Consider the following 144,179-nt stretch of genomic DNA (forward strand, 5'->3'; position numbering starts at 1 on the left):
TGCCCGAGCAGCTAGGGGAGAGCTCACGCCCCAAACCGCTGATGTCACCGACTCCTTCCTAGCCAATTTTTAATGCATATTAATAAATACATTATTTTAACATATCTTAGGTAATGAAATTCTCCTAATTTTTTTGTACAAGATGGGAGGAATTGTAATATTGTTTGGAGGGGCCTACACTGTGCTTGGTGTATTGAATTTTGCTGGAATTATGCGTTGGGTAACTTTGATGTAGTATGATAATAAGTATAGGACTTTGATAGCCAGTGACAAGCTGCACCGTGCAGATAAACTGCTGTCTGTATACAAGGACAATATATACAGCTTTAACAACTGGAGGAGAAAATCCAAGGACTGAACATGATTCATAACAGGGATGTATCTTTGGGCATACCCAGTGCAGTCTACACTGAGCCTCATTATAAGGGTGGTGTAACTGAATCAAAGTGCACCGGGGCGGGCCGCGGACGGACGCATATGCATTTGTATGCAAATACATGCGATCAGCAGTGAGCGGTCAGCAGTCAGCACAATACTAGACACCGGGCGCCGATTGAGTGCTTTTGCATACAAACGCATATGCAATTGGCCGCAGTCCAGTGCGTTTTGATTCCGTTACAGAACAGAATCAAAACGCTAATGTGTGACACCACCCTTAATGGCGCATGGCAGATCAAGGAAGGGGGGATACTATTCTAGAATTTGCATTTGGGTAGAAAAGCTTAAACTCTACTCCCTACCAGACATGACCCAAGGTTATGTTTTAAGGATTTTTTTTTTTTTTAGGGAAAATGGCCTCAGACTGCCTAGGGCCCACAAGTAGAGTACATTCAGGGGTCCACTAGATTGGAGACTTGTCTCTCTGTTGTGTGGGGCATACCAGTAATCTTGTCACAATTAGACAGCTGTATTTAAGCTGTAAAAACTCTTATGCACTGAAAACTGCAGATAACCAGGGACTGCTGGAAGAAGTAGCATCAACAGTTGAAGAAGCATTGGAATTAATTACGGATGGGGTTCTGGAAGACATTTAACAGAATATACGTCCAATGTGATGTAAGGAGCATGACACCACCTGCTGGTGTCTTATAACTGTCTACTCCATGTTTTTGGCAGGTTTTACTGCTACAGGTGAAGCCCCTTATGAGGTTGCGGTTTATTGGCAGCGATGTATAAAGAGATATATTGTCAGTATCTCAGCCCAGTTCCAAAGGTTCACATATATCTGCTGTTTATGCATGAGCAAGCTGACACAGTGGCCACATCTCCATCTCCACTCTGCATATGTTTGTTCCAAATTTCATTGTTACAGTCTATGAGATAACACAGCTTTGTACTCGGCAATTTCCAACACTCCCATGGGTTTGAATGGTGTGGCAAGACACTTGCTGGATCTGCCGCTCCATCAATTGTGATATTTAGGTTTCCTGGCAAATAATGAACTTACTGTTTGAGACCACCATAAGCACATAAAAAAAAGTTGTCACAGAAGGCAGTTTTTGTTTTTTTTTTGTTTTTGACAAACTCCACCACAATGGAGGAACATCTGATCGCTGTATAGCGAAAACGGACCCTCTGCACAGTCTTTCATAGTCTAGAAGTGGAAATACTTAAGAAGTTCACCAATAACATCAGCATATACATATTCACTCTGGCATAGGTTTTCATACAATTTAATATTCACAGCCACATTACATGGTCAATAAATGACATTGGGAAACCAGACAAAATGGTGATACATCAGTCACAACTATTTTTTAATAAACCCAGTTTAGACACAATATTATTCATCCATGGTGGCCCCCTCCCCCTTACTATAAAACCCCTCTGTAATGAAATCAATTGGCTTTATATTAAATATTGCTTTGTTATACAGCTTTACTCTATATATAAACATATATGCATAAAGGAAGGTATGTATGTACACACATACAAATGTATACCTGTATGCACAGTCTTCTCTCTTAAATATATATAAATTTTTACACACACGCCGACACCGCTGAAAACATAGTGGTAGTGATGTACAGTGCACAATGCTGGCTGCATGTCCTATGTACATATGTTGGAGATGTATAGCTGGTACCTCCGGGTTTAGATTTACCAGGCGCTATGCATATCTGACATAGATGTCCATTTAAATCTCAGTTTCAAGTCATAGCTTTAGAAATATAGAAACAAATGAGACATTTCCCCAAATTAAAAGAAATTCCATTTCATGATTATCAGGCCTTATTTCTGTTTATGGCAAAGCTGGGGAGGCACCAGTATGGCAGCTACAACCAACAAGCCACCCAGATGTACAGTGATAAAGGGACATGTAACCCTTATAGGCAGATTTATCCCAGTAGAGATCAGGAACCAAACCCTGTGTAAACAGTAACAATGTTATGGTGGTCACCAGCTGCCCCCCAATATGTCTAGATAGTGAAAACCTGACAAGGTAACAATGATTTATAGGGGTTGCTTTATTTATAGGGATTTGCTCTAAAAATCATGATTTCAGACAACTTCAGTCACAGTTTGCAAGATTCCCAGCATCCCTCCGGACATGTGCTGGTGACAAAATGGCTAGAGAAAAGCTATGTCCCTTCGTTATATATATATATATATAAAAAAAGAATTATATATATATCTTGTGAACCCCTCTCCTGTGCGCATACATATAATAGTAATGGTTACCTCTGTCTTGTTTTATTGCAATTGACTATATGGATGGGGGGTTTCACGAGTCCAAAGTATTGGTTTAGTTTTTTTGGGCTTATGTCCATTGTCAACGTTTGGGCATTCAATATCTTCTTGGAGGTTTCATTTTATATGCAAGACACCATGCCAATGGGTTACTCCCTATGCTTGAATCCCATGGGCATCCATTGGTTGTTGGACATGGGTTACATTCCTGGTATGGGCCACAGTGGCATGGATTTTTCTCATGTAATGGACCACATGGAATTTTTTCTAGACATTGTGCGAGATTTATCACAAGTGTCTGAGAGCAGAAATGTTCTAGTTGCCCATGGCAACCAATCAGGGCGCAGCTTTCATTTTCCCACAGCGGTTTATAAAATGTAATCTGAGCTCTGATTGGTTTCCATGAGCAACTAGAACAGTTTAACCTCAGACACTTCTGATAAATCTCCCCTATTGTCTTACAGCAGATGCAGGAGCTTTAGCCAGAATTCATATAGTCCAAGTGACAAATATGACTGGAAATAGACAGTGAAGGGGGTAATAGAAGAACAGAGCAATGCAAGTGAATTCAGCTACACTGTGAAGTAGCAACATATCTGAGCCTTGAAGTACCAACAGGATAAGATGGAATCTAACATTTACAAAGTGCCTGCTAAGTTTTTTGAACCCAGGGTACTTCTGGGAGAAAATGCCCATGCTGACGCAATTTCAGATGTAAATCATAATATATAGCTACATTTAAACACTCTACATAAGTGTCCAGTTACTTTTTTTTGCACTAGTTCATTCTGCACTATACCACAGAGCCATATTCATTATTCTGTAATATCACTCCAATGCACTCACTACTAGATGCAACCACTGGGACAGATTTATCAAGTCTCTAAAAGATAGAGCACAGTAGGACAGCCAGTATTAAACTGTCCAGTTCTGGATGATTAATGTGGCAAAGTTTGAGACTGTAACTCCTATTAGTTGGCTTGGTTTGCACCAGAAAAAAATCGGATCATATTTTGGTTCATTTGCATCAATTTTTTGATGCAAGCTTTTTTGCAATAAAAAAACACGTGACTACATTTTTAAAAAACTGTTGAAAAAGTCTGGATCACAATATTTGTGATATTCAATTGATGTAAATTAAGACACATATATTTAGCCCATTGAGTACATACATTACATTACTTACCCTTTGCAGAACTAATCCAACATATATCAAAATTCCAAAGCTGCATTGCATCCAGTTTTAAAATTAGCAGTGGCCCAGCAACATGGATGCATTGGGTTAACACTAAGAACTATACAGAGAAAAGGAATGTCATCTTTGTACACAGTTATTTCCCCAGCAGATTGGTAAGTGAAGCTCCTGATAATAATACAGAGTCACTCAGGATCAGTGAAAAATAAGTAATAGAGTTTATATAAGCAGTGATCCCACTAGCGGGATAGTGAGTGCAGATCTAAAATATAATGCAGGGTGTAACTGGGGATCAGTAGAGAATAAGTAATGTCAAGTATGCGGATAGCGATTTCACCAGCAGGATAGTGAGTGCAGCTATGAAATATCACAAAGGGTGTAACTGGGAGTCAGTACATGATAAGTAATCTCATGTATGCACATAGTAATTTCCCCATCAGGATAGTGAGTGCAGCTCTGAAATATCATACTTGGTGCAACTGGGAGACAGTACAGAATAAGTAATGTCATGCATGCACACAGTGATTCCACTAGCGGGATAGTGAGTACAGATCTAAAATATAATACAGGGTGGAACTGGGGATCAGTAGAGAATAAGTATTGTTATGTATGCACATACTGATTTCACCAGGAGGATAGTGAGTGTAGCTCTGAAATATCACACAGGGTATAACTGGGAGTCAGTACAAAATGAGTAATGTCATGTATGCACACAGCAACAGAATTGTTAATATTGCTCTGGTGTAAAATAAAGGATGTTACTTAAAAGAAGCCAAGTTATATATGTGCACAGTGACTCTCATCCACAGGGAGGAGGAGATAACTGTGATCTAAAGTGAACCCAATAGCTGTTTAGATCACTAAATCGTGCAAAAGAAACCATCCAATAAAAAGCTTTTAGTAGTGTCGGAAGCAGAAAAAATGTTCCAACAAAATCCTACTCCATAAATCCTTCCATTTATAGGCACAGCAATAACCAAGTGGACCAGACCTTCAGATATTCTGCATTTGACAGGGACTGTGCAGGACTTGTTTATATATCAAAATATATATTTTTTTGAGCCATGGGTGACATTATAAGCTATTCATATCCAGCGCAGTCTAAAACGTATGTACTGACAGCTACAACTGTAGGAGAGTACTGCACTCTATAAGCATTTATCCTAAAAGTCAGTGGTTACTTCATTCCAACAAACCCCAGTGATCAATGTAGAGACAATTAACTCCAATGCTTGTAGATTTGGTCATCAACGAGTACAGATTATTACAACAGTCATTATGTAGATACAGAGGCATTACACACCATTAGCTGAGATTGTGATTGACACATGCTCACTGGTGAGTAGACAAAACCATGTTTGGGAAGCAAGCGATTCCCCACGCTGCTGGATACAAAGGTATCAGCGTCTGTATACGCCTATGTAACTCGCATATACAAACTAACACAAAAAAATAGCATTACTTTTATTTTTGGCAACCAAAGTTGTTAAATAATTAATCCCCTGATTGCTGAACAATAAAGTTTACTAAAAAGAAAGTAAAGAGGTGCGTATATATAAATATAGATATATTTATATACAATCAGCACCACAGAGACACAGTAAGCGGGCCATGGCTCCGGTGAAAAAGTTGATATGATGCCTAGATCTGACGTAAAACAAGTCCAGAAGGGGGGGGGGGTATCAATAAATGTCAGGACAGTCTGTGAAGTTTCTATCAAAATATCCTCCAGTATAGAGCCAGTCAGAAGTCTTAGTGTGCGGGTTAGTCCCCTGTGTAAACCACCTGGAAGAGAGAAGACATAGATCATCATGAAGCAGAGAGAACACAAAGATTCCATCAAACATGTTTAGTTTTTTAGGCTTTTTGGAAAAATATGTGCAACACATTCTCGATTGTCACCAAGCCTCCACTTCTCCCAGATTTAATACACCTAAGATGTCCAATATGACCCATTGCTCAAATCCTCAATCCTAAACCTGAATGTCTCAGATCAACTGCACAAACTCTATAATGACTCCATAACTGGTGTTAATGTGACAGACTGCTATAGATTTTTATAGTGTAATCAAATCACAGACATATATGTGTGTGTGCGAGTATGTATGTGTGCGCAAGAGTATGTATGTATGTATGTATGTATGTATGTATGTATGTATGTATGTATGTATGTATGTGTATTTTTAATGGACCATTTGATTCTCAGTATACCTTGGGTCAGACTGAGGGATTAGTGAATTTGATATGATGATGCAGAGAGCAGAAATAGGTGAAGAAAAGATAAATGCACAAAAAAAGAAAAAGATGGATGAAGAAATTTAAGGGTAAGGTGGAGAAAAGGATTTAGGGGGAAAAAAAAAGTGAACAAAGATCTAAAGAAAAAGAATAAGAGGTGTAGTAGAACAATTGGAGAAAAAGATATGAGCGAAAAAGAGAACCAAAGAAGAAGAGAGGAAGGAGGAGGAGCTTACAATAACCTAGACGACCAATTAACCCCCCAGACACAGTACCTTGTCCTCCACTCCTCGCTGGTCTTTGCTCGCTCCCTCCGGGCTTCCCTTTGTTTCTCTTCTAACCTTTCTTTTTCTTTACTGGCCTGATCTGAAAGACACACAGATTGTGAGAATTTACCTGTAGTGATATATTCAAAGGCAGGACCACAAAAAAACTAATCACATTGAACGGTGATTAAAGCTTACCTAGATCTCCATTCTCCATATACCTGATGTCAGGTCTTAAACGGCAGTCAGTGGGGGCCAATGAAGACTCCAAGTCTTTGTCTAGCTCATTGAGGGCCACGGCAAAGTTGGTGAAATTGTACATCTTAAATATAAAGCAATGATAAAAGAGGTCAGACCTGTCTACCAAATGTTGTGTCATAAATTTAGGCCATGCTACAAAGGGACTTACCCGTTTATGTAGTTGGTAACTAGTATACTTCATTTGTAACTCTAAATGTTATAAGGGTCTTCCAGTGTACGGCAATTAGTGTACAATACATAACACTTGGGATCCCCACTGCTCAACTGATGTAGAGGTTTCCAATGCAGGAAATGACACATAGGTTTCTGTGTAGCGGTTAATGCAGCTTGGCCACTGCAAGCTGTTCTCTGCGCCGATTGTAGTGCTGGAAACAGTGGGGTCCCGAGTATCAGACACCCTCTAATCTGATAATGATGGCCTATTCTGTGGTCATTAGGGAACTTTATGAGTTTTCTGTTGACTTAGCTATGAACTGCAGTTTTAGGGAACATTTCATTTTTACATTTCTGGAAATGAGCTTGTCAATGCACCAGGGGTAAGGCAGAGTCTGCCGGTACACACACTTTTTTTTTAAAATTATTTCTTTCTTCCTTTTATCTGGGATGTCAATCATTGTGTAAAGGGAGTATAGCTGGGCAGCGCAAACAGAGGAAAGCAGATGCACCAGCAGGTGCAGCCGTGCCCACGGCCCACTGAGAAGCTCTCTTGCATCAAGATAAAAAGAGAATTTTCTCTAAAATAACAAAATCCCTGTGAATCAAGAAAGATATGCCTGGAAAGCTTACAAAGTATCTTCTCCCCGTCCACAGGGAGGCATACTGCCGGGCCATTCTTACAGCAAGTGATATAACACGCTTTTCCGGCGATGGCGCGGTACGGTGACATGTGTGTGCTCACTGTACCCTGCACAATGCACTATGTCGTACATACAGCTAGCATACAGCCACCATATACAGCTTAGACTCACTTTATACAGTAAGATGGGACAAAAACAATTTACTATGAACTTTGTGCTAACCTGGGTAGAATTTGGAGGTCGACTACCGATTCTCCAGAGCAGTTTACTACCAGTTATGACTTGGACTGTCTCTTGGATCTCGGGCATATCATCCGCTTCATCAGTCTCTGGGTTCACAGATTCTTCATTCTGTAAACAGGCAGTGACAAGGTTAAGCGAGCAAAGGACAGCATTTCTGTACCGCTTTTACCTCTACCATTAATCACATCTCAGCCTTGTATCCTACACCTTACTTCCCCCATGAGAGAAAGGGGTTTACCCATCTAGACTATTTAAAGCATATCTAAACTATATATTATAAATACATGACAGAGGAGGGTCTTACATCTGGGACCCGCACCTATCCTCTGAGAAGAGAGTGTGCCAAGCATGCTTAACCACTCTGCAATCACCTCTATGGGAGCATTGAAAATAGCCATCCTGCACCCATAGAGTTGAATTGACAGTGGGCGCATATGCGCAATGGACCCCTGTTAAGACCCTTAGCTATCATGTATGTAAAATATAAAATGCTGCTTATAGGACCCACCTGCTTATTTTTCCTCTGTTCACCTCCTTTCTTCTCAGATTTTTTATACGCTTCATACGTGGCAGGATCTACACTCCACAAACACTCGGTCCACTTTCCGTATATCATACACAGCTTCTTCTTACTATTTTGGGAAAAGCATTAATAAATAAGATTGTAAATGTATATTCCTACACAGATGGGAATATGGATAAGTAATGCATCTTAAGGGAGTAGAGGTAAAAATGTAGCTCTAAAAAGGTAGTCGGCTATATATTACTATGGAAGTTCAAATTTCATTTGGATCTCTGCTATAAAAATGTCCCTGCTTCTACTCTGGGGTAAAAGCATGAGATCCTCAACTTTTATAAAATCCATATGCTCTAGCTCTAATACAGAGTATAGAAAGAGGCTGCTCAAATAGAAACCATGTTAATTCATAAAAACCCACAAATTTCAGCACAGAGAAGCACAAAGAAGCAAAAACAATCTCAGTCACTTCTCCTATGTCCTATGATACAGTAGAAGATTGTGGAGTAGTTCTTTAGACCAATTACCATTTTATCTAGTTTACACTTAGCTTTGCGGTACACCAACATTTATCTCCAATGCCACATCCCCTTTTCCTTAGGTCAAGCCTAAAAATGATCTAAGCAGCTTTAGAAATGTGGAAGGCCTGTGCAGCTTGATTAATCTCCCCCATTATTTTTTTTTGTTTACAATAAGAAAGTTGGGTAGGATTCCTATGGGAGATAAAATGGAGGGCTATTATACAGTTCCCAAAAATATTTTCTGATCCCCAAAAATCCTGCATCAAAATACTTTTATAGTATGCTTTCATCATAAATGCCTGGTGTTACATGTGCAGAGCGCTGATTGATGGCGCTTCTGCATCGCGAGTCCATTATGGTTCTTAGACAGGTTTGAGTTGGCTCTTAAACTAGAAGACATCTGAATGGCAGCCATTATTTCTGTTATAGCTGCAATATAATGGGGGAGTCTAGAGATCCACATATCTACGCTAGCAAAACTACCACACTCTGCTCTGAAGTAAGTAGCCAAGAACAGAAGTATGGCTAACACAGGCCTGAAGTGACATTAGTGTCTGGAAATAAGGCTAAACATTTCCTATGATCGAACTCTGGCAAACTTGGGGTGCCAAGTTGGAACATCACTAAGTACATTTTAACAAAGTTTTTATACGTATCCAATGTGTGATGATGATGATATCAAAATAGAAACCGATAAGTTTTCTGTAAACTTCAACCTAATGTTTGCCTGAGCCATGTAATACTAATTATCTTTTCTCTTCAGCGCTGGCCACTTGGTGGTTTTTCTCCATCAGGTTACAGCCCTGTTTGGTGACTTCAGCTTATATTCAATGCCTAATAGAGCCTAATGTAGCTGGAAATTTACCACTGCTGCCTCATGTTGTCTCTCCCCCATGCTTTATACTACAGTTCGAACAATGTGCTTGTGTACTCATCAACCAAAACATAATCAGTCATTGGTGCACAGATTGCATTGTAAGCAGATGAGATGACTCCTGTATTGGAGCCCATCTATTTTGGGGAGAACATTACGTTAGCTAAGACAGAAGCAAGATCATTACTGGATTCTGGGGAAGGAACCCATATGGTATGGAACCCATACCTTAGGATCTCTATTACCCACCATTTCTGATGGGTATATGACGATACAAAGAGAAGGCTGTGTATTATACGGGTCCAGGAAAGGTGGCCAGGCCACATCTCTGTAACCTTCACAGACTTCTGGGCATGTTCACTTCTCTTATGTGTGTCTGCAAGAGGTGTTGGGGGTACCCTGGTTCTGGGCCCCCATTATATTTTTTGCACATAAAACTCCACCAACTTTAACCCAGCCCTGTCCACAGACTTACTTTTTATCCTGGATATATCCTTCTACTCTGTGCAGCTCCTTCCCAAATAATCCACATGGCTTGAAGTTCAGGACACATTTATCACCAGTGCTGTAAAAACAAAATACAGAAACTAAATAATGTAGCACTTATAAAGTAGAACTTTTCTTCCCAGTCACAGTGCCACTCCAGTCTATGGCGTCTTCACATTGAATCCCCAAAACAAGTGAACAAAAACATTAACCCTATGATTTATTGCCTGGTGCGTTTTACCTGTGGTTTACGATCTCTACTGTGCCGTACTGCTCGATCCATAGTTTTCCGATTATTACGTTGTGTACACAGCAGGTGGGATTCGTCCATGTGTAGACATCTTTGTGCCTAGAGAAAGCACAACTTGTAAGAATAGTTGGAAATGACACCATTTCTTTTGTTATAACTATAGATTTTTGAGTGCGTTCTCAAGATCAGTGGGTGTTTTGCCTACAGTGCTCCCAATATTAGAAGTTAAAAGAGCTGTATGGTGTAAGCCCCAGCAGCTAATCAGAATTCATTTCCATTCATTATTGGTTTCAATGGATAATGGCATTACTTTTTCCTTCCAATGACTTTTATACATCTGGTTTAAACAATGGTTCCAATGGTTTAAACAATAGATCTTTGCCGATGACGTAGCGTTGTACATGGCTAACCCTGCTGTAACCCTTCCCAGGGCCATCTCAATTATAAATAGGTTTGGTGACATCTCGGGCCTCCTCATTAATTGGGATAAGTGTTTTCTTATGCCACTATATAGGGAGGGCTATGGTTGGGGCCCTGAGTTCTGCGGCCTTCAAATAGTGGAAGGATTTCAATACCTGGATGTACATATATCGTGTGGGACATCTCCCGATCTTTCTCCCTTAATATTGCCCCTTTGGTGACGTATCTCAAAGATAAGGTATACGCTTAAAGGCTCCTGCCTGTGTCTGGACACCTCAATTTACTTAAAATGATTGCACTACCTAAACTGTTGTACACTCGAGAGCATGCAGATATCCCAGTGCCCAGAGGGTTTTTCGCTCCGCTGGATTCTTTATTAACGGCTTTCATCTGGGGCAGTGGGGTGTGTGAGGCTTTGTTTGTCCACTTTGCGAGGGCCGCTCTGCTGGATCCATTCTTGTATTACCTGGCGGGTCAGCTTCGCCATCTCCGTAGTTGGGCGTCACCAGGACATATGCCCAACGTTGGATGCCACCTTGCCCGGTTCTACCACCTATGCTCCCTGTGGCCTGTATTGGAGCCTGTTGATTATAAGCCTCACCATATCATCCCTCTGCATAGGCTGGTAAGGCAGGTCTGGTCTCATGCTAAGAAACGGTCAGCTGCTCTAAGAATCCTCATCCAGGTCCCCCTTTGGTCCCACCCAGGGTTGCTTCATTTTACAGATTTGCAAAGGCCTAGTAAACATTTCTCAACTTCTTGGGGACGATTGAGAGGCTCTCTCTCTGTGGAGGCAATTAGATTTCCTTTTGATGTCCCTGATAGGGAAATCTATTGTTGCCTAAAGCTAAGGCATGCTATTTTGGCTCAGTTCCCTCTGACAGACTGCTTTCTCCTCATTCCCACTTGGAAGTGTGGGGTTCCTGTGGGGTGCTCTTCCCCAGATATCCTTTTTAATGTTCACAGTCAGAGAGTCTCTTGTCCCTTTTCAATGGGTTCTATACTTGCTGTAGGTGGTATTACAACTTTACATGCTACAACTGTACTGTGGGCAGGAGGAATTCCTTAATCTCCAGATGTAGGGTGGCAGGTTACCTTGTTGTCTAACCATTGTTACTACTTTTTCTTTAACTTTATTACTCCCTTGACACCACTCGACCAGGTTTGTTACCGTTTTATGTATATGTTGGTGAGGCGTTTTTTAGATTGCTGTTTTGGGCAGAATTTATCACACATGACGAATAATTGCATACAGATGTGTGTTATTATCTCTGATGTACCTCAGCTAATGCTCCTTGTTTTGTGATGCTGTACAGTTTCATTTCTGTGCCAATAAAGTAATTTTAAAAAAAACAAACAATAGATCTTTATATAGTTAACAAAAAATAGAAAGGAATAAACAAAGCAGCAGCCATATTGATCAACTGTTCACAGTGAATGCAGGGGGTTGCTGTGCCGAAGGTTGGAAAAAGGAATCGGGTTGTTGCTGTAAATAATACTATTGATTTTCAATACAATTAACCAAAAGCGATTGATCAAATAGGAAGCATTTATAAAAATAAAAACTACAATTATGAACACTGTGTTGCCTACATTAAAAAAATTACCTTTAAAACTACACAAACAATACACAACCTAAAGTACATAAAACTGTAAAATAACCCATCAAATTTATTATAGACAATATCGCCGCCCTGCAGACACCTTGACTGCACCACAAGACAGGAAGCCAAGATATAGAGAGCAGTATGAAGAGGTCCTCATGCCCAAGACCACTCAACTTTCTAAATACTCACTTAAGTAGTTCTAAGGTGATTGTCCCTCGGGGTTCGGCTTCTACACTCTTCCCCCAGAATTTCAATTTAGGATAGATGGAACCATGAAAGATGAAGTCATTGTTCAGTCCCTCAGCATAAAAGGCACTAACAGGTGGGTGATGGCTGACTTGTTCAGAGATGAATCGGAACCCCAGATCTTCCCTAAAACAGATATTGCAATTTTCACTTTTATTATACGTGAAGTTAGGGTGTAATGCTGGGCTCCCACAATCACTCACACTCACCTCCTGAGTTCGTAAGTTTCTCCAAGAAGAGGGTTGAATGGTTTTCCTGTTCTCTCCCATTGGGATGCCACTGCAGAGACTGCAAAAGCAGCCACCGACTGTTGGGGTGAAACAAGAATACTGAGCTTAAAAATGATACGTACATTCTGCCAAGTATTTTTCTAGAAACAACTTTTGCCAAAGGTGTGGAGTGGCAAGGTGGTGGATTCACTGACTACCATTCGTGTCATCGTCTGACTTGTCTATACAGTACAGTACAGTACCCATTATGGGATTCCGCTTTATCAATTGTTAAAAGCAGTCTCAAAGGATGACGTAGGACACCCTCCTTCTAAGACATCCACATGCTATAACATGGTGGATTAACACTTCCATGGTCCCTGGGCTGCAAGAAAATTGCAGGCCCCCACTCGTTAAATTTTTTTTTCGGTTTTACATTGCCTACATGTAGAACCAGATCCAAGCTTCTTTGGAAAGGGCTCTTGAATAGACATTTGTCAGGAGTCGTCGTATATGGATAACGCAGGGCTGGAGATGCCACTTTATAATCACTACAGGGTAGTATTTAATTTGGTGGGCGGTTTTGATGCCCATGGATCCACCAAGGAGCCATGGGCCACTGCCCAAACCAATACCAATCCTCAAGACTGTAAAAGAATGCCCTTCCTTATACAGTGAGGTCCCCATTATTTACCCTGGTGAATCGTGTATAATATTACTGCGCATACGTTTTTAGATGTTGCCAGCATCCACAATCGGCTTCATTTAGTATATATTGACTTTTGCTCTTTCACCAAATAACCGATGAGGAAGCTGCTGATATGCATTTGGTCTCTTCTAGTCATCCCCTTTGGGCTACTACTTAAAAGGTGTCCATCGCTGCCATGCCCTTGTTTCTTTACAGGGGCACGGCACGACACCTCCGCTGCAACAACACTGCCTACTGCCCCATCTGTCCCTATGCCGCAGCGTATATTACATATGTGGTTTATTTTCTATTGATAAGTTTGTGTCTGCTTCTTTCTATGCCATTTTTTGTATTTGTTATTTACACTTCCATGTGTTTTCTGTACTTGTATTTTGTGATTTACATGCTGTGGGGGCAGGCATCTATATTTGCATCAGTTACTAGTTTTGTATATATTACTAAATCTAAACTAACTTTGGCGAGTCTATAAAAACCCTATTATTGCTTTTGTAGTGTTATATTGCACACCACTGTTGTTACATAGACCCTACATAAGTATTTCACTTTTCATGTTCTCACATTTCGCTCTTCTGCAGTTTAGGCAGCAGAAAGGCCATTCATAACCCTGCAGGCTCGGCTCATTTGTTACCATCTGTCAGAAAAACACGACTGTGGTGTCCTGTAAACTTGCGCCTCACTGTACATGGAGATCTTTCAAGAGTTTATTGTGTCACTATGTAACTTGTAGCTCCCTGGATATTGTAAAGGCTGTCAAAGCATATACAGTTGTATTTCCACAGCAACTGGAGAGACATAAGTTTTTCACAGTGAGCGTTGCTACTAAGCCTGGGAGCAGGATCAGGTACGGCAAGCTTTCCTGTAAGGCTAGAACTCATCAAGCAAATCATGATCAAGAGAAGAAAGATACAAAGAGAACACAAAAGAGTACGCTCATGTAAAATGACACAACCACGATACCCAATATTGTATAAATAACCATATTTTATTTCAAAGTGCAACATGTTTCAACCTGGAGCTAAATGCTTTAGATTACAAACCCAAAATTGGTGCCCGCCATGATCTGATAGGACGAGTGCATGGTATCATCATTCAGAAGCTACCCTCCTACTGTGCAGGCCCTGTGGTACCACCTCCAGTCTGCATGACCTCACATAGATATTGAATGGGTTTTCTAGTCATTTGGCATTTACTGTAGGATAAAGAGTTTTTTGCAGCTGCTTAATACATGGTGCGTTTTAATCCATCTCTCCGTTTAAAAATTCTGCTTGCTGTTAAAGGTATTGTTTGGGTAGGACTTTTTTAAATTTAATTGGCCCCTGCTGGTATAGAAATAAGTACAAACTTATCATTTTCCTCCTTAATACCTCCAGTCCAGCATGTTGGCTCCCAATAACACTGGTTCATCAGTGATGGTATTTTTACAGTGCGCTCCCGCCTGCTGTGATGGGCACAAGCTGTAGATGTACCATCACCGCTGAGCCACTATATACCAACAGAGGAGGAAGTAACGGGGGCCATCCTGCTGGACCGGAGGTAAGAACAGAGATCAATATAAATTCTCTCTTGTATTTAAAGGGGTTTTCCCATTTCGTCAAATATTATTGTTTGTATAATACAAAATTATACATTTTTCTAATATACTTTCTGTATCAATTTCTCATGGTTTTCGAGATCTCTGCTTGCTGTCATTTAATAGAAAGCTTCTATGTGTACTTCTACAAAAGTCTGGTCACACAGGTGCTGATTACAGATGAAGAGAGTAATCAGAACCGTGTGATATAACAAGCTATGCACCTGTGCGACCATGGTCAGATTTCTGTCCACTGGAAGTAAACATAGAAGCTTTCTATAGAATGACAACAAGCAGAGATCTAGAAAACGGCGAGGAATTGATACAGAAAGCATATTAGATATTAGCATATTAGAAAATTTTATAACTTTACTTAATTAAAATAATAAAATGTATATTCTGAAATGGGAACACCCCTTTTTAGAGTTCTACTTGTTCTTATACACTGTAGCAAATTATCACAATGGTGTAATGCGTTAATCTTACATAGGACTGTATGGGCCGGCTAAAGCCTCAGCTGTGGGAAGTATGAGGTCTGTGCCAGCTATCCCTAAAAGTAAAAACAATAATCCTGTTTGTTGGTGACTGTTAATATATAATAGAGCATCATGGACAGTCATGTAATAACCACACAGCCATTTCCGGTCAAGCTCCACAATCCAGTGTCAGATCCTCGACCACTGAATATACAAGAAATAGTCCACAAAGACTGACTCGTTTCCAATACTGAGTACACTCATTACATGTGACCAGAGCCCACATAAATAAAAGTAAGCTTTCAAGTGCTACCATCTAAGTAGGGTCTCTGCCGAGTAAAACAAAGCCAGCCCTACATGTAGACTTGTTCAAGGGGTTTTATCTGGCAAACCAAAGCCTGGAGCACATAAGGTCCTCAATACATCCTAGCACTAATATCACAATATTAATAATTATATTGGGCCAAAATATGTGCCATTTTTAGATGATGTCAGATCAGTCAACATTTATAGGACAGATTTCTGCCAACTTATTCAGGTGGATGGGGCTTATCACAATACCTAGCACAGCCAAACTTACATCTTGGCCCCCACATCTGTGGAAGCTTGGAGTTGTAGTCATTCATAATCACAGGGGCACTCAGGAACTCCCATTCTTGTAATACAGATGGTCCCAGACTACCAGCAATCAGATACATTCCTATTGAAATGTGTGAGCAGTAGGACCACCCTTTTAACTCTGCTGATACACAGTAGCAAATATCTTCTAAGCTGCTTTATGGACGTAACGTCTCATGTGTATTTGTACCAGTCTCCAATCCCCCACATTTCTAGGAAGGAGAACACACGTGGATCTCTGTACTGTTATCACGGCTTTCAGTGACAGATCGATACCTGTTGTTTACTGATGTTGTCTGACAGCTAAGTTTTTAAAGATCGGCGCTGCCTGTAACGCTGCTACCCTGCGGGGAGACTGAAATGTCTGCACGTAGCTCGACTGCCCAACCTTTTCCAGCTTAGTTACAGCAAAGGCAATGCCTGCTGTAGATTTATGCAGGAAGCGTTTAAGGGCGCGTGCCAGATACTGACCTGCATTCTGAGCAGGGGATCAGTGTAGGCGCAGGCTTTGTTGATCAGGTATGTGTGCTCCATATATTCTGTGATTCGCTGCAGAAAGCTCAGGGGCTCGTTGAAGACGATCGGCATTGTGATTTTCGACAATTCCTGGAGGCATAGAGAGAATGAGATAAGAAAAGGCAACCAGGGAGAGCAACTCCAGGGATATTTAAATCTATCATAAGGAGAATCTCAAGAAAAAAAACATTTACATAAGAAATTACATTGCAAGATTTATAGGTTAACCATTTATCAAATTCAACTAAACCATTTTGACCCAAAATACTATTTTCTTTTTACTTATTGATAGAAACCATTGTATTCTTGTTCAGGGGCTGCAGTACTAATAGCTCAGGTCCATGCAACCGTACCCCTTTAATGGAAATCTACCATCAAAATCAAGAATGATAAACCAGGAACACTCATTGGCCCAGGCACCGTGAATGTGGTAATCTCATTAAATTTGTCATATATGGCCTCCTTCCTTCTAAAATCAACCTTTTAAATTATACTAATGAGTCAGAAGAGCTCTTGAAGGTGTTACAAGAGATCCTCCATGCTGTAGCATTATAGTCTTTTACACTGCCCGCCCTCCCTTCTCAGCAGCTTTCCCCTCCCTCTGCCTGATGTAATCTCACGGCAGAAGGGAAAGTTTCAGTACACAGTGCAGAAGCATGTGAAGCTACAGCACAGAGGGGCTCTGGTAAAAAGCCCCCAAAGGATACGACCACCACTGCACCCTAGTGGTGGCCACACATGCGTTATTGAGCCCTACATGACCCTCTGGATTCAACTTTCATTACTATAGGATGGCTGTAAAGCATTTCATAAGCAAAAATGACTTGTTGCTTTGTGCAATCACTCCAGCAGCGGTGGTCATATCCAAGGACAGATATCTTGTTTTCAATTGACCACAATACATTTATGAGAAATTATCATCAAACAGGTACATTCTTTTAATAACATCCAACTACAGAAATCTATGTATGGCACATAAATTAACCCCTTCCCAACTTTTGTCGTAATAGTACTGCATGGGGGGGGGGGGGTGCTTTTCCTGCAATTTGCAGCTTCTGGTGCTGGCTCCAACACCCGCCTCTAACACCCACAATCGGAGATTCCTCTGATCACAGGTGTTAATGCTTTACATGGGGCATTTCAAGTGATTTGGACCCCCACGGCGCTTACCAGGGGGTCCACTGATCGGATGGCAGCCCTGGGGTCTGCCAGTGTCCCGGGGCTACGCAATCCTCTTCTGGGAGCCGGGTCCTGCCAGCGCATGCTCAACGAGTCCCCACTAATGCTATACTGGTATATTTTGATGTTACCAGTCTATATACCAACATTGACCATGAGAGGGGTATTGCCTGTATTAAACGGGTCCTAAGCACTACCAACTCTTCGGCCACCTGCCAGAGTTTATTATTGTATTGTATTGTATTTATTATTGTTTATTATAGTATGTTCAAAATTATCATTACTTGCAACTATTTTCTTTTTGGTTACGATTATTATCTCCAATTAAAACGTCACAATTCTACAAATATGTGTTGGGAAGGTGGCGTTTTATCGATGAGGTCTTCTTAATTTGGACCGGGGACCTATTAGAGCATGAGTCCTTTTTTGACTTCTTAAATACCATGGTTCAAGTGATTAAGGGAAATAACATTACCACTTCTCTAAAGCCTGGGTCTTATACCTGCTTACAATGCGAAAATTGCAAATATATCATCAAGGGCGATATCTTTACATACCCTATTACTGATAAAACATATAAACTGAGACATCATATGACATGTAGTATATGTTTTTATATGTCTATGCCCGAAACTGTACATAGGTGAAATCACAACGGAGTGCAGACTTAGGTTTAACAATCACAGATCATCGATCAATTCCAAAAAAAAAATAGAATTACACCTGTCCCCCGTCAGTTTAGGGAAGCAGGTCATGATATTTCTCAGCTCAAGGATGTTATCATTGATCATATCCCTCCGTTAAGACAGGGCGGTGACAGATAACATCTACTCAAAAAACTATAAACTGAGTGGAATTACCGTCTACAGACACAACATCCCACAACATCATCAGGATGAACATTGATTTTGACTTGGGCCTCCTGGTCTGAATTATGTCATGAGTTATGTCAAAGATATCATTGATTTCAGTATAAGGATGTAATTTACTTAGGTTACTACGTAACTATTTTCAACTTATTTTGTTATTTTTCTTTTTTATAGATCCACTGGTGGTTGAAAATGGACATGACATCCGACACCTTGGGATACCCTCATCTATGGACTATGCGTTTCTCTTTGATTTTTTGTATACAGGACCTTGCATATGAAAATGCCCAAGTTATGTCTTATTGCTGTCTTTCACGTTATAGTAAATTTTGGCTTATTTCTGAAATATATGTAAACCCTAGGTTTATATAACTACTGATTTAGTCCTTTATACCTTAGGTGACACCAAAAGGGGTTGATTACCTTGAGTGTTTCATACACCGATTGCGGCCAACCTAATATAGTGGGCTGTCACCCGTATGGTTTTGGACAACACGGCTGGCCTTAAAACCGGGGTACACACTGTGCACTATAGTAAGCCTTATGTCCATGATGTAGAACGTAAAAGCTTGAATTTCATACTTATGGGCAACTTTCCTTTAATAAAGATGGCGGCTCTGCACACGTACAAGGCTTCATAGTACACTAACCGGGTGATGTCATCTTGCAGTCTGGTCCTTCGGCCTAAACTTGGTCCGTTAGATAAAAAAACTTTACGTACACAAATGTATATATTGTTCACTACTGTGAACTATGTAATGGATCTTCTCACTGATGTATATATTCATATATTTAAAAACTTTTTTTTGTATCATATGTATTTAATGTACACCTGTAACAAACTATGTTACTAATTGCCTATGCCACTTCCTGGGAGCGTATGTAACATTCACTTGTATGCTTGAAAATAGCTCCATTGAGGGGCTGAAACAATGCCACAATGAGTGAATAAATAGATTTTCCAGGAGTGCTACCTTGCTTTCTGTTTTTTTGGTTTATCCATGCTTACCTTAGAGTCGGGTTAGGGGAGGCTTGCACCCACACCGGAGTTTATTCCAACATAGTGCTGCGCTACTCTACAATTTTCACCAAATATCTGATTTTCTCACAAATAAATGCAAAACATACCACCAAAAAGGTCAGGAAGGTGAAAAGTGGCTTTGGCTGGCGATAAGGGGTTAAATTAAATGTCAATGCGTAAAAGAAAATAATAACAGGAGAGTTGCATTTTAGATGGCAAAAATCTAGGAGAGAACACATACATATGTTTATAATATAGAAAGTAGAGGCTTTTCAGTCTTACCAGTCCAATGCACTTCTTCAATATGCTCCATACACTGAAATTATTTCTAGAAAACATTGGGGCAGGCAAAGTGGTCCTGAGAAACAAAACAAAGAAATACACTTGTTAGGAGTTTAATATACAGGTGGTCCTCTACTTAAGGACACCTGACTTACAGACGAACCCCTCTGCCCACTGTGAGCTCTGGTGAAGTTGTCTGGATACTTTACTTTCAGACTGCAATGATCAGCTTTAAGGTGTCTGTAATAAACAATTATTGATAATCGTTGTTCCCATCACAAAAATCAAATTGTCACGGGGCCAAAAAATATTTTGTGTCTGGAGCTACAAGTATAAAATATACAGTTCCGACTTACATACAAATTCAACTTAAGTACGTTACCCAGGGGCTGTCTGTACTATGAATGCCACTAGAAATAGTCATCTCTCCTCAGGATACACTAAGTAGGCACACTAGGCTACAGCGTGCCATGTCACCTAATGGTAGTAAATTATAGGTACACAGCAGCCAACAATAAAACTGCTGCTGAGATTTGTGTCAGCATTGTTATCCTCTGCAGATGTTAACTGGGAAAATATGCGGCAATTTGGAACTTAACATGTAAATATCCCTTCTTTTACCAAGATACCTAACAGGGGATGGGAAACATTTTGCCCAATTTACAAATCCCATATACCCTAGTAGGGAATATTCATGGATTGTAATTTGTGGATCAAATTTAACAGGGACAGACCCTAAAAATGTGGACCACTGGTGTGCGAGATCTCCTAAATGTACTGCCGCACAGCTCTGCCCCCTTCTGTAGCCGGATTCTGGCTAATAATGCAAGGGTCACTCAAGGAGGAGGTTCTGTGCTCAAAGCAGAGATCTCATCCAACTACAATCCTGAAATAGAAATGCATTTTCACAGTCCTGCTGCTAACAACAACAACAAATAGTCTAAGAAATCATGATACTGAAGCAGATACCATGCATTGAATTAAGAGGAGACCCCCACGGGATAGGGCCTAACTTTGCTTCGTGGGAAAACCCCTTTAAGAACACCCCACTTAGAAATGACTCGTAGTTACAAACGTTCCTCTGGATGTTGGTAATTTACTGTACTTTAGCCTTGGGCTAAACAGCTATAACAGTTATCAAATGTCTCTGCAATTAAGCTTCATTGCTAATCCTGGTTCTAATGACAATGAAACATTTTTAAAATAAAATCACAGAGACCAAAAAAAATTTTTGACTGGGGTTACAATTATAACGTATACAGTTCCGACTTGCATACAAATTCAACTTAAGAACGAACCTACAGAACCTATCTTGTACATAACCCAGATTAACATGCCTCTACCTCTATAACTTTGTATGAACATTACTCATCAGCAACGACTTTCAATTCTGTATTAAGCCTTTATTCTACATTATTAATATTGTGTCACATATTACAGCAGCGGAACAGAGCAAGTTTTCACATTAGTCCCAAAAACCTATAATCCAATACCCCTGAGCCTCTACACAAATCAGAAATCCAAGTGTCCATCAAACAAATCAGAATCTACAAACACTATGCAAATGTTGACCGGGATAAAGCACAGACTTACGGACCACCGTAAAATTCACCATTTCTTTATATATGATTTTCATTGTACTTATCCTGAGTTACATCCTGTTATTAAATCCAGAGCTGCTCTCACTATTCTGCAGGTTGAGCCAAAGTGCACATAAATTTCATTACTTTTCCTGTACTGTACCCAAGTTATATCCTGTGTTATATACTCCCTATTCTGCTGGTTGCTATATACATACATTTCATTACTTGTCCTGAAATGATCCTTCGTTACTTCCCACAATAATCTTCAGAACAGCACTCACTATTCTGCTTATGGAGTCACTAATAATAACAATAATAATCTTTATTTATATAGCGCAATCATATTCCGTAGCTTCCACACGGCTACACATGTGAACTGGCACAAAAAATTCCCAACTCGGGGTGCATGTAAAGCTCCACATTAAGCAATAGTCCAATAAAAGGTAGAAAAACGTCAGTCACCGGCCTCAAGGACAAAAAATACTTTATTGAAGGGAAGTCAACAGTGCAGGGGTGATGCACGAGAGGTTTGAGAATGAGCACACCACGAGAAACGGCCCTTTGTCTACCTGTGGCGTGCATCACCCCTGCACTGTTGACTTCCCTTCAATAAAGTATTTTTCGTTCTTGAGGCCTGTGACTGCCGTTTTTCTATCTTTATTGGACTATTGCTGAAGCTTTGGAGGTTGGGTAGAAGTCTGATAGAACGGGTAGGGCATTCCAGAGAATTGGTGGAGCTCAGGACATGTCCTGATCTGAGTGGGAGGTTCAAATTGTGAAGATCTTTGTACATACAATACATTGATTATCTGGTGTCGATCCTAAGAGTTCTTTCCAGTATTATTCTCCAAAGCTACTCTTACAGTATTATTCTCATGGTGAAATAAAATATTTATCCATGATCCCAAGGAATAGCCTGTATTATATTCAAGAGATGTACTACCACACTTCTGCTGGAATCACTGTGGACATAAATGACACTATTAATCATTCATTTTATCCTATATTATACTCCAGAGAAGGATTTACTACGCTACAGGTGAAGTTAATGTGTACTCATATTCCATTACTTATCCTGAACTCACTCAACCTGAGTCATACCATGTAATAAACTCCAGAGCAGCACTTATTATTCTGTCCAATTAGATTGCCCTAATTAAGGCAGTGGTATGGTGTTCCTGGACCCTCCAGAGCTACACAGAAGCAGCCGGAAAATTACAAAGACTTTTTCTGTTGCTAAATTTCTTTAACGAAAACTGTACATTAATTTGATAAACTAAATAACCAAATGTTTAGATGCAAAATTCCTACCATTAACAAGTGGAGTGAGGCCATGTCACTTATAGGGAAATGTGTCCCAAACCAAATTCAAGCATCACATAGATTAATTTAATAGGAGTACACACAAACCAGGGATTTAGAGTTAAATCGAATAATAAAAATGTATGAGACACAAAATAAATTTTATATTAACGTTGCAGGACAACCTTCACCTTGATCGTTACTGATCACACACATTTACTTGAAAATGCATACGATTGGGTTGAGCCCTGCCCCAGACATTTGCATTGCATTTCTTAACGCAATGTAAACGCCCCCTTATGACCGCACGCTAAACATTGAATTCAGATAATACAGTACTTTCAAGAAAAGAAAAAAGTATTGGTATCGCACTCCACACCCCTGTAGCCTCTTTGTAGCCCTCCAACCCCATCTTCCGTGCGCAGCTCGCTGGAGCTTCGTGCACGCATCCGTGAAGCCAATGGGTCTGTGCATGCGCGTAGCCATCAACTTCTCAGATGAGGTTTTTCTACTTTAGTCATGCCTTGCTTTAGTTTGCAAAATATGGAGAATGAGATAGACCAGTGGTGGCGAACCTATGGCACTGGTGCCAGAGGCGGCACTCGGAGCCCTTTCTGTGGGCACCCGGGCCATAACCCCAGCATGAAGTTCACCAGGCGGGACTCAAAAGAATCTTCCTACAGAATCTTCCTACAATGATAGATGAATTTGCCCTCCTCCTTTCAACTTGCGTAGGTGTCTTTAGGAGGCTGAACGATTGAAAGTTATCAAAGAACAAGAAGAAATAAATTACTGCTTAAATTGCTGCACTGGCACTTTGCAATAAATAAGTGGCTTTTGGTTGACGTTTGGGCACTGAGGCTCAAAAAGGTTCGCCATCACTGAGATAGACAGTAGATGTAAAGGGCTAATCTAGGAAATCCCTTTAATTACTTGCTATGTGATAAAGAAAGAGATGGGCGATCATTTAGATGGGTTATCAATAAGAAACAGGTGGGGTCCCCCACCTATCCCCTGATCAGCTATTCCCATCTATTCCACTAGGTGTGGAACTGGACACAAATTCTCTATTTCATAAAGACAAGCTTTTAGAGAAGGGTCTTTGTGGATTTCTCTTATAACCTTCTATAATCTTCTTGTGATGCTTCTCTGTATTTTAAAGAATATCAGTACATTAAAAGAAGTCTGCAGATTCCAAGATACAGTAAGCTATAACTTAGTGGGTGTAGTAGTTCTCATCAGACAGCATCCATTAGTATGTCCTAGCTGCTGGTATCACAAGACATCAATTTAAAAATTTTTTTTTTTTTTTTTTATGGCTGATACCAGAGAAGAGGAGACTATTCAAATGCAAGAGAAATGAGGTTGTGGGTTAAGCATTCCTTCATAGATAGCAGATGAATTAAAAATAGGCCTACCTGTGTTTCTTCACCCCATTCTCCTGCGGACTCCTATCTTCATCGCCTTCCATGTTCTGGTTGGTGAGCGTCATATCTGTGATCCGTTGGCTGGTGTCCGCAAACTCTCCTGAAGAATTATCAGAGTCTGTGCCTGTCAGAAAGAGGAAGCCAATGTTATGTACAGCTGACACTGAACCCTGCTCTACTGTGAGAAAAACATGAAGGTCAATCCAGCTTTTGTGTATTTTTCTCTGACAAAGTCTTGTGTGAGTATTGTGCAATAAGTGAGTGGTGCCCTGTACTGACATGTCACGGCTAAAGTCCAGAAATAAACCGACAAAACTGCTGCCTCAGCCTCAATATTTACATTATATATATTTTACATATTCACATGATCCTGCTAGGCACATCTAGTCCCCCAAACCAAGGTCCTACCTCATTTACAGTAGTGAGTTTTGCCCGATGATATTGAAACGAGTCAGCCATAAAATTAACCCCCCATTCTGCAGGGTAATCCTGTGAGTCAGCAAGGTGTTCCTAAACTAACCTAAATCAGGCTGCAACACCCCCTTCATCCTTCATTGTCTTGTAAGCCCCCAACCCGCACACGCCTCTGCTAAGCTGAAGCCCATAAAGGGGTGTGAATGACATGTGCAGGAGGCGTGTTTACAAAAAGACAGAGCAGGAAGGAGGCGTAGCAACCTGACTCCGGTCATCTTAGGAACACCCAGCAGACTCAATTCACAGGATTACATTGCAGAGTGATGAGGGTTCCTTTTATAATTCACTGGAACCGCTGACTCATTTCAATATCATCATGCAGGGCAACTCAATACGGTAAATGTGGTAAGACTTTCGGTAGGGGAGTGAGTTAAGAACCCAACAAGTTACTTTTAAAATATCCTTAAAGTCCACTTTCAACAGTTTAGCAAGATTGGAGTTTCTGTATCAGTTCATCAAGGTTTTACTAGATCTTGGCTGGAAGCAAACCTGGGAACCCTACCATCAGTGGATATAAAATCCTCCAGGGGAAGAGAAGTAGTAGGGCAGAGAGCAGAGGTCGCAGTAACATTTTTCTAGAAGAATAATAATACTCCTCTCGCTATTTTTGAGGAGCATTTTCAGCCGAGGAGGAGTATAACATTTTCAGTGATACAAATATATGACTCCCATTGTTTTTGGGCTTAAGTAGCCACTTGAGACAATTATACTATGTTAAATCATGTATTAAACAAGTGGTGTACAACCTTTTCATGGTCTCCTAATAAATTTAAAACCACAGAGTGGCGCCAGCCCCATACCCACTTTCTCCCGACAGAGAAAGCCGTGACTGACGCTGGAGCCAGAAAGCCAGACAGCTCACTACTTTTGATGGCTCTGTGTGTGCACACGGCCATTGGAATGGGAAGGGTTACTTACCGCTCCAGCCAGAGGCTGCTGTAGAGCATCATGTGACCTGGGCTCTGGTCACATGACTTTCTATTGGAGCCGAGAGCTAGTGATTACGGCTCTGCTTGAGCTGTCGCATTAGGCTCCACTCACTAAGAGGAGTCGGCTCTTCTGGCTCCAGTACGGCTCCCTATTAAATATATAATCGGGAGCCACAGGCCAGTCAATCAACCCACACCACTCTACTTTTAACCGGATTATATCGGGTTAAAGCGGGCAAGTTGAGCCGGTTAGGGACATGGGTTAAGTTAGCCAACGGCTCACTTACGGGAGCCAGCTCCCATCATTCACAAACAATAGACTCGTTCACAAACGACACATCACTACTGGCCAGCTCCACACATTTAGGTGCTTGGTGGTTTTTCTGGGGAGTAAATCAGCCTCTAAAAATGTCATAGACGGAATGCCACCTCCATAGTGGCACAATGTATCCTGCGATTAAGACGACATATAAAGTGAAGCTGGCCGGGCACAGCAGAAGGCAACTAAATACTAAAAGTTTCCCCAGGGTTTTACATAGGACTGCAGTAAGGCACCAGAAGTACTAAACAAACTGTCCTGTAACATTCGAATCAAACTACCCAACCATACAATGTGGTGTCCTCTTAAAAAAAAATTCTGCTGATGCCCCCAGTCCGTTTTCCTTGCAGCATGTTATGGGAGTAAAGTTTTATTGTGTCCAAGCAAAAAACACAATGTTGTCTGTTATTTATATTTAATAAAATAGATTAATAAAATGAAGATTCGGGTTTGCAGAGCGACTCTGGCAGAGCCTTCAGTGGATGCAAAGCAGCTCATTTATTTATTCATTTATTATCTGTTTTGCATTTTCTGACAAGACCTGAAAGTGCAGCCCCCTCTGCTGAATATCTAGTACATGGTAATGTGTCAGCAATGATTCGGCTGCCGCACTGTACGCCTGTCTGGCTGCAGATAAATATCTACAAAACACATACAAGCTATGAGGGGGGAGGCAGAACAGGGCCAGGAGAAAGAGAAAGGGTAAGAGCTAAAAAGGAGAAACCCAATGAGATTATACAGCCAGTATTTACATAAAAGAGGATTGTATGAGGCGGGGGAACAATAGAAATATTTCATTTAAATCAGACGGTTTGGTTCATTATATCAAACTTTTCTTAAAACTTTGCATTCTGCCATCCCTCCAGCAATACATGGAAAACCATCACCTTTAGTTAATTGGGAAAACTCACTAGGGGAAGATGTGATGGTGACCAACACACATTTCACCTCATGAATACATAATGCATTCTACAAGTAGCCAAGCAAAAATGATCAGAAAAGGTTAAATGCAATGAGATTTAAAGGACATTTAGGGAGGGGGGGGGGGTAGACGGTCCCTGAACATATACCTCAGGGGTGACGGGGGACTGCTGCTGGCAGGCTCCGGGCCATCTTCTATACTGAAATATGCAGTTATAAACTTTATGCAAATGAGTCGGAGGCGCTCACTGTTCAGCTACACTCCGGGCTCTGTCGGAACATGATTTATGCACGCCCCCTCATCTATATACATCCTAGTAGCCGGCTGTGTGATGTCACACAGCTAATCTTGAGAATGCGCGGAAACTACCGTCCTTGCACATCTGCCAGGAGTGAAGCACAAGAAAAACACAGGTGCAGAACCAGTAGGCGCTTGGCCAGCTGAACGGAGAGCGCCTCCAGCTCATTTCCATAAAGTTTATAACTGCATATTTGGTGTAGAAGACGGCCTGGGTCAGCAAGAGGTCCCCATCACCCCGAAAGTAACAAGCATACGTTTGGGGACAGTCTACCACCAATAAATGTGGTGGTAGAGGTCCTTTAGAGAGATGGTCAGATATAAAGGGGTCGTCAGTGATAAAGGTCCGATCATTGGGGGTCTGACCCTTGGCACCCAATGAGATGGGTCCCCATTTGCTATGAGCACGTAGGCAGTGCAACTAGTGAAGCCGAGAGCAAAACACCATTACCTCACTGCACTTGCTCTGGATACTGGGCAACTGTGCAGTACAGTGAGGTGTATGAGTCTTGACTTCACAAGGCGCACTGTATCAGAGGCGAGCTGTATTAATGCATGTTGGTCGCCTAGTGGTCCCAAACTACCCCAAGTACAGACAGGTACAGAGGACAGCCATAGGGAAGGAGATGAAAAATAATTCACAGCGTTTGTATTCTTAACTTTACAAATTAAAAAATTAGTCTAGAAAACCGGACCAATTTTCTAGAGAGATTTTGAACTTCGCTGGTGCATCTGGCATTTTAATGTGGAATGGGTAAAAAAAAAAAAAAGACAATGGAGTATAAAAACCACTAGTGTAATGGATATTAGTTTGTCCACTGAATTATTATACCTGCTGCTAATCCTAGACTGGATTATCATGTTACTTTGGTGCGTTCAGAATAATCCAAGCACATAACATTTAGTAACCTGTTCTGATCTGCATATCCCGCGCTCAGAGATACTTCCTCTCACCACTGCACTGGGTTATTAGCCAAGATCTGCACATATAGGTTAACCCTTCCCCTGCATATACTGTTATAGTCACTCTTATTTAACAAAGACAAAGCCGAGAGAGCGAGAAAAAAAAGACACTGAATAATTTGTCTGATGACCGATATTAGCAGTTTTTAGGCATGCACCTTGCTGGGAGCACGGCCGTGCTTAGGATAGATAGTTGTGTTTGGGTCAGCGTTTCTAATGGATTCTTTTTCCCCCCTGTTTATCCATCTACTATTGTATATCTAGTATCCGTTGTTTATCTGCATTTTTGCCTTTTATGACTTTATACTTGGATAGGATTTGGCTATTTACATATTAGTTTATATTGCGCCATACTATTAGTGCTCGTCCTTTACACATTTTACATTAAAGCACTTGTAACAGGTCTCATAGCTTCTATTAAGTTTTAATGAACAGTACTATAGCGCCCAACATTAGGACGCTATGCCATGCCTTCCATGGTATTATAGGAGGATGTTCTGCCTTCAAATGATTTATCTATGGGTTCCCTTTGCATACAACATGCAGTGGATGAAAGGTCACACAATAACAGCAATAGTAACTGTAATAGATAAGCTCCAGCACAATTGAGCAAGTGGAAACCTTGAGTCAGGATGGTTATTTGTTTTTCAGGCCACTGCTATAAGGGAAAGGACAGTACAGCATGTAATTTCTTCTCTGCAGCTTTAGAACCTCATGTGTTACAGAAATAATCCTTACAACTACATCACTGTAAAGCATTTTGTATACAGTATAGAATTAACATACACTGACAACTTGGTCAAATTCAAGTATTATGACAAACTAGAAATACATAAGTGGCATAAGCAGAAATCAAGTGTATATCATTGGTGATGGATATCAGATTCACATTGAGTGGCATGGATGAGAATCCTCAGAGCGGTAGACACATAGGGGAAGATTTAACACTGCTTTTATGCCAGTTTTACTGCTAAAAATTGTGAATACGTCACCTCCATGCCATGTGGGCGTAGCAGCCAGTGGAGGGGGCGGGCATGCCTGCGTTCTTTTGCAAAAAAAAAAAAAGCAAACTTTCGCTCACTGGTTCTAATGCAAAACCACGACAGGTTCGACAAGGGGTGCATGATAAATCTACACCATAGGATTTAGATGTGATTAAAAGGAGTTTTCTCTTTAGCTTTATTTAGCCAAGCCCAACTCACAGAGACCGCGTTGTACATTTGCTAGTGGCAGTGCATGGTACTGCGACACAGTCACATTGAAGTGAATGGAACTGAACAGCTGTTGGGCCTTATGGAATTGATCCATGTCATGTGGAGACCGCTGCAAACAACCAAAAAAAAAAAAACACAGAATGAAAGGAGATCCCACGTAATGAAATCTTTCGAAAGAATACGCCAGTCACAAAATGGGTGTTAGATGATGCTGTGCTGCATCTACAAAGGACCTACTCCTATCAGGAACAAAAGGGCAATATCGTAATAACAACCTTCTTTGACTGTCGTACTGCGAGGTTTTGTAACTTCTCCGGCCCAATTGAAATAACAAAACCCATCAGCACCCATGGACCAGAGCTGCCACCTGCTACCAATTCTTGCTCTGCCCAACTGACCCCCTGAAAATCCCCCCCCCCACAATTAATGAATTCATGTCTCTTATCGGTTATATGTGTGTTATATATACTTATACCTAGTCCTGGCTCAGATGGTGTGCGCACAATGCAATTTCCCACAAGGGGTCAATAAAGTTGTATTGTATTGTATAGTACATGTTGTCTATTTACCTGCGACGGCATCAAAAAACTCCTCCTCACTGTTCATCCTTCTCTACTGGGTTTCAAGCTCTTTTGGGTGGTTACTGCATCTTCTTTAGGCCTTGGTTTTCCAGCAGGGAGCGATATCTAGAACTGTGCTCCCAAATACTGGACCTGAAAAAGGCAATAGACAAGAAGATTCCAGTTAGCCAAAACGTATAAGGGACCATACAATACAGGATGCTATATGGCCCCTCCTACCCCAAAGAGGGGTAGGAGGGGCACATTATCATTTTATGCTGTAATAAAGGGGATTCTTCTAGACCTGTGAAAAACCCCGATAAACAACACAACAAAATGGAACATTAATAATAATATAATCAGCATTACAGACTAAACAGCCCGTATATCTCACATTGCAGGTAAAAGTAACAACATTTTAGTTAACTTTTCACAATTTTATTACAGTTTGCAAGCGGACATAAAAGGCCACTGGGTGTCATATGTCAATTACATAGGGTGCCCATAACCTCCATAGGTAGGTTAACTGCTGCAGATCAGCCATTCACTAATAGGACTAAGCCGAGGCCACTAATTTTACCACAGAAACCTGGTAAAACCTATATTTTTTTTACTCGAGTATAAGCTGAGTTTGGGGTTTCTAGGCTTATACTCGAATATAATAAATATATATATAAATAAATATATATGTCCCCAAAAATGTATGTAATGACAACCAAGAACAAGAGGGCAACAAAGTTAATTAGGGGGATGGCTGGATTAAAAAAGACAAAAATGTGAAATTTTGGAATAAAGACTGGTTAGACTGGGATTGAGACTTGGGAACTCTCTGCCACAATATGTTGTGATGGCGTTAAACACGATTCTAGCTATGTTAAGATCAGGAAGGGAATGGGTCAGGATGTTTTCCCCACTATAGGCATCTGCCTTATGCAAGTTATTTTGCCTTCCTCGGATCGATGTAGGATTATGAGTTGGACTTGATAAACAGGTCACTATTTACTAGTCTGATACTAGAGGAGTAATCTTGTGCCTTTTTTGATTACCTAGTCTGCAGTAAGATTTTGACACAATTCAGGTGCATATTGTCAGGGCCTTCCATTTAACCATGCACCTGTATCAGACAAGTCAGAAAACATGTCAAAAGTAATATGGCAGGTTTTTTTATTCCAATTAGCTTTCAAACTTCAGAAATCTGTCCAAACGTCAGGAAAGGAAATAGTGTGTTGGATATTTTTAACTAGGTAAAATGGTTAGAAGTCTTTAATTGATGAACAGTTAATATGGACTGAATACTGTAGGACTGCGATAGCAAATCAATTCCTGGACAATACTCATTCAACATGTGACCAACCATTAACTTGCTTCAATATAATACGTAGTGACAGCCCTAAGGCAAAGTTCCATCTGAACCGGAGTCTAAAGTGGGATCTTTTGGGCTCTTTTAGGATTTTGGTCATTTTAACATCTGGGACTTCTGTTATTTCCCCTCACACTAATATACACTAAGTACCACAATTTCAAGGGGGACTGAAAGGAACCAAACTCTGCCACGAGAATATGAGAAGATATAATGAAGTTGTACAAAAAGGTCATGGGATTCAACTATTGGGACATGCGGCAGTGATCAGTAAAGAACAGGAATTTTACTATGTGTAGCAATGGACTTTCCGTGGTAGCGATCACTTTTTAATATATTGGGCAATGATATTTCTATAAAGGTGTATTTCCATAACAGGCATTTATCCTCTATTCAAAGACTAGTGGACATAGTGGGAAAGACTGCTAGAACAGCATTTGTCCTTAAAATGCCCCACAATGCCAACTTCTGGCATCAGATTGTCTGTGTACCATGTACTGTAGTCTACAGAACAAGAGGCACATTTACATACCCAGGCCGCTGGACTTCACCGAAAGTCCATTATCCAACGATTCACTAAGATTGTGCGCCTGATATCCTGCATGTGTCACTTCCCCGCTTAGGTACGACAGAGTTCAATTTGAATGTTAAATCCTGCTCTCAGTCCGATCAGTCGGAAAGTCCGACGGCCCACCCCCTAATGTGTCATTGGAAGCAGGCCCAGCTGCGCCAAAAAAAGGATCACGCATGCCAAAATCCCAGTGCAGACAATTGCCGAAAAAGGCGCACAGTCCAACAAAAAAAGTGAGCAGTGCCACCCTTAGTAAATGAGCCCCATAGTCTGCTTATCAGGAGATCAGACATTTATACCCTACCCTGAAGAAAAATACAAGAGTTAGCTAGTGGAGAAAATTTAAACTGTAGTTTAGGCTGGTTGCCCAGAAGAGAGTTTGATGCATGTTTGACACGTCAAACTTGCATTGTGAGCTGCTTAAACGTCCCGCCTGACGTTCAGAAACCGGAACTGAACTGACATGCAGAGTTTAGTTCCGGTTTCTGAGCATCGGGCCGGACTTTCAATCAAGCGGACAATGTGAGTTTGATGAAAGTTAGATGCAAGTTAGATGCTCTCCTACATTCGACTGCAAATAATGCAGTCACAGCCCCTCAAAGAGATCTCCTTGTTCTTGGAGTCTTTCCAAATATATAATCCTAATCTAAAATAATTAAATATTCTTAAAAACATCACAGGAATGGTTGGCAAATGAGATGTCAGCCCACAAGCTGCTTGTAGAAATCCCCTGTAGGCATTTACACGACGATTCATCCTTTCAATGACTTTTGCGGTAAGATTTAAAAGAAACTTACTTTTCCAGAAAAGTTTGCCTCTCGCTACAAGCTACAAGCAGATGTTACCATGGAAACCTGTGTTGTTTTAATGGGACAGTCATTTTAATTTCCCATGGGATGGGAAGGGGGGGGGGGGTGATGACAACTCCAAAATACATCTTAAAACAGAAAAATAGAAACAGATTTCCCCTGGGCCAAGATGTACAAAGGATAGAAATCTCTCTGACTGGAAAATAGAGGAGAATAGTCCGAAAATAAAGGAGAAAATCATGCACCTCTGCAGCTATTTACACAATTGCTGACCAGGAAAAATTGTATTTGACAAGGAAAGAAAAATAACGCTAATAGACATACTGGAAGATGGAGACATCCTATTGCCACTGGCGGCAACGAGAAACGGATGCAAAGTATTGCATCTCTCCCCCAGCCTCCACTGAACTCAGGAAAGTCCCCAGTAATGTCACTTTCCATATAAGAAAAGTTATGTACCTGGGGGAAATACTCTGAACTTCTCCCCCTCAGTTCTGCTCACGCTTTCAAGGTGGAGGGGAGGAACTAGATGATGTTCATGCGCATATGGTGGGTAATCTTAGGCTAGATTCACATTGTTCCGTGATCATGGACATGACGATTGCTGTGGCACAAATTGATCTCTGTGTGTAATATTGATATATAATGCACTAAGTTCTGCGGCATATCAGGAAAACAAGAACTCTGTGTATTATATATCAATATTATGCATCATAATGATCAGTCCACGGCATGGCACTTCTTACGTCCCGACTGATCAGACAAATGTGAATACAGCCTTGGCCCTCTGTTGGAAGCACACATCAGGAATATGCCAGACTTATCCTTACAACAGACTTCAAAAAACCTAGAGTGAACCCAGCCAAAGAAGTTTTTAATTTTAAAATATAGAGGCAATAACTTTTCATAATAGAAAAAAAGGGTCCCTATCAAGTTTGTACCACTTTGCTTTCCGTAGTAAGCTAAAACTTCAATCTCCATTACATTCGCCTTCTGATGGAGTTCAGACCTGATCACCAACCAGTCTGGTAGCCAGCATAGCTTCGGAAGAAGCTCAGGCTGGAGTCGTTAAAAGTTTTCTGTAATGGCGATTTCTTTAAGTTTGACTGTTTTTCATTCAAACCTCTTATTTCTTATAAAGGCAGTCCCCTAGTTACATACAGGATAGGTTATATAGATTTGCTCTTAAAAGACCATCTACCAGGCCACCGTGCCGCCCTACAAAGAAATATACTGGAGTTTCAGGGCCTTCAATTAGATTATGGCATAAATAATGTGGACCACTTTATCTGATGGTAATGAGGAATTCTGGACCTCCATACCACCAGGACCATTTGTACGTGATCACTCAGGTGATCAATATGTAACTATACAAGATTTCATCAAGGTGAGGGTATACCCTTAATTATTTCACCAAGCGTTTTCATCCCTACATTTAATTTTTGCACGCAGTCTTCTTTGTCTTCCATTCTCCCGCTTACAGACACTACCTTCAGTGGTATTCTACTTCTGGAGATTTTTGTTCTATTATAAAATGAAACAAGTAAAAAGATCTTAAAAAATAAAAAAGATCCTGGATAATCTGACTGCAAACCATACTGGTAGGTTGATTAGATTGTGAGCCCCATTGGGGACAGGGACTGATTTGGTAAGCTCTGTGCAGCGCTGCGTAATCTGTGTGCGATATATAAATAAAGGAAATAATAATTATTATTACATTACAAACTCGAAAGGGAAAGTAACTGTCACCCACCTTTCCTAGTAATCGATTAAAGTGAACAACAGCTGAAGAGAGGTTTCCTTACAGGGGGAATCTCCCTAAGAGGTGACTTAGGTACCACAACTGGGGCTTATCACTATCTAGCCAGGGCTCTTGCTGCAGGTGTAACATGAGACCAAAGGAAATTCTAATGAACTCTTCACCTTGACCCTTATTATCCGATTTGAGGATTATTTAGGAACACAGCGCGCTGCACATAAACTTATTTTGTCCTTAATTTGCCCCTGCCTACCAGAAGCATATATGATGGGGTCAGCCACATGAAGCAGCAATAAGCAGCACTAACAAGACTCGCATGTATAGTAGGTCCCGGTGGAGCAGCACTAGGCAGACTAATGTTTCTATTTCTAGATGGGACTAGTGGGAGCCTCACTTGCTGCACAAGCGCTGCCGGGGTAAACACATGTCATCTCTGCCAACTCCGCACTACCAAAATAAAGTAAACAGCAGCGCCTTATGCATTATGCTCTTGTTTGCATCTTGAGCATATGTCAGATTATGTAAGAGGCCATGCACTAAGGTTATAATATTCAATGCCCGGGAGTGACCCTGACAGCAGAAGAATACTAAATACGGAATAACCAACCTTGGGAACAATTTTCTTTTTTACTCTATGGATAGACACATAGCAAGTCCTGCTGTAAGCGAAGATGGACATAATTGTATCTAGTCACACAAGGTTCTGTGAGAGAAATATATCTAATGTACTTTTCACATTGCATTGTGATCAACTTATGATCAGCTTGACAGAGGAGGGAGATTTGACGAAAAATAAATAAAACAACAAACTTCCTCACTTAAAGGGGTATTCCAGGAACCAGCATAATTCATATACGAATGGGTCCTTAAAATATAAGCTTAAATGTAATTAGTTGTTAAAAATTTGCTCCCGTTAACAGAAAAATGCTGATGACATACAGTGTAATGAAGAATTAAAATGCTACTCGCCCTTTAATCAGTCCGTTAATTTCCTCCACGCGGTCCGTTGCAGAGCGGATACAGGACAGAAGATGGCCGCTGGTCACATGTCCACATCACATATCCTGCACCTACCTCGGCAGGTCATGTGATCACCACCAGGTTTGGCTGTAGTCGGTTGGTTGCAGTGCATCCAGTATGGATAGAGTTTTGGTGATGTGCAGTGACACATCATTACTATGGTAACAGAGCAAGAAAATCTGTTGTATCATCACTGGGAGCAGATAATAAGAGTTAGGAGGAGTAATTGAGAACTAAAGGATCATGGGACTTGTAGTTTCCAGTGGCAGCCATCTTGGTGGATAACTCTGCTATTTAAGCTCCATTGTGTGAGATTACATTGAGTTTTGTTATATTAATTTATTTATAGCATTATGGGTTTTTGTATCAGATGTTCATATTCCCGGAATACCCCTTTAATATACTTAAACCAATCTTGTTTTGAAGCCTTTTTCTCTTTTTACACCCCCCTTTCCCACCTCTTTTCCCTTACACTTTGTTGCCCAATTGATACAGTAGCTGGCTATGTATTTGATGAGACTGTGTTATACTTCCCCCTGCGAGGGGCATTTGTTTTGCTGGTTCTATTGTAAGGCGTCTTTATGCTTCCTGATCAATAAAGTAAAAGAATAAAAGAAAGCAGCCATGTTTTATGCTTCTAGAGTAACAAATTTACCTATTCACACAAAACATAGAAAATCCCATTGACAAATGAAAAGTTAGATCCTAAATTTTATCTTTGTTCTGGACTGCAAAAACCTGCCCACTTCTTGGTCCAATGGAACAAACATCCAATGTCAAACAGAAAAACAGGATGAGCTGAAATTCTGAAAATAACCTGTAGGGCAAGTGCTATTCTAATCTTGGCAAACCCTTTCACCCTATTTTACCACCCTCTTCTAACAACCTTCGGAGCTGTGTGTCCAGACTGGAAAATACTTGGTAATTACAAGTGAAGGCAGTCAGAAGTCAGCTGTAGTAAGGCTTGATGGGTATTAGCAAAATACAGCATGAGTATTCATTCTGTGGGCAGATTATGGCTTAGCCATGTTTACATTCCAGCTCATCCTCACTTTTCTAAGCTGGGGGCACAGGGGATTAAATAAGCGCTCGTAGCATTTCTGCTCTAATTAGGCTTTAAATCTACATTTCCTTAGTCAAGTAATTGCCACCAGAGGGTATTTCAATGTGTTTAGTGCTCTGCGTTTCTGTCAGCTCCCAAATAGCAATGCTGCGGTCAGATGCCAGTCAGATGCCAAGCATAACCTTATCCTCAACCCCTCGGAAAATACATAATTCATCTCAAAAACAGAATTTGCAACAACTGAATTTGTACCTCTCCCTAATTGTTTTATAATTGTATAATTTTTTTTAAATTCATCCGGGTAGCAGTACGAGGCATTCCATATTCTTGAAATTCAGAGAAATGTGTTTAGGAATGAGTATAGGAAACCGGTCATCAGAAATTGCCCTAATAAACCACTAACAGTATGTTGTCAACCAGCCGAGCAGCTTCTAGATGAGGTTTCTTTTTTAGTCTGGTGTGGTGGCATCATCCAGAAAATCAACTTTCAAGTGAGATGCAAATTGGTTTTATGACGTCAAGGAGGTGGAGAGTTTAACACTGAAGTCAAACTTTCCCCGCTCACTTCAGTGTAATTGATGGTTCTGCGTCCAGGGAAATCATTAAACTGTTCTCTTGAAGACTGGTGCATGAGGAGGTGTTCAGAGGCAGAGAGAGCTTGACTTCAGTGTTAAATACTCCGCCTCCCTGACTTTATACATCTAATTTTCATCTCCCTTCAAAGTTGATTTTCTGGATGACGCCATTACACTAAGGCATGCGAGAAAAATGATATAGAAGCTGCTCAACTGCTTGAGAATATACTGGTAGTGGTTTAGTACATCCAATTTCTGATGACAGCATCCCTTTAACCAGCCCAACTTAGAGTAACTTTAGTCCACTGCTGCGATTCCTTACAACTACTGGAATAAAGCACTAAAGGATCTCATTGCTACAGAACAAGGAAGACTCAGAATAAATAGAAGGACATCATTGTGGTCCTGACACTGTCATGTGGACAGTGTATTATGCTAAATGACAGTTCTGTCAAAATTAGGGTATGGTCTTGTCAATAAATATGGCATACAGAAAAGCTGAGTGTTCTGGTTATTCTGAATATGACAAAAACACAACTACAGAAAACCTTCAATAACCTGAAGACAGACAGACATGTGCTGTATGGAGTGTGACCACTGTGTGACTGTCATACCACATGAGGTAAAAATCACATGTTCATGTACATACGCCTTACACCTAACTGAGAATGATCCGTAGGGGCTGAGGAAATCCAAGACAGAAGTGAATGTCCAGCAAAGATTAGAAGCAGATTACATATTACATGTAGATCTACAGTATACCCTGTTTGGCCCTGGGAGTATTGAGCAATGAGAGCCCGGCCTTCACATCTTCACCTCTGTGTGTAACATTACATTAACCCTTCAAATCGTTCCACCCTGTAGATAGAGGCTGCAATCCATATACTGTACTTCTGTCACATTTCCCCGGACATAGGAGGAAACAGGCGAGAATGTATATTGCGTTACCGAAAAAACATGTACATTTGGGCACATCAAGCTCGTGGGTTAAAGCTCATAGTAAACTCTTTTGTAAGAGTCAAAGTTTTATTGCTAAGAGCATGCATTCTGTAAAATGGAAATTAAGTCGTGTTAATCACTTTTACATGGCACACTTGAAATTATTTATTCGGAAATTTATCTTGTTGTTTATGGGGGAAAATAAAATTTCTGTGCAACATTTCGACAATTTCTCGCCTTTGTCAAGCACAAACGCCGCTACGCAAGTAGGAAAAAGTGGATTGGATTCCGCGCTCGGCACTACGTGCTACTTGAGCGTGATTCAACTATCACAGACGTGCACATCACATTGTGTATATTTATGACAACAGAAAAAAAAAAAAAACAGTGAAAACCTAGTGTGAGAAATGCATTGGTCACAGCCTCCACCAAGTATATAGCCAGCCAGCCCGCCCCCTACAGTATATAGCCAGCCAGCCCGCCCCCTACAGTATATAGCCAGCCTGCCCGCCCCCTACAGTATATAGCCAGCCTGCCCGCCCCCTACAGTATATAGCCAGCCTGCCCGCCCCCTACAGTATATAGCCAGCCTGCCCGCCCCCTACAGTATATAGCCAGCCCCCAGTATGTCCAATACATAATAAAAAAAAAACAGAGTACTCACCTTTCGACACCCCGGGCAGATCCTCTTCTTACTTCATGTACACTGTCTCCAGGTCCGTGCAAGGTCTGTATGCACGGACACAATGATGTCAGCAGCAGCAAAATAAAGGCTGGGTTGACATTACGTTTCGGGTCATACATGGTAAGGACACGCCAGGTGGATTCTGACGTGTCTTCATAATGTATTGCACAGGGGAGAAGTGTACATCAGCATAATGACATTACTGCCCCCCCCCCCACCCCCACAGAGCAACGTATGTGCTGTGGTGAGAGATGCAATTTATTGCTTCATCCACTTCTCAGAGCTGTCAATTGCCCCAGTCTTTCCATCCTGCCTTTTTTGGAAGACAGGATGTACATTTGCCGGACGAATGTAACAACTATGCCTCCGTCTGCCACTACTTGTATATGCTAATCAGAATCACCTGGGGTATACGCTTAGTAAATAGATTATACGTGGTGTGAACCCAGCCTCATTCTCTGTTGCTGATCTCTTCTGGATTTCTTATGACCATTGTCACTTCTAGCCCAGCAGCACTTCCTTCACCTGCCCAATTAGGTTTTCCAGAATTCCTGGAAAACAACTTGAAGGAACATCTAGCTCAAACTCAGAGCCCAATTGTCGGACCCCCACAAACCTTAAGGTTGTCAGCGGAACCATTATACTATCTCCGACAAGAAGATACCACAGCCAAAAAGAGCATGTGCCAACTACTGAATTATATTAGTGATAATGAAACTGGAGAGCACGAAATGAGAACTCCTTAGCAGTCGATTCAGGAAATAGCATCTCTAAAGAAATAATTGGCCAAGATAAGCATCCGGCAGGCCCGAGCAGGCATCACACCACATAGGACTTAATAACATCAGGAATGCAACTAACAAAAGGACAGGGATAGCTGGCATGAATACAGAACTGTGGAGGGTATTGTGAGGATAAGATCTCAATACACAAGAGCAAAGCTTTATACATCAATGAACACTCCAGGTAAAACCGATGCATCGGCTATGCTTAGCGCAGGTCATGAGGGAATAGAGGATAGATGGAGGATTGCACACGGAAGCAGTCATGCTCTTGCCCTAAGGCTCAGAAACAAGCATTGTCATGGTTCCTTTAACTCTATGGCGCTGTAGCATCACAAAGTATCCTATCCTTCTGTTAACGTTGACGACTTCAGAAGCATTTTAACAAAAAATCCATGAGAGTTGCAAAGTTCATATCTTTATTATGGGTAACTTTTTTGCTTCAGAGCTGAAATCTTCCAGAATGCCCCGCTGGTTCGATCATTAGCATTCTGCAAAGTATCATCTTAACACCAGGGAAATACTGCCCCAAGCATTATAGAATCTATGCCTAAAGGTTGGGCTGACAACAAGTTTGCAAGAACAAGGAAAATAGTATGTGAAGCTCTGCTAAATAATAGAGACGTTAGCCGTCACTCAAAAAGGTCAGTACGTGAGAAGTAAGTTCCAAATATAGTTCTAATCGCCATGAAAATACAATCAATTTCATAGTGTCATTCATGGTGGTTAATGTTATGAAATATATGTACACAGTGACTCTACCAGCACAAGAGTGAGTGCAGCTCTGGAGTATAATGCAGGCAATGCGGGATCAGTTATATAAAATGTATGTACAGTATTTCTTCCAACAGAACTTGCACATGAATTCTCACACTTTCACTAACAGGACACGGCAGCAGCTACCTCAAATCGCATACAAAAATGATAAAAATGCTTATCCTGGCATCTAGAGCAAGAGGGTGTGGTAAATACAGTACATTGCTTTCCGGGGAAAAAAAAAAAAAAAAGGGAAAGGGATACAAGTTCATAAAAATATATGAAATTCCTTTATTCTGGCATCAATGGGAGCAGACAAATACAAGCCTATAAAAGATTCAGGATTGGCGAAAAGATATACAAAAGATTTTAAAATTCACATGTAGGAAGTTGTATACCCTAACTAATGCTAGAAGGCTCTGCTCAGGTTTGTCATATTTGTATATATGGGTATGTATATTTTTAGCATTATTTATTACTTGACACATTTGCATCCGATGAATAAAAAAGCCTATGTGGAATTTCACAAGAACAAAGCCACAAAAAACAGAGACATTGATGTAAAGGAATAAAATAGCCCCGGGGATCTACTGATGCAGGTCTGAATACAAAATCTGTACAGAACAGGAGATGTCGCCATTGGCCATACAGATCCCCTACAGCAGAAATATAGCATAGTACAGAAATTATATAATACACAGCCAGATAAAATCCACCAACGTGCAGACAATCTTTGCTCATGGCCATCTCCTGAGGTCAGGGCTCTGAGGAAAGGGAAAAGGCTAAACTTTTAACCTTTAGAGGTCTTACTTCTCTGCCCCTGGAAGTTTTCTTTACACACATTTCTAAAACTACTGTATAATCCAAAATATCTGAGAATATGAATATCATTCAATAAGTATCTGACTCCCAGGACTACCAGCTTCCAGTGAAAGGAGGTGAAACCTCTTTGTATAACTTGGATTGCAGCTCGGCAAACATCTGCTTAAATATAACCTGGCCTGAAGAACGAGGACATCACACTATATAGTGTCTGTACATTGTTCAGTTCCAGTAGAGCAGGTGGAGAGGTAAGATAATGGATAGCGATGCCCAATGTCACTTCCCCTAGACTAGCTTTGAAAAGGAGTGTTCCCATTTCAAGTCCCTGCGTTGAGGTCAGAATTCTTTAAAACCACCCAGCAAGATGCACTACACAGCTTCCATAATGGTCACAAAAATAGTAAACTAGTGAAAATGAACTATGCCGATTCATCACGTATTCCCATCCCAACACTGGATTGGGCAGAGGACAGGGTCCAATCTTATTAATAAAGTTATTTGGCAACAAATCCCTTCTAGGAAAGTATGCAAATTACACCCTTAAACTTTCTTACTCACTTTAACCCTGAAGGTGTGTGGTGAAGACGTCTCGCAAGGCTGGGCAGATCACACACTGACTGGTGTCACCGGGGACTGTGCGCTATTCAGCACTCAAACAGGTTTCCCCAGATCGCAGTTACTCATTACTAGGCTATAAGTGATTAGTCATCCTGCAATAAAGACAAGGACCCAGCCGGATACTTATGTCACATCAGGACTACCATCTACCATATGAGGTTTCAGGAATTCATATTAACCTGGGCATTATTACACGGACGGCAAGAGGAATGGGCTGTAGTGACAGCTCAAGTATAAGATAATATTCTGGGTGCCTCTTGCCACATCTAGAGGGAGCCAAAGCAGACTTAAATTTTTTTTTTATTTTATAAATTAAATGTTTACAATAATCTTGACTATTGGGAATAACATTTGAGTTCTATTGATTTCACTAAATTACTTGGTAGAGGGGAAAGGGTGATGTGAGTTGTATTTCAAAAGGCAAACATTGTGTCAGGATAGCCGCCATTTTTGAGGTTCTGACTAATGGGATCTCCCATTCCAACTTGTCTGTTTGGCAACTCCCACATAGTATGATATAAACAGAAATCTTAAAGGTAGTCCTCCCTTTTAAAAGCCTGGGGCAAACAGTTTAACCAGATGAGTCATTTCTAGAATATATTATTGATACACTCCATGGGAAAGATTGATCAGAAGTGTCCGAGTGCAGAACTGTTCCAGTTGCCCATGAACCAATCAGAGCTCACCTTTAATTTTACAAACAGCTGTGGGAAAATGAAAGCTGAGCTTTGATTGGTTTCTATGGGTAACCAGAACAGTTCTGGTCTCATACACTTCTGATAAATCTCCCCCAATGTTTTGCTGAAATCCTAATTGGTACTAAAAACAGCACATACTATCAGGAAAACATTAACATTTCCAAATCCCCCGGTGACATTCTTGTCCCTAATGGAGTATGAGAAGGACTCAAGTCCCAAAGTTCATGTTATCAATAAAAAAATAGAGACACTGTTCTGGCCCTGCAGTTGCCCACTATACCCCTGCCTTGTACACAGTATTTTGAAGTACTTTCTAGAGCTGACAGTGCGGCTGATAACAGAGAACTAGACTGCTTTTAGCAAGATTAAAAGAGAAATTATGAGGAGTCTGACGGTTACGTAAAGATCCTTTGAAACATCCAGTAAGGGACAAATCCTATTTAGGTTGTATATATTCAAGGGGCTACCATAAAAGAAGCACCACAATAGAAAAAATATACAGGAAAATAGGCATTTACCTGCAGAGCTGGAAGAATGGAGATCACTAGCCAGGACGTGGCTGACCCTGCGTCTTCCCTGTACTCTGCAGCCTGGTCCTGCGTGTTCAGGTGATTTGAATAGAATGTGGAGGATCAGGAGCAGTCGGACAGGAGGAGCAGGTATGTGTCGCGTGTATGGAAAGCAACTGTTTGGCAACTCAGAACTATAGCCCTATAGCAACTGGCAAGAAGGACGTCATCCACATGTCATAAGGCCTTGTAAAGCCAGGGACATTTCAGGAAATCACAGCACAGTCCCTTAAAAATGTCTTAATCTGTTTTACTCTAAATGTAATTGCTAATTTAAAGGAATAGTGCACTTCAATGTTACACCTCATAGCATATATAACAATTCCATAATATATGTACATGATTGCAGTGGATAAATTAAAAAAAAAATAAATCTAATTCTCCCCATTTGCAGAATATTTATGACAGCCATATAGTACAGTATTGCAAACACTTTGGCATGACTGGGATATTGCTAAACCCTGACAATGTATTACAGTCTTGTTATTATTGTTCACAATGTAGTTGTGAGATCCACCTTTATTGAAAAACAAAAGCATCACCTGTACAACCAGTAAAACAGGTCATAAACAGATTAGGTGTGAGATTACATTTTGCAACCAATATTAAAAATCCCATAATCCCATTGGAATCTACAGAGAAAGCATCCAATTGTTTAGTAGGAGTTTATGATGACTTTAGGTGTGGATACTTCCATATATATCATAGCAGAAGTCAGTCTCTCTGACATCTGTCACCAGTCCAATTAAAGGCAGCACATGATATGCATTTATTACACACATTTAGCATTGTGGGGTTCAAAGGGAATCTGTCACCAGCGATCGTCCCACCAAATCACATACAGTACTTTTCAGACGTCTTTACACGTTTCACAGATGGCTCTATCAATGGGATTGCATGCTTCTAAAAATAAATAAATAAAAATTATTGATGGCCTCTGCTACTAAAGCTCCATGGAGGCAGGGGAGCTCGACATGCGGCCTATCCAACTTGCCTCCAATCTGAGGCTGACACGGAGTTGAGAAATACATTTCCTGTGTGTGACTTCCTGACGAGAAACCAGCTAATTCACTCTTCATTCACTCTTCCATTAGGAATTCTCTTCAGTGAGTCACACAGCTTCATTTCCCCTCCCTCATTCTTGGGGGGCAAGGTTAGCAGTGTTAGCGTCAATTAGGAGGCAGGGTAGTTTGACTGTATGCTGGAGCTCCCCGCCTCCATAACTCGATCTTTAGTAACATAGAGCATAAATAAAAGTTGGGTTTTTTTTCTAAAGAATGGTTGTTCTGGTACAATGGATAAAGGCATCAGTAAAATATGTACGTGGTGTGTTTTGTGGGGGGATTCCTGGTGACAGGTTCCCTTTAAGAATATAAGGTACCTGTTGTATAGACAGACCAAATTACTAGTCATTCAACAAAAACTAGAAAAATAATAGTAATAGTCTTGTGATGATAATCAAATGCCCTTTATTAACTGATTATTAGCAAGTCTGATATTTTATTATAAAAGCAGAAGATTTGGCAATTTTCTGGTCTTAAATTGAACCTAATATTGACCTAGACATTGACCTAATAAACCGCTACGTTGAGATCATCACCCTTTGTGGTGGCATCATCCAGAAAACTTAGCTTGATAGACTGATGTCTTTTTCTAACCTTTTTTTACTATGAACTTTGACGCGAGATAAAAAAGAAGAAGAAGAGGGTTTAGTAATGAAGTCAAGCTCTTCCCAACTCAGGATTGTGTCTTTGCTATAAATGACGTCCCCGCATTCTATGAAATATTAACCAACTTGTTAAAATTCTTGAGAATTATGTCGATCACAGCCGAGAGGGTGCTGGGAGACAGGAAGATCTTGACTTCAGTACTGAGCTCTCTGCCACCCCGACTTTATACAGCCAACTCACATTCACTCCAAAGTTGATATCCATGATGATACCATCACACTGGGTCATGAAAAAAAACAATCATCTGGAAGGAGTTTCTCTGCTTGACAACATACTAGTAGTGGTTTATTAGATTGATTTCTGCTGAGAAGTTTCTTTTAACGACCCGTGACGTAATAGCACGTCACGGGTAAGCTGCGGGTGCATGGAGAGGGCTCATGGCCTGAGCCCACTCCATAAAGTCTTTCCTGCATTTCGCACTTACCTATAACACCCACAATATGTGCTAGCAAACCGCATTTGCGCATTGTAATGAATGAAGAGGAAAATCCCCATATACTGCCAACCAGACAACCTAGGGTTAAAGTACCCTAGAGGGTCTGAAAAATGGTAAAAATAATTTTAAAAAAAATTAATAAAAAAAACCTAAAAATTCAAATCACCCCCCTTTCCATCGAACTGATATAAATATACAGTAAAAATCACAAACACATTGTTATGCAGAAAACAATCCATCACAGAGCTCTTTATGTTTATATAAAAAAAAAAACCTCTAAAACATCTAAAGATGTTTGGACCTACGGCACTGGTGCCAGAGGTGGCACTCAGAGCCCTTTCTGTGGGCACTCAAGCCATCAGCCCAGGACAGAGGTCACCAGACAGGAACAAATCCATTAAATCTTCCTGCAGTCCTAGCAACTTATGAGATGCTGTTCTCAGCGCTATTTTACAGCGACACTTCATTGACTGTTTGGAACTGCTTGATAAGTGAGAAGTTGTTGAAAGAAGTGCATTATTTTTTGGAGGTCCTCATGCTGGACCCACCATTCTTTCTAAACCCTGGAGACCCTGGAGAGAAGCTACAATGATGGTCTGAATTTGCCCTCCTACTTTCAACTGTATTGGTGGCCTCAGGCGGCTGATACAATTAAAGAAGTGTAAGAACAGGGAGCAATAAGTTGCTGTTTAAAATGGGACAATGGCACATCAGGGTAAATAAGTGTGTTTTGGTTGTAGTTTGGGCACTCGGTCTCTAAAAGGTTCACCATCACTGCCATAGGGTGAAGTTTGGCCATAATATACAAGACTTTATCTGGAGAAAACCAGGCACAGTATAATGATGGAAGGGTGAGACTTTGGGCTTCTTTTGAAGCTATAGGATTTGGGAACCTTACAGGCACATAGAAATGATGAACACCACTGTATATCTAATGTGCATCCATCAACCTAGAAGCTAAAATGTTCACAACTATGAAGAAGATCTAAAAAGGTTAACAATCTTTATACAATCTCTTTCTGATAGTTTGAGGGGTGCAGATTTGAAAATGGAGTGATATATAGGGCGTTTCTAATATTATATATTTCACATCTCATTAAAAACCAATAATGATCCCCATAAAAGAAGAAAATCGATGTCTGATTTGTAAGCCACATGACATCAAAATAAAATATTCAGACATTTTAAAAATTATTTGAACAAAAGCAGACATATGGGAAATGTTAGTTTGATAACCCAAATTAATTACTAAATATCTGTCTCAAAACAAGATATTCTCGAACTTTGAAAAAATTGGCAAATTTTTAGAAAATTACATTTTTTTTTTTTAAATAAATGCAAAACTTATCAGCCAAAAAACAATGTCAAAATCACTTTAACTTCTCAAAGTGTTCAAAAGTTATAATCATATAAAGCGACATGTCAGATTACAAGAAATGGGGCTGAGCCTTAAAGATACTCTACCATTTGATTTCATGCATTATGAACCAAACATACTTTGAGAATGCTGTAGTTACACTGATGCAGAATCATATCTTGTTGCTCTGTGCTGAGTGATTTTGCTGAAAAAACTATTATAAAATTCAGCATAATGAGTCTCCTCTTACACTGCTCAGGAGAATGATGTAATCACTGATAGGCAGAAGTAATCAATAGCTGCACCATCCCCCAACTTTGTATGAATGATCCAGCTCATGTTGATAAGTCCTGTCTGGACAGTGCAGGCAGCTTGTTTAATGTGTTCATGTACCGCAAGAAGCATGCAATCCAGCTAGCCCAAGGTCCTGAATATCGTAATTGTTTTTCAGCAAAACCACTCAACTCAGAGATTAACCAAGATTTGCTGCTGCATCAGTGTATCTACAGCAGTCTCAAGGTATGTTAGGTTCATAATGCATCACATCAAATGGTAGATTTCCTTTACACTATAAAACTGGCTGTGTCCTTAAGAGGTTAACCTAATTTTTGGTTAAGAATGACAATGTTGAATCTGTTGTGTGTTGTTGTTACAATATATAATTTATTAAATAGGAACTTAAGAGGAACAGATTTTTTTTGTCACAATATGTAATGTCATAGAATTGGGGGAGAATTCATTGGGAACTGTACTATCTTTCTTCACGACTGTGTATATATTTGTATTTATTTGGTAAACCATTGTTAATCATGTAAAAGGGTTGAAGGCGACAAGAAAAAAAAACTTACATTCTCGTTTGAGATTTTACACTTTGGTCTCCCTAAGGCACCTTTCGCACATATGTATATATGGTGGCCATAAGTTAGCCATATGAACGTCAGCTAACGTATGGCTGCCATAGAAGTGAATCGCACACGGCACTTGAGCACACACATATACCTCGAAAAAATAGGCGAAAAGATACAGCACACTCTATAAGTACGAATGCAGGCAAAAGTACAGGAAAATATAGAGGGGAGGGGTGAGGAGTACTCACCCCTCCACCCGGACTTGAGAAGCCAGGGTCCAGGCCCGGGTAAAGCATAAGATTAGGAGCTCCATTCTTCCAAAACATGGTCTCCTGACCATAGTTTGTGCATGGTATTAAAACTAAGCTCCATTCAGCTCTATACTGCGGAATTGAAATACCAGCACAAACCATGGCCAGATGTGACGCGGTTTTTAGAAGAAAGCAACCATGATTATCAACCTAGGGACAACCCCTTAAATGACATCTTCCACCAGGATGAAAGGCTGTATGCAAATGAGCCTGTGGGGCTCCAGGTTCCATTAACACCTATCGAGTCTGGAGACCCTCAGGCTCATTTGCATACAGTTCTTCATTCTGGTGCTAGATGCCCTTTATGCTTCAACAACAGTTACAGCCCAAAAGTGATGGATTCCCAATGGAAACCAATCAATCTATTGCAATGAAAGATAAATTGGAAAAGTATCCTTTGAAATACTAAGCGATTGCTTATTCCTTTCCATGGTCCGTCATCTATATAGCAACTTAAAGATTCCGATGTAAAGTTTACAGACCCTATATTATCAGGGACAATATTCCACCAAAATACATAGAAATTGGTGGGATGTCCATTTCATTGCTCCATCAGCTGATAATGTCATATCTCCAGCGGAACTCATATTAATGGCATCTTTAGTGTACCACAATTTCTGATATCCAATGCAAACATTAGATGTAAATAAGATGTGTAATAATTAACTTACCTGACGAGACCCAGGGAGACTCTGCACAGCTAGACTTTGTCACCAAGCTGCTTTGTGCACTGTATGGTGCCAGGGATAAACTGTCGGTACATTTGCTGCAGCTGACTATACAAGTACCTGCTCTTACCACCCAGGGACATTGCCCATTATTTGCCACTTGCAGGCAGAATTATAAAGCAGAAATCCACAACTGGTATAGACTCACACGGTATATTATATTTTTAGGCGGATTATCTAAGTCTACATTGGCTACAAAATTAACAGGATTAGTAAATCTGGGCCAACTAAGCAAAATGCCTCCGAAGTCCGGCATAATGTGCAATTTGTAATACCTTGTGGCAGGCAGTGCCCAAGTTGCATACAAGAAATGTTCTTTCGGTTTGTTCTTAAGTTGAATTTGTATGTAGTTGAGAACACATATATACGCTATAATAAGTTCTATAATAAGAACGTTTTTTTTTGTGCCTGGGACAATTAGACAATTTTTTGCTGTAATGGGAAAAATAATTAAAACAAGAATAAAACTTAATTACAGACACCTTATAGCCTAGGTCTATAGTAAAGCATCCAGAGAGCTTCAACAGAGGTCACAGAGGGCAGAGAGGTCCATCTGTTACTAGGGTATGCCGAGGCAGTTGGGGACCGCCTATGATATAGAACTCAGTAAGGAAAGAATGGCTTTCTAGGAAATGGGCAAGACCTACATTGTGACAACAGGGACCAAAAAGTGCCTATGAGCCAAAAATTTGGTTGGCATTTCTAAAATAAGCCTAAAAAGGGGGGATAAAAAAATTATACATAAAGGTATACATAAGGTATACATAAGGCAGCAGAGGGTTCATTCAGCATTAGGATGATAATATAATAAATATAACAATAATGTGCAGCGCAGTAGCTCCGGCTTCGGAACCCAGCATGCGCAGCCGCCAGCTCAAGCGAGGACAAGTTTGCGCAGAAGATATAGGAGGAGGATTGAAAGAGGCTACTGGGGCATGGAGCATTAGCTCCGGCTACTCCATGCCCCAATAGCCTCTTACCAATTTGCACATTAGGCAAATAAAACATTTCCAAACTTATCAGGCACTCAACGATAAGCCCTAATAAGGGCTCCGATGGCATTAATTAGAGGAACCTGCCACCGGATCTACCTATTAAGTATTCCATCTTTTAAAGAAACTAACATTCAGGACAACCCTGGGTACCCTATTCATTATCACTATTCACTTGTTAGGTCAACTGTGTTAAAAGTTATAGATATAACTCTGTGTTAATGTAAAAACATGTGGGAAGAAAAGAACATAACATCTTTCTTAGGGGGTTATATCACGGTGGCTTTAAATTTGTTCAAATCTGTGGGAAAGCTGCAACATAACCCATAGTCTAACAAATCCACTGGATTGAATTTAAACAGAATCTGACTTCAGATTTCACGCTGTTTAACTATTAGCACCCTCAGGTAGAGTATGGAATTTCCTTTCACAAATTCTCGCTTTTTGTGAAATCTCTACAATTTACCTATTAAAGAAAATCTCCTCCAAAGTCAAGTGAGAATGTGAAGAAGGGTTACATTTGCCTGAAATAAGTCAAGTTCAGAGGGAGCGTCACTTCAGACACACCATCTCCAGTTCTACTGTAGAATTAGGTTTTTGTCTTATTAAAGAATCTCACTTTCCAGATCGCTTCAGGCTTCAGGACTGGATTATAGGGGTAGGCACACAAGGCTCACCACTTTGCCCTTAAAGGGGGAACCCCCCAATTGTGGGCGATTCGCCAACAGTGTGTTTGGTTCCCTGCTCTGCGATAGACAATAATAATTTATTCTATATAGCGCACAGATTACGCAGCGCTGCACAAAGCATGTCAAATTGGTCCCTGTCTCCAATGGGGCTCACAATCTAATCAACCATGCAAACACGGAGAGAACATACAAACTCTTTGCAGATGTTGACCTGGGTGGAATTCAAACCCAGGACCCCAGTGCTGCAAGGCAGAAGTTCTACTCACTCAGCCACCGTGCCGCCCATCAAATGTAAATAAAGATGGTGGCACCTGCCACTGACGTTGCAGCGCTTAACGTCACCGCATGCGACGTCGGGGCATAGTTATAGTTATAGTAGGGGAGCTGTATACAGTGGTGGCTGGGGGAGCTGTATACAGTTATTTCTGGGGAGCAGTATATAGTGATTTCTGTTCCCTGTCTGGACTACATTCAATGGGGGTCCACCTCCATATTTTGCTCCCATGGGCCCCACCAACCTTAATCTGGCCCTGAACAGATCTAAATCCATTTCCGCCTTTCTTTAACTCACTGTATCTCCAGTTCTGTAGCTCCCAGAACCACAAGCCTGATGCGATCTGAAGTGACCTTTGCCCTGGAGCCTCTAAACTTGACTCATTTTAGGCAAATGCAACTATTCTCTGCTCATTTTCATATGATTTAGAGGGAACTCCAGAAAGGACATTTCAAATCCTACCTGAGGATACTTCTAATTTACTGGGGTAAAGTCTGATAAGAGAGTCATCAATATCTGGATCCTATTGCTCCAGGAAAGCTGGGTGATCACCATCAGTGGATATATATTTCACACGAAGCTGGTTTTTACCAGTGAATAGGGGCACACGCCACCTCCCACATTATACGTGCATATCTTAGAAACAGTCCGTCAATCTTACTACGTTAAAAAAAAAAAAGCAATAATCATTCTGGAATTTTTGCAATTTGACCTGCTCCTTGTACAAATGTCAATTAGATGTGAATCACCATTACCCTGGTCTTGTAAAACAGGCTCTACAACCATCACTGCCCCCTGGGGCAAAGATTTGTAGTGCAGGTATGTGCTGTATAACACCGACACTATGAGGATAAAATAAACTGCTACGAGTGGCAAACCCAGTATCAAAATAATATGTGTGAGCCCACAGCTGGAGTTGAAGGTGCACTGGCACTATAATTAATCAGCAATAGCCTCAGGCATCAATGTTGTAAAACAGCACATGATACAGCGCCATGCAAATCAGGTTATAATGTGCCCGTCACATGGTTTCACCAACTGGCTAAATGACGCAGCACTTACTCACAGCCATCAGGAGATGAGATCACGTCACCATAAGCCTCCTGTACAGCGTGGAATGCAATGGCCGACCAAGTCTGTACTCAATCCAACTAACAACCTGTGCACTTCACAGCTGAGGCACAATTATCACAAGTGTCTCAAAGTTGCAGATGAGCCCCAGTGACCGATGCTGGATTATTAAACTGACATCATGCAAGACTGCCTAGTCTTACTTTGTACCCCTACTAGTTAGCCAAGTCTTCCGTATATCATCAAGTATAATCTGAGATTTTCAGCACAAAAAATGCTTATTATACTGGAGTCAAGATAAAACACAAAAACTGTGTACTCACCTTCCAACGCCCCCCGGCAGGTCCTCTCCTACACAGCACTGTCCATCGCATCGCATGTGACCAATGCATTTCCCACTCTTTGCTTATACTCGAGTTTGTGTTAAAATTAGGGGTCTCTGCTTATATTCGGGTCAGCTTATACTTGAGTATATGCAGTAACATAATCGTTAGCGTGCAGCCCTCCCCCCCCCCATAAAAAACCAAACCCTTTCTCCTCATACTAGATGTAAGAGAGCCTAGAACCTAACTTTCTTAACCCCTAGAGGTCCCTGTCTTTACTCCCAAACTTCAAAAGCCATGACTTTTAGATTTTATCGTTAACAGAGACTTGAGGGTTTTTTTGTGAAACCAATTGTACATATCAGTGGCACCATTTAACCCTCTCCTGTTGTTGCCCTTTTTCGATTTTGCATTTTCATTTCTCCCTCCCCACAAGGAAATATATCAAAATTGAGGATGATAAACTAGGGACACTAACTCACAGATCCAGGCACGGTCACTGTGGCTTATATTTGTTATCCATGGCCTCCTTCCTTCTAGCAGAACCCTCCGGTTCCACAAGGTGTTACACTGTGAGGAGCTACTCCCGCTGTTTGTTGCTGCCATGAGAATAAAGCAGTGGGAAGGGTCTGCCAGGGAGCAGAGGGTTGGGTGAGACAGTGCCGAGCGCAGAGGAGCTCTGGTAAAGACCTTCTCGTTCATTAGCAGAATTTTTTAAAGTTGCTTTTAGAAGAAAGGAGGCCATGGGTAACAAATATAAAACAATTACCACAGTCTCAGTGTCTGGATCTATGAGTAAGTGCCCCGTTATAATGCTTGATTTGAGGGTAGATTTCCTTTATATGTATTGCTCATTGTATAAAAAGGATATAGTAGAACTGGAACTAGAGCAGAGAAAAGAAACCAAGATTACTAGGGGAATGATGGGACTAGAATACAATGACAGATTACAAAATTTGGGATTATTCAGTTTAGAAAAAAGATGGCTAAAGGCAGACCTCATTACAATGTACAAATACCTGAAGGGCAGTACAAGGATCTCTCCAAAGATCTTTTTATACCTAGGCCTGTGACCAGGACAAGGGGGCATCCTCTACGCCTAGAGGAGAGGCGATTCTACCATCATCATAGACAAAGGTTCTTTACTGTACGAGCAGTGAGACTATGGAACTCTCTGCCGCAGGAGGTTGTTATGGCAGACTCTATGTACATGTTCAAGAGAGACCTGGATGACTTTCTGGAGAGAAAAAATATCATGGGTTATGGGGAAAAAACATTTGTTTAATTCTTAAAGGTTGGACTTAATGGACTTTTCCAACCTATATACTGTGATACTATGAACTTTTACAGACTAAAGGAAGCGGCTGAATGACAGGCCTTGGAGGCTCTGAGATGTCATGCAATTTGATTTCCATCAATGAAGTCAAACCATGTACCATTCAGTTGCAGAGTCTGCGAGCCCTCTCCAAACAGGTTTAACCACTCCAAGATGTACGTAGATGGCACCTGACTTACAGACAGACCTCTCTGTCCACTGTGACCTCGGGTGAAGCTCCCTGGATGTTTTACTTTAGTCCCAAAATTCAACAATCAGCTGTCAGGTGACTAATGAAGCTTTATTGATAATCCTTGTTTTAATGACCGTGCCCAATTTTGAAAATTCAATTGTCACAGGGACAAAAAAAAATTCTGGAGCTAAGATTATAAAATATAAATTCATAAACCCATCTTCTATGTAACCCTGTCAGTATTCCCAGAATTACTGAAAGTTGAGCAAAAAAAATGTTGCCGTGACCATTTACAGCAGTTTAAGTCATGTACATAGCCCCCTGCATAAAAACCACAAGGAGGCCAGCTGCACATCTCTCCATCCATATAGAGCAGCACTGCCAGGGCCGAGGGTTACTCAGAGACATTGACATCTTCCCTACTGGCATTTAGCACAGCCAAGCTGGCCAAAAAACTGTCACCACCCTCCAAAAGAAGAAAAAAACACAACAGTGGAAGGGCCAAAGGGCTCAGAGTATGGACGGCAGGACAGGAATTGATAGAATCATCTAGAATCCTAAAAATCCAGAGGAAACTTAAAGGAAACCTGTCACAGGGGCTATTTTTCACTGGTGACAGGTTCCAATACACACTGAGCAGTACATAGTAAGCATGTTTTTATTGATTCTCTAGAAATATGCTATGGTAAACTTTACCTGGCTCCCTGCAAGCTCACGTTGGCGAATCCTGGGGGTTGTGCTATTCAAATGGTAACAGGCGCCTGCTCGCCCCAACACCCTCCCACATCTTCCCTCTCATGACATGGGAGGATGTGGGAAGGGGTTGGGGCAAAAAGTAATGAGTGGGGCAGAGAGTGTATTGAGTATGCAAACGAGCAGGCGTCCGTTAACGTTTAAATAGCACAACCCCTGAGTGTACTTACAGGGAGCCAGGTGAAGTTTAACAGAAAATATTTCTGGAGAATAGATAGTACTAGCTATGTATTGTTCAGTGTCTATTGGAACCTGTCACGAGTGGAAAACAGCCCTCTGGTGACAGGTGCCCTTTAACTAAAGTCACTCATTCAGGAAAGAAATTTAACAGGAAGTTCACACCAGCTTTTAGGGCATTTACATTCTCTAGGGACATTCATCATACACAGATGCCCACAAATCATTAAGGTCCCGATCCTCTTGCACCACTGAATGCACAAGGTGGCTTTGGCCTACCGGTGTATCTGCCGGGCAGTTGTGCAACGTACAAATCCTGCGGTAGATTCACATTATTGTCCCCTTGGTGTGGAAGAGGCGTAAAGGAAATAATGATTGGATTACCTGATGTATTGGAGGGCATGTATGCTAAAAGGCTTGCATGCATACATAAAAGTAAAAAAACTAAAGTAAAACAAAAAACAAAAGATTAACTTCTCTTCTGTTTTTGTAAGCTGCGGTTTAAGTGTCATAACTCTATTTTTTTGTGTGCTACCTTAACATTTTTGCGGTGGTTTTTTTCAGGACACATAAGGGCATTTACTTACATTGCGCTGGAGTTCATTGAAAGTGCATTGCTCGCCGATAATGCACTGTGCCGCGATTCACTGAGATTGTGCGCCCAATATCCTGTATGTGTCGCTTCCCGCTCAGATCAGACAGAGATCCCGCTTTTTAGTGTTGCATTTTAGTGTTTAAGACACAATTTGAAAGTTAAAGGAAAGGAGAGTACAGAGGTTTTTTAATTGACTCAAGTGTAATCCGAGTTACGGTTTTTTTCGGCACATTTTTTGTGCTTTTGTGCTCAGCTTATACTCGAGTATATACATTATTATCTTATTTGGGGTTAACAGCAGGAAAAAAAAATTTTTTTGTAATTTATAGTACATTTATAAAAAAAAATTCTCCTTTTTGTTTAGGTCGTTTTGGTATATAAAATATGTATAGTCTTGGGCAAACGAGACGACTATGGCGGTGTATGTTTAGGAATATTTATGAATTTTTTGGGGGGTATGTGTTTGTTTTTATTTTAAATGTCCCCCATGAGGACATAAAAGACTCCTGGAGGACATTTTCCTTTTTTTTTTCTCCAATTCTACTTTATTCTTTTTCTTTTCTTTTGTAACTGGGGCATCTATAAGAGCCTCAGTTACAGGGGAAATGACCACCTGTGACTGGGGAATCTGATCAGAGCGGGTCTCGGGGTGTCCATGACTGCAGCGACGTCCAAAGACTAAGCTTCCAGTTTGCACTGACCTTGCAAAAATTATGTTTGTTGAGCGTTCCAAGTCTGTGATTTCTAAAATATTGCATCTTTAAAACATAATTAAAGTCCCACAAATCACTATCAAAAGAAAATGCAAGGAAAGACAGGATAATGCAGAGAATCTCCATGGGTCGTCATTTCAACACTGCAGCTCGAATGGCTAGCCAGTTCAGCAGTGAAGAGGGTAAGGATCTGTCTTGCCATACAGTCTCAACTTTTAAGATAATTTGGACTGAAAACTCTGCAGAGACTAAACCTCTCATCAGCAGAAAGAATCAAAAGGCTAAATCAGTGATGGCGAACCTATGGCACGGGTGCCAGAGGTGGCACTCAGTGCTCTTTCTATGGGCACTCAGGCCATCACCCCAGGACAGAGTTCACCAAACACTTCCAATCTTCCTGCAGTCCCAGGCAAATTAAGGGATGCAGCTCTCTCAGTGCTATTCGGCACTACATGGCTGTTTGGAACTGCGGGAAAAGTGAGGTTTTGACAGAACTGCATTATCTTTGGAGGTCATCATGTTGGACCCGACCATTGTTCCTTTACAGAGAGACCCTGGAGAGAAGCCACAAAGATAATCTGAATTTGCCCTCCTTCTTTTAACTGGTGGCCTCAGACCGCCAATACAATTGAAAGATGTGAAAGAACAGGTAGCAATAAGTTACTGCTTAAAATTTCATGTTGGCACTTCACGGTAAATACGTGGATTTCAGTTGTAGTTTGTGCACTCGGTCTCTAAAAGGTTCGCCATCAATGGGCTAAACTAACCTTTGATGAGGAGGATGTTTGTGGACAGAGAAGAAATGGTCCACAGTTAATTTAAGTGATGAAAGCAAGTTTAATTTATTTGGGTCTGATGGGAAACAATTGGCCACATTTACCAAAAACCAATGCAAACTGTACTATGTGCAGTTTGCATGTGCAGTGTAGACGGTGCGCCTGATTGATGAATTGCGGTGCATGTTCTTTACGAATCTGGCACCCTCTGCACTGCTCTGGAAGTGTGCACTATTTTTTTGGGGGGGGGGGCACTTTTTTCATGCTGCAGAATTGTGGCACATGTTTCGACAAAGCACTAAGGCTGCTTTCGGCCGAACCTAAGGGGGACGCATGTACAGCCGCAAGCTTGTAGCCGTAGTCATTCACAGCAAAGGTCTGTACACGTCCTACTGACTGGTGTCAAAAAATTCAGAAAATAAAATTATGATCATTACATTTTTTTGTAAAATGAAGGTTTTATGTTACTATATTTTGTTAATTTGGTAAATCACTATAAAGACCTTTTCATATCATACCTGAGGCTAGTAGTTCAATAATTTTACAAGACCATTTCACCAAGCTTTCTCACCTCTTTGCTGAAGTACAAATTGCTTTTGAAGGGTCTAGGAAAGTTGGGTGACACACTTGTTGGGGTGATCACCAAGCTATTACAGGAACAAATGTGAAGAAACAGGTCTTTCTTTCTTACTAAATTTATTTTAATGGAATCTGAAGACGGTAGTTAAAATGCAGATGAGAAGCCACAGCAAAGTTAATGTTGTAAAAATCCCAAAAAATTAAATTTATTCTAGGTACTCTTTACTTTAATTGTGAGACAGGGAATCAGATAGGTGATACATAGCAGGCACATTTCCACTGATTGACTTAAGTTATAATAACACTGGCACATTCAATATTAATATTCATGACTTCCCACAGCTTGTGTGACAGGTCAAGTTGTTTGAGAAGAGCACATCCTGGAGGTTTACAGGCGCAAAGAGGCCCCTATCCCTGCATGGCGTCCCATAGAAAAATCTAACATTTATTGGATTTCAGCAGGATACAGATCATCTTCAGGTTTTATTTCCCCAAGGCAAATCCTAACACCCCGCCCCGTCACTACTCAACGATGAACCCTTCAGTAAATGTGATGTTTAATATACATGGCAAGTAATAATTCAAGTGTAAACTTAAGACCGTGGTGCCAACAATGCATCAAAATCATAAGAAATGCAGCAAAACCATAAGAAAATCTCAGAGTCCCATTTTTACACATTCATTTCAGCTGCTTGTTAGTATAACCTCTGCACAAGAAGACAGGGCAATAACCAATATGGCAGCCAGTGTTGTCCCCTAGGACAAAGTGGTCTCACGAGCTCCATTATCCATCACACGACAGTGTAGATTTGCTCCTCAGAACTTGGCGTTTTGTATTGTTTCACTGGAATGGCAGATGCGATTGGGCTGAGCTCCGACCCCAGGCGCTTTCATTGCACTATTAATCTGGCCCCACAAACTACTCCATCAAAATTCTGGTGTAATCTAATCTTAGATTTCTTCCCCTATCCCATAACCACCCCCACAAGAACTACAATGGCAGAACTACTGTCTACCTTTACATGGAACAGAAACTAAAAAATAAAAGATGCAGCTGAACAGAATACTGAATAAAATGCAAAACAATTCTGACTTGCCTGACGGCACAAGCAGGGGGTAAGCATGGGATTAAACCGTCCAATCAATACGGCTCTTATTTACAGGAAGAGAATTGGGTAGAAATTAAATCGGAGGTTTATGAAGCTTCTGCCTGAAGGCAAACACGGTGCTCGAGATATCGTCCAACCGGCCGAGGACTAATGATGTATGTCTTACATTACAAACACAGAACTAGACACACCTCAAGGCAAAACTACGTGTGACATAGAAAATGATTCTAAAACCTCCTCTTCGTGTAAAGTAGATAAACATGAGAGCGCACTGCACCACGGTGGATGCCAATTAAAGAAATACTTCACCTAAAATGTATGGCTTCTCTGGTTTACATGGTTTCATGAAGGACAAGAAACCCCGAAACACCCATGTACTGTTGGTGAACTCTGGTTTGAATAATAGGCATTATTTACATCATGTGACAAGAGCTATTACTCTCTTATCAATAACTATATAGGCTGGAAGAAGATGTGGACTATAAGAAGAACAAAATGTGAGAGATGCAAAGCATGAGCAGAAACGTCCACCATATTCAATGGGTGTGCTACAAGTGGGAGTCTTCTCTGCCCTGTATTATAACTCAGAGCTGCAACCGAATTTCCGCTACTTGTAAGGGGTAAGCAGATTGTGCCAGAGCTCCGTTAATGCAAAGGGCACTCAGCATAAGTACAGGCCATGTAATGTATGATGCAGGAGAGTTTGGCTCCAGAGAATAGAACAGGTTGGATCTCTGGACAGGTACAGAAACAGAACTCCTATGTACATCATTATACCATCAGAATAGTGAATGCAGCTCTAGAGCAAAATGCAGAATATAACTCAAGATGAGTTCAGGCTAGGTAATGTAATGTTTGTACATTCACACTATGGGCAGAAAAGTGAGCACAACTCAAGATACAAAATACAACATGTAAAGAAGAATCAGTAGAGGATAAGCAAAGCATGTACACGGTGACTCCTCCAGGAGAATAGTGAGCACAGCTCCGGAGTAAAATACACAATATATCTTAGGAACACTGCATGTTGTATGTACATTCAAGCCATGGGAAGAAAATTGTGCACAACTACAATGTATAATACAGCATGTTATTCTGGATCAGTACAGTAAAAGCAACAGATGTACACAGTGACTCCTCCAGCTGAATAGGGAGTACAGCTCTGGATACCGCATTTTCTATTTATTACCTACACAGGAAACAAACCCTACAACATACAGCACAGAACAGGACTAATATTCTGCTATGCACATGTCAGATGGTTTTCACAGTCCTTTTATCTGATCCGATCCCATCAGAGGAAAACTGTTCCACACACGTCTTTCCAGGAAGTTGTTCAGGCTCGTAAAATTCTGATTTGAAAATCTGTCACAACTTGGATGATACTAGTTCTAAGGCTGCAACACAACAGGAGAGGAGGCGTGTTAACAGTGCATTAACGTTTTGTTAATGCAGACTGTTTAATAGCATTACAAGTTGTACGATTTTCACTGTACAATTTGACAGTCTGTTTGTGTCCAAATGTACGATTTTGATCACATGCTGTACAAAGATAACATGGCAACTGTAAATCTCTATCCTTCAACCAATGCTGATGCACTTGCCTCTTATAATATGTGAGCTGTGGTACGTCATCCACAGATCCCAGTGCGCCATCCACAGATCCCAGAATCCCAGTGCGCCATCCACAGATCCCAGAATCCCAGTGCGCCATCCACAGATCCCAGAATCCCAATGCGCCATCCACAGATCCCAGAATCCCAATGCGCCATCCACAGATCCCAGAATCCCAATGCGCCATCCACAGATCCCAGAATCCCAATGCGCCATCCACAGATCCCAGAATCCCAATGCGCCATCCACAGATCCCAGAATCCCAATGCGCCATCCACAGATCCCAGAATCCCAATGCGCCATCCACAGATCCCAGAATCCCAATGCGCCATCCACATATGGTGCGTTATCCCCAACCAATCTTCCTGTCCGGTCTCTGGAAAGATTGTTTTCCATGCAGCTGATCCCTTGATCATATAATGTAAGGAGATACTTGCTGTAGCTCCTCTCTGCTTTTGCCCATAGACAAGGATCTTGCATGGAAGAGGTCCCTCTAATAACTTGGAATTCCCCTATAGGATATTAACCCATAAATATATATTAAACAAAGCAGCACCTTCCAGAATTAACTACTAAATTGCAGCCCAGTGCAGAGTCTTGTAAAAACAATCTGCAGCCTTAGATGAACGTGGATCGAGTCTCCAGGGAACAATCCGGAGCAAACAAAGGATTTATTAACACAAAATACTGTTACTCAGCGGACTCTCCCAGGTTGTTCATCTTGGCTGCTATGAGGAGGTGGAAATCTATATGGTCAGCATCAAGTCCAGAAATACTAATAATCTTTGCATAACACCATCAGTGAATGGAAGCAATTGGTCTAACTTCCAGGGGCCAATAATCTCATCCAAATACATTTCTACTGACAGAGATACAGATCATTTCACATAAAATTGCTAATACACTCTAATATCTGGTGCAGCTATGGAAGGTTATTGTGGAGCAGTCAGTGTATGTGACAGAACCACCACCCAGTGGATATAACACAAGGCAAGTGGAGATCTAGGGAGAAAATGGGGAACTAAAAGTGTATAAGAGCAGTGTAATATACAGATTCAGAGTTTCATACTAACCTATGGCTTCTCCCGTGATCATATGCCACGTGAATGTGGCTTAGGTGAATAAAGTGATTGTGTGAGACTTTTTCCCCCCCCATCAGTGGGGTTGTCTCATACTGTCGATGCATTTCATTGTATATAGGAATGATGAGTACCAATATGTACATGGGATGATAAATGATGAGGCAAACCTACATTGTTTGATTATTTGCATGGTCTCAGCCCAATCGCATTAACATTTCCAGTAAAACGCATGCGATCGGTAACCACCCCCCCAGTGACTTGCAACATACAAGACACCGGGTGCTGGATACCAGACGCATGCATGGAAACGCATGTCCAACAAAACTCATTGGATACAATGGGTCAGATTTATCAAGCTGTCTGAAAGTCAGAATATTTCTAGTTGCCCGTGGCAACCAATCACAGCTCAGCTTTCATTTTACCAGTGTTCATGAATATTTCAAAGGGGAGCTGTGATTAGTTTCCATGGGAAAGTCCAATGCAGGTCAGAAACATGCACAGAACATGCAGGTGTAAGAGGCCTAACGGTTTCCAACAAAAGCTACAAGAACCTAGAGCGGGGCCCTAGGGTGCGGTCACACGTGGAGCTTGTGTTGTATTTGTAAATGCACCACAAGCGCCCACGGACGGGCTTTGGCCTAAGTTCATATGGGTTCCCAAGGAATCACTTGCATTTGGTACCCAGCACCTGGTGTCTTGATTTCAAACAATGCAAGTCGACGAGGGCTGGTAAGGCCGGCGGCACAAGTGAACCTGTTTTTGTGCCGTTTTTAAGTAGTGCATAAAAAAAAGCATGCGTTTCTTTGAAAACTCATCTGTTTTTGACCTGTTTTAGCAATTATCTTAATTAAAACGTGTCAAAAACAGACGCTTTTTTAAAAAAACCACATACGGTTTTTAACGGACAGGTTCAAAACGCTATGTGTGCAGCCGGCCTAACCGAACACATTTTTTTGGGGCCCGCCCATGGGCGCTTGCGTTACCGTGACCGCACCTTGAAGTACATGACAAAAACCTCATGCACATGTGCGTTAAAGGGGCTGCAAAAAAAAGGCCCCGTGGTCTATTTGCAGTCCATGTGGTTCTCTCACATATGGATGACAGAAGAGACTTCCCGCACTGTAAACATGGGTGGGAATAGGATGGGCCCGGAGTTTCGTGTCCTGGGCAGTAAGTTCCTGCACAGGGCCATTGAAACCACAGCCACGTGTATCAGCGTATAGAAATACATAGGACCATTTTAACATAAAGTACACGTTACCAAAATATTATTGTATGCATGAGGCCTCTGGATGCATTAACACTTGTGAGGTAGAAATTTTAACTAAAATATACAGGCGGTCCCCTACTTAAGGACACCCGACTTACAGACAACCCCTAGTTAAAGACAGACCCCTCTGCCCCCTGTGACTTCTGGTGAAGCTCTCCGAATGCTTTACTATAGTCCCAGACAGCAATGATCAGCTGTAAGGTGTCTGTAATGAAGCTTTATTGATATATGTGGTCCCATTACAGCAAAATGTTAAACGCCAATTGTCACTGGGGGAAAAAAAACATTTGTCTGGAACTACCATTATAAAATATACAATTCCAACTTACATACAAATTCAACTTAAGAACAAACCTATTGACCCTATTTTGTAAGTAACCCGGGGACTGCCTGTACTTCCTGTTGATGTCTTCCTCAAGATCCCTGCACATATCTTCATTAGGGCACATTTACACGAACATATGTCCGGCGGGCCATAGCCATGGAGAGGAGGAGGGTTGACCCCTCCCCCCCTCCATAGAGCTATACGGCGCACATCGCTGTAACACGGGGAAAGATTTGACATGTCCTATCTTTTCCCCCATGTACGGAGCAGTACAGTCCGTGCGCCCATTGCCGGCCGATGCGTGATGTAAATACGACCACAAGCTTGCAGCCTTGTATAAACCCCCCAACAATCCTAACACTAGTAAAATATGTTAATTAGTTTCAGATGCTTTGTGTACATCACACAAGCACTCCAGGATTATAACTATGCACGCCTCCAGCGGCAATACTTACCTCCTCTGTACTGCTGGGAGCCTGGTGACGTCATGCAGGAGGCGTGCATAATTAGCCTTCGGCACTCTGTGTACGTCACACAGGCTGCCTAGAGCTCTTGGTTAATAATTATGCACACCTCAAGTGTGACGTCATAAGATACCAAGGGGAGAGGGAGGTAACTATTTGTGCTGGAAGTGTGCCTAATTATTAGCCAATAGCACCGGGGGGCCTTTGTGACATACACAGAGTGCCCAATTAACATACTTTTAAAAAAATTTTTGCAGACTAAGGCCCCTTTCACACTTGCGTTTTTCATGCGCGTTTTCTGCGCATGTTTTTGACGTGCAGAACTTGCATTGCACTCTGACCCATTGCAATCAATGGGTCTTTTCAGACTTGCATTTTTTTTTCACGCACACAAAAAAAACGCACCATACAAGTATATGGAGATGCATCAAAAACGCATTGCAATCTGAGACACTTGCAAGTGCAATGCGTTTTTCACGCATCAATTGCCATAGAAAAGATAGAGCTCAGTCCTTAGTCCATTTCACGCTCATTTTCTGTGAGTGAAACCGCATTGAAATTGCATCAAAAACGCGCGTGAAAAACTGAGACACTGAACAAACTCTGACTGAAAACTGATTGCACTCTGATGCAAAATGTGCGTTTTTCACTGACCAAACCCTGATCGCACTCTGAGCAAACTCTAACGTGATCAGCAACACAAGTGTGGAAGGGGCCTAAGGGTGAAGACACACATGGCGTTTTTGGGCCGTTTTTACTAAGTGCGTTTTCAGATCGTTAAAAACGCATGTGTTAAAAAACGCATCCGTTTTGCGCAATCCGAAATTGCGCAATGAAAAACGGACAAAAACGCACGCGTTTTCAAAAGACGCATGCGTTTTTAAAAATCGGATGCGTTTTTTAACGCATGCGTTTTTAACGATCTGAAAACGCACTTAGTAAAAACGGCCCAAAAACGCCATGTGTGTCTTAACCCTAAGGCCGCGGTCACACGTACCGCTAGGCGTCCGTCATAACGCGACGCTAGCGCACAGGGGGAGGTCCTCGGCCCGAACGCACACGCGTTTCCAGGGAAACGCATGCGATTGTTAAGCCGATCGCATGCGTTTCTCAGGAAACGCATGTGCGTTGGGGCCGAGGACCTCCCCCTGTGCGCTAGCGTCGCGTTATGAACGGACGTCTAGCGGTACGTGTGACCGCGGCCTAAGGCTTCTTTTAAACAAACATGTGCTTCGTCCGGGCCGGGACCTGAGTGTAGCACATGTCAGGCTGGAGAGGCAGAGGGGTGATTGCTAATCACCGCTCCCCTTTCTATAGGGAAGCATGTTGCCCAGCCATACGTACAGGAAAAAGTGAATTAGTTTTACCGGTAATTCCATTTCCTTAGTCCACCATGACGGCCCACCTGGAGGATGACCCCTTGACCTCTGTAGGGACAGGAAGCAGAGAAGTTAAAAGGCCCCACCCCGGCATCCGTACTCCAGTGTCTACCAAATAACTACACCGGCTTGGATGCAACCCGATTTATTGCCTGTTAATATGCACAAACAATTAAATCAAGCAAGATTTTAAATAAATTAAATCACATACCTAGGGTGGGAAAAATATATGGGCCGTCATGGTGGACTAAGGAAATGGAATTACCGGTAAAACTAATTCACTTTTTCCCTTACGTCCCCATGACGGCCCACCTGGAGATATACCAGATGAATTATTTTTTAGGGAGGGACTATGGCCTGTAGTATCTTTCTCCCAAAGGAAAGGTCCATGTTATTCGGAATGTCCAGTCTGTAATGTTTAGCGAAGGTAAGTGAAGAAGACCAGGTAGCCGCTTTACATATCTGCTCAATTGTGGCTCCTCTTCTTTCAGCCCAGGAGGTAGCCATCGCTCTTGTGGAATGGGCTTTTATGGTATCTGGCGCAGCCATATTCAGAGACTCATAAGCCTCTTTGATGACGGTTTTTATCCATCTGGATAAGGACGTTTTTGAGGCCTTCTTCCCTTTGTTTTTTCCTTGGAATTGGAGAAGAATATTAGAGTCTTTCCGCCAGCTCTTAGAGACTTCTATGTACCTGAGTACTATTCTTCTTACATCCAGGGAATGCCAGCTGATTTCCTTAGCGGCTCTCGGATTCTGGCAAAATGAAGGTAGGACCACTTCCTGATTTCGGTGGAAAGCTGTGCAAACCTTGGGGACAAAGTTTGGGTCAAGCGTTAAAATGATCCTGTCATCTGAAATTAAACAATAAGGTTCAAACTGAGGTCCAGTAAGAAAATTTAGCACTAAGGATAAGTCCCAGGGAGCTACTGAAGGTTTTACTGAGGGCCTGATTCGGACAGTCGCTTTTACAAACCTCTTTATCCATCTATGATCTGCCAGGGATGAATCAAAGAACACACTTAGTGCTGCAATCTGGACTTTAAGGGTACTAGTTTTAAGGCCCATGTCGAACCCGGCTTGCAGGAATTCTAAGATCTGTAAGATATTAGGAGAAGATTGATTGGGAACTGCTGGACCACAGAAAGAAATAAACTTCTTCCATATCTTCAGGTATATAGCTGAGGTAACTGGTTTTCTACTGGATTGTAGAGTAGAGATTACCTTGTCCGAAAGGCCTTTTGCCCTCAAAAAGCTCCTTTCAGGATCCAGGCCGAGAGCTTGAGATCCTGTGGCTTCGGATGAAAAAGTGGCCCTTGATGGAGGAGATCTTCCTGAATGGGTAGCATTAGAGGTTCTGCTAGAGCCATCTTCTTTAGGAGCGGAAACCAGCTCTTTTTGGGCCAGAAAGGAACAATGAGAATGACCTTGGATTCGTCTCTTTGAATTTTCCGAAGAACTCTTGCAATTATAGGCAGAGGAGGAAAGGCATATGCCAGAGGAGCATCCCACTTGTGGCTGAATGCATCTAACTTCGAGGTGGTCTCTGAATAACTGAGAGAGTAGAAAAGTTCCGCTTTCGTATTTTCTCTGGTGGCAAAAAGATCCACTACAGGTATTCCCCACATCTGGGTTAGAAGCTGGAATATTTTTTGGTTCAGACACCATTCGTTGTGGTCTAGTTTTTTCCTGCTCAGAAAATCTGCCACTTTGTTGTCCTTCCCTCTCAGATGAACTGCTGATAGAGACTTGATGTTCGATTCTGCCCATGAGAATATTTCGCTCGAGAGGTCTGAAAGGTCTGGAGATCTTGTACCCCCTTGATGCTGTAAGTAGGCTATTGTCGTTGAGTTGTCCGATAGGACTTTCACGTGTTGTCCCACCAGGAGATGACTGGCTGTCTTCAGGGTTTCCAGGACTGCCCTCAGTTCTCGATAGTTGGATGACATTCTTTGGATAGGAGGAGGCCAACTTCCCTGGAAGAAGGATCCTGCTATGTTCGCACCCCAGCCCTTTTGACTTGCATCTGTCTGGACTATAGATAGGGGCCAAGGATGCCATGGAACTCCCTTCTGTAGGTGTGTAGGAATGGTCCACCACACTAAGGACTGTTTGACCGCAGGAGTAATGCTGATGTAATTGTCCAGATGTAGGGGATCTTTGTCCCATGATTGCAGTATCCAGCCTTGCAGGACTCTCGTATGGTTCTGTGCCCACTGGACACACTGGATGCAAGACGTTAACTGCCCCAGGAGCTTAATAGCATCTCTTATCGAGCATCTTTGGCGATGGAGAAAAATGTTTACCTGACCTACCAGGCGTTCTGACTTTTCTCTGGGAAGATAAGATTTCTGGTTCACAGAGTCCAGGAGGGTTCCCAGGAAAAGGATCTGAGTATCTGGATGCAAGGCAGACTTCTCCCAGTTTATAATCCATCCCAGATTCTGTAGCGTTTGGATTGTAAAGTCTCGGTGTAGAATAAGTTCTTCTCAATTTTTCGCTATTATGAGTAAGTCGTCCAGGTATGGAACGACCAGGACTTGATGTGTTCTTAAGAAGGCTACGACCTCTATGATGATTTTTGAAAACACTCTTGGCGCTGATGCTATCCCGAAAGGTAGAGACCTGTATTGGAAGCATAGTTTCTTCCCCTGTGGTGAGACTATTGCAAACCTCAAAAACTTTTGAGACGGAAGGTAGATAGGGACGTGGTAATACGCGTCCTTCAGGTCTATCGTGCACATGTAGGCTCCTGGATGGATCAGTGTTACTGCAGACTTTATTGACTCCATCTTGAACTTCCTGTACAAGAGATGCTGGTTCAACCCTTTGAGGTTGCAAATCATCCTGTGGGATCCATTTGGCTTTTGGATGAGGAACAAGGGGGAGAAGTGACCGCCCTTCCACTTTTCTTCTGGAACAGGTGTAATTACATCCATCTGAATGAGTTTCTGGACTTCCTGAAAAATTAAAGCAGTCAACTTTTGAGACCCCAGCCTGGTCAGGATAAACTTTTGGGGAGGAAGAGATGTTAATTCTAGCTTGTACCCTTGCTTTATTATGTCCAGAATCCAAGGGTTGGATGTGATCTGGGACCATCGTGCAAGGAACCCTAGTAACCTTCCTCCCACTCTGGCGTCATTGTCTCCCAAATGAGGTTGAATTACTGGAGCTGAGGAGGAAGCCTCTACCTCTACCTCCTTTCGGATGGCTCCAGCGCCCTTGCTTGCCTTTGCCTCTGTATGAATTTTTTCGATCTCTAAAGTCCTGAAAGGGCTGTTTTCTGGGTGGTTTTTTAACCTCAGGAAACCCCTTCTTTTTGTCCGCCGCCTTCTCCAGAATAGAGTCAAGTTCAGGACCAAACACAAATTCTCCCTCAAATGGAATGCTGCAAAGTTTGGACTTTGACCTGAAATCCCCACACCATTGCCTTAGCCATAGCGCTCTTCTAGTTGCAATGGACAATGCTCCTTCTTTTGCAGAGAACCTGACGGATTCACCAGATGCATCAGCAATAAAGGCAGTAGCCGACTTTAAAGTTGGAAGAGTCTCTAACAGGAGTTCTCTGGGAGTGCCTTCCCTAATGTGATTTTCCAGGTCAGATAGCCAGAAGTACATCGTACGGGCAACCGAGGTAGTGGCTACATTCGCTTTTAGATTAAGCATAGCAGACTCCCAAGCTTTTTTAAGTAAACAGTCAGCTTTCCTATCCATAGGATCTTTTAGCTGGATAGAGTCTTCAAAGGGCAGGTCAGTGCGCTTTGTTAATTTTGTTACCTGGACATCAACCTTGGGAGGTGAATTCCAGAATTTAGTATCATTTTCGTCAAATAATAGACGATTCCTGAACTCCTTAGACACAGAAATTCTCTTTTCTGGATCTCTCCACTCTTCCTGAATGAGTTGTTTGAGAGTATCGTTAATGGGGAATACTCTCTTTTTCTGGGATCTAAGGATGCCAAACAGCTCATCCTGAATGGATCTAGCTTCTTCCACTTCTTCAATTTTTAGAGTATCACGAATGGCTTTAAGCAATTGGTCTAAGTCGTCAGAGGAAAACAGATATCTGGATTCCATCTTTGAAGCGGATAGAGAAGTGGACGGCTCCAATTCTAGAGAATCCTTAAAGGAGGAATTATCCTCTGAGTCAGGGTCTGATTCTGAGGCACATATTAAGGCCCTTTTGGGTGGGGGCCCAGGGAGGCTAAGTGAGGCTATGGAGGAGGCTACAGAAGAATGGACTTCTTCTTTAATGAAAGCACGTATCTCTTCCCTAAAGCCTGTTCGCTCTTCTTTTAGAAGGTTATCCAGACATTCCTTGCATACTGGTTTTTTATAATTAGAATTAAGCCTTGTATTGCACATGTTGCATTTACGATAGGCTGATTTCTTCCCATCTTTAGAGGGATCTTTGCTCCTCACTTTCTCTTTCGGCTCCTGCCAAGAGATAAGTGACAGCTTTAGTATTTTACAGGGGATATAACATATATATGAATAGAGCCCCTGCCCCATTAATCTTTAAGACACTCACAAGGCCTGTAGACAGGGGATCTGATACAGAAGATTCCATGGCCAGGACCTCGCTAGAAAAGATAGATACTTCCATGGGTCCTATAATCATAGGTAAGGGGGGCTTATTCACATACAGCAGTACAATATATGCAGAATCAAGTACATTAACACATCAGCCTTGTGTACAGTACCTTATCGGCGTAGTGGTAGGCGATCTAGACCTCAGAGTCAGAGTGACTACCTGCGACCAAACTTTTAAATTTTGGCGCCGCCGAGCCCCCAAACGTCACTTCCGGTGCGACCGGAAGTCCTGTAATTCGTGTGCCGCAGCACGTGATCCGGCCTCGGCCAATCAGTGACTCCAATCGTCACTTCCGGTGCGACCGGAAGTTCACCAATGAAGCGTCGGAGCACGTGACCGGAGCCACCACGCGTGCTCCGACTTCCGGGTACCCTGGAACTACGCGGAGTCGGGGGTAGAGCCGGCACAACAGTTCCCCACGGAGCCAGGGAGGACGCGCGATGCGCCGAGGCGAGGTCCGGGAACTGGCAGGGTAAGGGTCGGCCCGTGCCTGCAGACTTGTGCTCCCCCCACTGCCCCCCTGGAGGAGGCCCGTGAGGAGAGATCTATCTCTGCTCCCTGCCCTGTGTAGGGACAGGAAGACACTGGAGTACGGATGCCGGGGTGGGGCCTTTTAACTTCTCTGCTTCCTGTCCCTACAGAGGTCAAGGGGTCATCCTCCAGGTGGGCCGTCATGGGGACGTAAGGGAAAAGCATGTTCTTTCTTTTTCCCGGCAACTGTACAGTATGGTGACACACGTTGTGCTCACCATATGGCGGCCGGAAGCCATAGGCGTGAATTGTGCGGCCGGATATCCATCCCCAGAACGTCAATGTTAAAAGGAGCCTTATGAAAAGTTTTATGAAAAGTGCCTTAAGGTAAGACCATGCAGAGTTAGACTAGACAGTCTTAGGCCGGCGGCACATGTGGCATTTTCAACCCGTTTTTAAGCAGTCCGTAAAAAAACACATGAGTTTTTGAAAAGTATATGCGTTTTTTGAAAACGCATCCGTATTTGACCCGTTTGAATTAAGATAATTGGTAAAACCGGTCATAAAACATATGCGCTTTTCGAAAACGCATGCCTTTTTTAATGGACTGCTTAAAAATGGCCCAAAAACTGGTTCAAAATGCCACATGTGCTGCCGGCCTTAGGCCGCATTTAGACGAACATATACGTCCGGCAACATAGAGAGAAGGAGGGGTGACCCCGCCCCTGTACATAGAAATGCATTACATATGGGTCGTAACACGGGGAAAGATAGGACATATCGCTCCGTGCAGCCATTGTCCGATGCTGGATAATAAATCTAGTGCAGCATAAGACCAGACACAAGATGAGACAATTCTTAGCATTATTTTTTGCATGAGGCCACGCCCCTTTTGTCAAGCTAGTCGCAACAGTGCCAGAAAACTGTCAAACCCTTTTTAAATGTGGCCCAGGTAGTTTTTTTAGTGCAAATTACGACAAAACAACACCCCTCACCCCCAATATTTACATAGAGTAAAGTAATTCAATTGTGTTTACAAAGAATTTAATGCAATGTGTGAACGAACCCTTAGTACCAAATTTTCCTATGATGGATCTCATCCCAAATCAAAGATTCATTTTTAACCATTAATTCCTAACCTATCACAAGTATGGATTATACATTGGGCTGAGCTGTGGATCCACTGCAGGTTCTCACCTTTACATTGTAAAGTGTGAAAATCTGTGGCTTTTACATACATGATGATTTAAAAGACCAAATCATGCTCCAGTCTCCTTCCAGATTCTTTCAGTTACAAGTCACTGGGCTTTTGTAAATTTGCCACATCTTAAAGTAAACAATCTGCTGTATTTACATAGTTACTCAATGTTTAAATAGATATTTTTAAAGGAGTCTTCACATACAAAGCTGCAGACAGTGCTAGGTAGAGAGCTTTGCAAACATACATGTGTATGTTATTAGTAGCAGGAGGACTGCAAAAAAAAATCCATTTATGTTCCAGGATTGTATCTGGACTTAGAGTAGTGGAGAAGCTTCAACAAACTTGTTCAGGAACAGAAGTTCTTCCCTCTTCTGTAAAATCTATACAGAGAAATGCTGTAAGGTCTCACATCAGTTCAGGGTAACAATAGGAGAGGCTGAGCCACACAGCAGACTTCTGCATGGGCTCCCTCTTCCCCGGATAAAATATACATATTTGTACACTCACATGTTTATACAATGAAACACAATTATATACTGATGGACACATTTCGTTCTACACTCATACATACATTTATAAACTTATGCGCACATATTTATGCACACTATATACATTTATACACATTAAATATATTATACTAATTACACATACAGTATACACACACAATATAGACACCGCATAAACATGCATACATACAGCATTTATACACTCATACACACATATGTATACACTCACTATAATGCCGGGACCCAGTAGCTTCTGACCACATGGGAGAAGTAAATAGCAGGAATTAGAGATGAAACTTTTCTAGTGCTGCCGTTCTGCGCTCCCCACCCCTGAAATTTGTCATCTAAACTTCCGTCTCAGCTATGTGCTAAGAAATATGTGCACTTTTATATACATATTATACTTGCCTGTCTCCTTCCAAATAATCACCCTCATACACAAGCTCTGCATAATGCTGCACTTCCCTACCTCTCCTCCTTTGTTTTGTTCTATTGCCCAACCGTGATCTTTGAACTGCCAGTGATCTACGATTATGCTCCCACTTACATCTCCAGTACTTCTCTAGAGCTGCAGCGATTCTCTGGAATGCCCTACCCCAGACTATCAGACTTAGGCCCATTCCACACTTGCCTGGATCTCCCAGCCCAAGCGCTGCAAACTGGAACTGAACTCAGCATGTCCGTTTAGTCCCGGTTTGCAGCGTTCGGGCAGCACATGTGTGGAACGGGCCAGATACTCAACCTCAAAAGTTTCAAACGTGCTCTTAAAACCCATCTCTTACGGAAATCCTTTAGGAAATCACACTCCCCAACTGCATGAAATTTCAACTTTCTTTACTAACCCTGTGTTCTCCACCCATCTGTTATACGGCAAACACTAGATATATACCAAGCTCCAGGCTTCTCTGCAGTCCCATTGACCTGGTATATAGGATGGCAGCTAATGGCTGGTTCAAGCAGTAATATTTTTACTTATTAAATTATTTTATGTTGTTCTCTTATACAGCCCTTATAATGGGTGGACCATTACACAAAGTCTTACACCTCTTGTGTCACCCCTTCACCCTCATAGACTGTAAGATCTTATGAGCAGGGCCCTCACTCCTATTGTTCCATATGACTGCTTGTACTATTTGTATATGTCCCCTTTGATTTGCAAAGCTCTAGAGCAGTGGTGGCGAACCTATGGCACTGGTGCCAGAGGTGGCCTTCAGAGCCCTCTCTGGGCACCATCACCCGAGCACATAGGTCGCCAGACAGGACTCAAGGCCTCTTGCAGTCCCAGGATCCTGGAAGGAATGTACAATGATAATCCAAAACGTCTTCTTCTTTCTACTGTGTTGGTGTCTTCAGATGCCTTTGCAATTTAAACCTGTGACAGAGCAGGGAGTAAAAAGTAACTGCTTTAATTGTCGCATTGGCACTTTGAGAAAAATAGGTGGGTTTTGGTTGTAGTTTGGGCACTCAGTGTCTAAAAGGTTTGCCATCACTGCTCTAGAGAATATGATAAAGATTATAATCATGCTGTTCAATGAGCAGCATAATGTGTATATAATGGTGAACATCCTCCATTCATCAGTGTGGCAGGTTGGGTGGCCAGGCCCCCTACCACTTCGGGCTGCCATGGCTGCTACTCCTGTAGTTACACCCCTGAATGGCGGAGGTGGGGATAAAAATCTCAGAAGGAAGCCACTAGACTGACAATCCACATGAGGATTTCCATCCTACCCCATTGCCACCTCAAACATCCGGTAATGCAACTCTCTCTGGTTTTATCTAGCTAGAAATTTGGGGGTGTATCTACTTGAGTATACCTTATATTATACCTTTAGATTTAATTGTTTCATTTTGTATTTGTTCTATATGCACATCCTCCTTTCTTTCGTTTTGCTGATAATTTTCTGATATGTGACCCTCCCTTAATATTATTGAATTGGACCCGAACTTTTGAATAACATTGACAGTGTTCTTATGTTCTTTTTGTACCTGGAGCCTGGCTAGACTTATGTTAACTCATATATAGTTTATACCTTATACACAGCGTGCCGCTAACAGATCTCAACGGCCTTTATATTCTCAAATTTAGCCTGAAATAATACAATTTTTAAGAAATGCTACCGTGTGTACCCAAAGGCCTGCTTTCATTGCCAGCTCCTGTGACTATCGCTATACTATTCGGAAAGCATACTAAAGCACACTTCTGCCAACACTGAACAAAAAATGGCAAGGAAACTCCTGACACTTTCAATGAAAATAAAAAAGAATGAATAACTATTGAAAGAAGCTTCAGAAGATGTTCATATGACAATAACTTCCCTGGGGGTTTTACTGAATATAGAACAAGATAAACAATGGTCTAACTCCAGTATCCTGCACTGAAAGAACCACACAAAACAGTTCTGGCTATGTCCACAGCACAGCAGGGAACTGCTCGACTAGCAATTGCTTTAACATTATTCTTCCCTGGCCAGATATAAAGCAGAAGCCAAATAAGTCTGTAACAGCATGTTATATTTTGATGAAAACTAATTTTCAACGTCAATACTTGCTAGATATATCTTTATGCATAGCTCTTTATTCCATTGTTTGCGTTCTGCTGTTATTCACCCAATGATCAATAAGCAATGATGTTTCCTAGTGATCCGGAGGAGAAACACATTTGCACTCAACAAAATACAAGTTTCTAGTCCCAGCATGCACCACCTCATCCAAGATGGAGGCCTCCACTGGGACCAATGTTCGGGAGTATAACTCCCACAGGCAACGGTGGGGAGTCTGTCAGAGACTTGCCCCTCTCTTCATTAACTGGGATGGCTGCATAATGAGAGGGACGGAGGAAGGGGTCACCGGACCTTCATAGTCGGCTCCAAGGTCAACAGGGAGGGATACCCGACTAAGGCCCCCCGGGCGCTGCCAGGTTTTGTAAACACATAAATTCCCCCCCATGAGGGAGGAGGATGAGACCTATCATAGTTCATCCTACAGGGACAGGAAAATGCTGGTGTCAATGGTAGAGGGGAGGGTTTTTAACCTCTCTGAGTTTCCTGTCCCTACAGGGGGTCAGAGGTCAACTTCCATGTGGCCGGCATGGAAAACAGCAATTATGCAAAGTCAAGAGTTTATACAAACTACCACATCTGGTTATTTTTTTTTTTACTTTTTTATTTGAACAAAAAAAAAAATAGATCATGAAACACCATGAAAAATAAAAAAGGAAATGAGTATGAAATGTCAGACACAATAAGTGCTCATGAACACGTGCAGCCGTGTCAGCTTGCCATATGTTGGCTTGATCCCACAGGCAACACACTGAGCAGAGGTCTGTGCAATGCAGGGACTCCCAACCTCTCTTAAATTGTGGCACAGTCTTAGGGTGGTGACACAAGGTGTTTTTAGGCCATTTTTAGTGCGTTTTCAGATCTTAAAAATCGCATGCGTTTTTCACAGGTTTGACCAATTATCTTAATTTAAACTGGTCAAAAACACATGCGTTTTTTACCATCTAAAAACGCACTAACTAAAAACGTCCCAAAAACGCCATGTGTGTCACCACCCTTTGGCCGGCATTTTGAACCCGTTTCTGGGCCGTTTTTAAGCAGTCCATTTTTGAAAACGCATCAATTTTTGACCTGTTTTAATTAATAATAATAATAATAATTGGCAAAAACGACAATTGTTTCAGTGCTATGGGCAGTGTCTCTTCTGCCAAACCAGAAGCAGCCGCACACCACTGTTTCACCACAATCCCTGTTAATGCCACACCAGCGCCCCTACTGTAGTACCCCCTATGCATGTCTGTCTACCCGGTGTCTATTTCTTATTGTCCCTAGTGTATTTTGTGCTGTGATTGCCTCCCTTGTACATGTAATGTAACATGGTCATGTAACCTGTATTGTGCTGTATCGCAATGTCCTGTTACTATGTTTCTACGCAACATGTAAGCGCCTCTTGTAGTGTATGTATGTAACTGTAACATTAAGCATCTCCTTTACTGTATGTAACAATTGCCGGGACTCCATGTACAAGAAAAATCACCCCGGGGATCAACATATGCAGATAGCGAAACCAGAAAAAAGGACTTACATCCGGTTATGAACACTACACGGGGTTGACCTCGAGTTACAGAGGATGAGCTGCATTTGTCACACAGACAAGACGTGAGCATCTTACAATCGGCTGACACAAGCGACTACACGCTGTCCAGATCCTGCCATGTTATCAGCTTCGTTCTGCTGTGCTTACATGTGAAAAACAAGCGAAAGTCACATGAACACAAAGTCACTGCAAGTACCATAAGAGCAGTGATAGCGCTGCGCCAATGATTAGTCAGAGGTCATTTATGCTATGTCCAAAGGCGTTTTACAGAAAGCCACAAGTAGGGGGTGCCAGCTGGTGTCTGAAGTAGTCTAAAATCCATCTCCTGTCTCATAAGTGTATTCCACTGACTGCTGTATCATACAGCTGACTAATGGAGGGGTGGCGCCATTTCTGAAAAAGAGCAGCCATGTTTTTCTAATCCTGGACATGCCCTTTAAGGTGCATCCACAAGTTCAGTTTTTCAGATGCAGTTTTTGATGTCCGAAGCAGGAGTGCAGTGAAAATAGAGGAGAAGTAGCAGTTCTTAATGAAAAGTCTTTACCCATTATAATCCACACCTGCTTTTGGCTTCAAAAACTGCATCTGAAACACTGAACACGAGGCTGCATGGTCACACGTTCCGCTATTGTTGCATTCATAACACAACGGGGGACGGGCCTCGGCCCGATCGCATATGCGTTTCCCTGTGCGCTAGCATCGTGTTATGAACGCAACACTAGTGGAATATGTGACACGTTGCGCTTTGGTTGCGTTTTCATTGTGTTTAAAACGCATTACAACAGCTGAGGAGAGGCGATTTGCCCAATTACATTACTATTTACATTTGTTAATGCGATATTAACGCATGCGTTAACAAAACACATGTGTTAATGTATTGTTTACAAATGTTAACCGTAATGTAATTAGGCAAATCACCTCTCCTCCCCTGTTGTAATGCATTTTTAAAACGGAATGAAAACGCAACCAAAGCGCAACATGTGAACGCACACTCAAGGCTAATGTTCTAGACTCCAACATACTCAAATCTACAGCTATTTTAAGGCTTTCTAAATCTCATTGAACTGAATAATACTGTTATGCAGGCGATTTTTTTTTTTTTTAAGCATGAGAACTTGTGTATAAAACTGTGCGAATTTACCCCTATTGTTTAACTGTATATTTCTACTTAAAAATGTATCTTTATTATTTTTATTGCAGGTCACTATAAATAATTAAAAAATACAAAATATCCCGTAATTGTCACTGGCCATCAGACTGATTTCTGAAGGGAATTTGCACTTCTTATTTAGATAACAGAGAAGAATAATAGAGCACAAAAGATAACACCACCATAAAAAACACCACCGTTCCATCCACCGCTATCGAAAACAACTTACAGTTCCTATGTACAAAGCAAATGAAAAAAACTGCTGCCTATGTATTGTAGAGTACTAAATGCTTTTTTTTTGTTCAGGCAAGATGACAGCCTCCATAATCATGGACAGAAAATATTTTAAGATCTGAACATTTAAATTTGGCAAGACATTCCCTTTAAATACCTTCCTCTCTGCAGATTAAGCTTAGATGCTGTCACTTTGTCCTTATGTGTGATCATTGCTAGGGGTCCAACTGCTGTGTGAATGGAGAGGTGGTCATTGCTATGTGACTGATGAAGTGATGTGATCTACTTTCCCATCTTCATCAGTCCCACAGAAGTAAATGAACCCCTAAATTCTTGTGAATGTCGATAAGATCAGTCGCTTGCCCCATATCCTATGGAGAGTGGAACAACCCTTCAAACTGACTTAGGATCATACATGAAAAACATACAAGAAGATGATCTCTGGACATTCAAAAAGCTTTCCACTCTGAAGTCACTGGGGGCTATGTAAAAGATTTCATAGACTGGATGTAATAGTAGCAAGTGCTCAGCTGTACAGAACTTTCTAGTGTATAACTCAGAAGGACCCCTTTAATTACAAATGAAGAGGACCCCTTTAACATTATCAGTTGAGTTGTGATCCACGTGTATTTTATACTAGTTTTGGCTGTAATATACAGGGCATATCCCAGCAGTCCATATACACAGGACATACAGCATACTGATAGCTCGTACCCCGGTAGAAGCACAGGCCTGCAGCCACTGCTACAGCCATCGCAGCCCCCGGTGACTTCCCAGCATGCCCCGATGAGGGCCCCCATCAGGCCTGTTATTTACCTGCTGCTCAGCACCCAGCTTCTCCACTGACACCCAGGCGGAAGTGCCAACCAGGCCCAGCCGCCTGGCACGCACCAATCACCGCCCAACAACGAAAGACAGGCAGCACAAGCAGCCAGTAGAAATGGCCGCTGGGGACTGAGGGGCGGGACGCGGCAGCTTGGTAGCATGTGAGCTGATGTCAGGACTGGAACCTGCGTTCATATGAGATAAATGGATTATTACATACAGGGAAAATAGAGTTATGTAACCAGCCAGGAGCTCACACTGCACTACAGCTCTCCGCCCTGATGGGTCGTATCTGATCCTGGGAAAGCTGGATGGGCGCCAGCATGGCCACCAGTGTTATAAGCCAGTGTGTGATATAACTTGGTGTCAATCAGTTTTTGGCTTCCCCTTTCCTTTTTAAAGTGGTTCTGAGATTTTATTTCTTAAATGGCCTAAATACGAAAAAAAGCTGCATCAAGTAAAAAACACAACTTGCCCAATAATTGTCTCACTGCTACAAACCCTGGTCCCTGCTGATCCTGTTCCCGTGTCATGTACATCACTTCTGTGACTGGTGCTGCCAATCACTGGCCATACTGACTTCCTCCATGGCTCTGCCAATATCTGCTGCTTTTGTCAGTCTGTAACTGCTGAGGTCATGTTCGTTCAGAGTGTGGTCAACAAGCCAAACCTTGCTTTCATCCATCACATGCTGAATGAGGGCTGTATCAGATGACCACACCATGGTCAGTCCATGAATAACAGATTGTACGCTGGCTGCAATTCACACAGCAATGACAATGCCAAGGACGGGGCTCTGTGCATCATTGTGAATATATAGGGGGTCATTTACTAAGGGCCCGATTCGCGGTTTCCCGACGTGTTACCCGAATATTAACAATTTGCGCCGATTTTCCCTGTATTGCCCCGGGATTTTGGCGCACGCGATTGGATTGTGTCGCATCGGCGCCGGCATGCACGCAACGAAAATCGGGGGCGTGGCCGAGCGAAAACCCGACGGATTCGTAATAACCGCCGCATTTAAAACAATAAAAGTGTCGCTTGGGATGTGCTTACCTTCACTTGGTCCGGCTCGGTGAAGTTGAGTGCGTTCAGATGCTTTTCAGCGCAGCAGCGCCACCTGGTGGACAGCGGAGGAACTACCTTGATGAATCCCGGCCGGACCCGAATCCACCGCAGAGAACGCGCCGCTGGATCGCGAACGGACCGGGTAAGTAAATCTGCCCCATAGTGTGACACTGCAATTTAGCGGAGAAGAAGGGACTCCTTGCATCACATATCACTATTATGTATGGGGTCCTGTCCCAGGCACTGTGGTCGGGCCATGAAACTGTACTATTCACACTCCGTGATTCACGGACCGACCACAGCACTTAAATAATGGCAGTGCCCATTTTGGATTGGTTGATCAGCTGTTTTTCAGGCAGCCCAAAGCAGGGCCTACTAATACAGATGCAACATATACTATTGTACTATATTGGATCAGCCCCCATAGGGTGCTTGATGAGAAAAAAAAAAAAAAGGCATATTTTTGTCAATTACTGCTTTGCAATTTTTTTCCAGCTTCCTATTTCATTCCCGTACACTAGGAAATACAATTTGTCCCACAGATAACAAAAAATACAAGTTATGGCTTTTGGAAGATATAGAGTGAAAAATGCAAAATCAAAAAGGGCCAGGACATAAAAACCAACCTGCTAGGGGATTAGTAACCAGTGGTGGTTCAAGCACTGACAATCCCGCCAGGGGATACAAGTCCCCCCTCCAGGGGCGTAACTACAGTGGTTGCAGCCATAGCAGACGCTATGGGTCCCACAGTGTCAAGGGGGCCCCGTCATCCAACCTGACAATAAAGAATAAAGGAAATGCACCATTATATATATGCTGCACGTTTGTATATGGCACTGTATGTGTGTATATGTGATGTGTATGTGTATAAGAGTGTATAAATGTGTGTGTATGAACTGTAAGTTTATGTATATTGGTATATAATTGTGTGTGTTTATATGTGAGTGTAATATGCAAAATTTAAAACGGGAAGGGGGGCGCCATTCAGAAGTCTGCTATGGGGCCCTGTCTATCCTAGTTATGTCCCTGCCCCCCACCTTAATGGAGCAGAGGCAACACATGAATAGAGTAACTTCATTCACTTCAGCTGATGCCAAAAAACATGCTTTCTACTAGTTTACAATTTGTTAGCACAGTTCTTTTGTAATAATGCACTTTTGCTGCACTTGTATCCAGTCAAAACAGTGCTGTGCCAGCCAAATAAATAAGCACAACAGCAATCTACTGTGTCCTAATGATTTGTTACAATGTATCAATGTAGGTAAACTGTATCAGTTTGGAGTTCCAAGCAACTTAATCTAGACAAGATAAATACAGAAACAAAACATCACAGAGCAATAACATGGACAGATGAAACAACAGGGATGAGGGCCCTGCTCAAAGAGCTTACAATCTATGAGACGGAAGGGGTGAAACAGGAGGTGACAGTGCTTGTACAATGTTCCAGTCAGTCTTATATAGGGTCATATAAGGTATAAGAAAGAATAAATAAATACATGACAGCAAGCAGAGATCTTGGAAGCCATGAAGAAAAGATACAGAAAGTACACTGTTTATTGGAAAATGTTATTACGTTTCATTACACAAACAATATTAATTATTTTCTGGAATGCGCTCGAGGTGGACAACCGCCTTAAACATAAAATTTAATTAGCTGTAATAAGTTGTTGGGCTTATTCACAAGTCTGATTTAAGTTCTTTCTATGATCCTGTGATTTTTTTTTTCAGGACAGGAGTTCATTGCAGTCTGTTGTGTACAATATGGATGTCGTACAGAGATGGAATATGCTAGTCCGCACTGCTACATTCCAAAAAACATACTGGTAGGTTGATAAGATTGTGAGCCCCATTGGGGACAGGGACTGATTTGGCAATCTCTTTCAAGCACTGCGGAATCTGGGTGCGCTATATAAAAAATAAAGGCTCTTCCTATTTGCACTCTGTGTATAGGTTTTATTTCCTGCAAATAGGAAACATTTATTGAGGACAGGAGCCATAGCTCAGTGATAAGAGTAGAAGACGGTAGATAAATACGGCTGCTATCTGTTTATTCTCCATGCTGTAACATTAACTCCAATTAACATTTATTGCACAGAATGACTGATAAATCCTCTCTTCATTGTGTCATAACAATCTTTTGGGAACATTCTAATAACTGAAGATTATTTGTAGATGAAAGATTATAAATTCTTCCTAAGGCAAGCTCTTTAACTTAATGGCAAGTTCTTAACTATTATGGTGTCATTGCCTGGCTAAAACAATCATTAGTTGATCACTCAACTAATGTTCATTAGGCTGGAAATACATGGTGCGGCCATGGAGTGATCAGGATGTGGCCAGCCACGTCCAATTAAGGAATTTTGATAATAATTCATTTCAAAATGAGTATTTAGTGACTGTATCATGTTAACAGTATGTTATATAGTCACTCTATATAGTGAGGTGCCTGGGGCCTACCAGTAAAACTAACTGTTGGGACCTTCCTACTGCTTGCTACATGACAATATTAACTATAAGCGGATCCATTAATTTTTTAGACACTGGTTGGGGAGGCAGTGAAAAATTTTGTAATTTCTTTCTCCTTCCCAGCACATTATGTCATGGAAGTGATGTTGGGGATATTGTGAGATTACCCCTGGTTTCCTGAGCTTTCTGTTGGTTCCTGAGTTTAGGTCAGGGATGTTTTAGCACTTATCACCAATGTTACCAATAAGAAAATGCTGACAATATTAATAACAATAGATTACAATAACCCTTATCTCCTATCTCTGGAAGGGGCTCCATGTAGGGACAGGTGGTGGATCCAGATCCAGTCCGAGCCTGCAGTCTCTAAATAAAAATTTTGTTAAAAGCAAAATGCATGTGGCCATCAGCATCATAACTGTGGTTGGCTGCATCCTGACTGCACTGTTTATTGGCGCCCTTATGATTGAAAAAAACACATTTAATAAATAAACATTTTTAACTACAAGGGATATTGTTCAGTGGAAACAGACCCAGGACTCATGCACATCAAGAGATTAAACTCTCGTGTATTTTTTACAGCTAGCACACGTCACTATTCACTTTCTAAGCGCACACGCACCGGAGGATTGCACAGCTCAGTTTATGAGCTGACTGCCTGAGTCCCAAAAGATAGAGCAGACCATGTTCCTGCCTGCTTTGCGGCCTGGGCAATCTTTTTTTATTGTCATCGCCAATGACACAATGGATGCAAACAACTGTCCACAGGACCTTTGTTAGGGTCCCAAAGATTGCCATGTGCTGTGTGCATGTAGTCTCAACACCTACATTGCAGGATATAAATTATTAAGTTTATACATATTGTTAGCTAAAATAAAATTCCAAACCATAGGTTTTTGACCTCTAGTTGAAACCACAAGTGTTCACCACATGTATTATTGTGTGCACCAACTTTCCAACACCCATGATGATTAGAAGTTGGCAAAGATTTCATAAAGTGGCATAGAATGCTGGTGTTAGAGTTATCAAGACTGGGGTAAGCGATACCAGTCTTGAAAAATGATTCTTTCAACCTGATTTTCACATAAGATGAGTCAAGTTTAGTGGTTGGAGGGCTAGTGTCATTTCAGAATCTGTAGTACCTAAAAAACCCAGAACCATGAGGCTTACGGTTCTGGGAGATACAGAACCAGATATACAGGCAGTTAAAAATATAGACGGGAACTGGATCTTTATATGCAGCTTGCATTTCTAACTATGTCTTTAGCTGTATGTAGCTCACAAAGCCATAAGCCTGATGTGAACTGACAGATGAATGAGTTTCTTATCTTTAATATGACACAATAAGTTGTTCCTAGGTACTATAGAACAGATGATAGGGGCTTCTGAAATGACCAAACCCCTGAAACCACTAAACTTGACTCTTTTTGTTTGAAAACTGAAGATTCGAATTTCCTGGACTTTGAGGGAGATTTCTTATAGGTAAACGGGTAAGATTACACATAAAAGATGGGACATTTCATTCCCTATCTGAGGGGACCGATAGTTTAATGGTCTTAAATGACTCAATATTTCAATAAGCTACTTAAGTCACACCTGCTTTCATTTTATTTTTCTAAAATGAAATGTACATGGATAATTTTTTGGCCTTGCCCCACAATTCCAAAGTAGTACCTTATCAGGGCCGGCGCTATGGGTAGGCAAAGTGGGCAATCCCAGGGCCTGAAAGGGGAGAATCTCTTCTTTCAAATGAATCTTGAATTTTGTTTCTAGGTGCTATGGATCCAGAGATATTCAGGTTTAAAATGAGAATATCAGGTGCCATTTTTATATATAAAAATCACTCCAGACTGCAGTTTAACAGTTAATATTTCCGTTTTCCTGACACTTAGAAAGATAAATTTTGATTCATATGAAAGGATAGATTCTCTTCTTTCATAGAAAGAAAGAAGTGAGGTTCTATGTGTCACAGAGCCAGAGATACAGCCCTCTGAAGTGTAACCCCTCCCCCCTCCAGATTCTTAGCCATCAGGCTGCAGGGAGAATTTGCTGCACACAGGAGCTGCTGCACCTCACAGATAATGGAAATATTCACTTTATATGTTACTACATTCTTATAACAACTAATGTTCATGTTTTTAACCCTTCTCTATGTAGAACTATCTAAGAGCACATATTCTCTCTTATTGCCTTTTATTTCATAAGCAGATATCTACCGTATATTCCGGCGTATAAGACGACTTTTGAAGACAGAAAAATCTTCTGTCTTCTCTGGGGTCGTCTTATACGCCGGTAATCCCGACCGCCCGCCGTGTATTCACTGCGGCTGTCGGGTCGCGCTGCATGGAGAGGGCTCACGGGGTGAGCCCTCTCCATAGCCGGTAAGTCTTTGCTGCATATTGCAGAAAAGGCTTACCGGTAACTGTGTTTTCACAGCGTTGGCTGCCGGCAAAGCAGCCGGCAGCTTCAAAAAGATGGTGGCGCATGGGCACCGCCTTCTTACCTGGGATCGCCGCTCCCCGTGACGTCATCGGGGGCGGCGATCCGTCTCCATGGTAGCCTCGGGTCTTCCGAAGACCCGAGGCTATTTCGTTTTAACCCCTTCATTACAATGTGCTGATAGCACATTTTTTATATTTTGAAAAATATAAAAAAATCTATAAAAAGTGATCAAAAGGTCGTACAGTCCTAAAAATGACATCATTGAAAATATTATCAAATTTCGCAAAAAATGACACCACCCACTGCTCCGTACACCAAAGTATAAAAAAGTTATTAGCGCCAGAAGTTGGCAAAATCAAAAAAATAATTTTTGTACAGGAGGTTTTCATTTTTGTAAATGTATGAAAACATTATAAAACCTATACAAATTTGGTATCCCCGTAATCGTACCGACCAAAGAATAAAGTAGACATGTAATTTGGGGCGCTCAGTGAAAGACGTAATATCCAAGCCCACAAGAAAATGGCGCAAATGCCTTTCTTCACCATTTTCATTGCATTTGGAATTTTTTTCCCGCTTCTGAGTACATGGCATGGAATATTTAATAAAATAAAAATTTAAGGTACAGTATGGTAACATTTACAGTAAAATGGACGATGGTAATGTTGTTGTTGTATGCCTTATGTTTATGAGCGACAGTTTTCCTGCTATATACCTGCATGTCATAAAAATTTAAATTCAAATCTGTTTTTTTTAAAATATACGGCGAATATATCTTAAACTCTATATTTTAAACAGGAAAGTAGGGGGGTCGTCTTATACACCAGGTCATCTTATACGCCGGAATATACGGTAGTTATTACAGTTTTAGTGATATTTTGTGGATTTATTTATGTGAACATATGAATATTGCACATTTGTGAAGTCTACACATGTTCATTTATTACATTTAGGAGATGTGCAGAATATTTTCTGAATATTTTCTGTTTGGAGTAAATTTTTTGCCATCAAAGTCAAATTTTAAGGATTTTTTATAAAAAGTCTGTTTGAATCAAAATTGCATGAGTTTTGCAGTAATTTTGATTTTATTTTTAAACGTCAAAATTTTTAAAAATTGCTCCGGCACTAACGCAACAAAATATCCAGAAATGGGGGGGGGGGATTAATCCCCCTTGGCTGAATTCCTGGGTGAAGATGCTTATCATCTATCTGTCTAGTTATCTATCTCCTATAATCTAACCATTTATAAATCTCACTTTTTCTCTATTTATCAATCTTCTATTTCTCTTCTACTGTATTTACCTCTCATATCATCTACTTTATATTCTGTGTCTAGAAATCTCTATCATCTTTCATATTTATCTTGTATCATAATAATAATAATTTATAATTATTTATTTATATAGAGCACACAGATTACGCAGCGCTGCACAGAGCTTGTCACATCAGTCCCTGTCCCTAATGGGGCTCACAATCTATTCAACCTACCAGTCATTTTTTGGAGTGTGGGAGGAAACTGTAGGACCCGGAGGAAACCCACGCAAACACAGAGAGAACATACAAACTCTTTGCAGATGTTGACCAGCGCTGCACAGTGCTGCCCTATCTATCTCCTATAAAATCCTCCCATATTACAGATTGTTTTACCTTACTAAAGGGAGCCTCTTGCTGACTGTGATTGGTCATAAAATTGTTTTATTTTGGGGCCCCATTTTTAGTTTTGCCCAGGGCCCCACTCTGTCTAGAACCGGCCCTGTACCTTATTGTGTACTTTTCTAGTCGTATGTTGTATCATTCTTCAAAAGTCCACTTTTACTCCTTCTCTTCCATTGCTAAGATAAGGTCAAGACGGTGGAGTGCTAAACCACCTGCCTCCTGATAGTTCTCTGCTTTCTAATAATGCACCTCATTGCCAATGTTACTCTTTCCTCCTGCAAAAGTTTTGCGCTGTGTGAGTGAGGCTGGACAGGCGGAGGCCTTCACCAAAATCAGAAATTCTTGACCCTAACTTAGTGAAAGGTAGAGGAAGACTAAAATGTGGATGTGGTGCAACTAAGTCTAAGAAAAGAAATAATCGGACACTTTCAAAGTACAGAATAATGCACTAATTGGGGTTTGCGGGGCAGAGGTGAGGTGACAGTTTCCCTTTATGCTTCTTCTCAACTTTTACAAGGAGAGTTCTATTTGTATCTATAGGATCACTTGCCTTGTAATTCAAGGCTGTCTTCACACCTGAAATACCATTTACATAGAATAATCTTAGTACACAGCAGTTTTCTTTTCTCAAATTTCATGGGAATTTGCAAGAATTCCTTCAAAACGGCTAACCTACTGCCAAAAACAGTGTACAGTAAATTCATCCATGTAATGTACATAAACATTGTTCCATGCACATATGAGCCCTTTCCCTATATAAGCATCTGGCAACTGTTTGTGTAACACCCCTGCCAAAGCAGTGTGTTAAGAAATCAAACTTCTATTAGATGTTATGTGTCCCATAAAGCCTGATCACCTATGTGCGCCATCTACGTCTATAAATGGTAATGCAGCTGAATAATATCTGCCTGGGTAGGAAGGTTATTTAATATTGGCCAATCAAATGTAATGGTTATCACCTATATTACAAAGGTGCTGGTTGGATAAACTCTGGGCTAACCACTCCAAAGTTTATATAAACCCTTGAGGTGTAAGGTTCTAGGCCTGTCTTTCTCCTGAGTCTTCTTAAGGTGGTCTGTATCCAGAGAGTGTTGAAGCACAGCACTCCTCACCATATGGCTTACAGCCATAAGACCTCTGCAGGGCTCTGACCTACATACCAAGAGTCTGCCTAAAATCATGCTACTGAAACAGCCATTCATCTCCAGCCTGAAGCTACCTATAGCAGGCTTTGAGCAACCTTTACTGAACACCATCCAACCAGCGATCTTGAACCTGTTGAATCATTATCTGCTGTTGTTGCCATTGCCGTGTTCTGGATTAAAGGAACTGTAAGTTTACAGTGGACATCCCTTGTCTCGCTTAACCCCATAGCGCAATAAGACGTACCCTTACGTCTTACTGCGCATGGGGGAGTATGAAGAGGGCTCACAGGCTGAGCCCTCTTCATACTCACCGGGCGTTTGCTTCATAATGAAGCAAACGCCCGTCGCTAACACCCGCGATCGGTGCTTGCACCGATCGCGGGTGTTAACCCTTTGATTGGCTTTGCCGGCGGCATTAAAGAGCCGGCGGCGCGTGGGCGCCGCCATCTTGGCTCTGATCGTCACTCCCCGTGACGTCACCGGGGAGCGGCGATCCGTTGCCATGACAGCCTGGGATCACACAAAGATCCCAGGCTGTCATGATCGGGGCTTTCTATTATAATGTGCGATCTGCACATTATAATAGATGGTATGCAAAATCCCCATATACTGCCATACTGTAGTATGGCAGTATATGGTAGGATCAATCAGACAACCTAGGGTTAAAGTACCCTAGGGAGTCTGTAAAATAGTAAAAAAAATAAATAAAAAAAAGTAAAAAAAAAAAAATTATATTAAAAAAACATAAAAATTCAAATCACCCCCCTTTCCCTAGAACTGATATAAATATAAATAAACAGTAAAAATCATAAACACAATAGGTATCGCCGTGTCCGAAAATGCCCGATCTATCAAAATATAATAACAGTTTTTCACTGCGTTAAACCCCGTAGCGGAAAATAGCGCCCGAAGTCGCAAATGGCATTTTTTTGCCATTTTGAAAAATAGAAAAAATTCTATAAAAAGTGATCAAAATGTCGAACAGTCCTAAAAATAGAAGCATTGAAAACGTCATCAGAAGTCGCAAAAAATGACACCACTCACAGCTCCATACACCAAAGTATGAAAAAGTTATTAGCGCAAGAACACTGCAAAATGAAGAATTTTTTTTCTGTACAGGAGGTTTTAATTTTTGTAAATGTATGAAAACATTATAAAACCTATACAAATTTGGTATCCCCGTGATCGTATTGACCCAATGAATGAAATAGACCTGTCATTTGGGGTGCACAGTGAAAGCTGTAAAAACCAAGCCCACAAGAAATGGCGCAAATGTGTTTTTTCATCATTTTCACTGCATTTAGAATTTTTTTCCCGCTTCCCAGTGCACGGCATGGAATATTTAATACCATCACTACGAAGTGCAATTTGTTACGCAGAAAATAAGCCATCACACAGCTCTGTACATGGAAAAATAAAAAAGTTATAGATTTTTGAAGGTGGGGAGTGAAAAATAAAAACGCAAAAACGAAAAAGGGCCTGGTCCTTAAGGGGTTAAAGCAATTACGATCCACCCAATGATCCCTACACATACATAAGGAGTGTCCCATGGAGAACTGTGTCCATCCATCCTGGGCATTATCATCTGTTCTTGCAAATCTACCTTTCAGATATGTGCCTGGCGTGAACGAGGCCTGTTCCTCTGGTACTCAGGGACCATGACACAGACAAGTGCTAGACCACACTTAGCCAGTTTCTCAGGTACCAAAGGAAATCCAGCTGCCCCCAAGCCCAAAAGGCTAGGCCCAGGTGGGGGATGTCGCATTTAGACATACTGGGCTACAACATCCAGTTAAAACAGAATTCACCACATTTTGCTGTTAGAGAGAAACAACTAAATTCTGTCATGCTGCATTAGGCTGAGCACAGAGATGAATCTTATAGCTGTCCAGTCTTATCTTAGAATTTTTATGACTTTATTCTCCAGTATATCTCTATTTGGTGATAAAATGTTTACAATATATTTGTTGTTTTGGTAAAAGACAAACTTCTGACTATCCATCTTAAAAATTCATTTGATAGAATTTGTTCAAAAGCTGACCTTGCATGACCACTGTTGCATTAACAAATTTATGTACACAAATTGTAGTCACCCATTCTATACAGCAGCTACATCCTGCAGAATTCACTGGAAGCTACAAGAAGCTCATTAAAAGGGGTTTAAAGACTACAAAGTCAATGGCTTACAAATGAATGGACTGTGCTGTGGAACCACAAATAGCCACTAGAAACGTACAGTAAACAAGATGATGTTGACTTTACCTGTCCCTTTCCAGTAGGTGATCCAACATCTACTTTGTAATTCTAAGGATCCTCTTAACTTATGCTACATAAGTTAGGGGGTCCCTTGGTCATTGGAAGTCCCAACATTTGTATCACCCACATCATGTAAGATCCCTTTTGCGTGAGATTATGGGTTTTTTTCCACTAAAATATGGGTAAAAAGTCTGCATGTAAATCAAGTAGTCTTTTGTGGCCTTGTTTAGTAGTACTAAAACAATGGGTTACAGGCAAAGGGGTCCATCAAATAGAATCTTGTTTGTCACCGGGCCCATACAATCAGAATGGTAGACTGCTGCCCTATATTACCAACTAGGGGGTCTGTGCTGTTATTGAGAAAGACTCTTTACTTGACTGTACAGCAACTATTGGATTGGATAGACTAAAAGATCACTGAGATGGAAGACATGAGGACCACTTCTGTGGTTGCTAAAGGTCTGAAAGAAAGAGCCACCTTCTCTGTCTAAGCACCTATATACCACAGTTGTGGGTTGTACAGGGGTTGTACCAAGTTTGTTATGCTCTTACCAGCGTTGTAGAAAGGGTTTCAACACAGGTGGGTAAATGCATTCAAGAGGGCCTTACCAAGACATGCCAATATCACCACCAGCCACCAGACATATAGGGGCTTATATGCGTGGATCGCACTTTTGTCAGTTTGTTCGCTGTTTTCGGGATTTGCGCAGCTTTGACAAGTATTTAACAGGGGTTTGCACTGGGATTGTGGCGCACGCGATCGGATTGTGGCGCAGCTGCACTGGTTATCATGCAACAGAAATTGGGGGATGCGCCGTCAGATGATCCGACTGTTTCGGACTGAATGCAGGATTTAGGTTTTAAATTGAGTCGCAAGACAATGCACTTACATACACCAGGAAAAAGAAGGTGAACTCCGGTTGACCTGAGTGGGAAAGCGACACATGCAGGATATCAGGCGCACGATCTTAGTGAGTCGCGGCAGAGTGCATTATACACTGACAATGCACTTTCTGTGAACTCTTCTGGACGGGTAAGTAAATGTGCCTCATAGTGGCAGATGGAGGGGCACATTTACTTACCCGGTCCAGTCGCGATCCAGCGGCGGGTTCTCCGACGCTGATTCGGGTTCTGCCGGGATTCACTAAGGTCCGTGCGCCGATATTCACCAGGTGTCGCTGCTGCGCCGAGGTCCGCCGAAGTTCACCTGCTTTTTTCTGGTGTATGTGAGTGCTTGATCTTGCGACCCAATGGCTTTTTAAATTCTGCGTTTTTTCCGAATCCTTCGGGTTGTCCGGTGGCCACGCCCCCCGATTTCTGTCGCGCGAAAGTCGGCCTGATTGCGCCAAAAATCGATCGCGTGCGCCACAATCCCATGAAATACAGCGCAAAGCGGAAATATTCGGGAAAAACCCGACGGATTCGCGGCTGCGGACCCTTAGTAAATGTGCCCCACTGTGTTAGGACTTCACACCTGTTTAGTGGTTACATAAGAAGTTAGTGATCGGTGCAATCTGTGACTGTTATTTATATATCCTGTCTCTTCCATCCAGCCATCACTACCATGACCATTTATTGGGCAATATTTGTTCCCAAGATACATTAGGAGCTGGACCCATTGTACAGTACTATGAGGAGAGCTTGACACAAAGCTTTGGCATTTATATTGACAGAGGGTTTTGAGTATTTGTAACCTCTTGGTTGTCAAACAGCCAGAAAACACTGGATATATTAAAAAATATTGACTGAAAGGGATCTTAATTGAGGAAATGCATTTTTTGGCTGTAGGGAGGGGTGCTGGCAGAGCAAGGGGGACAGTAAAACAGGTTCCTGCACAGTGTAACAGCCTGTGAAACTATAGCACAGAGGGGCTTTAGCAACACCCTCAAAGCCCCTGTGGGGCTTACATAGTTACATACTTTTACATAGAAGGTAGGAGGCCACAGGCAACAAATATAAGAAGATTACCAGTCACATTGCCTGGATCGATGAGTAAGTTTCAAGGTTTGGGGTCAGTGGACCCCCTGGACCACCACCGGAGATGGTACTAGCCGACACCTGGGACCGTAGTCTAAGTGCCACTAGGTCGTTCCACAAGTGCGACTAGCCCGCAGTGGCAGCCAAGGTCCCAGTACAGGAACGTGATCCAGGCTCAACGTCAGGAGCAGGCATGGAGTCAAGGCAGGCGGCAGAGATGCAGAGGTCAGGTCCGAGGTCACAAGGGTGTGCCCGCGCTCTGGGACATGGATTGTGGGGGCACCCGTGACAGTAAGTGTCCCCGGTATATCATGCTTGATTTTGATGATAGATTTCCTTTAATTTCAGGAGCATGAAAGAGCAAATAAATTAAGCCGAAAAATTCTGTGCCCTTTATTGTCTTCTTTACATAGCTCTTGATGCTTTTTTTCTGCATTCTCATTTATTGAACATATTTAATGCAAAAACAAATTATGCTGTACACTTTCTGTTGGAGAAAGCCACAGAATGTTAGAGCCAAACAAGCAGTTTTATTGCCCACATTAAGAGCTTTTCACACTCGTGTTACTTTTCTCATCCGTGATTCAGTGATTTTTGTGGAACCCTTACTGCGCCAGTTCTTTTCAATTGATCCATTTTTTTTCAAACATTTTAAGAACCTACCCCTTCGTTGCTGGTTATGTAATAAAATATGTAGCCTAAATGAAACTACGGGTAGGATGATGCCAAGTGTGATTTCCTTAGTAACTGTCGATACTTAAACTGCAGAACATGCTTGTCACAGTCTATGGGGATTAGTCCCTTAGGACTAAGTAAGTGGACTCCCTGGACCACCGCGGGAGATAACCACCTTAGCCACACCCGGGAGCGGAGTCTAAGTGAACTCCTGGTCTTCACCAGAGCCCGCCGCAAAGCGGGATGGACTTGCTGCGGCGGGGAGTCACCAGGTCGCTCCACGGGTGCGACTAGGCCCACGGTGGCAGCCAAGGTAGGGACAAGGGGACCACGGGAAGGCAGGCAGGCAGGACCACGGGAAGGCAGGCAGGCAGGACCACGGGAAGGCAGGCAGGCAGGACCACGGGAAGGCAGGCAGGCAGGACCACGGGAAGGCAGGCAGGCAGGACCACGGGAAGGCAGGCAGGCAGGACCGCCACAGGATGCCAGGACTGCCACAGGAACCGCAGAACAGGGGAACAACACGGAAGACAGGAAACCGGGAACACGGGAACTCAGAGGCGTCTGGAAACGCTCAAGAAGGCTTTCTCCTCAGAAGAATGAGCTGAAGATCCGGCAGGGGATGCTGGGAGTCGCCAGGCTATATACCCAAGCCAGGAATGCAAGAGCCAATAAGGAGGACGCTGGCCCTTTAAGGCTGGGAGAAGTCTGGGCGCGCCCCCTCTAGTGGCAGGAGCACGCGACTGCATGGAAACAGCATGCGGCCTACACGCTGGGAGCAAGAGTGCAGGCCGGAGCCTGGAGAGGTAAGTGAGAGCTGGGGGAGCGGGGACCGCGGCAGCAGGCACTGGTACACCCTCAATCCGTACCGAGGATCGTGGGTGTAACCGTGACAATGCTTTGTAATTGTACTGTATTTTATGTTATCCCGACACAATAAAAGATTGTTTCAAAATTTGATGACAGATTTTTATTTTCATGATGATGCTGGGGAGCCATGTTTTATGTCTTCCAACCAATATTAGACCTCAATTTTTTTGTTTTTGCAGATGTGAAAAAGAAGCATAGCAAATGTGAAAAATGGATGTGGACTAAAAAATTGAAGCAAAACTAACATATAGGCCTTTAACAATTTAGATAAAATTAAAATAAAAATAAAAACCTCATTAAAATAGCATTATTATCTTTATTCAAGCCTTCCATGCTGGTAAGAGGAGATCATGTGTCATACGTGCGCTTATTAAAAGCTTGGTCTTCTCTGGAATGATCTACCCTAATTTCATCTTTTGTCTGCAAATGCTCAAATGTTTATTAAATTGGCTTTAATCAACAAAACCAATTCAACCATGTCAACCCACCCATTATGTAGTACATATATATGTAAGTATTCCGGCAAATTCAGAAGTATTTATGCTGATATAAGCCATTCACCTGTTTTCTTTTCCTTTTGTGACTTAATTCCCTGGTTATTATTATTAATGATAAATAATTAGCGACAGGCAACAGGAGACAGAAAACACATGGAGCGTTTCTCACAAAATTCAGACACTAATTAATCTCCTTTGCTGTGCATTAAATATACAAAGTGAAATTAATTTGCTGTTCTCATAAATAACTCAAATTGCAAATTACTTGACTGTCTGAGCCATCTCATATGGAGGGCGAGGATGTAAGACAGGCCCACGTGGAGACAGAGCTTGACAAATCAGGTAGAAACTGTGAAAAACATAGAATTCCAGTTCCCTAAGCCTCCTTTTATTTGTCTAAAAGTAGATAAAACAAAGGCATTGAGAACATTTGTTGAGCTTCACATTAAATCCTTTTGTTCCATTCATGGAAATATTTTTTGGGGGAAGTATTTTTTATTAAGTAAGGTTTACAATAAACTAGAATTATGTTTTCGCCAGTTTGCTTATTAGCTTTGCTGTGTAGTCTGAGGCTGTTCAACGGAAACAATTTGTTGCAACAAAAGCATAAAGTAACCTTATTCTTAAAGGGAACCCGTCACCACTATTTTCACAAATACAGCTAGTGACAGGTTCCTATAGAGCTCTAATAACTATTTGACACCCTGCTTGTAGCTAAACATTATGCCCCTGAGATTCCCATATATTCAACTTTATAGTTTTATCTGGTAACTAAGCATGGCTACATGTAGTCCAGGTGGGCGTGGCCTCCTTGGGCTGAATCCAGCAGCTCCTCCCCATCCCTATCTCTGTATGCTGCTTTAATGTCATGTGACCAGGGTGACATCATCGCAGGTCCTATAGCTTTTGTAGCATTAGGAACTGTACACTATGAAATCACAGCATATTTTATCAAATGAAATCACAGCAGGCTGCATGGAGAGGAGTAGAAGTCCATGGAGGCTGCTGTGATGGTTTTATGTGGTCAGATATGTACATGGGGTATAGTTTTCATATTAAGTAGCTCAAGGACCTTTGATGATGTCACCCTGGTCACATGACATTAGGCCATGCCCCCGTGGACTCGCTCCAAAGCTGCATAGATACCAGGCAAGATTATAACTCTGATTATATGGGGATCTGAGGGGAACAATTTTTAGCTAAAAGCAGGGTGTCAGATAGTTACTAGAACTCAATGGGAACCTGCCACTACCTGTATTTGTGAAAATAGTGGTGACGGGTTCCCTTTAAATCTTCGGTTTGTATCGTTTAAATGTCTTTCTGACATATTAGTGACCTAATCGGTCTTTAGGCTGCATTCAGACGAATGTATGCCCGCAAGGCTACGACCGGACGGGCATATGTCCACAGCGATGGAGAGGAGGAGGGGTGCTCCCTCCCCTCTCCATAGAGATGCATGGCGTACAGGCAGTAACACGGGGAAATATAGGACATGTCCTATCCTTTTCCGGTGTATGGAGCGGTCCTGTGCTACGCATGCTGTCTATGGGGGACGTATGTAAGTATGGCTTGTGGCCATAAATATGTACCCATAAGTTTGTGTGAATGTAGCCTTAGTCATAGCATATATCCTGATCTGTGCAGAGTTGTGTGACACCAACCGTTCCATGACCCATCACATTACTGCCCTACTTTGTGCACTCCAGCATCTTTCTTTATGTCATAGCAGCGGCCCTGGATCATAAGGCTTATAAACCCATTTTAAAGCGCCCATGTTAATATTTCACATTGAACTTCCCTTTAAAGAACATCTACCATCTACTAATGGTAGATTGCCCTAGCTTACTTGCTCCTTATGTTCTCTAGGTAGAAGGATTCTATCTAGACTATCTAAATGACTCTTTAAAAAAATGCAAATGAGCATGAGGTGCACCATCCAATGTCACCAGAGCACCTCTTGGCTCCTCTGATGCATATACATGGCGCAGATCTCAATATTCCCCCTTTCCCCACCTGCACATCCACAGACCACTGGTGACATCACCCAGCTGTCTGCAATTATCACGAATGCGTGATGATACAGTAAGGGAAGAATTCAGACCCCTTTCTTCACTCTGTTTCATTAGGTAAGATCAAAAAAGTACTTTTTTTGTTCCTTAATATACACACTGACCCCAATTTGACAGAAAAAAACAGAAATTTAGATATTTTTGCTAATTTGGTCATAAGTATTCAGACCCTTTGCTGCGACACTCACATTTAACTCATATGATGTCCATTTCCTTCTGATCCTCCTTGGGACGGTTCTACTTCATCATTGGAGTCCACCTGTTTTTAATTAAACTGATTGGACTTGGTTAGGAAAGGCACATACCTGGCTATATAAGACCTCACACCTTACAGTGCATGTTAGAGCACTGAGGTATAAGGAACTGTCCAAGGAGCTCAGAGACAGAATTGTGGCCAAGATTACAAAATAATTTCTGCAGCACTCAAGGTTCCTAAGAGCACAGTGACCTCCATAATCCTTTACCCCTCCCAGCCCTTTTTTGATTAAGTGTTTTCATTTTTCACTCCCAAAATCTATAACTTTTTTATTTTTCCATGTAAACAGCTGAATGAGGGCTTATTTTCTGTACAGCAAATTGCACTTTGTAATGATAGTATTTAATATTCCATGCCATGTACAGGGAAGCAGAAAGGAAATTCCAAATGCAGTGAAACTGGTTAAAAAAAACGCATATGAGCCATTTTCTTGAGGGCTTGATTTTTCTCTTCATTTTGCCATCTTCTGGTGCCAGTAACTTTTCCATACTTATGTGTATGGAGCTGTGTGAGGTGTCATTTTTTGCATGTTGAGATGACATTTTCATTGCTACCACATTGAGGACTGCACAGCCTTTTTTATAACTTTTATTTATAAAATTTTTTTATATGTTGCAAAATGGTGGAAAAATGGGGTTAAACGATTCTCCCCAGAATGTAGAGTCAGGCTTTGGTCCAGTAATATTTGTCTATGAGTGCCTTCCCATACATTTGCTCCTTTGTTATTGGATCCTTTCAAAGGTTTGATGTAAATCAATCAACCTAAAGGGGCATACTTATCAGGGCCACTGCGCCACATGAGCACTTGTGATTATTTAGCTGAATATGCAACCTTCATACCACAGCACGGCTGGCCTTGTGCAGGGCGTGGGCAGCCGCGGCGTTACTTCACCCCTTGGTGCAGCCGGCGACTTTTCACATGTGAAATGTTGCTGGCTGCGTTTATTTCTATGCCAGGCCCTGCACAGAACCACGCCAGATAATTCAAGAGGCTTTCTTGGACTACAAGAGAGAAGGAATGTAAATATTACTTAATTGACTGAAAGAGGAATGGTCTTGGAAAAATAGTCTTCAGAGAAGAATTATAATGCTCCTGCTTTAGTCAAATAATTTCTCTATTGGTCCAGCTAAAAGATGAAGGGGCGTAAGTGTACTTTTACAGCGGCTGCTCTCGAATGCCATCTTCCACCATGCCCCCCATAGGCATGGAGTCACAGGGGCTTCTGGTATAAGTCTGCATCATTATCATGATTATCTCCTCTCTGCTCTGCTATATCTTCCTCGTTCCCCCCTCTCCCTCCCTCCTGCAAGCAAATCCAAGCAAATCTCTGTCAGCTCATGTCTGCATAAGGGGAAAGAGGGGGAGAAAGAGGGAGAGAGCTAGCACAGTAGAGATGATGATGATGACACTAAGGAGCCAAGTATATTTTAATTACATTATATATTAACTTTTAAAGGTGAGTAGAACCATTCATGTTAACTATAAAAGCAGATTTGGAAATAGTATTTAAAAGGCTATGGGAACCTGTCACCAGATTTTCACAAATACAGCCAGTGACAGGTTCCCATAGAGCCCTACTAACTAAGTGACACCCTTCTTTTAGCTAAAATAGTTTCCCTTACATCTCCATAAATCAACTTAATCTTATATTACCTGGTGTGTCCTGCTTGGTCGGCCCCTCCGATCTACACCTCCACATGTCCCAATGCCTCTTCTCAGCATGTCATGTCACCAGGGGATGTCATCTAAGGTCCTTTACCCAGTAACATTTGCAACGTCTACCCCCTGTATGTATTTGATCACATGGCAGTATCAGGGCTTGATCACAGCAGCCTCCATGGACTTTTACTTCTCCCCATCCTCCATGGAGGCTGCTGTGATTATATGTGATCAGATACTTACATCCGGTAGACTGTGCAAATGTAACAGGACCCTAGATGATAGCACCCTGGCCACATGACATGACATGACCAATGAATGGAGCTCTCTTTCAAGGTTCCACATAGAAGCATGTTCTGTAGCATTAAGACCTGTGTGATGGATTCAGATCAGGTGAGTTAATATAGGTCTTTAAACCCTTATGCAACAGAACATACATGACATCCATACACAGTGGGTATCAGCTGTATAACACCGATCGCGGCAGTTAACCTGTTAAGTTTGACCGCAGCACCTTACAGAGCTGCCAGTGGCACCACCATCTTGGATCTGGGGCCCCTGTGACATCATCGGAGGGCACTGAATGGTAAAAGTAAAATCAGACCCTACAGGTTTAAAGTACCCTAGAGGGTCTTAAATCACCCCACCTTCCCTAGATCACATATAAAAATAAAAATCTGAAAGAGTTAGTGGTAGAATGTTATTCTATTTTCTTGTCTCTGAAAAAGTTAATAAAAGTTTATCAGTGAGATAAATGTACTACAAAATGGTGAAATTTAAGGCTTTGCGTTTTTTGACAAATAAGAAGCAGTCGAAATAATTTACAGAAATACAGATTGAAAAAAGTCAGGGTTCTTGATATGTGATGATGGAGAATCACAAAAAAATTGCTTGGTCACAGGGCAGTGAAATAATTCCTTTAAAAGGAACCATAAAATGTGGTACAATCTGCTGTCAGCATGTTTTTGTCAGTCATGAAGTGGTTAAATATCTGCATTAGTTATTCTTCCTTTTTATAAAATCAAGTTGGTCACAATCAATATAATTCCCTTCCCTCCACGGTCTGAAGGCAGCAATGAGCCTTTGCTAGGGGAACGTGGGTGTCAAGAAAAACTCTGGAAAATGAAAGTAGAACCTCTGAGGAGATGATTGGCAGCACTGCCATTCACAGAGTAGAATTAATTCTATTTATATGGAAGGAGGGGGATCCGAATCATTCAGGACACCTGCAATCAGGCTATTTTAACCCTTTGTGATTTGCCCTCTCTTGACAATCAAAGTTGCATCACTATCTATATTTCTGTATCACATTTTTGCGTCATGTAAAAATGCTAATTTTTAAAGAATGAGTGAAGCAAAATGTCTTTCAGTTCAGCATCCATAAGGATGGCAGACAGCTTTTCTTGATACCTGTTTGGTCTCTGACAACACTTAAAGAGGATTATTAAATATACTCAGGATAACAAAATTACACATTCTATAATTCAATGTTATTAACAAAAATACAATATTTCACAGATATAAGTCCAACTTGTCTCTACCAGTCCTGGTGTATACAATTTTGGTTGTTCCTGGATCTGACTGTAAAACTTCTGGCTCTGGCTTATCTTGGCAATTTCCTCTGGCTTATCTTGTATTGCAGGGGGAGGGGGAGGAGGTAGACATCACTACAGATACAGGCACTTCCTGGTCCAGCCATGCTTCTAGCAGTGTGGAAAGGACACAGCGGCAGCTGCTCTACAAACAAGATAAGCAGTCAAGTTGTCACCCAGGTTTACTAGATACCTGAAGACAGATCTGAGCAGTAAAATGGGACATGGAAATATATTCTAGAATTACAAGGCACATTTTTCATTTACTGTATATAGCGAAGTTTTTCAGCACAGTTTTTGTGCTGAAAAGTCCACCCCCCAGCTTATACTCGAGTAGATGAAAAAAATATATACTGAGTACCTACCTCTGCCGCTTCCCACAGATCTTCTTCTCTCTCAGTTTCCAGAAAGGGTAGAGATGGGTCCATATTCTTAGGAACTAACACCAGATTTCCCACACCAACATATGTGGATCAGATGCATTCCACCCCCTTGTTATTTTTCTATGTCTTCAAAGACATGATCTAATTGATCTCCTCCATGTATTGGAAATTCTTGTGACTATAATGGCAGCTGTGGAGGGAGGGGTCCTGTAACATTAATGGTTGCAGTGGGGTTGTAGTGACTATTATGGCAGCTGTGGGGGGACTGTAACTATAATGGCTGCTTTGGGGGGGCAATGACTATAATGGCTGCTTTGGGGGGGCAGTGACTATAATGGCTGCTTTGGGGGAGCAGTGAGTATAATGGCTGCTTTGGGGGGGCAGTGACTATAATGGCTGCTTTGGGAGGGCAGTGACTATAATGGCTGCTGTGGAGGGTGCTATTACAATAATAGCTGCAGTGGGGGCCCCCTGTGACTATACTTGCTACTGAGGGGATCCTGGGGGATCCCGCTGAGTGTGCAAGAGTGTTTCCTGGGCACAAGAATGGGCTTCCAAGCGAGTATTCCTGCGTTCCTGTGTATTCCTGTATTCCTGCGTTCCTGTGTGTTCCCGCTCCTGAGTCCTGTGTTGCCGTGTTACCCGAGTTCCCCCGTGTTGCTGTATTCCGTGTGCCTGTGTTCCCGTTCCCACCTGCCTGGACCTCCTGTTGCTGACCCCGGACTTGACGTTGCATCTCTGTCGCCTGCCCTGACCCTGTGCCTGGACCTGTCTACGAGATTGTCATCCGCTACGGTACCTCGACCTCGGCTGCCACCGCGGGCTAGTCACACCTGGGAACGACCTAGTGGTATCCTGCCGCAGCAAGTCCAACCCGCTTTGCGGCGGGCTCTGGTGAATACCAGGTGCCGCTAGGCTCCGGTCCCGGGTGTTGGTTAGTTCCATCTCCCGCGGTGTTAATTAGTACATATTAATTCGTTAATTAGTACATATTAGAGAAAAATTATGATAATGGTCCCTGGTAGCGTGGCATATTTGATCTGTTTAAATATTGAAGGTATTAAGGTCACCGTCAACCACTGGAGGGAGGTGGGGGTGGGAATCTAATCCTCTATGGCTTATCTGATATTATGTAAAAATATTTGAATTGTTGTCCCTTTTGAAATTGTGTAATAATGATATTATAACTGTTTATTTATAAATAAAGGAAATAAAAAAAAGAGGGGATCCTGAGGGGACACAGTTACTATATTGGCTACTTTGCTATTGTGAGGGCACTGTTATTATAATGGCACCATTATGATACCCGATACAGTGGAGTCAGTGTTTCAAAGTTGCTTACTGGGGGGCACTGTTACTATATTTTCTACTCTAATGAAGTGAGGAACCTAAAATTTTTATGCTAAATTTGCAGAGACAAGTGGTGGCTGACAGGAGCTGACGTGGCAGTCTAGGTCTATGAACTCCTCCAATTAGATTTATAGCAAGTGCTTGTTTTACCCATGACCTGACAATTCTGCAGAATCTGTAGTTGGAGTTACATCTGCAGTACACAGCCATATATGGAGGTACAGCCGCAGTAGACAGCCATACATGGAGGTACAGCCACAGTACACAGCCATACATGGAGCTACAGCCGCAGTACATAGCCATACATGGAGCTACAGCCACAGTACACAGCCATACATGGAGCTACAGCCACAGTACACAGCCATACATGGAGCCACAGCTGCAGTACACAGCCATACAGGGAGCTACAGCCACAGTACACAGCCATACAGGGAGCTACAACCACAGTACACAGCCATATGCAACATCCCTGCCAATGCAAGGCAGAGGAGTTGTTGCGAATAAGCCCCTTATAGGTGTGTCCCCCTAATAGTGAATCTAATCAGCTCCCCTGCAGGACACTACACATATAATTAGGTCATTGTGCATTGGTAGATTCTGCCTGGATAGGCAAGGGTTAAATATTGTTTATTGTTGTCATCCAATAATATGCCTCAATACACTTAATTGTGAACTGGAGTGTGATTGGAGGAGGAGACCACCTGACCAGGGATTAACTAAACCCTTGGTCAGGGGAGGAGTTAACTCTCTTGAGATCGAGCTCTCACTACAGGAGGAGCTCCGAGCATCCAGCTTCTGACTGAGAAGCACCACCTTAGAGCACATGCTCTGACCACAGGCCTCCTAGGCCTCAGCAACTACAGACAGAGTGACACAGGACAAACAGGACAAAGCTGCAGCCTACAGCATTGGATACAGCTACATCCCAGCCTGCCCCTGCATCCAGGCTGGTGACCTAACTCCTGAGGTTCCTTCTCCAAGATCACTCCAGTACTGCACTTGTACAGAATCGTTTGGCGTGTTGTTACCATTGGTTTGAATAAAGAACTGCAAGTTACTTTTTTGCACAACATTGCCTCCGTCTGGTCCCTGCTACGGCTGTATCACCATCAAGGGTGCCCCATCCATCTACCAGGGACACACTCTACAGACTCTAAGGGCTGCCCCACGGAGAATCAGTACCACAGCCTCTCCTTCTATGTCATTTCTTGCATACACCACCTGCTGAAGACCTGCCAGGCTGTAGGACAGCCCTCCAGTCCCCATACCAAGCACCGTGACACTAGCGTGCCTAGACCACAACCGCCATTCACTCCGGCATTCTGGGCCCCGGCTGCCTCCAGGCCCCAAGAAAAGGCTAGGCCCCGGTGGGGGATGTTGCACATACATTGAGCTACAGCTACAGTACAAAGCCATATATGGAGCTACAGGGGCAGTACACAGCCATATACGGAGCTACAGGGGCAGTACACAGTCATATATGGAGCTACAGCTGCAGTACACAGCCATACAAGGAGTTACATTCACAAAACACAGCCATACATAGCGATACAGCCCCAGTACACAGGCATATGTGGAGGTACAGCCGCAGTACACAGCCACACATGGAGTTACATTAACAAAACACAGCCATACATGGAGGTACAGCCGCTGTACACAGCCATACATGGAGGTACAGCCGCTGTACACAGCCATATGTGGAGGTACAACTGCAGTACACAGCCATACATGGAGCAATAGCTGCAGTACACAGCCATACATGGAGGTACAGCCGCAGTACACAACCACACATGTACCTAAAGCCATCGTACACAGCCATACATGGAGCTTCAGCTGCAGTACACAGCCATACATGGAGTTACATTCACAAAACACAGCCATACATAGAGGTACAGCCCCAGTACACAGGCATATGTGGAGGTACAGCCGCAGTACACAGCCACACACTGAGTTACATTAACAAAACACAGCCATACATGGAGCTACCGCCACAGTACACAGCCATACATGGAGCTACAGCCACACCATACATGGAGCCATAGCCGCAGTAGACAGCCATACATGGAGCTACAGCCGCAGTACACAGACATACATGCAGCTACAGCCGCAGTACACAGCCATACATGGAGCTACAGCCACAGTACACAGCCATACATGGAGCTACAGCAGCAGTACACAGCCATACATGGAGCTACAGCCACAGTACACAGCCATAAATGGAGCTACAGTCACAGTACACAGTCATACATGGAGATACAGTGCAGTACACAGCCATACATGGAGCTACAGCCACAGCACACAGCCATACATAGAGCTACAGCTGCAGTACACAGCCATACATGGAGCTACACCCGCAGTACACAGCCATACATGGAAATACAGCCGCAGTACACAGCCATACATGGAGCTACGGCCACAGTACACAGCCATACATGGAGCTACAGCCGCAGTACACAGCCATACATGGAGCTTAAGCCACAGTACACAGTCATACATGGAGCTACAGCCGCAGTACACAGCCATGAATGGAGCTACAGCCACAGTACACAGCCATACATGGAGCTACAGCCGCAGAACACAGCCATACATGGAGCTGCAGCCACAATACACAGTCATACATGGAGCTACAGCCACAGTACACAGCCATACATGGAGCTACAGCCACAGTACACAGCCATACATGGATCTATAGTCACAGTATACAGCCATGCATGGAGCTACAGCCACCATGCACAGCCATACATGCAGCTATATCCAAAGTACACAGCCACACATGGAGCTACAGCCGCAGTACACAGCCACATATGGAGCTACAGCCGCAGTACACAGCCATACATGGAGCTACAGCAGCAGTACACAGTCATACATGGAGCTACATCTGTAGTACACAGACATACTTGGAGCTACAGTCACAGTACAGTCATACATGGAGCTACAGCCGCAGTACACAGCCATACATGCAGCTACAGCCGCAGTACACAGCCATACATGGAGCTACAGCCACAGTACACAGCCATACATGGAGCTACAGCAGCAGTACACAGCCATACATGGAGCTACAGCCACAGTACACAGCCATAAATGGAGCTACAGTCACAGTTCACAGTCATACATGGAGATACAGTGCAGTACAAAGCCATACATGGAGCTACTGCCACAGCACACAGCCATACATAGAGCTACAGCTGCAGTACACAGCCATACATGGAGATACAGTGCAGTACACAGCCATACATGGAGCTACAGCCACAGCACACAGCCATACATAGAGCTACAGCTGCAGTACACAGCCATACATGGAGCTACACCCGCAGTACACAGCCATACATGGAAATACAGCCGCAGTACACAGCCATACATGGAGCTACAGCCACAGTACACAGCCATACATGGAGCTACAGCCACCATGCACAGCCATACATGCAGCTATATCCACAGTACACAGCCACACATAGAGCTACAGCTGCAGTACACAGCCACATATGGAGCTACATCCGCAGTACACAGCCATACATGGAGCTACAGCAGCAGTACACAGTCATACATGGAGCTACATCTGTAGTACACAGCCATACATGGAGCTACAGCCACAGTACACAGCCATACATGGAGTTACAACCACACTACACAGCCATTTTATGCAGAATGTGCCAATTTTTTGTGCATTTTGCTTAGTTACTCTTTCCCACTACCACGTCATTCCTACACATGATATTGACGCCAAAGTGGTGTGAGCAAAGTTGTCAATGAGCCCATGGAGTGAACACTGGGAACAAAGCTATTCCAATGCACACTTAGGGGCATATACAAACACTAGATAATATCTGAGTTTTTACTTTTGACTGCAGCATCTCTATCTATTCCTACACCAGTGACGTCATCTGTTATGTAATCGCCCAGCATGGCAGTCGGATTCCCTGCCATGTCTTTAGAACTCATTTCAGGCGCATCCTCAGTTTGATATAAGCCTGAATCCTGAACCCCCCACCAGCAAACATGGTACAAGCAGCAGCCACTGAGTCACTTGATGGATGTGACTTTTCTCATTCATCTCCTGTCAGAGCTTCTTGTGACCCCCAGCAAGCCCAGGGCCGATTGAGTCTGTGATGTGTGTCTGGAGTGAGAATTGGACAAACACTTGGGTGTGGGAAGCTGTGGGCAAGGGATGCAGCAGAATTCACACTAATACAGCAGAATAAAATCACTGTCAGTGACGGGTTAGCGGTAATCTGAGAGCTGACAAAAGAGAGGCATCTCCTTTGGGGGAATCAATCTTCTTCTCTGCGTTCTGCTTCTCTGCTAATTATATCAATTGGTGAATGTTGTAGAACATAAATCCAAGAGAGGATGCAGCGAATGTTGGAGGGATGAATCCTTACATCCAGAACGCTTCATCTCCAGCAGCTAACGAGATGACTTCAGGATTGATGTAATGAAGCCTATTGACACAGATCACATGTGCATGGTGAAACATGTATAGGAAAAGAGACATGACCATAGCAACTCTATTATTTTCTAGAGATGGAAATCCAAAACCCCTCCATGACCATAAAACAATCCTAGAAAATACTAGAAAACTACAACCTCCAACTTGAAATGACTTCTGTGCATACCCATAATACAATTTTCATAGATATGATTTTACCTTACTAATGGACATGATTATAATGCAATATACAGTCCAAAACAGGTAATAAATACAACTCTAAATACACTTAAAACATATAATTCTACTACCCCTGCACTTGTTCTGGTGATCAGTTTTTTACCCGCTACACATTCTTTTACCTCTCAACATCACCCAGCCACTAGAGAACCCATCACATCCCCACATTATCTGACTTCAATAATACAAATCTATTATACTCTGTACACCGAACACATGGACATGACCAAAAACCAATACTATTATACTCTATACACAATACAGCACTAAAGCTCTTGATATGACCACAATACAATTCTTCTATACTCCATATCTAAATCACTACAAAATCACTTGTACAAGACCATCATACAATTCTAATTCACTCTTTACATAGAACACTACACCTCCTTAAGGAGTCTAATCATTGGTTTTAACTGAGAAACTAAATCAAATCCATCTCCTGCCCCTGATTTCCCAACATCTGTTACTAAAGAACTGGACTCCTCAGCCACCTTGGAACACACAGGCAACCTTCACAGCCGTAATTCTTGGTCCGCTTCCCCACAGATAAAGAGTTGTTAAATACAAGGCCAGGTGACTGTATAAATATGTACAGTATCTTATAAAAGTGAGTGCAGCTTTAACACATATTTGATTACAGGCGGTCCCCTACTTAAGGACACCCGACTTACAGACAACCCATAGTTACAGACAGACCCCTCTGACCTCTGGTGAAGCTTTTTGAATGCTTTACTATAGTCCCAGATTGCAATAATCAGCTGTAAGGTGTCTGTTATGAAGTTTTATTGATAATTCATGGTCCCATTACAGCAAAAAATGTTTAAACTCCAATTATCACTGGGGCCAAAAATTATTTGTCTGGATCTACAATTATAAAATATACAGTTTCGACTTACATCTTGTACATAACCCAGGGACTGCCTGTATATCTTTTCATGGGACAATACTGAAGATATGATACTTTGATACAATGTAAACTCAGTTTATAGTTGTATAACAGTCTAAATTTGGTGTACATAACTCAACACACCGGCATCTGTGTCTGAATTGCAGCAAAAAAGTGAGTACACACCTAGGCTATTGAGAGATTAGAAACATACATAAACTGTTTAGACAATACTGCCTTATTGTTTCACTGTTCTCTTGTTGTACGGTTTGATGTTCTATAACAATCTATCATCCTGGCTGCGACCAGGGATATTCCTGTCATAGTGCAGTGTAAAATGCTATACCCTGCTGCTGTACTTGATATGCTTATAAAAGTGAAAATTAATAAAAATACAGTTAAAAAAAGAAACATACATAAACTGAACTGTAGCACAGTAGCCAAGACCATACAGCGGATTAATAAAATAGGTTCCAAACAGAACAAGCCTCACCATGGTCAACCAAAGAGGTTGAATGCAAATGTTCAACATTATATCCAGAGGTTGTGTTTTCAAAATAGATGTAAGAGTGCCAGCAATATTTTTACAAACAATTGGGGTCAGACTCTCAGTGCACAGACCCTATGCCATATATTTGGCAATTGACAAAGACAAGCAGACAAAGTAAATAGATAACACCAAATTAGATCTCTAGAGTTAGGATCTACCCTAGTAATATCAAAAAATTACCTAATCTAAATAGGGTTTGCCTTACCACAAAAAAAGATGATATAAAATGTATAATTTTTTTTATTTTCATCAAATTAAAATATATAAATAACCAGTATTAAAGTGAGAATGGTAGAATTGCTAACGGGGATACAGAACACCAGAGACCACTGATATTGGAATGTATATATGGCATTGTGCTACAGTGGGTACCGCATTTTATAGTTATAGCTGCATTCAGGATGCCACTGAGTAAAACTGGGGACTGATCAAAATATACTATTTAACATGTATATATGAAGATCTAACAAAGTTTTAGAGCTGCAAAGCAAAATCATAGAAAATAATGTGGTGGCAAGCTCTGGCCTCCAGCGACCAGGGCCTGAATTCATGTGTGCTGTATTACTCTGCCACTGGGCATAGCCTAACTCCTACTTGCCGTGGAAGGTAATATAGTTACAGTACCCCCATACAGTTGCTAATATAATCGAAGTGACTACACACTGTAGCCAAGTGACAGTACCCTCACACAATAGCCACTGCTCATATTGAGGGAAGGGGATGTCCTGTGCTAGGAGCGGGGCTTTGCCAAATTATGGTGGTTGGGTCATGTCCTACATTACTAAGGATGGTCCTGACTGGGAATAGCAGGCTGTGCCGTATTACTAAAGCAGGGGCTGTGCCAAATTCCAAAGGGGGTCTTAATATATATCACTAAGGGGGGTCTATTGCCATATTACTAAGGAGGGTTCTATGCTATATTGCTAAGGAGGGCTCTTGTGCTATATTACTAAGGGGGGTCCAGTGCTACATTACTAAGGGGAACCCTGTGCAAGATTACTGATGGTGACCCTGTGTTATATTACTAAGGGGGTCCTGTGCCATTTATTAAGATGGATCCTGTGCTACATTACTATGTGCGTCCTGTGCTACATTTCTTAGAGGGGGTTAGTTGCTACATTATTATGGTGGGTCCTATACCACATTTTTATGGGTGCTACTGTGCTAACTAATTAATGAGAAAGTACTAAATATGAATAAATGAGAGGGAAACAATATTGTAGCATATTCTTTCATATATTGAGGTCTCACAGTGTATTTAATATATAAAGGGGGAGCACATTGTCTGTTTTGAGTGAATATTGCTATGAAGCACAGTGGGACATATCTACTATCCAGAGGACATTATACTGACTATGGTGTTTTTGGGATGCACTGATGTGTTCGAAGAGCACAAATGTGGCAAATTCTGCAGAGATAAGTCATGGCTGGAGAAGAATTGTCACTTGTGAGGAGTCAGGTATGCAAAATACATTGTCCCGACCCTGTATGGAGGGCCTGGCAATCATGGAGGCTGGTAAAACTGCTGTTGCTTGCTTTGCTATATACGGCTCACAAATTAATTGCCCAACAAAGGCTGCACTCAATGGGGCACATTTACTAAGGGTCGCACGGTGCACTTTTGTTGGACCATGCACGTTCTTCATGGCTAAAACGGGTTGCACGGGTATTTAAGAAGTGTCCGCACTGAGATTGTGTTGCACTCAACCCTTTTGTGGCACAGCTGCGCTGGCTTCCACGTGCCACAAATAAGGGGTGTGTTGTTGTCCAACTGATTCGAACCGAGCGCCGTATTTAACTTTCAAGTTGTATTGCACACCCTATGTTAAAGGTGTACCACAAAAAAGATGGTGAACTCTGTCGGACTAGTGCAGGGAAGCGACACATTCGTGATTTGTGGCGATCATTTATGCCGTACGCAGCATTATAGATGGACAATTTACTTTTAGTGAACTCGAATGACCTTTTAAGTAAATGTGCACCAATCTGTCAATGTTCATTGGTTGGTATTTAAGGAAAAGGGATCTTCCACAAATATGGTGCCCTACCGAAATTTGACAAGCTCTGGTTACCTAGGATTGAATAGAGCTTAGCATCTAGAGAGCACTAACACATTGGTCTTATTTAACATAGCTGTTTATGCTTTTTTTGTGGACAGCCTTTGTTTGCTTCCGAGAGGTTGTGGGGTCCTTTAGTTATTTTCTGTTTCCCCCCCACATGCCCTCTACTAATACTGGAAACCCCCCCAAAAATAATTGAATACTCATCTTCCCTTGGCTCCTCTTCTCCCCCTCATTACACTGCAGCACTGTGTACTGAAGCTGATTGTATGTGCTAGTGTCACGACCTAGAGCATAGCGGCCTCCAGAGCCTCCAGGATTCGGAACATTGAGCCCACTGCTCCTGGCACTTCTCCTGCTCTGGGCAACGTCAGATCTTCCTATCGGTGGTATGGGTATTTCCTTGAAGGGGGCATCTGCTGCTGCTATTTTATCAAAGGGGGACTCTGATGCAGCCATATAGGTACATAAGTACATAAGGAAAAGAAAGCGATGCAAGTAAGTGGCCAATACAGTAAATTTTATTAGTAATCACAAAAAATATCGAGACACAAAACACAGTATAAAAGCAATTAAAATGTGCTACAATACAGCACATAAGCCATATATTTTTCACTAAGTGCCAAATGCCAATTTAAAGTAACTTATTGCTCCCTGCTGTGTCTCAGATTCAAACGCACTGCTATCCTGAAGACACCAATACAAAAGAAAGATGGCAAAATTTGGATTATTATTGTAGCTTCCCTCTAAGGTCCCCTTAACATGATAAATCACAGGCCCTGAGAAGGGGCTTTAATGATAATCCAGCTCTGTCCACACCTCCTTGCTCCTCTTGTACTTCAAGTCCCCTATAAAATAGTGCTGAACATGCCACTTTCTGGGCTGGCCTCGACTGCAGGAGGAGGAGTCCTGAATGGTGACCTTTGTGCTGGGTGATGGCCTGGGTGCCCAAAGAAAGGGCTCCGAGTGCCACCTCTGGCACCCGTGCCATAGGTTCTCCACCACTGCCCTAGTGGGTGAAGGACCAAAGCTCCAAATCAGGGGCGGGTCGACGGATGATCCAACAGATTTGGACAAACCGCGGGATTTAACTTAAAAATTTTGTCACAAGCCAAGCACTTACATGCACCGGGAAGAAGAAGATGAAGTCCGGTGGACCTGAGTGGGGAAGCGACACATGCAGGATATCAGGCACTCAATGTTCATGAATTGCGGCAGAGTGCATCCTCGTCAAGCAGAGACCGGTTAAGTAAATGTGCCCCACAGTGTTGTGTTTATACATTGACATTTTATTTCCTTAATGATGTTGGGGAGGTCGATAGATTAAAAACAATAATTTTGCAATGTTCTCTGGGCCTTAAATCTGAACCCACAAAGTTACAGCCTCGTCACACTCTTTATTGTCTATTGTCTGATTCTCACTCCCTTTCAAGTCTTTTTTTTACATATGGACATACACCACTCCCTCTCCTATTATGATTTTCTTAAAGAGTGTAAAACCTTGAAGACTTGCACCCCAATCATGTGATGCATCAAGCCATGTCTCAATTACACCCAGAATATCTATATGTACCAGGGCCTAGAGCTCGCCCATTTTGCCTTTAATGCGTCTGGCATTTTTTGTGAACATTGGTAATACCTTACATTTTTTCACATTAATTTTTTAAAATTTGATTTATAGTTGTTTTATGGGCATATAGCTGTGTTACTTGTTACTTGTGGATCTCCTGCCTTACTCCCCCCACCCCCCATCACAGTCAGTTTCATCAACCCATTGGAGGAAATAGGGGACCCCAGACAGTCCACTGACCCTGGCACATAAAAAAGGTACTCACCTTTCGGTGCTCCCCATGGCTTCTCTTCTCCCTGAGATTCTGCAGCCTTAGTTCAGGAAGAGCCATGTCAGCGCACTCTGCCCGTGCACTCCCTATGAGGCCACGAGTCGCAGCCTCTTGACATCATAGTTTGTGTGCACCGGCAAAGTGCAGAAACCTGGCTCTGCCCACATTAATGCTGAAGAATCCCTGGGAGTAGAGGATCCATGGGGAGTGCCATAAAGTGGGTACTTAGTTTAGTTTTTATGTGCTTGGGGCAGTGTGCTCGGGCTACCTATATAGTGGGGGCAGTATGCTGAAACTACCTATATACTGGGGGCCAGTGTGCTGGGGCCACCAATATACTGGTGGCCAGATCTACTAAGAGGCTCCGTCCTCTTAATAAATACAGGCGCAATCTCCACCAGGTCGGACATAAGACCTGTAACCTCGAACTATGCCTGCCCAGCTCCCAAAGTGGCTTGCAGGATGAAAAAGCCAGGAAACTGGTGGGGATGGGGGAATTTAAATGCCTTCTGTGGCAGAAAACTGGCATAATAAATCTACCTCCATGTGCCTGGGGTAGTATTAGTTCCTCTGGTGTGCAAGGTGTGGTGGGACAATCATGCAACGTGTTCTATTCTAGATGACAATGTAAAAGTAAGGGTGCTGTCACATGGTGAGTTCTTGGACCCTTCTTGGTGTGTTTTTAAACGTATCGAAACACATTTACTTACAGGGTCACCGGAGTTCACAGAAAGTGCAGTGGCTGCCTATAATGCACCGTGCCTGGATACACTAAGACGTTAACCCGATCGATTGCGTTTCTCTCGATAACTGTGTTATCGATCTCATGCGTATCTCGAGGCCCACCCCCTGTGTGCTAGCGTCGCATTATGAACGCAACGCTAGTGGAATGTGTGACCGCGGCCTAAGGGTGATGCCACACATGGCGTTTTGAACCCGTTTTTGGTCCATTTTTAAGTAGTCCTTTAAAAAAACTCATGCGTTAAAAAACACATCCGTTTTTTTTAAAACGCATCCGTTTTTGATAGGTTTTACCAATTATCTTAATTAAAAATGGTCAAAAATGGATGCGTTTGCAAAAAATGCATGCGGTTTTTAAAAAACGCATGCGTTTGTAACGCATGCGTTTTTTAACGGACTGCTTAAAAACAGACCAAAAACGGGTTCAAAACGCCATGTGTGGCATCACCCTAAGGGGTTAAACATGCTAAAAATGTATGCATGTTTACCTTTTGTTTGGATGGTTTGAATCAGTTTCAAAGCTGCTTCCACTTCCAGAAATGAAGAAAAACTTATTAAAACCAGCCAAACGCATACAGAAACGCATGCACTTAACCTGCACTTCCCGCTCCGCGGTGGATATATCCCTGCGGATATATCCGCATGCGTTTTTGGATGGGCTGCTTAAAAACCCAACAAAAACGGGCTTAAAACGCCATATGTGGCATCACCCTAAAACGCAATGTAACCTTCAAACCGTCAAAAATGCAACGTACAACACGAAGCAACGCATCGTGTGAATGCGCCCTGAGCCTATGCACTTGCATAGGCTGACACTGCTAATACCCTGCAATGCATCAGTATTACAGGATTTTATCATGAACAATCAATCAGATGATTGCTTGTTCATGTCCCATGGTGGAAACAGTGAAAAAGTAAAAAAAAAAAAATCTTATTAAATAAAAAATAAAGCAATAAATCAATAAAAATGCCCATAAGCCCCATAACATATAAAGAGACATAACACAAAAAAAAGTCTAAATCATAACACAAACCCCACATATATAGTATCACTGCGAATGTAACAACCAGTAGAATAAAAGTAAATCATTATTGAACCTGCACAATGAAAAAAAAAGTTGTAAAAAAACTGCCAAAAATTATGATTTTTTACCTATTGAATCCCACAAAAAATGCAATAAAAAGTGATCATAAAAACATATGTACTCCAGAATGATACAGATGCAAAGTAAAACATGTCCTGCAAAAAACAAGCCATCAACCAGCTCCGCAGCTAAAAATCTCAGAAGACGGTGATGGTGGCAAATTTAGTAGAACGGAATAAAAAATATCCCAGAGTCTTGTTAATGCGGCCTGTCATAGAGCAGGGTCCTCAAGTCAACAAGAATGTCTTGCCCCTAGGTTGCAGGGTGACCAAACAAATGATTTTCCCCTTAACTTCATAACAACATACTCTGAAGAAGGTAATGTCATAAAAAAGATCCTACAGAAACACTGGAACATACTCAGACATGACCCTTATTTAAGAGACCTCATTCCTCAGAATCCAGTACTTACCTACAGGAGATCAAGATCCCTCAAAAACATTCTAGCTCCAAGACGCCTAAAAAATCGTAAACCAGTACCCACACTATCTCTTTTTCCCAAAACAGTGGGAAGTTACCGTTGTGGTCACACGAAGTGTAAATGTTGTGAGAGCATAACACATAAGAGGTGTACTTTTGTGTCCGAAAACACAAAGGTACAATACGCGATCAAGAATTTTCTCAACTGCAGTTCCAATTATGTGATCTATTTATTGGAATGTACATGTGGATTACAATATATTGGACGGACCATAATGCCCCTTAGAGAAAGATTCAATACACATAGGAACAATATTGATCACGGTTTCCTATTGCACAGTGTCTCCCGTCATGCAGCTATGTTCCATAGCAAAAACTATAAAGATTTTAGTCTAACCCCGATTGAACAAGTAAAATCAAATATTCCCAATAGATTTAGCACTCTGAAGCAAAGGGAAATGTATTGGATCTACAAAATGCAAAAATGCAGATAGAGAATATCTGACTATTTTTATGTATCTTAGACATATTCTGATATATAATTTTTATATGTATATTACATGTATTTTATCTATCATATATATATATATATATATATATATATATATATATATATATATATATATATATATATATATATATATATATATATATTTACTCCTCCATTATGACGCGGCAAGTACCGCGTGCCCTGCCACACTTGGGGAGAGCGCACGCTTTTGTCCGCTCTCAGCGCAGGTGCGACGTGCCTATCGGCACCCAGCGCCAAAACATCACGCATACTTTGTGCATGTAAGTTAGAATTTATTAACCTTACAATATAATCTATGCTTTATACCTCAGTCAACTATGGATATATGTAAATTAGGGCACTTCAGCCGATTGGCCGGTTTCTAATCATTTGATTGGCTTCACACTTGTCAGCTACTAGTATACCTCTATAAATGTCTTCTGCCTATCATTGTCATCATTCCTGTCTTTGAGAAAGGGTCGTCCGACCCGAAACGAGTTAGTAGGAATTTCATACATTCTTTTTACTATTTAACTTTTATTTTTTATTTGATTATTTTATCAATAAATAAGAAATTACTTTTTTTAAAAAAATCTTTTCGGAGTCAAGTCAGTATTCACTACTGTTGTCACTCCACACACCGATGGTAAGCGCCCGTGCATTCTAGTCGACCAAATATTGATTTATCAGTTACTACCGGCTCCATTTCTGGAACCGTTCCTTTTTTGGGCTAGTGGAGCAGCTGACCGTGTTCAGACGTGGATTCACCAGGAGATCCGTACCTGGGATACAACAACTATATGCATACTAGCCAAGGAGGCTTATGGTAAGCACCCACTTGGGAACCATCATATTTCCCTTTACCTGACGATATTACCCGAGGCGCCACCCTCCGTTGTCTTTTTTCTTTCGTTTCTATAAAAAATATTCATGTCTGGTATCCCCGTAATCATATCTACCCAAACAATAAAGATAAAGGGGCAGATTTACTTACCTGTCGAGGAATCACTAATTCACTAAGATCGTGCGTCCGAGTTCCTGCATGTGTCGCTTCTGTGCCGAGGTCCGCAGGAGTTCACCTGCTTCTTCCTGGTGCATGTGAGTGATTGATCTTGCGACACATTTCCTTTTTTAAATTCTGTGTTTTGTCCAAATCCATTGGGTTGTCTGATGGCCACGCCCCCCGATTTCTGTCGCATGCAAGCCGGCACCAATGCGCCACAATCCCGGTGCAAACCCGGTCCAATTCAGGGCAAAAGAGAAATATTCGGGAAACCCGACAAAAGTGCGGCGTTCGGACCCTTTATGATTATTATGATATGATTATTAGGCTATACGGTGAACATGGAAAAAAACTGTAAAAAAAACAGTACAGAATTTATGCTTTTCTACTCCTGCCCTCAGAAAAAGTTCCTAAATTTTCAACAAAATGGTAGTGGAAAAAGCATCTCATCCCACAAAAAAAATGCTGTCACATTGCCCCAATAACGAAAAAGCAAAAATTTTATAGCCTGCAAAAAGGGCCAATGAGGAAACTAAAATCCTGGCAGCTGCAGGATCCTCCTTCCTTTCTGCGCCTCGCTGTGCCCCCATAAAACAAGTCACGGCCACATGTGGGGTATCTCTGTAGTCGGGAGAAATTTCATAACAAATTGTATGGTGGGTTTTCTCTTTTTATCTTTTGGAAATGTGTAAATTTTAGCGCTAAATGAATGTATAACCGACAAAATTTTACCATTCTAAATTTCACCACCATTTTGATTCAATTACTATGAAGATCTCAAGGGGTTAACAATCTTCCTAAATGCTGTTTCTGATAGTCTGAGGGGTGCAGATTTAAAAATGGGTTGATTATATAGGGGGTTTTTGTTGTTAAATATGTAAATTTTTATTCAAAACAGTATTTATCCCCAAAATAGTCAATTCTGAAAATACGGAAAATCGATTTATAATCTGCATGACAAAATAAATTATCCAGACATTTCAAAAAAATGTAAAGTATACATATCTGAAATGTTTTTCAGCAACTAATTTAGGTGGTAAATCTATCTGCCTGAAATCGCAATGATTTCAAATTTCTAAAATGGCAAATTTTATCAAAAAAATTCATCCTTTTTAATTTTTTTGTAAATAAATGCAAAACTTATCAGCCAAAATGTACCACTAAAATGAAGTACAACATGTGAGGAAAAAACTATCTCAAAATTGTTTAGATAAGTAATAGTGTTCAAAAGTTATAACCATATAAAGCGACGCAAGTCAGAATACAAAAAATGGTCTTAAGCTATAAACTGGCTGCGGTTAAAAAAGGGGTTAAAAACCGATGCATTTTCAGTACGCTTAAAAACGTACCACGAACGTGACAGCCCCTAGGCTACTACACACCCACCATAGCCTCTGAAATGAATTTGCATATAGTGGTATTAAAGTTTATTTCGGTAGCAGCTGCATCCTGGAATTAGGCAAAAACGGGATGCAGCTGCTGTAGCCATGGGTAAACTGCATCGGGAACTACTTCAGAAAGTAGTTTCCCAACGGTAGATTTCCTTTAATGTAGTTTCCATGAAGTTTATACTTTTCTTTTTAAAACAGTTTTATTATGGATTTTTAAATTAATCTCAGAGCATCAAACTTCTGATATAGCAGCTATGTTAAATTTTCTAGACCATGCATTACAATTAATTCTAAAATATTCATAAATTATAATATCACATGTGAACTTCCCTTTTCCCCCAACAGAGAAGCATTGATAAGATGAAGTAGAGGTTGGAGTTTGCACAGGTTGAGGGCGTTGAGTTTAAGATGTTGCTGTGGAATAAAGTTAATTATGTTCCAAACGATATTAAAAAGCACATCATTACTGGAGGCAGCGAGGGATCCAGCTGACAAATTGTATCCCTTTAATTTACAACCTAAAAAAGAACAGCATGCTTTGCTTTCAGCCCTGTATCTACATTGAGGGAAAAAAAAACATGCTGGCTTAGCACAGACACATGGACCCAGCTGACCGGTCCAAGTCCTCTTGATCCCCCTATTATACTGAACACTGGGTGGAGACTTTATGTTCTCAATTTTTTTTGTAGTTATTTTTCCTGGTTTTGTAAGGTTGCTTGTTGTGGATGAAAATTAACATTTTGGACATGGGAAATGGGCATTCTCCAACCTTCAACTTAGGGTAGGTTTTAGTGGCAGACTACAGGTTTATCCTATTATGAGATAGTGGGCACAGCTACTTATCCGACGTGTATTATGCATGTGATTCTGCAGTGCAAAGCATGTTTTCCTTGTAATGCATTATATACAGATAAGTTAAAGTGATCAGAAAGCTAATTTTACATTTTTAAAAAAAAAATTAAAATAACATGGCCTTTTATTGTATTACATATACATGCTATAAAAAGAAACTCCCTTCAAGGGTTTGCTAGCATATCTTTAGAATAGGTCCACAGTTAACTATAACATGCTGGACAAAGTTACTGCAGAACAGCTTCCATTAAAGCCACTACAGTATCCCAGTCTACCCAGGGGCAGTGGTGACGAACATATGGCACGGGTCATCCAGGTTGTCACCCTAGCTCAGAGTTTGCTAGATAGGACTCAAGGCCTCCTCCTGCAGTCCAAGGAAACCAGGACATTACATGCTCTGTTCTAATAACCCCTTAAGGACGCAGGGTTTTTCTGCTCATTTCTCGCTCTCCAACTTCAAAAATCCATAACTTTTTCATTTCTACGTGTACAGACCTGTATAAGGGCTTATTTTGTGCGTAACAAATTTTACTTTCCCGTAATGTTATTTATTTTAACATGCCTTGTACTGCGAAGCTGAAAAAAATTGCCAAATGTGGAAAATTTGAAAATAAAACGCGCGTGCGTCACGTTCTTGTGGGCTCAGTTTTTTCGACTGTGCACTCAAAATAACACCTCAGCTTTATTCTTTGGTTCGGTGATACCAAATTTATACAGGTTTTATTGTGTTTTAATACATTTTCAAAAATGAAACGAATGTGTACAAAAAAGAAAAAAAATTTTTTGTCATCTTCTGACGCTAATAACTTTTTCATACTTTGGTGCACGGAGATGTGTGAGGGGTCATTTTTTTATTCCATTTTGAGGTCTGTGCGACATTTTTATCATTTTTTATTTCATTTTTTATGTGATGTAAAAAGGTGTAAAAGTTGCATTTCGGACATTTGGGCGCCATTTCCCGCCTCGGAAGTCACCGCCGGCCGTAACCGTTGTTATATTTTGATCGGGCATTTTGGGACGCGGCGATACCTAATATGTTTGTGATTTTTACTGTTTATTATGTTTTATGTCAGTTCTAGGGAAAGGGGGGGGGTGATTTGAATTTTTAATATTTTATAAATTTTTTTTATTTTTTAAACTTTTTTTTTTCTTTTTTTTCCACTATTTCTTAGACCATCTAGTGTACATTAACCCTAGATGGTCAGATCGCTCCTACCATATACTGCAATACTTCTGTATTGCAATATATGGAATTTTTGCAGGTCATTCATTACAATGAGCCACTGGCTCATTGTAACGAATCTCCAGAAGCCATGTAGCCTTGTGTCAAAAGAAGACCCGAGGCTACCATGGCAACTGAGCGCCGCCCCCCGATGACATTCGGGGGCGCGGCGATCGTAAAAAAAAAGATGGCGGCGCCCGCGCTCCGCCGTCTTTTAAACGCCGTCGGCGACTTTGCCGGCTGCAATGACGTGGTTAGTAGCCGCGATCGGTGCAAGCACCGACCATGGTTATTAGCGGTGGGGGTTTTCTGCAAAATGCAAAAACCCCCACCTTTGTATGAAGAGGACTCAGCCCGTGAGCCCTCTTCATACACTCCTTATACCTCTGCGTCGTAGAGCTACATTAAGGGGTTAACACACATCCTAGACTGCCTGAGACTAGAGAGAGGAGGTCTGGATCCAGGCCCTGTTTCCCTTATTGTTCAGGAGACCCTGGAGGAAAGCTTCAACGATGCACAGAACTTTCCCTATTTCTTTCTACTGTCATCAGGACACCGATACAATTGAAAGCTCTTACAGATCAGGGAGCTATAAGTTACCGTGTAAACTCGAGTATAAGCTGAGTTTTTCAGCACAATTATTGTGCTGAAAATTCCTCACTCGGCTTATACTTGGCTATAAAAAAAAACTGACTACTCACCATTCCGATGGCTTGGGCAGCTTCTCTTCATCTTCATGTTGCAGGTCCGCAACAGCTCTGTGGGCAGCGCCTCTTCTGTCTTCATGCTGACTGCAGGTCCGCGACAGCTTGTGATGTCAGCCGCTGCTGGGCGGGCCGTGCGCACAGAGCTGTTGCGGACCTGGTGCCGTTGCACGCGAAGACAGTAGAGGCGCTGCCCACAGAGCTGTCACGGACCTGTGGCATGAAGATGAAGAGAAGCTTTTTTACCGGCAAGCTATACCCTACCCTATATATACTGAAGGGTGGGCTGGCAGACTATATACTTAAAGGGGCTGGCAGGCTATATACTTAAAAGGGCTAGCAGGCTATACATTACAGTGGGCTGGCAGGTTATATAATACAGGGGTGTGGGAGGCTATATACTACAGGGGGCTGGCAGGCTATATACTAGAGGGGACTAGCAGGCTATATACTAAAGGGGCTGGCAGTCTGTATACTACAGGGGCTGGCTGGCTATACACTACAGGGGTCTGACAGGCTATATACTACAGGGGTCTGGCTATATACTACAGGGGCTGGCAGGCCATATACTACAGGGGGCCGGCAGGCTATATACTACAGGGGCTCGTAGGCTATATACTAGGAGGCTGTGACCAATGCATTTCCCACCCTTGGCTTCTACTCGAGTCAATAGGTTTTTCCAGTTTTTGGTGGTAAAACTAGGTACCTCGGGTTATACTCGGGTCGGCTTATACTCGAGCATATATGGTACTGCTAAAATTGCCATGTTGGCACTTTGCAATGAATAAGTGGGTTCTTGTTGTCATTTGGGCACACGGTCTCTAAAAGGTTCGCCATCACTGATATAGGGCATTATAGAGAATAAGTGATTTGCGTAAATGCGTAAAGGGGCTGTACCAAGTTTGCACCATGTTATCCTGTTGATAAAAAGCAGATACTTGAGGGTCTGACTGCTAGGAACCCTGCTGTTCAAGAGAATGGAACCCCCAGACATCCTGCCACTATATTCTATACAATGGGAGTATTGGAAATTGCCAAGAAAAGCACTCTGCTATCTGTGGAACTCCCATTCACTTTGGAAGTGAGTGCTAGAGATAGCTGAGCACTGTGCTTGGCAACTTACAACACTCTAATACTATTGAATAGAGCAGCAGGAAGTATAGCTGACCTATCACTTCATCCATGAGAAAGAATGGGGCCCATTGTTCAGATTGTTGGTGTTCCTCTCTAAATATGTCAATAACAAATCTTCTTTTCCAGGAGCTGTAATACTGGCACTATTAGTTCTCCACAGATACCTACATATATAGAGAGTTACAATAAATGGTTTATAAAATAGTAGGAAGGGCTGAGCAAACAGAGTGTCACTTGATTTTATTTTACCTACCTGCAAAAAGGAACAGCCTAGAGTTATTTGTTATCAATACAAGGCGCCACTTATTCACCTGTAGTTGATGGTTCATCAATAATACATTGTCACTATTTTCTTATCAGCATTAAAGTATAGGAGATCTGGCAATATGTAATTAGGTACAAAGGACATGCACAGGAGATTTCCTATGTATAAATGCAATTCAAGCACAGTGGCCACATTTGTTAAAGTGTTTGTGCTAGTTTTCTGTCTGACTTTGCACTGAAAAGAACGTGCAAACTGCTTGCATATGTATTTATGAAGTGTTTGCGCCAGTTTTGTGTCTTTCGTGTCTTTGTGTCCCCCGTGCTACAAAAGGGGCCTAAAGAAGTCACCCCACCTAAATGGGAATTCCAGTGCAAAGTCAGACTGTCGCATGCTCTATGTTAAAGGTGCACCAAAAAAGCTGGTACGCTCTTCCTGAGCAGTGCAGTGTGCACCAGATTAATGAAAGCTGTGCGCCAGTATTCAAAAATCTGGTGCACTCTGCAGACTAGTGAGGCAAACTGCACATAGAAGAAGAACAACATTGGCTATTGGGGGCATCCCTGTGACTTCAGGCTACTGGGGGCATCCCTGTGACTGCTGGCTACTGAAGACATCCCCATGACTTGCTACCGGGAGCATGCCGGTGACTACTGGGAGCATCCCTATGACTACTGGCTGCTTGGGGTATCCCTGTCACCACAGGGAGCATCACTGTGGCTACTGACAGCAACCATGTGACTACTGGGGGCATCCCTGTGACTGCTGGTTAACAGTGGTATCATTGTAAATGCTGGTGACTGAGGGCATTCCTGTGACAACTGGCTTTTTGAGGCATCCCTGAGACCACTGGGGGCATCTCTGTGACTGCTAATCACTGGGGGCATTGCTGTGGTTGCTGTTTATTGGTGGCATCCCTGTGAATGCTGGCTACTTGGGGCATTCCTGTGACTACTGGCTAGTTGGGACATCCCTGTGACTACTGTCTTCTGGGGGCATCCCTGTGGCTAATTGGAGCATTATTGTGGCTGCAGTGGGCATCACTGTGAATAAGTTACTGGGGGCATGACTGTGACTACCGAGGGCAGGAACTGTGACTACTGGCAGCATTATCGTGGCTGCTGGGGGCATTACTGTGCCTACCGGGGACAGGCATTTTGATTAATGCTGCTGAGAGCTGCTGGTGTGGCTACTGGCTACTGTGGATACCTTTGAGTATTGGCTACTGTGTTTGGGGCAATGTGACCATTGGCTTCTGTGTGGGAGCACTTTGACTAGATTAGCTACTGTGAGGGCACTGTTACTATATTGGCTACTATGTGGGGGCACTGTTACTATATTAGGTACTGTGTAGGGGGCACTGTTACTAAATCGGATACTGTACGACTGTTTATATGATATTGACTCCTTTGATGGTCGCATCTGGCTCGTAGAGCCTGATGGGCCGATTAGATTGGGAACGATGGGGCCATTGTGGGCCGGTCGAAAAATATAAAAACATGTAATCACTAGAGATGAGCGAACATGCTCGTCCGAGCTTGATGCTCGGTCGAGCATTAGGGTACTCGAAACTGCTCGTTGCTCGGACGAATACTTCGCCCGCTCGAGAAAATGGCAGCTCCCGCCGTTTTGCTTTTTGGCGGCCAGAAACAGAGCCAATCACAAGCCAGGAGACTCTGCACTCCACCCAGCATGACGTGGTACCCTTACACGTCGATAGCAGTGGTTGGCTGGCCAGATCAGGTGACCCTGGGATAGACTAGCCGCTGCCCGCGCTGCTCGGATCATTCTGTGTCTGGATGCCGCTAGGGAGAGAGCTGCTGCTGGTCAGGGAAAGCGTTAGGGTGTTCTATTAGCTTACTGTTAGGCAGGAGTGATTCTCAAAGAACCCAACAGCCCTTCTTAGGGCTACAATAACGTTCTACTTTTTTTATTTTAATTTGCATCTAGTACCATTTTGTGAGGAATTAGCAGGGGGACTTGCTACCGTTGTGTTTAGCTCTTAGTGGCACACATATCCATAGCAAAGACCGAAGTGGGAAAATTTAGTAGGGGTTGGATTTCAATTAGGCACTAACTCAGTGTCATCTCATCTGACAGTAGTGTGCTTTGATACTTGGCTAGAAAATAGCCATAGGAGAATACAAAGAGCTTACTTACGCATACAGTAGCGTTCTATATATTTGATTTCTGGTTGATCTGCTGGTGGCTGTACTTTCTGCACTGCATGTACTAGCCAATTCTGAGCAATTTGTAGTGAGACTTGCGACCGCTGTGTTCTGCGCTTAGTGACGCACATATCCATAGCAAAGACCGAAGTGGGAAAATTTAGTAGGGGTTGGATTTCAATTAGGCACTAACTCAGTGTCATCTCATCTGACAGTAGTGTGCTTTGATACTTGGCTAGAAAATAGCCATAGGAGAATACAAAGAGCTTACTTACGCATACAGTAGCGTTCTATATATTTGATTTCTGGTTGATCTGCTGGTGGCTGTACTTTCTGCACTGCATGTACTAGCCAATTCTGAGCAATTTGTAGTGAGACTTGCGACCGCTGTGTTCTGCGCTTAGTGACGCACATATCCATAGCAAAGACCGAAGTGGGAAAATTTAGTAGGGGTTGGATTTCAATTAGGCACTAACTCAGTGTCATCTCATCTGACAGTAGTGTGCTTTGATACTTGGCTAGAAAATAGCCATAGGAGAATACAAAGAGCTTACTTACGCATACAGTAGCGTTCTATATATTTGATTTCTGGTTGATCTGCTGGTGGCTGTACTTTCTGCACTGCATGTACTAGCCAATTCTGAGCAATTTGTAGTGAGACTTGCGACCGCTGTGTTCTGCGCTTAGTGACGCACATATCCATAGCAAAGACCGAAGTGGGAAAATTTATTAGGGGTTGGATTTCAATTAGGCACTAACTCAGTGTCATCTCATCTGACAGTAGTGTGCTTTGATACTTGGCTAGAAAATAGCCATAGGAGAATACAAAGAGCTTACTTACGCATACAGTAGCGTTCTATATATTTGATTTCTGGTTGATCTGCTGGTGGCTGTACTTTCTGCACTGCATGTACTAGCCAATTCTGAGCAATTTGTAGTGAGACTTGCGACCGCTGTGTTCTGCGCTTAGTGACGCACATATCCATAGCAAAGACCGAAGTGGGAAAATTTAGTAGGGGTTGGATTTCAATTAGGCACTAACTCAGTGTCATCTCATCTGACAGTAGTGTGCTTTGATACTTGGCTAGAAAATAGCCATAGGAGAATACAAAGAGCTTACTTACGCATACAGTAGCGTTCTATATATTTGATTTCTGGTTGATCTGCTGGTGGCTGTACTTTCTGCACTGCATGTACTAGCCAATTCTGAGCAATTTGTAGTGAGACTTGCGACCGCTGTGTTCTGCGCTTAGTGACGCACATATCCATAGCAAAGACCGAAGTGGGAAAATTTAGTAGGGGTTGGATTTCAATTAGGCACTAACTCAGTGTCATCTCATCTGACATAGTAGTGTGCTTTGATACTTGGCTAGAAAATAGCCATAGGAGAATACAAAGAGCTTACTTACGCATACAGTAGCGTTCTATATATTTGATTTCTGGTTGATCTGCTGGTGGCTGTACTTTCTGCAGTGCATGTACTAGCCAATTCTGAGCAATTTGTAGTGAGACTTGCGACCGCTGTGTTCTGCGCTTAGTGACGCACATATCCATAGCAAAGACCGAAGTGGGAAAATTTAGTAGGGGTTGGATTTCAATTAGGCACTAACTCAGTGTCATCTCATCTGACAGTAGTGTGCTTTGATACTTGGCTAGAAAATAGCCATAGGAGAATACAAAGAGCTTACTTACGCATACAGTAGCGTTCTATATATTTGATTTCTGGTTGATCTGCTGGTGGCTGTACTTTCTGCACTGCATGTACTAGCCAATTCTGAGCAATTTGTAGTGAGACTTGCGACCGCTGTGTTCTGCGCTTAGTGACGCACATATCCATAGCAAAGACCGAAGTGGGAAAATTTAGTAGGGGTTGGATTTCAATTAGGCACTAACTCAGTGTCATCTCATCTGACAGTAGTGTGCTTTGATACTTGGCTAGAAAATAGCCATAGCAATAGGATAGCATTGTTTGGTTTTAAAAACTCAAAAAAAAACAAAAAACACAAAAAAAAAAAAAAAACACAAAAAAAAACAAAAAAAAGTAAAAAAAAAAATAAAGTTATAACTCTCATTTTAAAAATGTTTAACCCGAGGGCTAGGGGTAGAGGACGAGGGCGGGGACGTGGGCGTCCAACTACTGCAGGGGTCAGAGGCCGTGGTCCTGGGCGGGGTGAGACACCACCTGCTGATGAGGGAGCAGGGGAACGCCGCAGAGCTACACTCCCTAGGTTCATGTCTGAAGTTACTGGGACTCGTGGTAGAGCACTGTTGAGGCCAGAACAGTGCGAACAGGTGATGTCGTGGATTGCTGACAATGCTTCGAGCAATTTGTCCACCACCAGTCAGTCTTCCACGCAGTCCACCCATGTCACCGAAATCGCCACTCCTCCAGCTCCTGCACCTCAGCCTCCTCCCCCCCAGTCTGCCCCCTCCCAGGAAAATTTGGCATTTGAACCGGCATACTCTGAGGAACTGTTTTCTGGACCCTTCCCACAGTCACAAACCACTTGTCCGGTTGCTGCTGAGCAATTTTCCGATGCCCAGGTTTTCCAACAGTCACAGTCTGTGGGTGATGATGACCTTCTTGACGTAGTGGAAGTGTGTAAAGAGGTGTCCGACGATGAGGAGACACGGTTGTCAGACAGTGGGGAAGTTGTTGTCAGGGCAGGAAGTCCGAGGGGGGAGCAGACTGAGGGATCGGAGGATGATGAGGTGACAGACCCAAGCTGGGTTGAGAGGCCGGGTGAACACAGTGCTTCTGAGACGGAGGAGAGTCCTCGACCAGAACAGGTTGGAAGAGGCAGTGGTGGGGCCAGACGGAGAGGCAGGGCCAGAGCTGGTGCATCAGCGCCAAATGTGTCAACTAGTGAAGCTCCCGTGGCGAGGGCTCCTGCGGCGAGGGCTAGATCTTCAGAAGTCTGGAGGTTCTTTAAGGAAACACCGGATGACCGACGGACTGTGGTGTGCAACATTTGCCAAACCAGGCTCAGCAGGGGTTCCACCACTACTAGCTTAACTACCACCAGTATGCGCAGGCATATGAATGCTAAACACCCCACTCAGTGGCAACAAGCCCGTTCACCTCCGGCCGTGCACACCACTGCTCCTTCCCCTGTGTCAGCTGCTAGTCAGCCCCCTGCCCAGGACCCTGCCACAAAAACCCCATCGTCGCCTCCACGATCCTCCACAGCATCCACCAGCGTTCAGCTCTCCATACCCCAGACGCTGGAGCGGAAACGCAAATATAGTGCAACCCACCCGCACGCCCAAGCCCTTAATGTGCACATCTCCAGATTGCTTAGCCTGGAGATGCTGCCCTATAGGCTAGTAGAGACCGAGGCCTTTCGCAACCTCATGGCGGCGGCCGCCCCTCGGTATTCGGTCCCCAGCCGCCACTACTTTTCCCGATGTGCCGTCCCAGCCCTGCACCAGCACGTGTCAGACAACATCATCCGTGCCTTGACCAACGCCGTTTCTGACAAGGTCCACCTGACCACGGACACGTGGACGAGTGCTGCCGGGCAGGGCCACTATATATCGCTGACGGCACATTGGGTTAACTTGGTGGAGGCTGGGACCGAGTCTGACACTGGGGCTGCTCATATACTGCCGACGCCGAGGATTGCGGGGCCTACCTCGGTCCAGGTGTTTCAGGCCTACTATGCCTCCTCCTCCTCCCACCCCTCCTCCACCTCCTCCTCCGAACTACCATCCGTGGGCACGGCGCCATCAGTCGGTAGCTCTAGGCACAGCAGCAGTGCCGTCGCTAAGCGACAGCACGCGGTGCTCAAACTGCTGAGCCTAGGCGACAAAAGGCACACCGCCCAAGAGCTATTACAGGGCATCACGGCGCAGACTGATCTGTGGCTGGCACCGCTGAACCTCAAGCCGGGAATGGTTGTGTGTGACAACGGCCGTAACCTGGTGGCGGCTCTGCAACTCGGCAGACTGACACATGTGCCATGCCTGGCCCATGTGTTAAATCTGATAGTTCAGCGTTTCCTCAAGACATACCCCAATCTGTCTGATTTGCTCACGAAGGTGCGCCGCATCTGTGCGCATTTCAGGAAGTCCAGCCCAGATGCTGCCACTCTCAGGGCAGCGCAGCGCCGCCTCCAACTGCCCGCTCACCGACTGTTGTGCGACGTGCCCACGAGGTGGAATTCAACACTGACCATGTTATCCAGAGTTTACCAGCAGCGCAGAGCGATTGTAGACTGCCAGATGTCAACTTCCACCAGAACTGGTAGTCAGGTCAGTCAGCTTCCTCAAGTCTACAATGAGGAGTGGACGTGGATGTCTGATATCTGTCAGGTTCTGAGTAACTTTGAGGAGTCAACACAGATGGTCAGTGGCGATGCCGCCATCATCAGCCTCACCATCCCGCTGCTTGGCCTGTTGAAAAACTCTCTGGTCAGCATGAAGTCGGAAGCTTTGCGCTCGTCACAAGAGACAGGGGAAGAATATTCCCTTGTTGATAGCCAAAGCACCCTCAGGTCTGTTTCTCAGCGCATATCGGAGGAGGTGGAGGTGGAGGAGGATGAGGAGGAAGAGGAGGAGAATGTTGGTGAGACACAAGAGGGGACCATTGTTGAGTCCTTTACTGTTCAGCGTGTATGGGCAGAAGAAGAGGAGTTGGAGGAGTTGGAGGAGGAGGAAATGGACAGTCAGGCCAGTGAGGGGAGTGAATTCTTACGCGTTGGTACTCTGGCGCATATGGCAGATTTCATGCTAGGCTGCCTATCCCGTGACCCTCGCGTTCAAAGAATTTATTCCAGCACCGATTACTGGGTGTTCACTCTCCTGGACCCACGGTACAAGCAAAATCTTTCCACTCTCATCCCTGCAGAGGAAAGGAGTGTGAGAATGCATGAATACCAGCAGGCCCTGGTGCACAAGCTGAAACAGTATTTCCCTTCTGACAGCGCTAGCGGCAGAGTGCGTAGTTCTGCGGGACAAGTAGCGAGGGAGAGTAGGCGAGCAGGCAGCTTGTCCAGCACTGGCAAGGGTACGCTTTACAAGGCTTTTGCCAGCTTTATGTCACCCCAGCAAGACACTGTCACCTGTCCCCAGTCTCGGCAGAGTAGGGCTGATCTTTACAGAAAGATGGTGAGGGAGTACGTAGCTGACCATACCATCGTCCTAAATGATCACACAGCTCCCTACAACTACTGGGTTTCAAAGCTGGACATGTGGCACGAACTGGCGCTGTACGCCTTGGAGGTTCTTGCCTGCCCTGCCGCTAGCGTCTTGTCCGAGCGGGTTTTCAGTGCAGCTGGTGGCATCATCACCGATAAGCGTACACGCCTGTCGACTGACAGCGCTGACAGGCTGACGCTTATTAAAATGAATAAAGGCTGGATTTCTCAGAATTTCCAATCTCCACCAGGTGAAGGAAGCTCAACCTGAATAATTGATCCACTCCTCCTCCTCCTCATTTTCCTCCTTCTCCTCCTCTTTGTACAGTAAAGCAGAGGAAAATGGCTATTTTTTGACAGGGCCCACTGGCTCTTGCTATAGTACTTCATGCATTTAATTTTTCTGGAGGGCCACCTACCCGGTCCTCTGTTTGAAACAATTTTTGTGAGTGCCACATACAGGCACTCAATCTATTCCATTTTACTGCAGGGCCACCTACCTGCTCCTCTGGTTTGAAACATTTTTGGGACTGCCACATACAGGCACTCAATCTATTCCATTTTACTGCAGGGCCACCTACCTGCTCCTCTGGTTTGAAACATTTTTGGGACTGCCACATACAGGCACTCAATCTATTCCATTTTACTGGAGGGCCACCTACCTGCTCCTCTGGTTTGAAAAATTTTTGGGACTGCCACATACAGGCACTCAATCTATTCCATTTTACTGCAGGGCCACCTACCTGCTCCTCTGGTTTGAAACATTTTTGGGACTGCCACATACAGGCACTCAATCTATTCCATTTTACTGCAGGGCCACCTACCTGCTCCTCTGGTTTGAAACATTTTTGGGACTGCCACATACAGGCACTCAATCTATTCCATTTTACTGCAGGGCCACCTACCTGCTCCTCTGGTTTGAAAAATGTTTGGGACTGCCACATACAGGCACTATCCAAATTAAATTGTCTCCATAGCAGCCTCCACACGTTGTCTCCATTGCTACCTCCAAAAGTCGTCCATATAGCTGCCTCCATACATCGTCCCTTTATCAAACGAGGTGTGTCAGGCAGAAATTTGGGTTCTTTTCATGGATTACACATCAAAGTTGTTAACTTTGTCGCCACCCTGCTGTGTTATCCACAAAATATACTGGCAAACTTTTACCATTTAGGGATATTATTTCAGCGCTTCTAGCGCATCTGTTTACATTCCCCTCACCCGCCATATCCTAAACTTATAAGAACGCTACTACACTTGATCTTATACAAAAGGTTCTTAGAAGTGCTGTTTGGGGAGTAGCCTAGAGACAGGGGCTTGAATTGGCGAAAGCTCGCCTGGCAGCGGAGCGCCAGCTCCATGCGCATCATGCGCTTCTTGCGCATCTGTTTACATTCCCCTCACCCGCCATATCCCAAACTTATAAGAACGCTACTACACTTAACTTGGTGCAGGCTGGGACCGAGTCTGACCCTGGGGCTGGTCATATACTGCCGACGCAGAGAATTGCGGGGCCTACCTCGGTCCAGGTCTCAAAGGCCTACTATACCTCCTCCCACCCCTCCTCCACCTCCTCCTCCTCCGAATTACCATCCGTGGGCATGGCGCCATCAGTCGGTAGCTCTAGGCACAGCAGCAGTGCCGTCGCTAAGCGACAGCAGGCGGTGCTGAAACTGCTGAGCCTAGGCGATAAAAGGCACACCGCCCAAGAGCTATTACAGGGCATTCCACATCAAAGTTGTTAACTTTGTCGCCACCCTGCTGTGTAATCCACAAAATATACTTGCAAACTTTTACCATTTAGGGATATTATTTCAGCGCTTCTTGCGCATCTGTTTACATTCCCCTCACCCGCCATATCCTAAACTTATAAGAACGCTACTACACTTGATCTTATACAAAAGGTTCTTAGAAGTGCTGTTTGGGGAGTAGCCTAGAGACAGGGGCTTGGATTGGCAAAAGCTCGCCTGGCTGCAGAGCGCCAGCTCCATCCCAAGATCCAACTAACATAGTTGCAGCACCTTTAATCTACTACTAGTTCACTGCCTCCATAATAATAATAATAATAATCTTTATTTATATAGCGCCATCATATTCCGTAGCGCTTTACAAATCATAGGAAACAAATACAAATGTATTGTAACAGAGCACAACATTTGTATGGAACAACAGGAGTGAGGTCCCTGCTCGCCAGAGCTTACGGTTTATGAAGATGATGGGGTAACACGAGGTAAAAGAATATTTAACGGTCAAGCCATTCTTCTTAGGGAATAGAACAAAATATAATAAATGGAATTGCTGTCGCTTGAACCACTCAGCCGTCATCTTATATACCAGGTCCAGGGTGAATGGGACTGCAGAGAAGTCTGGTGCCTGTTGGTTGCTGGATAACAGATGGGAGGACGACACAGGACGGGTTAGTAGAAGAGTTAAAACTTCATGCAGTTAATGAGTGTTATAGGCTTGCCTAAAGAAATGGGTTTTAAGAGCACGTTTGAAACTTTGGAGGTTAGGTATTAGTCTGATAGTCCAGGGCAGAGCATTCCATAGAATTGGTGCAGCTCTAGAGAAGTCTTGGAGACGCGAGTGGGAGGTCCGCACTAGGGTAGAGGTTAATCTAAGATCACTGGCGGATCTAAGAGCACGGGTTGGGCGATAGACTGAGATAAGAGAGGAGAGGTAGGGGGGTGCAGCATTATACAGAGCTTTATGGATGAGGGTTATTATTATTTTAAACTGTATTCGAAAGGAGACTGGCAGCCAGTGCAGCGACTGGCATGAACTGTAAGCATACATGGTCCCCTTATCAAACGAGCTGTGTCAGGCAGAATTTTGGGTTGTTTTCATGGCTTCCATGTTAACTTTGTCGCCACCCTGCTGTGTAATCCACAAAATATACTGGCAAACTTTTATCATGTACCGATATTATTTGAGCGCTTCTTGCTCACCTCCTTTGGTTCCTCTCTGCCACCCATTGGTTTGAAGCCTGAGTCCAATTAGGGTATGTCGCCATGCCACTCTCTAGCCTGCTGCCGCTGCCTCTGCCTCTGCATGCCGTCCCCTATAGTGTCAGGGTCAATTATTGGATGTTTTACATGCTATCTAGCTTCATTCTGTCACTCTGTCATGGCCATGCTGTTGCCCATAATTTCGGCATAATGGTGCGATTAAGCAGCCTCAGAGGCATCCATGCATGCTGCCCCTGCTGTTTCCTGTCCATTTCCGTGGTGTTTCCATCCTTTTCTGAGGTTCCCAGGTGTTTGGCCAAGCTTCCCTGTGCAGAGCCTTGGTCCCCTTGAAAAATGCTCGAGTCTCCCATTGACTTCAATGGGGTTCGTTATTCGAGACGAGCACTCGAGCATCGGGAAAAGTTCGTCTCGAATAACGAGTACCCGAGCATTTTAGTGTTCGCTCATCTCTAGTAATCACCTTTCCGATGCTCCCCTGCAGCTCCACTGATACAGTCAGGCCGGCAGTTACAGCTCTGTGCGCCGCCTATGCCGTAAAGTGGCTGACATCATAGTCTGTGAGCTGCCAGCGGCGGCTCACAGAGCTGTCGCTCCCAGCCGAACTGTATCAGCAGAGCTGCGGGGGAGCTTCGGAAAGGTGAGTACATCATTGTTTATTATTTTAATGTGCTGGACAGGGGGCTGGCTGGCTATAAACTGGGGGGTGGGCTGTCTGGCTATTTATTGGAGGGGGCTGTCTGGCTATATACACATGAGGGGCTAGCTGTATACTGGGGGACTAGCTGGATATTTACAGGGGGGCTGGCTGGCTATATACAGGGGGGGCAGGCTGTATATTGGGGAGACTAGCTGGCTTTATACGGGGGGAGGGGCTGTCTGGTTATATACAGTGGGGGGCTGGCTGGCTATATACAGGGGCGTCTGGCTGTTGGTGTTTATCGCATAGTAGTTATATTCCTGTACATAGGAGGCAGTATTATAGTAGTAATATTCTTGTCTACAGGAGTTAGTATTATAGTAGATATATTCTTGCACATAGGGGTAGTATTATAGTAGTTATATTCTTGTACATAGGAGCAGTATTATAGTAGTTATATTCTTGTACATAGGGGGCAGTATAATATTAGTTAAATTCATGTGCATAGAGAGCAATATTATAGTAGTTATATTCTTGTACATAGGGGCAGTATTATAGTAGTTATATACTTGTACATAGTGGGCAGCATTATAGTAGTTATATTCTTGTACATAAGGGGCAGTTATATAGTAGTTATATTCTTGTACAAAGGGGGCATTATTATGGTAGTTATATTCTTGTATATAGGGGGCAGTATTATAGTAGTTATATTCTTGTACATAGGGGGCAATATTATAGTACTTATATAATTGTACATAGTGAGCAGTCAGTGTCCCTTTACACATATTGTACGGCTCTCTCAGAATTATATTTTAAAATATGTGGCGCTTATGGCTTTCTCAGCCAAAAAGGTTCCTGACCCCTGCTCTAGGGGAACAACAGTATTACGTTTATGATAAGAAAATGAAAGAGATGAGGATGGAGTGAGGAACCTAAAATTTTTAAGTTGCTAAATCTGCAGAGAGGAGTTATGGCTGGAAGAAGCTGAAATGGTGGCCAAGAAGATGAAGGAGACTCCTCCAATTAGACGCTATTGGATTTACAGTAAGTGCTGACATCACACATGAGCTCACAATTCTACACTCAATACTCAACATTTTGTACACTCAGCATGGTTCTATTTTTATGTACTAACCTAGGTTCTGGTGCTGCATTTATTTACTGAACTCGGTTCTGGTGCTCCATTTATTTACTGAACTGGGTTCAGGTGCTATCCAAGGTGTAGTTCCTGGGGGCAAGGGGAACAGTGGTTCTGGGACTCCGGACTTTGAGACCCCCACTGAGGAGCTGTGAACCTTTTGCACAGCTCCTAGTGCGGTTTTTCAGGGTGACTAGTCCTCCATAAAGTGTTTCAAAGTTATAATCATATAAAGTGATGCATGTCAGATTACAAAAAGTGGGGCTGAGCCTTAAACTATAAACTGGTTGTGTCCTTAGGGATAAATAATGAAATCTCCCAAAGCAACTCAATCGTTAATGAAATGTCCAGCAGCAGACACCTTATTAGTGAGATGTCCACAGCAGCTCTCTCTAATAATAAAATGTCCAGTAGCCCCACTAACTAATGAAATGTCCACATCAGCAGCAAATGTGCCTCGTCATATTAAGAAGAAAAAATACACTCAGTACTCACCTCCCATTCTCCGGAGATCCAATGGCTTCCTCTTCTCCCTCAGCTTCCAGTGCAGCCGGGATTGCAGAGACATGTCCATGCGCTTGGCCCGTGCAGACCTCGTGATAACATCAGGCAGAGTGCGCAGAAATGTCTTTCCCTGCTCCACTCAATCAACTGTCTTCACCTCTCATGCATCTCTCCATACTGATACTCCATACAGATACTGTATTGTTATGCCTCTGCTAACTATATACATTTTTTAACAATTATTTTATTTAAAACTTCAGAAAGTCTACCACTTTAAAGTCTACCAAGAGGATCAGAAAAAAATGAAAACATTAGCAATCCATACGTATGTACGAGAATAAGTATGTCGTACAAATTGCCTGTTGCAAATGTAGATTCTACACATATGTAACATACAAAGAGATCCCAATACTTTATGATGTTTAAGTTAATGTTTGCTGTGAATGTGGCAGCACATTGTGAAAATAGTATTCAAAGTGCCCTGGATGTGATCACTTTTAATAGGCGTGAAGAAAACTTGAAGAATTAAGGATCTAACTCATACCATCTAAACCCTATTTTAATATGATAAACATATGAATTCCTTCCATTTGGGGATTTGCATATTTTGGTGAATTCTCAGGAATCCAATAAGTCACACTGAACAGGTTTCTTAATTGGCTTGAAGGTGCAAAGTAAAAAAGTTCACGATGCAGAACATAGATTATGTCCCAGATGCCTTAGAGCAGAAGAGGAAATCATTCACAAGTGTAGCAGAACATGTGCAGAGCCCAGGATCGGTAATCAGAGAAGTTAAAGGTAAGAAAAATAATCAACAGAAGACTAAAAAACATCCGGTTACAGTCACTGGAATTTTTGGAGACTTATATTAAAAAAGTTGCACGTTCACTAAAAACCTAAACTCCTCCAACCCCAGATATATTAATAAAGAAAAACCGCTAAGATAAATCTGACGAGCAGCATAGCCAAACCAAAAAAATTGAAGCAGGAGCACAAAGCCACAAATATACCTGCCCAACTGAGTAGTCAGATATTCTGCTAACATAACATATTACAATCAATAATACAACTTACACTCTGTTCACACTGGCGCTATGTACCTTCCATTTGCCTGTCCTTTAATTTATAACTGAAACAACTGAAATATTATGGGAATTGTGAACTATTGTGTCTATGTCAACCATTCAAATTTAGCATTTTTTCATTTTGTGGTACTCCAAAATTGCTCCATTCTTAAAGATATCTACCACTAGGCAAGCACACTTTCACACTGGTGTGTGCCTGCTCTCTCAGGATTTGCTCTTCTTTTAGCTTCTCATGCTCTTGCTTTTATGAAAAAAGTTCAAAAAATTATGCAAACTAGCCCAAGGGGCCACAGGCCCTGGAACCCCTCTGGCTTATTTGCATCATTTTTAAAACCTTTTTTGGAAAAAACAAGGCCCTAAGAATCCTTCATCCTTGTGGCTGAAGTCCTTTAACAGTATACTTTGTAGAAGAAATTTTTTTTTGCTCATTAATGTACACTCTGCACTTCATCTTGTCAGAAAAAAAACTGAAATGTAGATATTTTTGCTAATTTATTAAACAGGAAAAACTGAAATATCACATTGTCATAAGTATTCAGAGCCTTTGCTATGACTCACATATTTAACTCACATGCTGTCCATTTCCTTCTGATCCTTCTTCAGATAGTTTTACTCTTTCATTATCCTTCCTATCCAACTGTGTTTAATTGATTATATTTGATTAGGAAAGGCACACACCTGTCTATATAAAACCTCACATCTCACAGTGCATGTAAGACCACACGAGAATCATGAGGTCTAAGGAACTGCCCAAGGAGCTCAGAGACTGAATTGTGGCAAAGCACAGATCTGGCCAAGGTTATAACAGAATTTCTGCACATTGGCCTCCATAGTCTTTAAATGGAAGAAGTTTGGGATGACCACAACTCTTCCTCAACCTGGCCATCCAGCCAATGTTAGCAATCGTGGGAGAAGAACCTTTGCGTTGGAGGTAAAGAAGAACCCCAAGATCACTGTTGCTGTGCTTTAGAGATGCAGTAAAGAGATGAGAGAAAGTTCCACAAAGTCAACTATCACTGCAGCCTCCACCAGTCAAGGCTTTATGGCAGAGTGTGCCGATGGAAGCCTCTCCTCAGTGCAAGACACACAAAAGCCTGCATACAGTTTGCAAAAAATGCATGAATAACTCCAAGACTATGAGAAATAAAATTTTCTGCTCTGATGAAGATTACATTTTTGGTGTTAATTCTAAGCAGTGTGTTTGGAGAAAATCAGACACTGCGCATCACCCGACAGTGAAAAATGGTGGTGGCAGCATCATGCTATGGGGGCGTTTTTAATCTGCAGGGACATAACGATTGGTTGAAATTGAAGGAAAGATGAATACGGCCAAGTACAGAGATTTCCTGGATGAAAACCTCTTCCAGAGTGCTCTGGACCTCAGACTGGGCTGAACTTTCACCTTCCAACAAGACAATGACCCTAAGCACACAGCTAAAATAACAAAGTAGTGGCTTCAGAACAACTCTGTGACCATCCCTGACTGGCCCAATCAGAGCCCTGACCTAAACCCAATTGAGCATCTCTGGAGAGACTTGAAAATGGATTCCACCAATATTCTCCATCCAACCTGTGGGAACTGGAGAGGACCTGCAAAGGAAGAGGCAGAATATCCCTAAATGCAGGTGTGAAAACTTGTTGCATCATTCCGAAGAGTCTGAATAATTCTTCTTCCGGCATGGAGGCGGCCATGTTTTCTTCGTGGCCGCGCATACTATGATGTCAGCAGCGGCCGCGTCATAGTATGTGCATGCTAGATGAAAACATGGCCGCGTCCATGACGGAAGAAAGAAGAGAGAAGAAGAGCCGCGGGGAAGAAAGAAGACGGGACGCGCTGACAGCGGGGACATCGGTAAGCCGCGCCGACATCAGAGGGTGAGTATTTAAGTTTATTTTTTTAAGGGCCGTGGGGGCAGGCTACTGTATACTACTCGGGGCTGCTGTATACTACTAGGGGCTTGCTGTATACTACTAGGGGCTTGCTGTATACTACTAGGGGCTGCTTTATACTACTAGGGGCTTGCTGTATACTACTAGGGGCGGCTGTATACTACTAGGGGCTTGCTGTATACTACTAGGGGCTGCTGTATACTACTAGGGGCTTGCTGTATTCCCACCCTCGGCTTATACTCGAGTCAGTCGTTTTTCCCAGTTTTGGTGGTAAAATTAGGGGTCTCGGCTTATACTCGGTCGGCTTATACTCGAGTATATACGGTACATTAGAAACCTATCCATTTTTTTTGTAAGTGAAAAAAACAGATGACATATGGACGCATAAAAAACAGATGCGGATACAATAATGACTGAACACAGACATTGCTCGTATTTTTTGCGGATGTGCAGTGAACACACCTCTCTGAATAAGCCCTAAAGTGTGTCGTTTATCAAAAAGCTCTGAAAATAAGAAGATAAAGTACTCCACATTACTTAGATTATCATTTTGTTAATCTAGGTTGCATATCTGTGGTGTTGAAATGATTCTAATAATTAACTTTTTCATTTTTCATAATAAAATCTGCCTTTGGTTTGTGAATTTTATGTGCAAAATATTTTTTGTTAACCTAGTATATTTTGTTATAGTTAGTTATTAGCAGTTATTTACTGTACCAGGCAACACCAGCTACTACAGCTAGTAAAGAAAAAAAAAATTGACATTAGTGAAGTGGATTCTCTGCATGTCCTGTAGGCAGGTTGTATGCCATTAGATGATTTGTAATGACTTAGATAACTGTTCCTTCCAAAAAATCCTAGTCTTGTATTTCTCCAGGGGAAAACCGCAGTTGATACCATTGATCAAGAAATAATAACTTCGAACAAGAGCAAAGGTCAAATGACCGTACATGACAGCCATCCAAGATACCAATGCATGTACAATCTCATGTCAAACTGACAGCTTCATCTAAGTGGTTTACATGTCCATATCGGTCACCATATTTTACTCTATTTCACTGTATAGCCATTAAGCTGTCAAGGCTGATGTAGGCAGAATTCAATAAAAATGATTTCTACTCTAATCAACAATTCTAATATTTAAAATGCACTTTATGTTAATATACGATTTAAATCAACTTTTTGTATCTAATACGATTTAATAAATGTATTGACTCCTATATAAACATATACAGACCAACCAAAACCAAGTTAAAGAGGATCTGTCACCCTAATAATCTATATAGGAGCTGCTTACTAAAGTAACCAGCTTCCTAGCCCTACCCCAGGTGTAACAGTGTTAAATTGCTAGCTTTATCGGAACCTTCTGATAAAGCTAACAAACACTGCAGTACATAGCACTGCGAACGCCAGCCCAAGTTTACAGTGGTCTGACGTATTTATGAGGGTGGCCCTCCCCTCTCCTCTGCTTCTCCCTTGGATCGCCCCTCCCACACCATATGAATATGGGAAGCAAAAAGTTTTTTTGGAGCTATGTGTTTAAGCGCTATCAACCGAATTTAGGAGATGAAGATGAAAGAATGGGTACAGGCTGTGATATGGAGAAAATATGTGTAATTTTATTATAAGTAAAACAGCAAAAAGAAATCCAAATGGTTACGCGTTTCGGGAATACAATCCCTTCCTCAGACCATAAATGTTGTAAGGGACCTGCAAGGCTTAGTTGCTGTTAACAGCAACTAAGCCTTGCAGGTCCCTTACAACATTTATGGTCTGAGGAAGGGATTGTATTCCCGAAACGCGTAACCATTTGGATTTCTTTTTGCTGTTTTACTTATAATAAAATTACACATATTTTCTCCATATCACAGCCTGTACCCATTCTTTCATCTTCATCTCCTAAATTCGGTTGATAGCGCTTAAACACATAGCTCCAAAAAAACTTTTTGCTTCCCATATTCATATCACTACGGTTTCCTTTGGATCCCGGTATTTGGAGCAAGTGTGAGCTGCTGACGTAACCTTATTGGAGTACCCAAGGGAAAGGGGTGGATATCATCCCCCCCTACTCTGACTTTATTGCACTTATACAAGTGCCCACCAGGTGAGCACTTTCTTAATATCTACCCACTACGTTATCCCTACGGTATCACGCGAGGCGCCGTCCTCTTTGTTGTCTCTTTTTGTCCTCCATATCTCCTCCCACACCATAGGCTGGCGGTGACTGCAGTAGGCAGTTACCACCTCCTCGCTCCGCCCCCTCAAGAATATGCCTGACCGCTGTAAGCTTGGTCCAGCGTTCTGAGGGCTACATAGTGCAGTGTTTGCTAGCAATTTAACTCTGCTACACCTTGGGTAGGGCTAGGAAGCTGCTTACTGCTCCTAGATTGATTATTGGGGTGACAGATCCTCTTTAAATACAGCACCAGCGCCAAGATCATAGCATAAATACAGCCTCATAACCAAGTTCTATACATATATAGTACCAGAACCCAAGACTAATATGTACTTAAAATAAAGCACTAAAACCAAGTTCATTCATATGTACAACACTAGAACCAAGTTCAGTACATAAAAACAGCACCAGAACTAAAATTAGAAGAAAAAATACAGCACCAGAACCAACTCAGTACATAAAACACAACTGGAACCCAGCTAAGTACATAAAAATAGAATGTAGCTCGGTGTGCAGAATTGTGAGCTCATGTTTAATGTCAGCACTTCATCTTCTTTTTCTACCTGGTGGCAATTTCAGCTCAACTCGTCTTTGCAGATTTAGCAACACAAACATTTTAGGTTCCTCATTTCATCATTATCTCCTCTATCTACTTACCACAGAGTTCACTGTTATGTCCCTTCAGTAACCAATATAGTGACATTCTCCTCACTATAACCAATATAGTAACTTTTCCTCACACAGTCACAAATATAATAACTGAGCCCCCACAAAATAGCCAATGTAGTAACAGTGCTACCACAAAGTAGCCAATATAGTAGCAGTGGCCTCAAAGTTGCCAAAATAGTAATGGTGCCCCCACAGTGCCTCCACATAGTAGCCAATATAGTTGCAGTGCGCCCACAGTCACCAAAATAGTAATGTTGCCCAACCACAGTCTGGTCATAGTGTCTGCAAATGGTTCACAGTGCCTCCACATAGAAACAAATAGTCACATTGCCCCCACAAAGAAGCCAATTGTTACATTACCTCCACACTGTAGCCTATAGTCACAGCCATCCACAGTAGTCAGTAGACACAGCACCGTATTAGCCAATAGTCACACTAGCATTCCCCTATCACATTGCCTGTCCTCAGTAGCCAATAGATGCAGTGACTGCCCCACCGTAGCCAGAAGTCACAGTAGCCAATAGTCAAATTAGCCAACAGTCCAAGTGCCTAACCCCAGTAGCAAGTAGTCATAGTGCTTGCCCATGGTAGCCCCAGTACCTGCCCACAGTAGCTAGTAGTTACCTTGCTTGCGCCCAGTAGTCACAGTGATGAACCCTGTGCCCCAGTAACCAGTAGTCACAGTGAAACCCGCAGTAGCCTGTAGGCACAGTGATGCTGCCAGTAGACAGCAGTCACATTGATGCCCTCTATAGCAGGGGTCAGGAACCTTTTTGGCTGAGGGAGCCATGAACGCCACATATTTTGAAATGTTATTCCTTAAGAGCCGTACCATATGCACATGTCCCCCCCCCCATAGATAGATAGTTCCAGTGTCACAGTTGCCCCTGCGATCTAGGTCTCCGTGGTGGCGCCCCTTTCCAAACTCGCTCAACCCACCACTTTCCAGCTCCCGTTCCGGCTGTCCATGGGCACTCACAGATTTAAAGGGCCAGTGCGCCGATGATTGGCGCTGCCCACTTCCTGGGTTCTTATAAAGACAGCGGATACCATATAGGTAGCCACAGCACATGTCCCCCAGTATATAGGTAGCCACAGCACATGCCCCCAAGTAGATAGGTAACCACAGCACATGCCCCCAGGATATAGGTAGCCACCGCACATCCCCCCATTAGATCGGTAGGCCCAGCATATACTCCCAGTAGATGGGTAGCCCCAGCACATACTCCCAGTAGATAGGTAGCCACAGCACATACTCTCAGTAGATAGGTAGCCACAGCACATGCCCCCCAGTAGATAGGTAGTCACAGCAAAAATAAAAAAAAAAGAATATTCACTTACCAGTGCTCCCTGCAGCCAGCTCCTCATCGCTCCCACGCTCTTCTCTTTGACCCAGGCTTAGACGATGGCGGCGATGGCGCCTGGGTCATACAAAGGATGTAGGCAGCAGTAACATTGCTGCCTGTGTCCAGTGATCAGTCTAAGAGACACACAGCATCCATCACTATTAGAGATGAGCGAACATACTCGTCCGAGCTTGATGCTCGTTCGAGCATTAGCGTACTCGAAACTGCTCGTTGCTCGGACAAATACTTTGCCCGCTCGAGAAAATGGCATCTCCCGCCGTTTTGCTTTTTGGCGGCTAGAAACAGAGCCAATCACAAGCCAGGAGACTCTGCACTCCACCCAGCATGACGTGGTACCCTTACACGTCGATAGCAGTGGTTGGCTGGCCAGGTCAGGTGACCCTGGAATAGACTAGCCCCTGCCCGCGCTGCTCGGATCATTCTGTGTCTGGATGCCGCTAGGGAGAGAGCTGCTGCTGGTCAGGGAAAGCGTTAGGGTGTTCTATTAGAATAGTGTTAGGCAGGAGTGATTCTACAAGAACCCAACAGTCCTTCTTAGGGCTACAATAACGTTATACATTTTTTTTAATTATTATTTGCTTGTGGCTGGGCTTGCTGGCACTAGTAGTGCAGCTAGTACCATATTGTGAGGAATTTGCAGGGGGACTTGCTACCGTTGTGTTTAGATCTTAGTGACACACATATCCACCTCAAACACCAAAGTGGGACAATTTATTAGGGGTTTGATTAGAATTAGGCAGAGTCTGCTGATTTTTTATTTTTTTTTTTTACCTTTATTTCATTTTATAGCTCAAACTCATCTTGCAAAGCAGTGTGCTTTCAGTGTAGGCTACAAAATAGCCATAGGAGGACCCCAACGGCTTACTTAGGCCTACAATAGCGTTATAGTTTCCTTTTTTTTGTTTGCTTGTGGCTGGGCTTGCTGGCATTAGTAGTGCAGCTAGTACCATATTGTGAGGAATTTGCTGGGAGACCTGCGACCGTTGTGTTTAGCTCTTAGTGACACGCATATCCACCTCAAACACCGAAGTGGGACAATTTATTAGGGGTTTGATTAGAATTAGGCAGAGTCTGCTGATTTATTTTTTTTTTTTTACCTTTATTTCATTTTATAGCTCAAACTCATCTTGCAAAGCAGTGTGCTTTCAGTGTAGGCTACAAAATAGCCATAGGAGAACCCCAACGGCTTACTTAGGCCTACAATAGCGTTATATTTTCCTTTTTTTTGTTTGCTTGTGGCTGGGCTTGCTGGCATTAGTAGTGCAGCTAGTACCATATTGTGAGGAATTTGCTGGGAGACCTGCGACCGTTGTGTTTAGCTCTTAGTGACACGCATATCCACCTCAAACACCGAAGTGGGACAATTTATTAGGGGTTTGATTAGAATTAGGCAGAGTCTGCTGATTTATTTATTTTTTTTTACCTTTATTTCATTTTATAGCTCAAACTCATCTTGCAAAGCAGTGTGCTTTCAGTGTAGGCTACAAAATAGCCATAGGAGAACCCCAACGGCTTACTTAGGCCTACAATAGCGTTATATTTTCCTTTTTTTTGTTTGCTTGTGGCTGGGCTTGCTGGCATTAGTAGTGCAGCTAGTACCATATTGTGAGGAATTTGCTGGGAGACCTGCGACCGTTGTGTTTAGCTCTTAGTGACACCTCAAACACCGAAGTGGGACAATTTATTAGGGGTTTGATTAGAATTAGGCAGAGTCTGCTGATTTATTTATTTTTTTTACCTTTATTTCATTTTATAGCTCAAAGTCATCAGGCACAGCACAAAATCCAGTTGTGTGCTGTCAGTATAGGTTAGAAACTAGCCATAGCAATAGGATAGCATCGTTTTGTTAAAAAAAAAATAAAAATAAAAAAAAATAAACACAAAAAAAAAAAAAATTAAAAGTTTACACTTTAATTTGGAAAATGTTTAACCCGAGGGCTAGGGGTAGAGGACGAGGGCGTGGACGTGGGCGTCCAACTACTGCAGGGGTCAGAGGCCGTGGTCCTGGGCAGGGTGAGACACCACCTGCTGATGAGGGAGCAGGGGAACGCCGCAGAGCTACACTCCCTAGGTTCATCATGTCTCAAGATACTGGGACTCGTGGTAGAGCACTGTTGAGGCCAGAACAGTGCGAAGAGGTGATGTCGTGGATTGCGGACAATGCTTCTAGCCATTTGTCCACCAGTCAGTCTTCCACGCAGTCCACCCATGTCACCGAAATCAGCACTCCTCCAGCTCCTCCACCTCAGCCTCCTTCCCCCCAGTCTGCCCCCTCCAAGCAAAATTTGGCATTTGAACCGGCATACTCTGAGGAACTGTTTTCTGGACCCTTCCCACAGTCACAAACCACTTGTCCGGTTGCTGCTGAGCAATTTTCCGATGCCCAGGTTTTCCACCAGTCGCAGTCTGTGGGTGATGATGACATTATTGACGGAGTGGAAGAAGTGTGTAAAGAGGTGTCGGACGATGAGGTGACACGGTTGTCAGACAGTGGTGAAGTTGTTGTCAGGGCAGGAAGTCCGAGGGGGGAGCAGACTGAGGGATTGGAGGATGATGAGGTGACAGACCCAAGCTGAGTTGATAGGCCGGGTGAACACAATGCTTCTGAGACGGAGGCGAATCCTATAGCAGAACAAGTTGGAAGAGGCAGTGGTGGGGCCAGACGGAAAGGCAGTGGTGGGGTCAGACGGAGAGGCAGGGCCAGAGCTGGTGCATCAGCGCCAAATGTTGCCCGTAGTCAAGCTCCCGTGGCGAGGGCTAGATTTTCAGAAGTCTGGAGGTTCTGTAAAGAAACACCAGATGACCGACGGACTGTGGTGTGCAACCTTTGCCAAACCAGGATCAGCAGGGGTTCCACCACTACTAGCTTAACTACCACCAGTATGCGCAGGCATATGAATGCTAAACACCCCACTCAATGGCACCAAGCCCGTTCACCTCCGGCCGGGCACACCACTGCTCCTTCCCCTGTGTCATCTGCTAGTCAGCCCCCTGCCCAGGACCACGGCCCAAACACCTCCCTTACGAAAACCCCATCTTCGCCTCCACGATCCTCCACAGCATCCACCAGCGTTCAGCTCTCCATACCCCAGACGCTGGAGCGCAAAAGGAAGTATAGCGCAACCCACCCACACGCCCAAGCCCTCAACGTCCACATCTCCAAGCTGCTTAGCCTGGAGATGCTGCCCTATAGACCGATGCTGCCCTATAGACCGAGGCCTTTCGAAACCTCATGGCGGGGGCCGCCCCTCGGTATTCGGTCCCCAGCCGCCACTACTTTTCCCGATGTGCCGTCCCAGCCCTGCACAAGCACGTGTCAGAGAACATCATCCGTGCCCTGACCAACGCCGTTTCTGACAAGGTCCACCTGACCACGGACACGTGGACGAGTGCTGCCGGGCAGGGCCACTATATATCGCTGACGGCACATTGGGTTAACTTGGTGGAGGCTGGGACCGAGTCTGACCCTGGGGCTGCTCATATACTGCTGACACCGAGGATTGCGGGGCCTACCTCGGTCTAGGTCTCAAAGGCCTACTATGCCTCCTCCTCCTCCCACCCCTCCTCCACCTCCTCCTCCTCCAAATTACCATCCGTGGGCATGGCGCCATCAGTCGGTAGCTCTAGGCACAGCAGCAGTGCCATCGCTAAGCGACAGCAGGTGGTGCTCAAACTGCTGAGCCTAGGCGATAAAAGGCACACCGCTCAAGAGCTATTACAGGGCATCACGGCGCAGACTGATCTGTGGCTGGCACCGCTGAACCTGAAGCCAGGCATGGTTGTGTGTGACAACGGCCGTAACCTGGTGGCGGCTCTGGAACTCGGCAGACTGACACATGTGCCATGCCTGGCCCATGTGTTAAATCTCATAGTTCAGCGTTTCCTCAAGACATACCCCAATCTGTCTGATTTGCTCACGAAGGTGCGCCGCATCTGTGCGCATTTCAGGAAGTCCAGCACAGATGCTGCCACTCTCAGGGCAGCGCAGCGCCGCCTCCAACTGCCCGCTCACCGACTGTTGTGCGACGTGCCCACGAGGTGGAATTCAACATTAACCATGTTATCCAGAGTTTACCAGCAGCGCAGAGCGATTGTAGACTGCCAGATGTCAACTTCCACCAGAACTGGTAGTCAGGTCAGTCAGCTTCCTCAAGTCTACAATGAGGAGTGGACGTGGATGTCTGATATCTGTCAGGTGCTGAGTAACTTTGAGGAGTCAACACAGATGGTCAGTGGCGATGCCGCCATCATCAGCCTCACCATCCCGCTCAGGGCCGGATTAAGGTTGGTGGGGGCCCCTGGGCGCAAAATCTGGTGGAGGCCCCCACTGAGTATAGCGTACACACACGTCATCCTGCTTCCTTTCCACTATCCCAGCTGTAACACAGCTACATACAGCCGCCTCATCCCCAGTAACACAGCTACATACAGCCGCCTCACCCCCAGTAACACAGCTACATACAGCCGCCTCACCCCTAGTCACACAGCTACATACAGCCGCCTCACCCCCAGTAACACAGCTACATACAGCCGCCTCACCCCCAGTCACACAGCTACATACAGCCGCCTCACCCCCAGTAACACAGCTACATACAGCCGCCTTACCCCAGTAACACAGCTACATACAGCCGCCTCACCCCAGTAACACAGCTACATACAGCCGCCTCACCCCAGTAATACAGCTACATACAGCCGCCTCACCCCAGTAACACAGCTACATACAGCCGCCTCACCCCAGTAACACAGCTACATACAGCCGCCTCGTCCCCAGTAACACAGCTACATACAGCTGCCTCACCCAGTAACAAAGCTACATACAGCCGCCTCACCCCAGTAACAAAGCTACATACAGCCGCCTCGTCCCCAGTAACACAGCTACATACAGCTGCCTCACCCCAGTAACAAAGCTACATACAGCCGCCTCACCCCAGTAACAAAGCTACATACAGCCGCTTCATCCCCAGTAACACAGCTACATACAGCCGCCTCACCCCCAGTAACACAGCTACATACAGCCGCCTCGCCCCCAGTAACACAGCTACATACAGCCGCCTCACCCCCAGTAACACAGCTACATACAGCCGCCTCACCCCCAGTAACACATCTACACACAGCCGCCTCATCCCCAGTAACACAGCTACATACAGCCGCCTCGCCCCCAGTAACACAGCTACATACAGCCGCCTCACCCCCAGTAACACAGCTACATACAGCCCCCTCACCCCCAGTAACACAGCTACATACAGCCGCCTCGTCCCCAGTAACACCGCTACATACAACCGCCTCACCCCCAGTAACACAGCTACATACAGCCGCCTCGTCCCCAGTAACACCGCTACATACAACCGCCTCATCCCCAGTAACACAGCTACATACAGCCGCCTCATCCCCAGTAACACAGCTACACACAGCCGCCTCACCCCCAGTAACACAGC

At 42.8% G+C, this 144,179-nt stretch overlaps 2 protein-coding genes across 4 annotated transcripts; both read right to left on the minus strand.

Moving 5' to 3' along the window:
- Positions 1-1,657: 1,657 nt before the first annotated feature.
- Positions 1,658-77,385, minus strand: OSBPL2 (oxysterol binding protein like 2). Of its 2 annotated transcripts, none has more exons than XM_072110973.1 (14): positions 77,245-77,385; positions 30,058-30,201; positions 24,362-24,494; positions 20,059-20,134; positions 16,663-16,797; positions 12,819-12,916; positions 12,553-12,735; positions 10,328-10,435; positions 10,076-10,165; positions 8,197-8,320; positions 7,668-7,796; positions 6,586-6,709; positions 6,397-6,487; positions 1,658-5,671 (listed from the first exon to the last, which is right to left on the minus strand). In XM_072110973.1, exons 2-14 carry the CDS (start codon positions 30,092-30,094, stop codon positions 5,569-5,571), a joined length of 1,431 nt encoding a protein of 476 aa, XP_071967074.1. In that variant the 5' UTR covers positions 30,095-30,201; positions 77,245-77,385; the 3' UTR covers positions 1,658-5,568. The 2 variants fall into 2 exon arrangements, with proteins under 2 accessions (XP_071967074.1, XP_071967075.1); XM_072110974.1 differs by lacking the exon at positions 77,245-77,385 and adding an exon at positions 43,024-43,131.
- LOC140064259 (uncharacterized) lies at positions 63,980-69,457 on the minus strand. 2 transcript variants are annotated; one of them, XM_072110970.1, is made up of 2 exons: positions 68,709-69,457; positions 63,980-68,614 (listed from the first exon to the last, which is right to left on the minus strand). In XM_072110970.1, exon 2 carries the CDS (start codon positions 66,344-66,346, stop codon positions 64,517-64,519), a length of 1,830 nt encoding a protein of 609 aa, XP_071967071.1. In that variant the 5' UTR covers positions 66,347-68,614; positions 68,709-69,457; the 3' UTR covers positions 63,980-64,516. The 2 variants fall into 2 exon arrangements, with proteins under 2 accessions (XP_071967071.1, XP_071967072.1); XM_072110971.1 differs by having other exon boundaries at positions 66,355-68,614.
- Positions 77,386-144,179: the final 66,794 nt, after the last annotated feature.

Source organism: Engystomops pustulosus, chromosome 6 (genome assembly GCF_040894005.1).
Source record: "Engystomops pustulosus chromosome 6, aEngPut4.maternal, whole genome shotgun sequence".
NCBI classification, from domain to species: Eukaryota; Metazoa; Chordata; class Amphibia; order Anura; family Leptodactylidae; genus Engystomops; species Engystomops pustulosus.

Coding starts and splice junctions, on each gene's coding strand:
- OSBPL2 (XM_072110973.1), bottom strand. CDS start 30,094: ATGAACAGTGAGGAGGAGTTTTTTGATGCCGTCGCAG. Junction 12,736..12,818: donor GAAACTTACGAACTCAGGAG/GTGAGTGTGAGT, acceptor TATCTGTTTTAG/GGAAGATCTGGGGTTCCGAT. Junction 5,672..6,396: donor AGCGAGGAGTGGAGGACAAG/GTACTGTGTCTG, acceptor TCTCTCTTCCAG/GTGGTTTACACAGGGGACTA.
- LOC140064259 (XM_072110970.1), bottom strand. CDS start 66,346: ATGGGACAAAGATCCCCTACATCTGGACAATTACATCAGCATTACTCC.